Below are 144,179 nucleotides of genomic sequence, written 5' to 3'. Positions count from 1 at the left end.
GTGAGATGGGAATTGTATATAGCTAGTATCTATGCCACCTAGATTAGGTAGGCAAGTTAGCCATGGGATGCTTACTGGGGAGCTGTATACAAAATTGCATTAGAAGTAGGTTTCCTGAATCAAATAACTAATTAGGTAGGGTTGTGGTTAGAGGAAAAAGAAGCTTCATGCCATGCCTTCGTGAAAGCCATGTCTGAAATATCAAAAGATCAGCTCAGCATAAAGAAGTAGCCTAAATGAGAAATCATTTGAACCAACAAGCAAAATAGGGACAGGCCAATCACTGTATGATAGTTCTGTGTTTTCTCTGCTGGGTAGGGGTTTTTTTTCCACAAGTTTGCATCTATTACTTTCATTGCCTAAAAACATGTCATTGGGTCTTGAGCACAGCAAAAACCCTGTGTTTGTAACTGTATATTACAAAAGTGATTAGAAAATATGATATTTAAATGTTACCTTTTTAAGTAGTAACAAAATCTCTTTTCTGTAGTGATAGTCCCTTTAATCCAGAAAGAACAGCCTAAAAAGATACAAAACCCTGTATATCCTGAAAACAAGGAAGTTCTGGCATTGGGTCACCTAAAAATAATTGTTAGCATGGCTTAATTTAACTTCACGCTGGAATTTGGAAGATGTAACCCAGATTTTTGCTCACAAAGAGCCTAAAGCACATAAGACTCGTCATTGAAAACTACAGGTCAGAAAGTCCTGATGTCTGTATTAGATAAGTAGTCATCTTAGAGGCATTTATAGAACTCATTCATTCCACAAGCATTAAACATGACTTTTCACATTAAGGTATTGTTTATTAGAATTTCTAAGATTACAAAAGAGCATTACAAAAGGCAGTTAGACTGCCTTCTTTGTTATTTAGAGGAAGAATCTGGGGCCCACAATAGGCAACTGATTTATCTAGAGTCACAATGATAACACTTGTTCTTTCTTTTTTTATAGATGAGTGTGGGCCAGAGAGCAAAAATGACCATCTCTCCAGACTATGCTTATGGTTCCACTGGTCACCCAGGCATCATTCCACCAAATGCTACTCTCATCTTTGATGTGGAACTTATAAAATTGGAATGACAGGAATTGTTTCTTGCCCTAGCTCCCTGTTTCTTGAGTAAGTGAAATGTTTTCCCTTTTGAAGTGACTTACCCGAAAGTCATACAACCAGTTTGTGGCAGAATTGGGGCTGAAGTGTCTAATCTGCTGTTCTTTGTATTGTATCACCCCTAAAGTTAAACTCACCATCTAGAATAGTAATAGCCTTTTATATATACACAAAAGTATACAGTTTTTACCTTCAAAACTGAGATGAAACATGTCCTTTTTTTCCCCGTATCTTAACAGACTTCAAGATTGTGGGGTTTTTATCCTAATTATTCAGTCAGCTTTGTACTAAAAACCATACTTCTAGTTCCTATAAAACTTAGTAATTTGCAACTGATTTTTGCCAATGATTTGAGCAAAACAGGATCTGCAAAATTAATCCAGCAAGACATCCCTGGATAAAATTAGGCCTTTTAGCTTTTTTTGGAATTGTAATCTTACTTTTTTATTGTAATTGTTTTTTTAATGTTTATTCCTTAACAAAAAGGGATTTCCCTTCCTGAGCCATATTAGATAACTTCTAGCATATTATATGTCCTCTCCATTCTCTAGAAGCTTGAATTACTATATGTCTACAGAATGATGTGATGGAAAGAGCTTTGTATTTGAATTTAGCTTTTTCTAGACAAAGTTCATTGAAAGGGAGGTAATGTTTTCATCTGGTAGACAGTTTAAATTAAATTCCACTTAACTACTACCTATGTGATCTTGGAAAAGTCAGTTCTTTTCTTTGATCCTCAGTTTCCTCATTCTTAAGATGGAGAGGTTGAAGTAGATGATCTCTTAAGAAACTTTCCAGCTTGCAGTGTTGTTACATTTCTTCCTGATCTGACCCTTCATATTTATGTGGTCTTACTTGGGATATGAGTGTTGGAAAGTCTTTACTTTTAGCAGGAGCTACTTGGGGGGGGGGAGGGGAGGCGGCGGCGGCCGGGGGCTCTTCTGATCTTGAAGTTGGAAGAAAGATGGCCATGACAAGGACTGAATCTTGGTTCCTAGAACCAACTGACCAACTATGGCAAATCACTGGCTACCTTCAAGCTTCACCTTCCTTAACTATCAAATGGGGAGAAGAAACTAAGAAACTTGTCCTGCTAAAAAATTTTTATGCAGGAATGTTTTGAAGAAAGTAGTTTGTATTTTTCTAAATAAACTATTTTTTAACGTAAAGTAATGCAGATTACATTATACTAGTGAGTTTGTGCTAGAAAGAACTATGGATTGAGAATCAAAAGATTTATGTTCTAATTCCTACTATACCATTAACTGACTGTGAGACCTCTTTCAGTAACTTTTTTATAAAAAGGAGTTAGACTTAGATGATTATCTTGAAGGTCCCTTCCAGCTTTGACATCCTGTGGTTCTCTGACTTCACTTGAGCCATTTTGGTTGCCTGACTTCTCAGTGAATAGCTGACCAGCGTCGGTGGTTGTTGATTGTTCTAACTTTACCAACTCATTGTCAGGAAAGGGACTTTAGAGTGTTACTTATTCCCTGTTATCTTCACACTGATGATTTTTATATTGATAGGACTCTGGCTTTTTTGTTTAATAGATTGGACACATGGAGGAGTCCACAGTCTCCGCTTCAAGAAGAAGAATGCACATGAATTTGTATGGAGCTTTTCCCTGATATTCCACTACATTCATTGTATAGACATATACCCCGATTGAATGTTATCACTTGGCTTTGCTTCCAACTCTTCCTTCTTGTACATGTGTTGTCTCTGAACTATACACCGTAAACCTCAACTTGTCAAGTCATTCATCTTTTTGTTTTTGTTTTTGGGGTCTAGATTTAAATTGAAATCTTTTGGGTATAGATTTAAGATTAAGTGTATGATCAAGCATTAACAGCACACAGATGGGTTAACCTTAGAATAGGAATTATTTGGACAGAGAAAATCTTTGTCCCTTTTATTTTTTTTGGATGAAATTTATCTATTATGTATTAAAAAAAAAAAATTTTTTTTGCTGCTGCTGTAAAGCCATAGCAGATCGAGGAGCTATTGAGGGCTGACATATTCTCCATGTTGAATGATTTCCTTGGAGCATATCAGTCACCCTGTCCAAAATGAAGGTGGGGAAGGAGAAGCTGCTTCAACCACCCAACCCTCCTTCCCCTCCCCCCTCTTAACCTCTGCCTTTTGAAAGCAGATATTTTCAATGCAGTGTTGGACACGCCACTTGGTGTCTTATCTACAGGACAACTCGGGTCAATGTAAACCTACTTTGTTGATGCCTGACTTTTTTTTTCATCTTGTGGTTTTCTAATGGATTTGGAGGACTTTTTTAATCTCCAGTAGCCATCAAAGCTCCACAACTACCTAAATTCCAAGAACTTGAATTGATTGTTAAATTGAAGGTGCTGTTTGTAGAAATTTTCAACACAATGAAAGCCCAGTCATTGTCACAGGAAATCGTTGCGTGTTCTCTACAAAAAAACAAAACTGATGCTGGTCATCACAGCTTCAACATCTCCTGTTTTTGATGCTCAGCTTCCCTACTGCTGATATCCCTCCCTCCACCCCCACCTTCTTTCTCCCCTTCCTACCCCCCCCCCCCTTTGCTGTCCTGTGTAGTGATTTGGTAAGAGAAACTGCCACCACCCACTCTCCCTCCACCACATATGAGTTTCAAGTTTTATTATTGCAATAAAATGCTTTATGCTGGCTTTTCTCAACTCCGTGTATTGGGTGTTTTTTTTACACTCCTCCTCCCTGCCATTTGGTGCATTGCTAACTTACCATGCTAGAGCAGAAGCTCCGGGGGAGGGAAGTTTTACAATTCTCTCCAGCCACAGTTAAGTTAAATAAGAGATGATAGCAGTGAAATGTCTTCACTGAGGTTTTTTGGAGAGGTTATAATAGGATTGCCTTTGGGGTCCTATCTACCACCAAAATTTCACGTGTTATTTTAGCCTGTGATAGGATGTTGATAGTGTGGGTTGTTTAGGCTGTTTGACTTCTGACAAATGCCAGTGACAGCTTGGCCTGTAGTTGGCTTTCTGAAAGCCTTTGGAATGGGGTCATGCTATGAGCCAATCCTTTTGGCATTGGTGGGAAGTTTCCTTGCCTGATGCCACCATTCTAATATAACCCATGTTTGGAGTACCTTCTTACCTATACTCTTTTAGCATTTAAGCCCAGCTTAGAGGCCACCTCTTTGAAGCAATCCCTTCCCAATTAGAAGTGAATCCTCTTCTTCAGGCAGTACCCTTTTGGGAATTTGCGTTATTAGCTTGTCTCATACTTACCTGTACTCCATGAAGTCATGGATTCCTTTATCACTAAGCATTATGTGCAGTACATTAAATGATGAAATAGTAATCACTGGTTCCATCCAATTTATCTATTCCTTCCCGAGATAAGAACATTTCATCTAGGTTCGTTATGAACTCTGACCTCCGAAGAGAGGGAAAGGGTAAAGAGAAGGATGTCCTGTTATCTGATTTAAGAGCAGTTATATTCCATAATTCCAGTAGCATAGATGGTGTTTGTGATAATCTGTTGATTGTTCTGAAGGTTTTTTTTCTCCATTCTACAGGAAAGTGGCTGTTCTGAAATCTAGTTGGCTAAAAGGCTTAAATTACTAGATCTTTTGTCCATTTTTAATAGTAAAAGGATTTAATGAGGTAGAAGAGTAAGAAAATATTAATGGAACGCTTCCCTCATAAATGTTTCCTCTACTTCTAATCAGTCCTAAGCATAGGGTTTTATGCATGTTGGATCCTTAATAAGTGCTGGGTTTGATTTGAGGTAGATGTTCAACATTAAAAATCTATGGGAACAGTGTTGTACGGTAGAAAATACTGGATGAGAAGTCAGAAGACCTGATTGAATACTGTTTACCACTTCTGTTTCTTAATCTGTAAAATACAGTAGCCTTTGCTATCTCACTGGGTTATTGAAAAATATCAAATTAATTTGTGAAGTCATAGTTCCTAGTTCTTTGGGGATTTATAGTTTATGCAATTCTAATTCACAAAAATCCTCTGAGGGAGATAATAAAATTTTTCATTACCACCGGTTGGTTTGTGTTAGGTTGTGAATGGTGGGCTAGTCATATAGTGTTAAGGGAAAAATCTCATTCAGTCTTCAGCACCCCACACAGTAATCACAATCATAACCTAAACCCAAGCTTTTTTTCACTGCAGACATTTTTATTTGACTCATACAAGGATCATTTCCCCCCTTCCCCCTCAAAAATTAATTGCTTTAAACTCCAGTGCAAGTATTTAGGCTTACAAAACACTGTAGAACGGGTGTTACTTCACCCAACAGAATAGGAGCAGGCATTTAGAAGTGAAAGGATCACAGAAGTCATCTAGTACATTTAATGGATGAGGAAACTGAGGCCCAAAATAAATTATTTGCCCACATTCATACAGGTATTAAGTGTCTGAGTTGACTCCATACATTTTACTACCTCATTCATAGAAGCCCAACACTCAAGCCCACAAGAAGTTCAGTGAATTCAATTCAAAAATTAAGCACATTAAATTCTGTGCACTTAAGTAGCGCTACAAAGGCTAAATGAAGTGGTCTCTGCCATAAAAGACCTTGACACTTCTGGTGAAGATAAAGTGTGTACAAATATATAAATGGTAGGTAATTTGGAGAGGTGAGGAGAATATTTCAGGCCATGGGGTGCAACCTGTACAAAAACAATTGAGTTGTAATGTCGAATTATAGGGGAAAGCTAGTAGAAATAATTGGACCTAAACAGTTCTTCTGACTTAATTTTGAGTATGACCCTGGATGCAGTTGTGACTGGGGAGTCTAGGAACAAATATTTTTAAAATATATATATTTTCAAAGATCTTTTTTTAAAATTTTGATTTCCAAATTCTTTCTTCCAGGTTCTCCTGCACATATTGAAAAAGCAAGCAATATATCAATTATATATGTGACAATGAAAAACGTTTAACTATTTGCCATGTTGCCCCCCTCCCAAAATAAAGCAAGTATAAAAAAATTATATTTCCATCTGCACTCAGACTTCATCAATTCTCTCTGGAGGTGCATAGCATTTTTCATCAGGAGTCCTTTAGAATTTTCTTGGATCATTGTGTTGATCAGTAGCTAAGTCTTTTTTAGTTGATCATCATTAAAATAAGCAACCAGTGTCTATGATGAGCCTTACCTTCCTGGTGTAGCTCTACAGTTATTCAAACCTTAATGGCACTACTCTATGATTGAGGCCCCTCCTCTAGGCAGGCAAAGATCTTGGAATCATTCTACAGAATCAATTTGCTTGTCTCAGTATCAGTGTGGAATTAGTTTCCCACACCAAATTAATGTTCCTAATGACAACATTCTCATCAATGTTTAGATTATGTTCAGTGGAGTTTTGATAATTAACATTATTATCGAATCATTGTGGTTTAGTAGAAAGCATGGGAATCAGACTTTAGTTCTACTAACTAGCTCAGCCTCTAACCAGCTATGTAGTTTTGGTAAACTATGTACCTTCTGGGCTTCACTTAAATCCAATTCACTTGCAAATCAACACATCACCCTCCTGATGTCATTGATCCTCTTCCTGAATGAAGGAGAAACAACACTTTTCTTTTCCATAATATCTAAAGCCCTTTCTATCTTTGATATTTTATTTTCTAAGTCACCTTCCAGTTCTAACATTCAATGTCTTAAGGACCTTTACAGCTGTAAAATTCCAAATCTTTGAAAATAGGTCATTCATGTGTTTGTTTTTTTTTATTTTCTATTTTATTGTGAACTTGGCCAACAACAAATATAAAATTGCAAGATACAAAGAACAGGAAAGAAGATTCCGTAAGAAACAACTTCTGTTACAGGTGTTTTTTAATTTTTGAAGAAATATGTAAAGCTTAATGAGCTAATAACAAAATTATTCATGTCCCCTTTTGCATATGTTATTCAAACAGAAGTTAGAAGACTTTGGAATGCTATAGAAAGGAACTCAATGAGTTGGACTTGACAACATGTAAATAAGCATTTATTAAGTGCTTACTATATACCCAACATCCATGCTAAGCATTCTGGATACAAGGAAGGACAAAACCGGTCCCTACCCTTAAGGAACTCATATCTCAATAGGAGAGAAAACATGTAAACTAATAGGTATATGCAAGTTATATACAAAGTGATGGAAAATAATCTCAGAGGGGAAGGCACCAGCAATTGAAGGGGACAGAAAGGGTCCCTGATAGAAGGTGAAAAGCCAGGAAAACTAAGAGGCAGAGGTGAGGTAGCGAAGCATTGCAGGCATGGGGCACAAGTAGCACAAAAAGACTAAGGCAGGATTGTGTCATAGGAAATGAAGAGCTAGTAGGCTGGTGTGGTCATAGTATGTGGAAAGATTGTAAAAGAAGAAGGGACCAGGTTATGGAGAGTTGATCTTGGAATTAATAAAGTGAGGCAGGAGTAATCGAGGGGGATGGGTGGTAGGTGGGTGATGAACAGGCCTAAGCTTCAGAAAAGTCACTTTTTGAGCAGAATCAGGAGAATATTGTACACAGTAAAAGCAATATTTTATCAATAATCAACTATAAAAGAATTACTCTGATCAATACAATGATCCATGACAATTTCAAATGATTCACCATGAAAAATGCTGTCCACCTTCAGAGAAAAAATTAATGGCTTCAGTGCAGACTAAAGTATATTTTCTTTCATTTTATTTCTCTTGCCTTTTGTTTTTTTTTTTGGCAACATAGCTAACATGGAAATTAGTTTTGCATGACTTCATATGTATACTAGGAATCATATTTCTTGCCTTCTCAATGGGTGGAGGGGTGAGAGAGGGAGATAATTCAAAATTTTAAAGGGAAAAAAGAAAAATTACTTTGGCAGTTAAGTAGAGAAAGTGATTAGATGGGATGGGGAGACTTAGAACACCATTTAGAGGGCTGTTAAGTTATAACCCCTGTCTCAAAACTCATTGGTAGGGGACTCTCTCTTCATTGGTGGAGATGAATGCCTGCCCTGTGAGAAGGGCAGTTGGCAAGAGGTGGAGAGCTCCAGCCCAAGACTCTTCAAGCTTCTTCAGGCTTCAAGTCATTTGACTTCTGACTTCGCCAACTTCAAGTCGCAAGATAGAAGAGGCCAACCCCACTTTAGGTTGCGGAAGAAAAAGACTCTGAGAAGAAGCCAACGTGAGAGGAACTGGCATTTTCTGTCATGTCCCTATCCCCAGATGGCTACGCTAGATTTTTCAGGAATTTCCCCTTGGGTAAGATTTGGAACTGTCCTGATTGAGGTGAGTTATCTCACTCCCAATGGAAGATCTTCACTTTATATTGTCTTGCATATATTCTCCTACATATATCTTCTATGATTTATGTTTTTCTGTGATTTGCATAAATGGATTTCTTTCTATTCTCTTTGTTCTATTGCTGAACCTGGTATTTGGTGGGAAAGGGGACAAGCCTTGGATATAGAGCTCAGGGTCCTCCCCTCCAAGAATTACACAATGGTCAAAAGTTAGATTTAGGGGTGGAGCCAAGATGGCGGAGTAGAAAGACGCACATACACTACCTCCGAACCCACTGCCCACAAAATATCTGTAAAAAAAAAAAAGTTAGATTTAATCTGATATATGCATACATATATATGCATTTATATTTATATAAATATATATACTATTATAGAGACTAATAATATTTAAGGGAGCAGATAGATATAATTCTAGCCCAGTACCTCCTCTCTCTGAGGAGAGCAAGGTGGTAGCCTCTGACCTCAACTTCCTACTTACCCTTCTGGCAGGAATTAAAAGTTCCTCTTGGAGAAAAGTGGAGGGAGACGAGACTAAGGATATGGATTCTGCCTCCCTTTGAGCCATACCAATGACACACCCATGCTACAGGTGGGAGAAGACCCTTGACACATGTGGAACTTGTGACACATGGTACCCTCTCTATACAATAGTCCAGGCAAAAAATGATGGGAGCCAAAACTTGGGTACAGGCAGTTTGAATTGAGAGAAGAGGAATAGACAAGAAATGTGAAGGTAGAAATTATTAGATTAGACAAAGGATTGGCTATATGAAGAGGGAGGAATCAAGGATTGCCCTGAGGCTGTGAAGCTGGGTGAATAGGATCATTTTGGTGCTCTTGTCAGTAATCAGCAAGTTTGAAAAAGGTGAGGGTTTTGGGGAAAAGATATTGAGTTCTGTCTCAGACATGTTGAGTTTGACATGCTTATGGAAGTCCAATTTTAGATGTCCAAAAGGTGGTTGGTGATGTGCGAGAGTAGTTCAGGAGAGACATCGGGGCTAGATATATAGATCTGGGAACCATCTCCATAGAGGTGATCATTGAACCAGTGGGAGCTGATGAGATCACCAAATAATATGGTATTGAGGGAGAAGATAGAAAAGCCCAGGGTAGAACCTTGAATGACACCTGTGGTTAGAAGGAGTGACAGATGAAGAACTAGCAAAAAGAGCCTGAGAAAGAACTTTCAGGTAAAAGGAGAAGCACAAGAGAACAGTGTCATAAAAAGTGGAATAGAGGAGTGACATGGTCAGACCTGTGCTTTAGGAATGTCACTTTGGCAAGAAGCTGAAGGATGGACTGAAGAGGGAAGAGGTTAGAAGTGAAGAAGCCAATTAGAGGTCTATTGCAGTAGTACAGTCAAGAAGTGATGACAACCTATATTCAGCTATTCACATCTCATTCTCTCTGTATTCCGGATAAAAGTGAATTTATTGTTGTTGTCACATACAAGGTGTGTGGGGTGCCTGGAATTATAGAGGTCTATCAATAAGCACCCCAACTTACACAGGGGGGCTTGCTCTCACAGGTTCTTTGATCTGCTTCTCTAAAATGAAAGGCAACTTTTGAGGGGTTAACAATCACTTTAATCAAGCACAGGTATCAGAGAAAATCAAAGTCAAAATTTCAGAGAAATCAAAAATCAACAGACATGCTTCCATATGTCTGACCATTAACATACATACATAGAAACCAGAGAGGGAAGCAGCAACATCTGGGTTTTCAAAGTCAGGGGGCTCCTTAGCAGTGGGTTCCCAGAGTCTGGTCTGGCCAAAGAAACACTTCTAGTCAGTAGGCCCTAAAGTAAAACCTCACCCTCAGAGTGTTTATATACTTTTCAGAGTCAGAGGGCATAACTCTCTGACCCAGTGCCTCATGTTATTGTATTTGTCCTTCATTCTCGAGGAGGACCATGACATCAAGATGATGACATGACTTGCAGTTGACTTTGATTTGAGTGAGGGAGGGCTATGTAAGGTCACCAACCTCACTTTCTTCTCCTGAGCCATCTGGGTCCAGTAGCCTGATATTCATCAGGATGTCTGGAGATGGCCCAGGATGCAATGGGAGACCCTGGCCCTTTCAGGCTAAGGTCTTATCACTTTCTCTCTTTGAGTGAGATATGCCTAACTGGAATAGAATCAGCACCAGGTGCTTTGCCACATGAAAGGAGCTTAGTGGCACTCAAAACCTCTTCTTCAGTTGAAAGTTCAACCTGAGGTGAATGGTCATTGGCCTCAGCATTGATTCATGATGGTCTGTTGAGAACACTACAGCAGTATTCAGCCCATCTCTCTAGGATCATGTCCTTATCACTAATCAGTGTGGCTCTATCAGCACTAAGTAGCTGTGATGCCCCATAGGTTTTTGGTCCATAAATAGCTTTCAGGGAATCATAAAAATGCTTTGAATTGTTACTATGAGCAGAAAACTGAATTTCATCTGCCTTCTTACTGAGCCAGGAATCCTGCATCTCTCTAAGCTTTGCTTGTACTTTACTTTTGATCGAATTAAATGCTGCCTTCTTAGAGGTGGATGAACTAGCCTGCTGGTAAATCCTGTGGAGTTCTCATTTTTCATTTAGCAGCTTCTGAATTTCCCCATCATTTTTATCAAACCAGTCTTGGTGTATGTAAGTATTCTGACCTAGATGAGCAAATGCAGTGCTGTACACCAAACCCCTGAAAGCTGCCCACTCTTTTTCTGCTTCATTGTTGCCAACTGTGTGTTGGCTCAACTTTCCCTCCAATTTAGCAACAAATTGTTTACGGCTACCCCCTTTGGGGGCAACACTTTTGACAAATGTGAATATTTAACTTGGAAAGGATACGTGTGTGATCAGTCCAGCACTCTGCACCACACATTGCCTTCATTACTCCTACATCTTGTCTGTCTCTTCTCCTTACAGTCACGTAGTCTACTAGATGCCAATGTTTGCTGCAAGAGTGCATCCATGAAGTTTTATTTGCATTTAGGTAAATGGAAAACAGTGTTGGTGATGATGGTCATGTGATACACAAGTCTTCAGTAGTAAATGACCATTGCGGTTGCTGTTTCCAACTCCATTCCTCCCTAGGATTCCCTGCCAAGTCTACCAAGTCTATTCTGGCATTAAAGTCACCCAGAATTATAAACTTGTCCTCTTTTGGCACATTGATGATAAGGGTCCCTAGGTCTTCATAAAATTTTTCTTTGATCTCATCAGGGTTTGTTATGGGGAGCATAGGCAGTGGTGATGGTGGTATGACCTTTTCCTGCGAGTGGCAATTGCATTGTCATGAGTCTGCCATTCTCTCCTTTTGGCAGGCATACCAGCTTGCTAGTTCAGTGTTTGGGAAGCTCCGAAGAAAAGTATGGGAGAGAAGATGTATTAGACTAACTACCAAAATTAAGGTCTACAGAGCCATTGTGCTAACCTCATTGTTGTATGCCTATGAAACATGGACAGTCTACCTGCGCCATGCCAGAAAACTGAATCATTTCCATTTGAACTGTCTTCAGAAGATTCTGAAGATCACCTGGCAAGAGAAGGTACCAGACAATGAAGTCCTTACTCGAACTAAACTGCCAAGCATTCACACTGTGCTTCAGAGAGCGCAACTCAGATGGGCTGACCATGTTGTTCAAATGCAAAATCTACACTTGCCAAAAAGACTATTTTATGGAGAACTCGCATGGGGCAGGCAATCACATGGTGGTCAGAAGAAACGATACAAGGACACTCTCAAGGTCTCTCTCAAGAACTTTGGATTTGATTGTGAGACAGGGGAGACAGTGGTACAGGACCGCTCAGCATAGTGTGCCCAGATCAGAAAGGGTGCTGTGCTCTATGAGCAAAGCAAAATTGAGACAAAGGAAAGGTAGGATGCACAAATTTGGAGTAGCCACCCTAAATGTTCACACAAACTATCTGTGCCCAACATATTGAAAATTGACTTTATCATGGTGATGTCATTTTGGACCTCTTTAAGAAGGAAGGACAACAACCAACCGAGATACACCCATTCAAATAGGCTTCAAGTAGTTACTCAAGGGATGCCCTCTTTAATAAAAAAAAAAATCAAACTGGGAGGGGGAGACCCTCAGGGTTCCTGGGTAAAACAGAAACAGTTACTATTTAGTAATTACCTCAATAGAAAAAACAAAAGGTACTTGGGACCCTCCTACAAAATAATTCCCCTTATCAAGCTTCCCTCAGTGGGTAAGTCCATCAATGGATAGGGAAGATCTTTAATCACATTATTCAGTCAGAGACACTTTTAGTAAAACAAAAACAGCAAAAGGTCCTAATTTGATTGCCATCACAAGAGATGTCAGATGAGGGAAGAATATGATTCAATCCTGAATTTCAAAGTAGTGCTTTTTGTTGGAGGTGGTCCTTTTGAAGCAGGAGGGGAGAAAGAAAAGAATGAAAAGCTATCAACAATCTGGCATAGTGGAGCGATGATTAAAAAAATCTGAGAGATATAGTTTCTGGATAATTTCATCATTTTATTAATAAAGCCAATATGTTATTAATAAAAGGATGGTCACTTGGCTGTCTTTCTTAGATCAAAGACCCCTCCCTAAAGGGGGTGGGCTCACAGTTTATATGCCCTTCTAAGAGTAGGTGTTCCTGAAGGGTGGCAATCAAGTCTGATTGGTTAACACATTGGGAAATTGGCCACATAAAAATGAGGATCTTGGGGTATATGACTTGTATCAACCAAATCTTGGTTAAAGAGACATTAATTTCCATGTCCCTTATTAAGACAAAAGACAGGATCCACATTTTCCCAGACCTATCTGAATAAACACAATAATTAGGAATATATCCATTGGCCCAAACTTAGAATTTTTTTTACTGCCTTTTTAGATCTTGGCCTAGGTAAATCTTTAAGGCAGATTTCCCACATTGGTTGGTTTCCAGATGAGGAAATAGAAAAGGGGGTAATCTTGGTCCTAATTCAATAATTAGTTATTAAATATGAGAGAAATAATTAATTTCTCACAGTAGATAGAACCCAGTACTTAGTAGTCAAGAATGTGAATTCTGATCTGAGATCTGCCATTATAAGACTGTTTAGGGGGTTTGAATAAATGACTCCTTCTAGCCCTAAGAATCTGGTTTTGGGTTTGGTTGTTTGTTTGTTTTTTCCCCATTTAACATAAGAAGTTTTCTAATTAAATAAAATCTAGAGACAGTGTTATGGTTACTGCCCTGGAAGTGACTAGGTGCACTAGAAGAACTAGTGTTCACTGTGCAAACAAAACAATCCATCTCAAAATGTCTCCCATTGGTAAATTTTATAACCTGTCCATTAGAGGGTTTGTTTTGAGCAGCTGCTCCAGATGGCAACTTTCTGTTCATTTGTGGTGTATAGCAGAGCAGCTGTTAGCTTCCATTGGGAAGGTGGATATGTAAACTCTGGAGTGTGCAGAACTGCAGCGGTGTGGTTTTGGTCTGCCTTCACTACAATGGTTTGTTTTTCTGGGAACCACGAAAGAATGACAATTCTCAAAAAACCATTCTGGGACAAGAAGAAAAGGGACTTGGCTGTAAAGCATTGTGTTCCAGTTTTTGTGGAAAGTTCATAACCTTACAAAAGAATATGGTGTGTAGGGGAAAGCATGGAAGGGCTGTTCTGCCACTAACTTGCTGATTGACTGTGGGTAAATCCCTTCTCTTCCAGAGGTTCTTAACCTTTTTGTGTGTCATGAACCCCTTTGGTAATCTGGAGGAGCCTATGGACCTTTCCCAGAATAATGTTTATTGCCTACATTCGTAATTAAAGAAAATGCTAAATTTCAGTTAGAGGTTACTGAAATGTAATTCAGAATATAATTTTTTTTTCATCTGAATTCATAAACTTCCTGAAATCTGTCTATGGGCTCATGTTAAGATCACTTGCTCTAGACTTTAAGTTCATAGAATCATAACTCTAGAGTTGGAAGGCACCTCAGGCTACCAAGTCAAGCCTCGTCCTTTTACAGGTGAGGAAAATGAGGCCCAGAACAGTTAAGTGACTTGATCATGATCACAAAGGCAGCAGAGTCAGGATCTGAACTGACATCCTTCGATTAAAATGAAAAAGCACGATGCTAATGTTAGGGATACAAAATCAAAAGGGAGTTAGTCTGTGTCCTCAAAGAGCTTCCCTACCATGTGGGAGTTATGGCTCAAGAAGGGAGCATCTAGGGAATCATAGGGATGATGAATTGATTCACAGGATAGTCAATTGACATGCTCTTTTCACCTTTCCAGGAATAGATATTAATTTACTTGCTGAGGTTAGAACGAGTAATTGTAGTGTTGGTACAGGGCTTCTTAAGCTCAGTGTCAGGACAATTGGCAAAATGTCTGGATAGTAAGTTCCTCATGAGCTAAAATGGCCTATTGAAGCCTTCCCAGGGAGTACACACCCAGAGCTTCTGGGGATTGCCTGAACATGGTGACTGAGCAGATGGCCTTTGTGGGCCCATATCCCCACATTATGGGGATAATGTATCCTCTAGCTGCTTCTGGTGCAGAACTGGAAAAATTAAAAACAAAAATTAATCATTTTGGTATGACACAGAGAACCTGAAAGGAGTCTTTTGGTGTGTAGGCTAGGCCTGACTCAGGCTGGTCTGGTAGTTCAATTTTTAAACTAGAATAAAATGAGACACTTATAAGCTACTGTTGTTGTTTGTCCTTTGTTTTCAAAGAGGACTATGACATCAGGGAGGTGATGCCTTGACATCTAAGTGAATTGGATTTAAGTGAGGAAGGAAGGGCTGTGCAAAAGTCACCAGCCTCACTTTCTCCTCAGGAGTCATCTGGGTCCAGTGGCAAGATATAAATTTAACCAAAAGAAGATTGCTTTTTAACTATAGCATGGAAACAATACTTAATAAAGATATAGTACTGGTTCAGTAGTCATGACAAGTCCTTCCTTCCCGCATTGTTTCCATGTAGAAATCTATCTAGTTATCAGGGCCTAGTGACTAATAGGACAGTAGGATACCTGCCATGTCTGAGGAGCATTGACTCTTCATTAGATGACCTTTTCATGTCCTTACGTGACCAGGCAGCTGTGTCAAACACTCAAGCTTTAGCCCACTGAACCAGTCAGGTCTTGGAGATAACTTCCTTGCCTTTTAAGAAAAAAATATCCTAGTCTACATGACAAGGCTACTCCTAAGCTTCCTGATCCTCCCTCACTCTGTCACAGTGGCAGATGGACAGGTTGCTGTGTCATTTTAAAAGAGAGACAGCTTCTGACTGACATGCTCTCTTCCTTTAATTCTACCATGTGACTGAGAGTACTCTTTGTCCCTAGGCTCCATGTGTGGGGAGGGAAGGAATAGGGCTGGGTTCTCCCTATCCTACCCCCATTTGTACAAGGAGCATGGCCTCAACTAGGTGAGCTTTGTTGAGCTCAGGTACACTCAAGTCCCTGACTGTTTTTTCCACTCAGAATCTCCTTTCCTGATCAGATGATCAAGCATAATTCTCATTTTTTTTATTTGCTTGTTTTTGTTTCTTAATTTATTATTTATTTATAATCTTTTTTTCTTTTAGTTTTGAGTCCCAAATTCTCCCCTACCCATGGAAAAGGCAAGCAATACAATAGCAATTATGCACGTGAAATCTTGCAAAATGTAGTTCCTAATCAGCCAATCAAACATCATTCTCTAGGTGGCTATATCCAGGTTTGGAGGTGAGTTCACCTTGGGAGTTCAAAAGATCCAGAAGTCCTGGGTCCAAGATGTTGGAGTGGACTGGTAGCAAAGAAAGCTTTTACAAAGAAGCTAGCCACCAGCCAGAAGAAGGCCTTGGCTTGGCTTGCTAGGAGATGTGGACTCTGACAAAGATGATGTAAAGCTGAGGTGAAATGTAGTATGCTAAACCATTTTACAGACAATTTTAGGTTTAGATGGTATTAAGTATCAAACTCCTTGGCCATTGTGACAGCAGTTATCAGTGACACTTATCTAGTTCTAGTCTTCCTCAATGTGCCTTGTTCTGTCTATCACCATTTATTTTGCACATAAGATGTATGTTCTGATTCCCTCTCCCAGCACCAGGCTGTTGTGTTTCTGAAGGTAACCATGAGAGGGTTGGGAAGAGATGTATGTCTCTTATTTTACTTGAGAAAATAGAGGGCTTGAGCCTCCATCGGTTGGTTTTCCCTCTCCCTCTCTCCCCCAAACCAATTTTAAAAGCCAGTGGCTAACATTTAGCTTCCATTAATTTTTTGCAAAGGTGTATTTACTTCAAAGATATAGCAAGAACAGAGAACATTTCCTCCCACATCTCATGGTCGTATTCTCCCTGACACCACTATAGTCTGGAGAGCTTGGGGGTTGAGGGGGTAAAGAAGTAGGCCAAAAATCTAGCTCAGTTCCTATGTAGCATTGATCTCACCAAGTTCACATCCAAAGGTAGCATTTCTGCCAGACACACACACAAAAAAGTACAGTGATCATAATCCCCATTGCACAGAGGCCCAGAGAGTGAATTGTTAAGTGAATTGCCCAATGACACAAGTAGTGTCAGAGCCAGCATCATCTCCAATTAAAACTAGCTCAGATTGACAGCCCTTTGGCTGTTAATTCTGCAGTTAGTAGGGATACCTTGGCAGTTGCTGATTTTGCAATTATGAGGGGCAGAGCTTATTCGAGGCCAGCTCCCAGCCTGAATACTTGGTTTGTTTCTCTTGTTCAGGGAGGAAGAGAGTTGAGTTGAAAACTGGAAGCGGAACCTTGACTGGCTGGGGTGGAGAGGAAACCATGCAGATCCTCTGGCTCAAAGCCTGTTGCCTGTTCTCCTGCCAATGGTCAGCTGCTGGGTGTCCAGGCACAGGGGATAAAACAATAAAAAATTTGCTGTGTACATCACTTCCTTCCTCTCCTCTACTATCAGTGCTGTCCATAAACTAATGTCTTTGTAGAGTCAAGGCCCTGAGAAGGGAAATTATTGTCTCTTTCCTGTGATCCTTTCTTCTTGTAGCATGTAATGGCTTCATCTCATTTTTCTTATCTACTGATCTTTGCGCAATCTAACACCAGGTAAGCTCCCACACCCTGCTAACCACAGGTCTACTGAGATCACAGGTTCTCAGAGTGGTAAAGGAGCTTAAGTGATGCCTAAAATGGAAATATATTTTATAACCCTTCCCAATGGTCACCCAGCCTCTAACTAAAGACTTCCAGTTTTGAGGAGCTCACTACTTCCTGAAAGTCAACTCTACTCTTAAACAGCTTGATTTTTTTAAGTTTTAATTTTATTCTTAATGAATTAAATTATATGTATAAATTAAATTAATTAAAATAAAATAAATTAAATTTTTTTTTAAATTCTTAATAAAAATTCTTATTGATATCTTTGAATTTTATATCACCTTTATTTTATTTTCTTTATTCAAAATATTTTTCTCTTCCTTTCTTTTTTCTTTCATTTATTTCTTTATTAAATATATTCCTCCCTTCTCTCCTATTTGATGATCCATCTCTTGAAACAGAAAATAGAAGAGGAGAGGAGAAACAGTTCAGTAAAAATAACCAACACATCAACAAAATCTGACACTATATAATGCTTCTTACCCATAGTTTTCTACTTCTTCAAGGTATGGAGGGAGGTACATTTTCTTAAATCTTTTGGGGGGCTAACCTTCATCATTATAATTATAAGCACATTCAGGATTTTCATTGTTGTGATTATTCTTTCCAATTAAAGTGTTATAGTCATTGTGTGTATTGTTTTCCTGGTTCTGATAACTTCATTTTACATCAGTTCATTTAAGTCTTCACATGCTTCTTTGAATTCTTCATATTCATCTTTTTCATGGCACAATAATGGGCAGTTGTATTTGTGTGCTACAATTTATTTAGCTATTCCCCAATCAATGCACATCTACTTTGTTTCTAACTCTTTGCTTCATGAAAAGTGCTATTAATATCTTAGTGTAGATGGGGACTGTTCTTTTGGAGAGATCTACTAATCAGGAATTTGTTCCTGATATTGGTCTCTAATTTACCCCCAGGGACTTTCATTCATTGCTTCTAGTTCTACCCACAGTGACCAAGCAAAACTAAGCCACTTGGTGTGGTATAGAAAGCCCTGAGTCTAAAATCAGACACCCTGTGCTTAAATTTTACTTCCTCCACATGTGACCTTGAAGAAGGTCACACTTCATTTCTTTGGGTTTCAAGTTTCCTAATCTGTAAAATGGAAGAGTTTCAAGTAAATATTCAAGGTCCCTTCCAGCTCTAAAACCTATAAACCAGAAGCAAATTGAGTATTCTTCTCTACAACAACCTTTCAAATATTTTACTTCTATAATATCCCCCCAGAATCTTCTTTAGGTTAAACATCTCTATAATCTTCAGTCCTCATACAGCATGATTTTTAATCCTCTTCCCATCCAAGTCACCCTCCTCTGAAGCATACCAGTTTGGTTAGTAATGATTACAATAGCCTTTTCCAGGTAAACTGGTCTTAGCTGGGGCATTCAATAATCCTCTAGTTAATCTGTGGTTTCATCAATATAGGCATTACCTCTCACAGTGCAAATTCCAACACACCTAACCTCCATCATGGGAAATTATTGTCCATGTCCTCCCTTAAGAGAGAGTGTTTTGGGGGAGGGAGGGGAAAAAATCTAAGATATATGGAAGTGACTGTAGAACACTGAAAACAAATAAAATAATTAATTAAAAATATTATTGCTATTATAAAAGAAAGAGAGAGCGTGTTCACCTAACATAGTTGGGGTCTTCCTTGAATTCTCTTGACATTATGAAGAGATCAATGGAGAGCTCAAATTGTCAATTGCTTATCCTTTGTTCTTGGCATGTGACCAATCCATATTCTTTTTTGATTACACATTTCTTTCTTTGATGACATCCTCAGAAATGTAAGATGGAGTCCTAGCATCTTATTTGAATATATCCTTTGCATCTATTTGATAAAGAACCAATATCATAGATTTCTTAACACAGAGGCAATGTTCCTTGCTTATCATTACAGAACTCTCACTCAGAAATTTTTTGGCTCTCTCATCTCTGATCTTAAGGTTTTGGAGGACTCTGAATTCATAAATTCTCATTATGGCACAAGAGTGACTGGTAGGAGTTCTGCTGAATGGTAACTGGTCCCAAGTGAGTAGGTTCTGGGCAAAACATTCAATTTAGGAACAGGAAGTTAGGAGACCCACTACAGTCTTGTACTTTCCTACCTTCTCAGCTGAGTTCATGAAGAGTCAATGTAATGAAGTGGAAAGAACACTGCTTTTAGATCTTCAAACTTGGGCTTAAAGTCAGATTTGGCAACTTACTTCCCCCTCTCTGGGCCTCAATTTTCTCATCTTCAAAATGAAACAAATGAAACAAAACAATATAAACAAGAGTCAAGACAAATCAACAAACATTTATGAAATACTTAAAATGTGTTAATACTCTGCTAGACAATGAGGAATACAGAGACAGAAATTAAACAGTCCTTTCTCTCAAGAAGCATAAGTACATTCTATATGATCTCAGAAGTGCTTTCCAGCTGCAAATCATGTGATTCCTATGAGAAGGTAGATCTGGGATCTTTCATAATTTTGATGTCACGTTTCTTAATAAACTGTAATGGTAATTTAAATGGGAAGAACTTTCCCATTCATCAATAGTCCTTGGGTCATATGGAAGTCTAAGTCACATGGAGCATGTGGTGAAAGGAGCCTGTTGAATAGGTGGAACAGGAAGGGGTAGAGCTAGAGCAGAGCTGAAAGCAAAGTTAGTCATGAGAACAATCAGAACTAGAAAGGATGCAGGCAAGCAGGCAATTGGCTAACATGAGTGAAAGAGCTTGTTTGTGATTTTGTTTAAGAGAGTCTGCTTGTGACTTGTTTAATGAAGCTGGTTTATGGGAAACCTATCAAGGGGAAGACTTGGGGATGGTGTTGTTCTCTGCATTGATATTGTGTATATATTTTTGTTAATGTGATGAATTTGGCTTTCTGGTGTCTGAATAAATGTTTTGGTTCTGTCTTCCATGTCGAGAGTCTGTTGTAATTCACAATTCAGAATTGCACTGGGATATTCATGGTTTGGCACTAGATAAACCCAGGTATTCTTACACTAACTGTAGAATCTTTTCACTCTACCACACAGTGCCTAGAAGGGGATATTAAGCCAAGTCTAAAATCATAAGAAAGATTCCTGTAATCCTACTCTGACTTGAATCAGAAATAGCTTCACTAACAAAGGGTCCTTCAATCTCTTCAAAACCTGCCAATCTTAGCTATTTCTGAGTAATAGATCATCAGATGGCTGATTGTTTTAGGAAGTTTTTCCTTCCTATAACTCGTTTTGGTTCAGTTTTTGCACTCTGGGGCCAAGCAGAATATCTGAATTGTATGTTTTAAAGATACAAAAAAACCAGAAAGATCATGCCACCTGGCCCCTTCATTTTACAGGTGAAGAAACTTAAAGCTCTTCATCTGAAGGATTAGACTTATTTACACTGAACAAAGTAAAGTAAAAAAATTATTAACTTAATCAACCTACAATTCATGGTGCCTGATATCAGGAAGGAAAGGGCTAAATGGAGCACCGACCAGTAGGATATTTGCCTAAATATTTACATAGAATCTAATATGAATGGGGATGTGCATTTGGAGAAAGATCCACTTAAAGCCATCTATTCATCTTTTGGGAGCTTATCTGGTCTATTCTAATTATCACTTGAATGTAGATGACTCCTAATCTGCATTTCTGAGCTTGACTTCTCATTCTTTTTTTCAAGAAACATGCACTTGGATGTCTGTTGGCATATCCAAGGTCATTATCGGAAAATAAAGGTCCTTACACACTCCCAAAATAGCCTACTTTCTAGATTCCTCATTTTGATTGATTCTACTATTGAATTTGACTTTTAAGATCGCTATTGGGTCATTTTAGATTCTTCTCTCCTCGTTCCCTCTTACCCACATGGAATCTGTTGTCAAGTTTTGTTCTTTCTTTATCTAAATATTTCTCAGTATGATCCCTTCCCTCTGACTGCACAGAAAAATAGAAAGAGCTCCGTATTTGATGTAAGAAGACTTCATTTTGAATCTCAGCTTTGTTGTGTTTCCTTATAGGAGGATAAGAATTTGTACTATATCTCAAGCAGAAGATGCTTAGCTGTTTTAGAAATGAGACAAAAAAATTAATCAATGTTAATTACTTTTAGAATAATATGTGAACAACGCCAATATGGGCCCTTCTCCGAATATATCAAAACATGTTTCACTATGAAGATTAGACTTTTCTCATAATACAAATGGGGTGTGTGTGTGTGTGTGTGTGTGTGTGTGTGTGTGTGTGTGTGTGTGTGTGTTGAGGGCAGATAATTATTTAGTGCTCAAGGAATTTGGTAGGTTATATTTCTACCTCCTCTTTCCAAACTAAATTCTAAATTCTTTTTCATAGATATTATAATATACCTTCTGGAGAAATAGTTTTAATCTCCCAACCCTGCCCCCCAGGACCTAAAAGAGAGGCAAAGGCAGCTTGAAATCATACTCAACACTATACTATTTTCTTAATCTCTATTTTCCTTGAGGAATAATGTAGCTATCAATTACAGCAAATGGAGAAGTTTTGAATATTGTGGATACGTTCACTTACCTTGGCAGTATACTTTCCAGGAATATCCACATAAATGATGAGATTGACGTATGCTTTGCCAGAGCTAGCTCAGTGTTTTGGAGACTCCTAAGGAAACTGTGGGAGAGAAGATGTATTAAATTGCCTTCCTACCAAACTGAAGATCTACAGAGCTGTGGTGCTGACTTCATTGCTATATATACACCTTTGAAACCTGGACAATATACCAGCTGCCTGGAAACTGAATCACTTCCATTTGAATTGTCTTAGGAAGATTGTGAAGATCACCTGATAAGCACTTTATTGCACAATAAGGTGCTAGGCACTGAGTTCCTTTCTCAAACTAAACTGCCAAGCAAACAGCACAACTACTATGAAGAGAAGAAAGTGAGGCTGGTGACCTTGCACAACCCTCCCTCACTCAAATCAAAGTCAACTGCAAGGCATGTCATCATCATAACCTCATGGTCCTCTTTGAGAATGAAGGACAAACACAACAACAGCAACTCCAATGAGCTGGCCACATATGCTTGCCTAAAAGACTCTTTTTCAGAAAATTCATGCAAGAAGGTGCTCTCATGTGGTCAGAAGAAGCCATACAAGGACACTCTCAAGGTTTCTCTGAAGATCTTTGGAATTGATTACATTACATGGGAGACACTGGCAAAGGCTCACCCAGCATGCCTTGTCGACCTCAAAGAAAATGCTGTATGAGCAAAGCAGAATTTTGATGAGGTTAAAGGTGAGGGGAACCCCAAAATACCGACGGTCCGGGTTGTGCTCGAATGAATTCGACTCAAGCCTTCTTAAAGGCAAAGAAAACAAAGTTTATTAAGGATTCGCCTAATTGGGTTGCCTCTTAAGGAGCCTAAGCTTTTGTAACACAAGCGGGCCAGACACAATCCCAGCTAGACAGAGTCTGAGCTGGATTGCATCTGAGCGCCTTCATGGAGGCAGGATGGAACTTAAATACAGAAAAGAGTATAGGAGGGATCTGGGGGTGGGGGGTCTGGTAGTCCAGGGTGATGGGAGGAGGGGTTTAGGAAGGGTCTTCAGGAGAGTCAACAAATATCAGACTTGGGGGCGCCTAAGTGGGAAGCAGGTAGGGCAATCAAGGGATAACAGACAATGATCACAGATCTGTGTGTGAAAGGTCAGATTCTGTGAGGAGATACAGGAGAGCTCAATTTGAGTATGAAAAGCCAGGTTCAGTGAGGAAATTCCAGGGGAGCTCAAGGAAGTTCCCAGAGTCTGAACCTCATCAATTTCAGTAGCTCAAAAGAAATGTGAGACGTACAGATTTAGAGAATTCACCCCAAATTTTCACATGGTCTATTTGTGCCTGACCTGTGGTAGAGCATTCCAAGCTCCTATTACTCTAATCAGCCACAGTCCAACATGCTGTGACTTGACTCCAGTATAATGATGTCTTTGGTCCTCTTCTTTGAGGAATAATGAGAAATTTCTCAGTCTGAATTCCAAAAGAGTCCACAGAGAATCATTCACCGTCCCCACCAGAAGGTCAGTAAGACTGGAAATCAAATAAAATGAGTGAGAAAATTAAAAGAAAAGAAAAGAAATTTACTAGTTGCTAAGGATAATTGCTTGCTAGTAGCAGCAGCAGCTTCCTAGGCTACAGATTTGGCTTATATAGATTTTTTCAAATGGGTTAAGAGTAAATAGCTAAGACAAAGGGCTGTGGAGCCAGTATGGTAAAGCGATAAGAAGCAATGTGATGGGCTCCCCCTTACAAATTCCTTCAAACAGATCTAGAAAATGTACTAGACTGAATCCTAATGGGGAAATCCAGAAAAAGATACAGTGAGTCATTTGTCCTGCCAGCTTGGCAGAGAGAAACTGACAGGAGCAATCTAGCACCCAAGGAGAGGGTGTACATCAGTGCAAGAGACCCTAGATCATACTTGGGTTCCTCCAAATCCATACCAGGGCACCACAACAGGGACAGGTGATGGCTGACAGTTTTGTTGCCTGCTCTCCAGTTCTGGGCCACAGATATAAAGTAGAACAACAAGGGGACTTGCATATGGGGGTTTCATTCTCAAGTAGGAAGGCCCTGATTGGTGAATACAGAGAAAGAAGGATGTTCAGAAGCCAACAGCAGCAGTGGTGTGACTCAAAACAGGATCTCAGTTTTGGCATCTAGCTCCTCCCTCAAAGGAATAATCAAGGCAAAAAATCCCAGAACAAAGGGGAACCTACCATTCTGCCACTCTAAAGCAACAGAATTTTCCATTTGACTGATAAGGGCCGAGCCTAGTAGCAGTCTACTCTTACACAAACACAAACCCAGGTCTAGAACTCAGACCAGGGAGACAACAAGTGGATTTTGCCATTGGATCCGACCAAAATAAAGAGAACACAGGTACTTTGGAAGCACTGAAAGCTTGGAGGTCCCCAGTCTATCAATAAAATCCTGAAATGACTCAATACTGCAAGAAAACAGCAACAAGATCAGCCTAGACCTTCCCTTCAGATGTGTGGCAGAGCCCTGCCTTAACATCAAGTCCAAAGTCAGAAAGTAGGCTAAAAGGATGGGGGGAAATGAACCCCAGCATAATGAGCTATTACGGTGGGAAAGATGCTTGCAAAAAAAAATAACTCTGAAACACCTATAACCAATGCCTCAAAGAAAAACACAGCTTGACCACAAACTCAACTAGAATTTCTAGAAAAGATAAAGTAAAAAAAAATTCTTAAGAGATCAAAATATTTTTTAATTTATGAAATAGAATGAGAGTACTTTAGAAAAAAGCTGGAAAAGAAGTGAGAGCTATGGAAGAAAGAATCAGAAAGGGAAGTAACAGCTTGGCCCAAGAAGTACAAAACCTTGCCTAAGCAACAAACTCTATGAAAATTCAAATGGACTAAACAGAAGCAAATGACTTCCTATGGGAACAAGAAATATTAAAACGAAGTAAAATGACTGAAAAAAATCGAAGAAAATATAAGGTATTTCATAGCAAAAACAACCAAATTGGAAAACAGATTGAGGAGAAAACATTTGAAAATCATTTGCACTATTTGAACACCATGACCCAAAAAGGAGCCTAGACGTTGTATTTCAAAATATGTTCAAAGGAAATTGTGCAGACCTCTTAGAACTAGAGGGCAATGTAAAAGTAGAAAAAGAACCCACAGGTCACCTCTTGAAAGAAAATCCAAAATGAAAGCTCCCAGGAAAATCAGAGCCAAAATTCAACACTTCCAGATCAAAATTAAAATACTGAAAACAGCCAGAATGAAAAAAATTCAAAGAGTAACAGTAAGCAGTAGTCTCACACAGCTCAGCAGCCACCATGTTAAAATAAGGGGGAGCTTGGAATATGATATTTTGGAAGGCAAAAGATAGAGGCTTACTTCTAAGAATAATCTACTCAGGAAACAATCTAATGCTAGAGGGAAATAAATCCTTAACAAAATAGATTTTCAAGCATTCCTGATGAAAGGATCAGAGCTTCAGAGAAACTTAGAAATTAAAACACAGGAGGGAAGAGAAACATATAAAGGTAAACATGAGTGAAAAATGATAAAAGACCAAACAATGATAAACAGTTTTCATTCAAAGATAAAACCAGTCAGTCATTATACATTAATGCCTACCATATGCCAGGTATGGTGCTAAGCACTGGGGATATAGTCTCTACTCTCAAGGAACTCATAATCTAATGGAGGAGACAATAAGCAAGCAAATATGTACAAACAAGTCATATATAGGATAAATAAGAAATAATTAAAAGAGGGAAAGCACTAAAATTAAGAGATGTTGGGAAAGGCTTCCTGAAGAAGATGTGGTTTTAGCTGGGATTTGAAGGAAGCCAGGGAAACCAGGATCTGAAGATGAGGAGGAAAAGCATTTCATGGATAAGGAATAGCCAGAGAAACTGCTGAGAGCTGAGAGATGGAATGTTTTGTTCATGGAACAGTTAGCAGACCAGTGTCTGCTAACCCTAACATAGACTGGGAGTTAGGGAGTAAAGTGTAAAAAGATTCAAAAGGTAGGAAGGGGCTAGGTTATGAAGAGCTTTGAATGTCACATGAAGTATTTCATATTTAATCCCAGAGATAAGAGAGAACTACTGGAGTTTATTGAGTAGGGCAAGTGATTTTGAAATGGACGGGGTGAGAGATAGAGAGGATTCCAGGAAGATATATAGGTTGTGAGCTTGGGGGACTGGAAGGATGGTGGGCAGTCACCACTAACAGGGAAGTTTGGAAGTAGAAAAGGAAAGATAATGAGTTCAGTTTTGGACATATAGTGTTTAAGATATCAACTGAATATCTAATTTGAGATGACTGAAAGCTGGAAATACGAGACTGGATGACAGCAGAAAAGTTAAGGCAGGATAGATTTGAAGATGATCACCACAGAGGTGATAACTGAATCTATAGGAGCTAATGAGATCACCAAATGACATAGTATGGAAGGAGAAGAGAATCAGGCCCAGAATAGACCCCTGGGACACCTACATTTACAGAGCATGACTAGATGAGAATCCAGCAAAGGCGACTGAGAAGGAAGTGTCTGATAAGTATGAGAGAAACCAAAAAGAGCAGTGTTCCAAAAACCTAGAGAGAAGAGAGTATCAAAGAAAAGGGATGTGATCAACAGCATCAAAGGCTGCAGAGAAGTGGAGAAAAATGAGGGTCAAGAGGAGAGCACTGGATTTGGCATCTAAGAGATCATTAGTAACTTGGGAAACAGCAGTTTTGGTGGAATGATAAGACCAGAAGATGGATTGTAAAAGGTTAAGAAGAGTAAGAGGAGAGAAAGTGGGAACACCTATTGTATATGGTCTTCTCAAGGAGTCTGGCCACAAAGGGCAGAAGAGATATTGGACAACAGTTAGCAGGGATAGAAGGATCAAGGAACGATTTTTTGAGAATGGGGGAGAACTGAATGTTTCTTGGCATAGGGAAGAAGCAAGTAGACAGGGAAGGATTAAAGATAAGTAATAGAGTGGGGATGAAAGAGACAGGATGAAATGATATCCTTTGAGCAAGTAGAGGGATTAACCTTGGTAAGGAGTAAAACCGCCATTTCACGTGAAACAGGGGTGAAGGAGGAGAGAGTTAATAAGAGAGGTATAGAAGGATTGCCTAGCAGCAGTGAGTGCCCAGTTGAGGTTGTGTTTCATATATTTGTAGTGGATCCTGTCAGAATAGTTGAACAATTTTGCTCATGTTCATTCAGCAGCATGTGCGCAGAAGTGAAGGCGGTAGATAATGGGAGTGATCCTAGGTTCAGGTTTGGTAGGGAGATAATACATCTATCCCATCTTACCTTTATCTTCATGAGGGATCACAGAGGTTATTCAGATAGATAAGTCCTGAGAGTGGTTCTCTTTTGTCTTGATGAGGTTGACGAGAAAGAAAAAAGAGAAGAAAAGAATACGTTGGCAAGGGTGAGGTGAAGTAAAAGGAAAGGGAAGTTAGGGAAAATTATCCCATAGTAAGTGCACATGGAGACACTTATGAAACAGGAAGAAAGGGCTAGGGGTGGAAGGCTGACAATTGAACCTCAATTTCACGGTCAAAAAAAGAAAGGATACAAATACACAGTGTTGGGTACAGAAATATACTTCACTCAGCAGAGGAAAAGGGAGAGAAAGGGGGAAAAGAATTAAAAGGAGAGTCGATTCATGGAGAGATTAGTCCTAAGCAAAACAAACTCTAAGGATGTACAAAAATATTTATAGCTCTTTTTGAGGTGGCAAAGAATGGGAATCTGAGGCTGTATCCATAAACTGAGTAATAGATAAGTTAGGGAATACTATTGTGCTATACTCTTATTAACATAATGATGAATCAGGATTCCAGAGGACTAAAGATGAAACATGCTAGCTACCTTCTAGGAGGTGGACTCAGCATATAGAATGAGAATAAAACTGGGGGAGGTACACAGCCAGTGGGGAAATTTGTTTTGATTGACTACATATGTGTGTGTATATTTGTAATAAGCTTTGTTCTTTTTTTTTATTCTCAGTGTGGGAGAGGAGAAAAGGTGGATCTTAACTGATTAAAACAAAAAACAGTCAGCAGCATTTTATAGACCAATGGGACATAACCTTTCCTGATAAGGAAGTTGCTCTAGAAATTTCCTAACCATGACTTGAGTTCAACTTTTGTGAGATTCTGTGTATCTAAAGAAGGCTGCATGCTTCTCCATTATGTGTATTCAACCAAAAACTGGATGGAAGTGGTAGAGTCAGACTCCATTATTCTATGCTTAGAAGAATAGGGAGTAATTTAGCCTGGTTCTCGGTTTAGCTTGTTGCAGAATGGAGGTAATTAGATAATGAAGTTGTTTTTCCTCCTCAAAAACAAGGATATAGATTTTAACTTCTCTGAATCTCAGTGTCTTCATCTATAAAATCAGTATAATGCTTATGTGACCTGCCCTCTAGATGACTGTGAGGATTAAATTAGATAATGAATGTATTATAATATTAACCACTTCAATTTTGTAAAGCCGTGGTTAGCTCTTAACTTCCATCCCGAGTTCAGTCTTCCTCATCTCTTTCAGCAATATGTCCTTCCTAACATTCCTTTATCCAAAGTGCTGATTTCACATAATGATTAAGATGCTCAATAAAAGTTTGAATTTAGTTGAATTGAATTTACAGGTATTATCTTTTCTCCAGATCAACCCCTCTTAGCTTGGACTAGGAGACTCAAAATGTAAGATAAACTAGAAAGGGTTCCCACCCAGCCCCGTAGAATTTACATTATATTTGGGGAGAAAGCCATGCCTAAAACAGTATTTACCACTCAGAGTAGCCCCGGGCCCCAGAAACCCGGAAAGGTCTATTAGTAAGGAATTTTGAAGAGGCAGAGCATTCCAGGCAAGGGTAAGTCAATGACAGGCAAAGAACTGAGAGTTGGAGTGTCACTGAGGAACCAAGAGCAGGCCAGTATGGACCTAGGCTGACTCCTGAGTTTAGGATTATCACCAGTTCGGTACAGAAACAAAATCTCACATTCATATAAGAGATGGGAAGAAACCCTATTGTTTGTTTGTCTGCGCCCTGCATTTGTGGGTCCTGTCCCCTAGCTAAATTATAAGGACTCTCCTTATTCTCCAGTTTAAACAGAGGCTGATAAACAAAGGCTCAGAGGAAAACTACTGGGAAAAACTGTCTGAGCTGGATACTGCCCTTCTCTGGAGGCTTCCAGGCCTGCTCCAAAAATTTTGAAAAGCTTCCCTTTAACCTGTGACCATACGCCATTTATCTGAAATAGCTGGAGGTTTGTTCCCTGTCCCCTCACCTTTTTCTGAGGAGCAGTTAGATTATAAGTTCTTTAAAGGTGGGGACCATCTTTTGCCCCTTTTTGTATCTCTAACAATTAGCACCTAGCCTGATCCAAACAAAATGTTCCTTGATGGAGTGAGTTAAAAGGAACCTGTCTCAGAAAGTAATTTGAAGACTGGCCTTTACCTGTAACCCCTCCCCAAAGCAAGTCATAGATCAGTGACGGTTTGAGCCAATCAAGTCGCTCCTAACTGCTGGCTTAAAGGCAGGAAGAATCTCAACTGGAAAAATCTTGTGGAGAAACCTTCCTGAGAAAAGGACAGACTTCTCCAGACAGGTGAGAAAAACAGTTCCCAGTACCAACACTTTAGGTAAGTTGCCTTCTGAAGAATTACCATTATTTAAGATTATCTACCACCAAAATTATTGACTTTGTGGGCTGACGGATAGCCAACCTTCCCTTCTTCTACTCTTGGCCAACCCTCCCCTTCACCTTGCCCTTTTCCTGGGACTCAGCTCCCTATTCTCTTTTCTCTCACGTCTCTTCTTTCCTTTTGGCTCCTGCTCGCCCCTCTCTTCTTATCTCCTCCAATTCTTCTTTCCCCCTACCTTCCCCTCTTTTTCTCCTGTGTTCCTTTACCATCCCTCCTCTTTATCTCCCTCTTTTCCTCTCTCTCCCCATCATTTCTCCTCCCCATCCTTCCTAATGGCTCTTTGGAAAGAGCCCTGTGCCAGCAGTCAGAAAGACTTGAATTTAAAATTGCCTCAGACTCTTGCTAACTGTGTGACCCTAGTCAAGTCCCTTAAACCTCTGTCTTCCTCAGTTTCCTCAACTGTAAAAGTAATAATAGCATCTGCCTCTGCAGGGTTGTTGTGAGGACCAAATGAGATATTTGTAATGGAATTTAATATTGGTAAAAGTGGCTCATCATCCTGCTTAGCACATGGTAGACCCCAGATAAATGCTTATTACCTTTTCTTACCTCCTTTTCTGCTTTTCCTCTTGCTCTCCCTCCCCTCCCCCTTTCCCTCTTTATTCTCTCCCTTCTCCCTCCTTTCCTCCTGCTCTGCCTCTCTCTCCCCCCTTTCCCTTCTCTCTTTTCCTCCCGTTCTCTGTTCCCCTCCCTCTTGCTTGCGGGGTATGATCCGGTTTTCCTAGCCAAGCTTCCCAAGGATGGAGCTGCGCTTTAATCCTTATCTCTGAGAATTCTCAGACCTGACCTATTGGTTCTTTATCTTTTCTTCCCCCCACCCTGCGCCCTCCAGTTCACCCCATTCTGCCCTCGAGGGAGGTTGGGGGTGGAGGTGGTTGAGGATGGCGGAGAGGCTTCCGGAGGTACTCTAGGTAAAAGGGCTAAGCTGTCTCTGAGCAGCCCCTAGCACGAGGATGAAATGTGATTCGTAGAGATTAAATATTAATAACACAGTCAAAGTGGGCACTTGATAATGACTTTTTTCTCAGGCTCTGTACTGCTCTCCAAATTCCAGAATGGGGTATTTTGATCTGCGAACCTCAAGGCCAAAATACTGTCCCGTCCCTGGCCTCATAAGCAAATGGTGGAGCTTAGCCTCTCTTTCCTTGAATCCCAAGTGCCCGGCACTGCCTAGCCCTGGTTCCAATTTTCTCTAATGGGGTCCCCTCTCCCACTAAGCAGCTTGTAATCTACAGTCTTCACCCCCTACCAAAGCCTCCCATGACTGCTTCCTGTTTCCCTACCCATGCCTAATGACATTTCTAGCTTCTGTTCCAGTAGGCACTGCTTCATTTGAAAAAACTTCCTTTATGTTAGACCTGAAAGGGCTTTTATGGTCCAATCCCCTCATGTTACAGATAAGGAATACTGAGGTGCAGAGAAAGGGTCACACGGAGTTAGGGACATTCAGGAGTCATCCAGTCAACAAGTATTTATGTGCTAGACATTACCCTGGTCGCTGCCAATACAAGGCAAAAAACAGCCTTGGCTGCTGTTGCTGTCTAATGGGAAACAATACACAAACAAGCAGCGCAAACCAGATACAGACAGGATCAATTGGAAATAATCGCCCAGGCTAACCCTAACCTCATGGGGATGTCAGGAAAGGCAATTTATGGAAGGTGCGATTTTAACAGGACTTGAGGGAAATCCGGGAAGCCGTGAGACCAGAGGAGGAGGGAGAGAATTCCAGGCAGTGAGACAGCCAGTGAAACTGCAGAGTGGGCAGGTGGAGTCTTAAGCCCAGAACATCTGGGAGGTCCATATCACTAGTTTGCTGAATACCTGGAGACAAACCGGAAGAAAATTGGAAGGGTAGGAAGGGGCCAGATTAGTAAAGACTTTAAAAGCCAAACAAAACAGTTTATATTTGCTTGTGAAGGCTGTGGGGAGCCACTGGAGTTTATTGAATAGTGATATGATAGATTAGAACAACATTTCAGGAAAATCAATTTGACACCTGAAGGGACTGGAGCGGGGAGAGACTTGTGGCAGGGAAACCAATCAGCAGTCTCTTTCAATAGTACAGATGTGAGGTACTAAGGACCTGCACCATGGTGATGGTAGTGTTTATAGGAGAGAAGGGAGAGTAAAGAAGAAATGTTATGTAGGATCAACAGGACATGGCAACTGAAGGGATGTGGAGGTTAGAGTCTCTAGCACACACTAGCAAATTTAATTTCAGTTCCAAATTCTTTTCTTCCCACCACCTCTTCTCCCACTCATTGAGAAGGCAAAAAATACAGTTCCTATTATATACATGAAGTCATGCAAAAACTATTTTTGTTATTACCCAGAAAGGGTTTCTTTCAGAACAATAGTATTCCATCACATTAATATACCATAGTTTGTTCAGCCATTTCCCAATTGACGGCTATCCCCTCAGTTTCCAGTTCTTTTCCATCTCAAAAAAAAACCACTATAAAATTTCTGTATTTACTAGTCCTTTTCTTTTTAACTCCTTGGGTTAAAACCTAAGACCTAGTTAAGACCTAGTAGCCCTATTCTATCTAAGGATCAAAAGGTGGCACAGTTTTGTAGCCCTCTGAGCATAGTTCCAAACTAGTCCCCAGAATGGTTGGATTAGTTCATAGCTCCACATTATATTAATGTACCTATTTTCCCACATCCCTTCCAGTATTTGTTATTTGGTGTTTTTGTCAACTTTGCTAGTCTGATAGGTATGAGGTGGTACCTCAGAGTTGTTTTAATTTGGATTTCTTTGATTATTCATGATTTGGATAATTTTTTCACTAGACTTATACACAGGAAACAATGAAAAGCCATTTAAGACAGTATGTGTTTCAATATTTGCATGGTACAGACTGTAAGTACCAAAGTAGTTCAAAAAAGGGAGTGATAACTGTGGACTTGAGAATCCTTGCTCTTGGACTCAAAAGATCACAGATTTTGAGCTGGAAGGAACCTTAGATGGCACCTAATCCAACCTCTTCATTTTACAGATAGAGAAACTGGGCCAAGAGAGGTTAAATATACATACATACATATATGTATATGCATAATATGTAAATATATAAATATTTATTATTTAAATATATAAATTTGATATAAAATATATATTATATATAAATTTAATATTTAAATATATATGCAGAGTCCCATAAGAGCAGCTGAGGGTGTAGCCCTAGTTCTGCTAACTCACTATGTGGCCTTGGGAAATCACGCCAAGTTCTCCTTTCTAGGCCTTAGTTTTCTCTCTTTTCAGATAAGGAAATTGAACTAGATGGTTTCTAAAAGTTCTTCCAATCTTTATATTCTAGGACTATATAATTATTTCAGAAAGATGTCCTCAGGAGATGGAACTAGCTTAGCCAGGGTTTGAAGGAGCAAAGTTTGAGTAGGTAAATATGACAGTACAACACGTTGCAGAGAACAGCATAAGGACATAGCCAAGTACAGAACGAGCCTGGCATGTGTGGGACCTGACTATAGTGAAAGGTCTTCAAGGGAAGTAATGAGAGATAAAGAAGGTAGAGTGAATGGAACAGGTCAAGAAGAATTTTAAACTCACAGAATCTGAGTCAAAAGGGACCTTAAAACATAGAATATCCCCACATGAAAGGTTCCTAGAAAAGGATGAAGAGTGTGTGAATGAGACAGAACACTGGAAAATAGAATATTAAAGCTGTAAAGGAGACCTATATATCAGTGCTCTAAGTTGACAGTTGGAGTAACTGAGGCTCAGAAAAGAGAAGGGACTTGCCCATGGTCACACAGGAGATGTGGTAGGGAAGTTATTGTTCAGTGGTTTCAGTCCTGTCCAACTCTTCGTGACCCCATTTGGGGTTTTCTTAGCAAAGATACTGGAGTGGTTTGCCATTTCCCTCTCCAGCTCATTTTACAGATGAGGAAACAGGGTTAAGTGACTTGGCCAGGGTCACACAGCTAGTAAGTGTCAGAGGCCACATTTCAATTTTGATCTTCCTAGTGCCAGTTGTAGCATTGTATCCTGTGTTAGAGAAGTAGGAAAACTTAAAGTCAGGTCTCCTGATTCCCAGGGCTACTTCAGCTACAACTAACCAGACAAATAAGGTTATTTGGAGGAAATGGGCCTTTGCAGGATAAGTAAGACTTAGATTTAGCAGGCCTGAGTGGGGAATGGGTAAGGTATTACAGGGGAGATGGAGACAAGCAATGAAGGGTCAGCCTGGCAAGCATGGAGAGTGGAAGAGATATTGACCAGACCTTTCCACTCTCAAATATTCTGCCTTAATCAAATCGCCTGACTCTTTCAAACTGGGTTGCAAATAAAATCAGGCACTAACATAAAGCCCACATTCCTTTTCTGAAAAGAAATTAGCTAGGGGAGCTGGGGGTGGAGGTGAGAAATGGATCTGAGGGACAGTCACCAAAAGATAGAGTGCTCATCCTGGAATCACGGGACCTGGGCCCAAACCCTGCTCTGTTACTAATCCCCTGGGTAATGTTAGGAGACATCTTCTCTCTCACTGGGCCTCAGTTTCTTCCTTGGCAAATGAGGGCTTATACTTAAAGAACTTTAAGGTTCTTTGAGCTCTAAATCCTATAAACCTAAATCCTTGGGTACCCTGAATCTGAGCACTTCCTCTAGGAATACTGCCAGTGGAAGCAGGGAAAGAACTAAGGAGTAGTCTGAGGAAAAGTCCCTTTCTTTCAGAAGTCCTCCTAACAGGCAGGACAGACACAGACAGTTCTAACATAAGAAGGGATCAGATGGTCTAACTAAAGCCATTTTCAACCTCATTCTAGGACTGTGTTCATTGTTGATGTGTGCCTGATTTATAACATCTAATGTGCAGGAGAGATCCCTTTGTTCCCATGCTGGGGGTGGAGGGGGAGGTCTGGGTATCTGCCTGCCTGTCATCTGTTCAGCCTTGATGTCCCAACGCTTTGGAGGACAGGAAGATCAATTTTTCAAACTCATAAGTGCATTGGATAGAGTGAGGAGTGACTTGGAACAGTGGGAGAGCAGATCAGAAGACTTGGATTCAAATTCTGGCTCTGTAACTTACTAGCTTGCTTCTCCAGTTCTCAGTTTCCTTAACTGTAAAATAAAGGCATTAGACCAAAAGATCGTTAAAGTCCCTTCTGTGTGATTTTATATCCTTTACTTGTAAACAGTATCATTAGAAGCAGTAAGGACCTCAGGTCTCCAAGAAATTTCTCTAAATGAGTTGTTTATCTATAATGGTGGAGTTTCCACATCCATGATGCAGTTCCTGACCAAAATTCAAAAATGAATTTAATTTCTGCTCTAGTCTATTCTAGTTTATGACTCAAACGAGGGCTGGGAAACTACTACTTATTATGGATGCGGTAGCTGCTTGGTCACCTGGCCCCCTCCAAGGCCAGGGCCCTCTCAACCTAGGCTCCCTCTTACAATTCTGGCTGGCCCTGGAAGGTGCCCATGGGTGGAGCTGGGTGTGAATGGTGCGGCGGGAATGATGGAGGCAGAAGTTCTGCCTGTGACTGGAAACCAAGCTACATATTATCAGCCTCCCTATTCACCAAATATTTTGCCCATTCCACCCTCCAATCCAACACCAAACTCTTAGCTTTCTTTTGCTCCCTTTCCTTTTTGCTCTCTCCCTGCATTGAGCTCTGTATCTCTCTTTTTTGTTTCTCAGCTCTTCTCTCCCTGCCTCATTCTTCCGTCTCTTTTTCTCACCCTATCTCTTACTCATTCGCTCTCCTCTTTCTCTCCCATCTACTGTCTCTGTTTCTTTTGCTTTCTCTCCCTCTCTGTCTAACTCTCAGGCCCTCTGGCTCTTTGTCTCTCACTGTCTTTCCTTTGTTACCTCTATATTTATATATCCTTTGGTTCTCCTTGGACATTTGGGAAGCTAGGTCCTTTCTGACCAGCTGCCCAAAAAAACCCTCCACTTTAGGCAAAATTGCACTGCTGGCAACCTCCCCTGTCCCTTCCCACCCCGACCTCCTCACTCACATACACCCAAATATGTTTCCCCACTATCACCTCTCAACAATTTTTAAACCTCCCTACTCCTGCTTCCTGTCCCAACATATCCTTTCTTGTCTCTACTTGTCCACACCCCATCCACTTCCCTTAGCCCCTCAGGGGTAGAGCTGATTTTTTGTAAATCATTGTTAAGCATCTGTCTCCTGACCAAGGGTCCAACCTCTTCCCTTCTCTAAGCCTCAGTTTCCTCCTTGGTGGAACATTCTTTGTTCTGTGTTCCAACTCTGACACATGATTCCATGCTGTTCACACCTCTTCATCTGCTCTCACTAAGCCTTGTGGGGGAGAGAGGGAGGAGAGTAGAATGGATTTATGCCAATGATGAGGGAACAATTTATCATAATATTCTTCCTTGAAACTGGCTGCTAAAATGTCAGGACAAGGTACAAAATCTTGTGGGTAAATGCAGCAAATTATATAATTTTCTTCTCTCTTCAATAGGAGACTCCTTAGACACTCCTAAAAATCACTGGAGACCTCAGAGAAAAGTGTCCCATGGCTCTGCTCACACATCTATTAGTCTGTATCTTTGGCTCTGGCTCCTGGATAGCCATCAATGGGCTATGGGTAGAGTTGCCACAGCTGGTAGCAAGACTACCTGAGGGTTGGAATCTACCCTCCTACCTCACAGTCATCATCCAGCTAGCCAATGTGGGGCCCCTCTTCATTACCCTGCTCCACCGATTCCAGCCTGGCTGCCTCTCTGAGGTCCCAGTCATCTATGCTGTGCTGACCCTGGGCACCATGGCCTGTGTCCTCTTTGCTTTCCTGTGGGAGAAGATATCAGTGGTGGCTGGTGTTCCCCATAGCATAGCTTTCATGGTCCTCACCTTCATCCTGGCCCTGGTGGATTGCACCTCCTCTGTCACTTTCCTGCCTTTCATGGCACGCCTGCCAGCCAAATACATGAACACCCTTTTTGTTGGGGAATCACTGAGTGGTCTCCTCCCTGCTCTGGTGGCTCTGATCCAGGGATCAGGGCCCAAAACTTGTGCCCATGTCACCAACGGCTCTATACCCACTGTGCCACCTAAAATCACTAAAGTATCCTTCATCCCTGGGGTAATGAACATGACCCTGAGCCCTGGACTCAGTACTAGAACACCTCAGCCAGAGAATTGTCACATCTCAGCCAATTTCTCCCCCTTGGTCTACTTTCTTGTTTTGTCAATCATGATGGCCAGCTGCCTGGCTGCCTTTTTTGGCGTGACACGGATCTCTAAGCGATGGAAACTCTCTACTGAAGATCATTTAACCAACCAAGTGATTCTGGGATCCTTCAATATCCAAGAAGCCTCAGCTGTCAGGAACAGTAGAGACAGCTGCTTATCACTGGCCCTGCCTGAGGAGAAGAGGTCCCCTGTCTGGTCATGGGCCCAGTTAACCTTCATCTACATCACGGTGGTTTTTGTGAACTCCCTCACCAATGGAATCCTCCCTTCTGTTCACACCTACTCCTGCCTGCCTTATGGTTCTAAGGCTTACTTCCTGTCTTCAGTGATTGGTTCTACAACCCACCCCCTGATTTGTCTCCTGACTATGTTCCTACCTGAAACGTGAGTCACTCTGGCCCCATGACGTTTCTCCCCATTGGAGGGAATGGGGGAGAAAAAGATAAGCAAGAGGTAGAGACAGGGAAAGGGGAAGGCAAGTCTGAGAGGCGGAATGATGGAGTGGATAGAAAATTTGACCAGGAAATAAGGACCTTAGGGCTCTAATCCCACTGACATGGAAAAGTCTGAGCTAGGGACAGTTCTTCACATCAGCCTTTTGCTTCTCTCCCCAGGTCTCTCTCATGGCTGGGAGTCATCACAGTGGTGGGCACCGGTTTTGGAGCCTACAACTTGGCCATGGCTGTTCTGAGTCCCTGCCCTCTGCTGCAGGGCTCCCACTGGGGAGAAGCCATCATTGTGAGTAACTTCTGCCCTTCTCTCTCCTCCCCCCTTCCATCCTCCCCTCTTCTCCCTTTCTCTGCTTCATTTCCTTCTAGACCAGACTATCAGACCATCGGTTTGGTTTTGGGGTGGGGAAGACATCTCAGGTAGCCTTCCATTGGTGCTGAAGGGACAGCTTGCTAATGGGGCTCCATTTATACTGGCAGGTCAACTCCATAGGGTTCTTTCTGTCATGGAGAATCCTGTCTGAAGGGAAGGGGTATGTCTCCCTTTGTGCTTTCAGGTTATCTCTTGGGTGCTTTGCGGTGGGATCCTGACTTATGTCAAGGTGATGACGGGGGTGCACCTGCGCAAGGTGAGCCAGAGTGCCCTCCTGTGGTGTGGTGCAGCAATACAGCTGGGCTCTGCATTTGGGGCCATACTTATGTTTCCTCTTGTCAACGTGTTGCACCTTTTTAAGTCCTCCAATGGAATCAGCCAGTGTCCCAGCTGAGCATGTTCCAGGACAGCTTATCTGGGCTGAAGAGCCAGAGATCCAAAGCCATGGAGAGCCAATCACATCCTCATCCAAGTTTCCCCCAGACACCCACACAGATATTTCCAACTCTGCTTTCCCTACCCTGTCCTCCTCCTAGCAATGTTAAAGCTTCCACAATTTGAGCCATCAGGGAATACTACACTCTCATCTCCAAGAGTCACAGCCACAAATTCCACCATTTGATAGTCAGGACCTTGTTCAGCATTTTTAGAAATCATTGTTGTTGGCATTTGGGTGCATGCTCTACCTCTGAGGGAAGGTAGGCTAGTCCACAGTCTTAAATTGCTTGTGGGCTAGCCTACTATTAATGGATTAAGTGACTTACCCCAGGGCATTCAGCCAGTGTGTGATATAGACAACACTTAAACCCAGGACTTCCCAAATCTAGACTTCTATTTATTACCTCATTCTTTTGTATTTCAAATCAGTGAATGTATCCATTGTCAAAATCAATAAAATAAAATTTTTTATCTTACTCATTGCAACAAATGTGTCTATCAAATGCCTACTATGTGCAAGATACTGTGCTACGCACTAGGGATACAAAGAAGAAATGTACAACAAAAACAACTCCTCAATGAGTTTGAATTCTAATGAGGCATCCAATTTGTAAATAGAAGTTGCTTCTGAACTGAATATAAAAGAATCTAGGAATTCTAAAAGGCAAAGAGGGCATCCCAGGCAAGGAGTCAGTTTGTGCAAGATAGATTTGGGAATGCTGAGTCTGGGGAGCATCTAGGAGATAATTCTGCACATGAAAGGAAGAAATCTGACAAATTTGAAATATGAAACTTATATAAAGTTTTAAATACCAGGTTGAAAAATTTGTATTTTATCCTAAAGGCAATAGCCTCAAGACTTCAACTTGGGGAAAGCACCATCAAACCTTACTTTAGGAAGATTATATTATCACTTGTAGAGAAAGGGTTGGAGAAAGGAGAAACCAGAAGCTAGGAGACAAACTAGGAGGTTATTATAATATTTTATTCAAAATATGATAAAAGCCTGAACTAGGTAAGTAGTTCCCCTGGAGAGAAAGGGATGAATGACAGATATAATGAAGATAGAATTGACAAAGATTTAAAGACCAATCAAGATAGCAGAGTAGCAGGAAGTAGAGTCAAGCTTTCCCCACAACTTTTCCACAAAGACCCTGTAAACATACTAGATCAAGTCCTGATCTGGAATTCCACTCTCCCCCCAAATCAGTAATTTTTCCAGCCCAGGTTGGCATAGGGAGTCTAGATGCTAGAGATAGGGTCTAGCTAGGAACTGCTATATGGAACATTCCAGAACAGACTGAAAGAGAGCCAACACTGTATATTAAGGCAAGATGTTCTGGACCCACACAGAGAGGTCTGACTTTGTGGAAGATGCAGGTTCAGATGCTAGCTAGCAGCTTTGTCACTACCTAACTGGTCACAGATGCAGGGCTGACTGAATAAAAGAACTGCTCAAGGGTAGAAGTCTGGGGGGAAGAAATAGGCATGGGCCCTAGACTATGTACTAAACAAGGAGCAAGTTCAGAAGTAAGCAGCAACTATGTGGCTCTGACTCCCAAGAATGGAGTAGAGCAGAGTCGAAGCTGTAGCCTCTAGATGAGATTGAACCCTGTAGTGGGATAACCAAGGTCAGAATTTAGATCAAAGGGGAACCTACTATTCTGTTTAACTGAATCAGTAAAACTTTTCAGTTGTCTTATCGTGGTTGAGTTCAGCAATCGTCTACTGAGATTCCAACCAGGAGCAAACCCATAAATTTGCTGCCCAGATCCAAACCTAGGTCAGGAACTTTCAGAGCTTAGACTGGGGTGGGTGTAGGGGCAGCCATCAGACTTTCTCCTGGTCACTATGGGAGCATTGAAAGCATGCAGGTTCCCAGCCTGAGTTCTAAGAATAATTCAATACTCAATTTCCTAAGACAGCAGTCACAAGACCCAAGAGGACACAAGCTCAGCCTAGACATTCCTTCTAGAAGTGTGCAGAATCTGGCCCTAACATGAAGTCTGAAGTTGGGAAGAAAGCTGAAAGGAAAAACAAACAAAAGGAGAATCCCGATATAAAGAGTCATTAAGATGACAGGGATACTTGACACAAATCCAGAAGAAATGTATGACTCCAAAACAAAGCCTCCAAGAAAAATAGCTTGGGTTGTGGGCAAATTCAAGAATTTCCAAAAAAGATGAAGTAAGAGGTTGTTTTTTGTTTTTTGTTTTTAATGTTTAAGTGATTCTTTAAAATGAAATGACAGTGCTAGAGGAAAAAAAAAAGTTAAAGAACCAAAAGTTATGGGGGGAAAATTGGAAAGGGAACCAATAGCTCAGTACAAGGGGTGCAAAACCTTGCCCAAACTCCCTAGAAATTAGAATGAACCAAACAGAAGCCAATAACTTCATGAAACAATAAAAGGTTTAAAGCAAAGTCAAAAGACTGAAAAATAAAACTATCTTATAGCAAAATAACTGACTTCAAAAACAGATTGATGATTGGAAAATTTATCACTGGGCTAAAAGCCATGTTATGAAAAGAGCTGAGACATCACATTTCAAGAAATCAAAAAAAAACTTCTCAGATCTCTTTGAACCAGGAGAAAGGCAAAATCAAAATAGAAAGAATTCATTGGTCATCTCCTCAAAGAAACTTGAAAATGCAAACACCCAGGAACATTACAGCCAAAATACAAGGCTTCAGGACCAAAGTAAAAATACTGTAAGTAGTATTAGAAAAGACTGAGTACCAAGGTGCTATGGTCAAGGTCACATGAATTAGGGAGTGATCAATATGAAGGAAAAGAAAGCTAGCAATTTGATGTTCCAAAAGTAAAAAAGATATAGGCTTAGGGATAAGAATAACAGCCAACAGAACTGAGTATAAACTTATAGGGAGAAAAATAGACCCTTAATGAATGCTTTCTAAGCATTTCTGATGAGAAGATCAGAGCTGCATAGAACCTTTGAAACACAAACACATGGTCAACAGGTAAACATGAATAAATAATCATAAGAAACCAAATAAAGATGAAGTGTTTATGTTCTTACACAAGGTGATGCATGTGTTCCCTCTGAACCTTATTATTATCATTGTGGGTCATAGAAGGAGTCTAAATAGACAGCCTCAAATTAATTATGTTGTTTTGATGATCTTAAAAGAAAGAATGATGCCCAAAGGGCTACAAAAATGTGCATACCTTTTGACCCAGCAATACCGCTTCTAGGACTGTATCCCAAAGAGATCATAAAAATGGGAAAGGGTCCCACATATGCACAAATATTTATAGCAGCATTCTTTGTGGTGGTCAAAAACTGGAAATCAAGGGGATGCCCATCAATTGGGGAATGATTGAATAAATTACGGTGTATGAATGTAATGGAATACTATTGTGCTATAAGTAATAATGAACAAGAAGACTTCAGAGAGGCCTGGAAAGACTTATATGAACTGATGCTGAGTGAAAGGAGCAGAACCAGGAGGACTTTGTACGCAGCAACAACCACAGTGTGTGAGGATTTTTTCTGGTAGACTTAGAACTTCATTGCAATGCAGGGACTTTAAAAAATTCCCAATGATCTTTTAAGGCAAAATGCCTTCCACATCCAGAGGAAGAACTATGGAATTCAAATGCAGATTGTAGCACATTGTTTTCTTTTGTATTACGTTTTGGTTTGTTATATAATTTCTTCCATTCATTTGAATTCCTCTATATAACATGACTATGGTGAAAATGCATTTAATAGAAATGTATGTGTAGAATCTATATAAAATTATATGCTGTCTTGGGGAGGGAAGGAGGAGGTGAGAGGGAGGGAGGGAAAGAAAAAAATCTAGGTTGTATGGTAGTGATTGTGGAACACTGAAAATAAATAAATAAATATTTATTTTAAAGAAAAGAATGGAAATAGAAAGGCAAAGAAATACACTGTGGGAAGGGAAATGAGAGGATGGTGGAAAAAAATCTCACATCATCGGGGTGTATCAGTAGACAACACAAACAAGAAGGAAGGTGTGGGAAGAACAGGTGGCATTTGAACCTCACAGTTCAGTTGGTCAAAGAAAGGAAGAATATGCACACACACAGTTGGGTACAGAAAAACATTTCACTCAACAGGGAAACAAAGGAAAGGAGAGAAGAGAAAGAGGGAGGAAGGATGAAGGGAGGGATTAGTCCTAAACAAAACAAACTCTAACCAAGGAGGGTTTAAAAGAAAAGAAAGAATGAGAACCTGGAATTGGGTTCAGGATGAAGGAAATAGAAGAGGGTTGAGAGCATAAGCAGATTGTACTGATCCTAGTGCCCTGGCATTGAGCATGCTGCTCTCTCATCACCCTCTTCTTCATAAAGAGGGCATAGGAAACAAAGTGAAAAAAAAGTATGAGGCAATAGGATAGAAGGAAACACTAATAATGGCCATAACTGTGAATATGAATGGTATGATCCCATCCACAAATGGAATGTAATAACAGAATGGATTAGAAAGCAGAATCCAATGATAATAATGATAAGAAACACTTGAAACAAAGATTCACATGAATTAAATTAAGAGGTTGTAGCAAAATCTATTATGCTTCAGCTGAAGTAAAAAAAACTCAAAGATAGCAATCACAGTCTTAGACAAGGCAACAGCAAATTAAATTAGTCAATAAATTTTTAAAAGAGCCTTAATTAAAAGATGATGAATTAATATCAATACTAAACCTATAATATAACATCTAAATTTGGAAAGGAAAACTTAGTTGAGTTACAGAGAGAAATAGTAAAACTGTACTAGTAGGGAAACTCAAACACACTCCACCCCAATGCCTAGGCAAATCTAACCCAAAAATAAACAAGAAATATATGGACCAATATAAAGTTTTAGAAAAATTAGATATGCTAGGACCTCTGGAGATTATTGAATGGGAACAGAAAGTAACAGACTGTTCTCAACTGTGCATGGCATTTCTTACAAAAATTGACCATGTTTTAAGGTATAAAAACCTCACAAATGGAGAAAGTAAGAAATACTAACCACATCTTTAGGAACCACAATACATTATATTATATTATATTATATTATATTATATTATATTATTATATATTATATTATATTTATATTCAACAAAAAGCTACAGAAGAAATAATTAATAAATTGGAGACTAACAATCCTAAAAAATGATTGGGTCAAAGGACAAATCAAGGAGACAATCAATAATTTAATTAAAAATGACAACAATGACGCAACATACCAAATTTTTGGAGATGCAGCTAAAGGAGTTCTTAGGGGAAATTTTCTATCTTTAAACACTTTCATCAATCAAGGAGAAAAAAGTAGATCAATGAATTGGGCAATTTTTATTTTTTAATTTTTAAAAATTATTTTATTTGTTTTCAGTGTTCTACAATCACTTCCATATATCTTAGATTTTTTCCCCTCCCTCCCCCTCAATCACTCCACCCTCTCCACTCCCTCCCTGAGATGGCATGCCATTTTATATAGGTTCTACGCATCTGTACTTATTAAATACATTTTCACCTTAGTCATGTTGCATAGAAGAATTAAAATGAATGGGAGATATCATAAAACGAAATACAATACAAAAGAAAATGGTCTGCTTCACTCTGAGATCAAACTCCATAGTTCTTTCTCTGGATGTGGAAGGCATTTTGCCTCAAATGTCCATTGGGAATTTATTAAGTCCTTGCTTTGCTATGAAGGACTAGAAAAATTCCTTGCACACTATGGTTGTCGCCATGTACAAAGTTCTCCTTGTTCTGCTCCTTTCGCTCAGCATCAGTTCATATAAGTTTTTCCAGGCCTCCCTGAAGTCTTCCTGTTTATCATTTCTTATAGCACAAAAGTATTCCATTACATTCACATGGCACAACTTGTTCAGTCATTCCCCAATTGATGGGCATCCCCTTGATTTCCAGCTTTTGGCCACCACACAGAGAGCTGCTATAATTATTTCTATACACATAAGACCCTTTCTCATTTCTATGATCTCTTTGGGATACAGTTCTAGAAGCAATATTGGTGGATCAAAGGGTGTGCACATTTTTGTAGCCCTTTGGCCATAGTTCCAAATTGCTTTCCAGAATGGTTGGATCAGCTCACAGCTCCACCAACAACAAATTAGTGTTCCAACTCTTCCACATCTTCTCCAGCATTTATCATCTTCCTGTTTTGTCATGTTAGTCAACCTGATAGGTGTGATGTGGTACCTCAGAGTTGTTTTGATTTGCATCTCTCTAATCAATAGTGATTTAGAGCATTTTTTCATATGATCATAGTTATCTTTAATTTCTTCCTCCAAAAACTGCCTGTTCATATCAATTGGGGAATGACTTGTATTCTTGTAAATTGGACTCAGTTCTCTATGTATTTTAGAAATGAGGCCTTTATCACAGACACTAACTAGTTGCAAAAATTCCCAGTTTTCTGCTTCCCTCCTAATCTTGGTTGCATTGGGTTTGTTTGTGCAAAACCCTTTTCAATTTAATGTAATCAAAATTATCCATTTTGTACTTCATAATGTTTTCTATCTCTTGTTTGGTCAAAAATTTCCCCATTCTCCATAAATCTGACAAATACACTATTCTTTGCTCCCCTAATTTGTTTATAGTATCAATCTTTACACCTAGATCATGTATCCATTTGGACTTTATTCTTGCGTATGGTGTCAGGTATTGATCTATTGAACTGGGCAACTTTTTAAAAGCACAAAACCAGCAAATTAATCCCACACTTAAATACCAAAATAGAAATCTTGACAATCAAAGAAGAAATAAACAAAATTGAAAGCAAGAAAGATGAATTGAATAAATAAAACTAGGAAATGACTTTTTAAAGAAAAAACAAAAATTATAAACCATTAACTAATCTGATTTTCTTAAAAACCACTTTGCCAGTATCAAAAATAAAAAAGATGAATTCATAATCAATAAAGAGAAGTAAAAGAGGTTATTAAAAAGTTTCACACAGTTAGATGTTTACAAAACTGATAATCTAAAGGAAATGAATGAATATTTAAAAATATAAATGCCTAAATTAACATAGTATTAAACTGAATACTTAAATAATCTTAATTTAGAAAAATAAATTAATCAAGCTATAAATAAACACCCAAAGGAAAAAAAAACCCAGTCCCAGATGGATTTACAAATTTACAAATGAATGCTATCAAACATTTAAAGAACAATAAGTGGTTTGAAAAAGCAGAAAAAGAGTCCCACCAAATTCCTTTTATAACACAAATATGGTCAATACAGAGAAAGAAAACTATATCCCAATATCCTTAATGAGCAATTAATATAGGAGACCACACCAATATATTATACAGTATGGCTAAGTTGGATTTATACCTGGAAGGTAGGGCTGGTTCAATACTAGAAAAACTATAGACAAAATTGACGCCATTCATAAAAACAGACAGCAAAATCATAATAACAGCAGATGCAGAAAAAGCTTTTGATAAAGTACAATGCCAATCATCCGTTAGAAAGTATAGTAATAGATATGACTTTAAAATGATACCTAAAACCAACAACTAGCATTGTGTGTGGTGGGGATAAACTTTCAAATAAGATCAGGGGCAAAGAAAGGAGCTCCATTATGAACATTGCTATTGGATATATTGCTAGAAATGCTAGCTATTGCAAGAAGACAAGAAAAAAATGGGGAGAATAATTGTGGTCAAAGAGGTACGTTGGCTTAGTCGGTTTAGAGGCAACAAACAAGTCGAAACAATCAACAAACTAAAGAAAATTTACAGGGCATAAATTAAACCCACATAAATCAATATTTCTCTATATTGTCAATAAAATTCAGCAGGAAGAGATAGAGAAATTAATTTTAAATAACTTGAAAATGTATAAGATACTTGGGAGTCTAATGGTCAAAACGCACATGACCTACAACCACAAATCACTTTTTACACAAATGAAAACAGACCTAAATAATTGGAGAAATATTAATTGTTCACGCACAGGCTGAGACGACATAATAAAAATGACAATGCCATCTAAATTAAATTATTCAGTGTCATGCCAATAAAACTATCAAATGGTTACTTTAGGTCAAGAATCTCAAGGGAAAGAATGAAAAAAGTGGGAAGGAAGGGGATCTAGCTATATCAAATCTCTAACTATACTATAAAACAGTGATCATGTAAATAATTTTGTACTAGTTAAGAAATAGAGAGGTTGATCAGTGGGACAGATTAGTTACATAATATACAGAAATAAATGATATTGATAAGCCCAAAGATAGTGGTTATTAAGGTAAGAACTTACTAGTCAAAAAAACTGTTGGGAAAATTAGAAAGCAATCTGCAAAAAAAAAACTAGGAATAGATAAACATTCATACCATTTACCAAGATAAGCTCCAAATGTGTGTGTATGGGTAAGACTTAGATGTAAGGGGTGACATCATAAACCAATCAGAGGAACAAGGAATAAATTACCTGTCAGAGATATGGATAAGATAAGAGATCATGAATGACCAAGAGATAGAGAAGATCACAGAAGGTAAAATGGACAATTTTGATCAGGAAAAAGTTAAAATATTTTTCCATAAACAAAACCAATGCAGCTGAAATTAGAAGAGAAAGAGGTAAATAGTGGGGGTAGGAGTAGGGTGGAAGGGACCGAAATTGCTGCAAGCTTCTCTGATAGAGGAAGGTCTCATTTCTACGACATATAGAGAACTGGAGAGGTTATTGGAAACTGTTAACTGGTTCCAGCATTCTAGAAAGCAATTTGGAACTATGCTCCAAAAGTTATTAAACTGTGTCAACTAATCATTTGATCCAGAAATACTAACCAGTTCTAACCTCTAAAAATACCAAAGGAAGAGAGAAAGGATATGTATATGTATGTATAGTATATGTACACATGTATATATTCAGGTACATATATACACATGCATATGGGTGTATGATATACATATATACATATAGGCTCTTTTTGTGGTGGCAAAAAACTAAAGATGAAGAGGTGCCCATGAATTGGGGCAGTTGAATAAGTTATGGCATATATAGGGGTGTGCTGATAAATGTAAAACAACTGATTCTTTGGGGGGAAATATAGAGGTGGCACACTCTTAAGTTTAATCTGCATATTAAAATTTTCTCCACCACTTCAGAAAATTAACAAAACAATTAATCAGGCCCTGATTGGTAGTATTTGCTGATGCTGAAGGTATAGATGTTCAAAATGAAAATGTAACTACCAGCTCTTACTGACCTATACCAGCTGACTTCAATGCATCCCTAGGTATATGAATGTGATGGGATACTATTATACCATAACAAATAATGAAGAGGATGGTTTCAGATGAACATGAGAAGACTTGTATGAAGTGAGCAGAATTATGAGAGAATTTATTGGTTAGTATAGAGATATGGGAAGACCTCAGTCTGGCAGCTGAGTGGAGGATAAATTGAAGAGGGGAAAGGCTTGAATAGTCAAGTACAAGATGATGAAAGCTTGAAATCAAGTTGTGGTGGTTGTGTGAGTAGAGAGAAGGGAATGTAGATGAGAGATGTTGTGGAAGTTGAATCCACAAGATTTAGCAATTGATAGGCTACGTGGGGTAAAAAAGATGGCATACCCATTGAAGATGTCCCCAAGGATGTGAAACTTGGAGATTTGAAAGATGGCAATGCCCTAGACAGAGAAGCAGAAGTTGGGAAGAGGGGTGAGTTAGGGCAAAAGCTAATGAATGTGATGAGACCTGAGACGCAGATGACAACTTTTCCATTTCGGCCCATCCTAGGAGAGATACTTTGTCCCACCCAAAACAAAAAAGACAGCAGCTCGTACTCATACTCACTGACCCTCACCCTTGAACAAAGAGGTCATTGTTTTTGGGTGCCTTCCACAGTCACTTAATCACTCATGATCCAGGTATGGAGAGCAGGGAGTAAGGCATGGTAGGGGCAGGGGAATTTTCCCAATGGCACATGAGTAGCTTCTACTGTTGAGAGTACTTGAGTAGTGGTTAGATTATAACTTCCCTGAAGTGCTAGACTCCCAACTCAGAAAGGAGAAATAGGAGCTTATGAATTGATGGGCAGCTAGGTGGTGCGGTGCATAGAGTGCTGGACCTGGAGTCAAGGTGGGCCCTACTCTTTTTGAGTTCAAATCTGACCTCAGATGTTTACTAGCTGTGTGACCCTGAGCAAGTCATTTAACCCTGGTTGCCTCAGTTTCCTCATCTATCAAATGAGCTGGAGAAAGAAATGGCAAAACACTCCAGTGTCTTTGCCAAGAAAACCCCAAAGAGTCAGATACTACTGAAAAGCTACTGAACACAATGGACAGAAAGTCATTGTTTCACTCTTTGTACTTGTGTCCCTACCTATGTAGGAAATATTTAATAAATGCTTACTTGGTTGGAGATTGAGAATAGAGGAGTTTTGGGGAGAAAGGGTAAGTATGACTGTGTTGGAGGCATACTCTACAATTAGCTACCACAGGAAAGTGGGGCTCTAATAGGTTTCTCTTCTATCCCTTGGGATGAAGCAGTGATCCTCCAATGGGCCCTGTCTCCTCCTGCACATGTTTCTTCCCTATTACAAACGTAATTTCTCCTATGAGACATCCCTTCCCTCTTGCCCCCTTCTCCCAGCATCTGTCCATCCCTCAGACATTACTCATGCCTTCTGTGCCATGCTGGGCCCTGAGGAGGAGACAAAGATACATATGAAATGGGGCCCTGTCCTCAGGACGTTCCAATCTGACTGGTGGCAACAAGACACACTCATGAAAAGTCTGCTGACAATCCCAGGCTCAGGTGACAGCTACGTCTGAGGTTTCCAGTCTGGGTCTAGTGGAATAAAGCAAGGGTTGCAAGGCTGTGGGATGGAGGCTGTCCTTAGGAACAGATAAGGTGGCAGGAGGCTGCCTAATGATCTGTGATTCCTCCTCAGCTGGGCTGTGTCAGGGGCAGACAACTAGCCCAAGAATATTTAATGATAAAGATAACCCTATTAGGAAGGGGAAGGGGCAGGGGAAGAGGACCAATGCAAATGATCATTGAGAGCCCACTTAAAAGAAGAAGCTGCCAAAATATGGGCTTCTTGTAGTTCAGTCACATCCTATTCCAAGTGAAACCATTTGGAGTTTTCTTGACAAAGATAAATGGAGTGGTTTGCTATTTCCTTCTTATTTTACAAATGAGGAAACTGAAGCAAACAGAGTTAAAAGACTTGCTCAGGGTAACAAAGCCGGTAATGGTCTGAAGCCAGATTTGAACTTGGTCTTCTTGACCCCAGGCCTGGTGCTCTATCCATTGTGCCATCTAGCTACCTCACAACACACCTAATATTCCCTTAACTCTTCTCAAGCTAGAAGTGACAAAGATCTTAGCCCTGGGTACCCAGATGGCAGAACAAGAAGGTTTCTGATACCTTCGTCTAAGCCTGGTTAGACTGAGGCAGCAGATTACCTGGTGCCATGGGCTTGAGTTTAAATCCTATCCCAGAAAGTTAGTAGGTGTCTAATCCTGGACAAAACACTGGAACTCTCAGCCTCAGTTTCCTCAAATGTAAAGTGTGTGTGTGGGGGGGTGCAGTGTGCTCAATGACCTCTCTAGTCCCTTACAGCTCTGTACCTGTGATCCTCTGAATGAGGCCACTATGCTACCTGTTAACGGTAGGTTCAGTCCTTCTGTGGGACAATTCATTGTTCTGTTTTCCATTATCACAACTGATGTCATTAATGTCAAAGTGGAAAAAGCACTGGATCAGGAGTCAGGGGGCTTTAGGTGAGGTGTCCAGGAGTAGGGTAAAACATGGCTAACTTTCGCTTGGATGCAGGGGGACATGTGTGACACTGAACAATAAGACCTCAGCACTCCAGGACAGGGAGTTTCAACAAGAAAGGCTTAGGCCCCAACCCCAGAGGTGTCCGTCCCAGACTGGGCTGGCTTGCAAGGGTAAGAAATCAAGGCAGAAGAGTAGGCACAGGTGGGACCCTGACCTTGCCTCCCCCTCCCCCCACCCCTGCCAGTACAGACTGCAGGGAGGGGGCATCTCAAGCCACAGGAGCCCCTGGACCAGCAAGGGGAGGGGAGGCCTGGAGACCCTTAGCAGCAGGCCATGTGTGGGCATGGGGGTCTCCACAGGAGACAGAGAAGGAACTCAGCCTGAGGTGTAGGCATCCATCTCTGGGGACTGGCACAGGGCAGAGAAGATGACATGACTTGTGCTGCTGCTCAGCATGCAGGGGAAGCTGCAGCTGCAGAAATGGTACCTGGCTGTGTCAGACAAGGAGAGGAAAAGGGTGGTTCAAGAGTTTATGCAGGTCATCCTGGCCAGAAAACCCAAGTGGAGAGATTTCAAAGTTGTCTATAAGGGACATGCCAGCCTCTATTCTGCTGTGCCATTGAGAGCCAAGATAATTAATTCATCACGCTGGAACTGATCCACCAATATGTGGAGCTCCTGGACAAATATTTTGGCAGTATATATGAACCTGACATCATCTTCAACTTTGAGAAGACCTACTTCATCTTGGATGAATTTCTGATGGGTGGTGATGTCCATGATATCTGTAAGAAAAGTTTGCTAAAGGCCATGGAACAAGCATATCTACCACAGGAGGAAGCTGTCACCTCGAAATGTCCAGGAGAAGATGGGTTTGGCATAGCTTCTCCCCACAATGGGAGAAACATTGCAAGGTCACCATGCCTTGGCAGGCATGGTTGGTTGCTTCAAAGTCCATGCACATTCAGATCCCTTTTCCCTGTGGAATGCCCTTCTCTTGTTATCTTGATTTCCTCTTGGAGAGAGCTGTGAGCTCAAATCATTCAAACATTCTTTCTTTCTCTGACTCCCATCACTTCCTGTTTCCTTCACTTTTTCTAGCTGATGTTTGAGAAATTAGATAGGTAGGGAAAGACAATGACCAAGAAGAGAGGTGTGTGATAATCTCTCTCTCCCTCTCTCTCCTCTTATCCTCTCCTCTCCCTCCCTCTCTATCTCTCTCTCCTCTATCCTGTTATCCTCTCCTTTCTCTCTCTCTCTTTCCCCATCCTGAGAACTGATTTCACCCAAACTTTATTCCATTCTCACATACACAGTAAATATGTCAGGTTAAAGAGAAATTGTTTTCAGCCCTCCACTTGTGCCCCCTCCAAAATAACATACTTCCATTTCCTCTTCCCTGCTCCAACTAGTCAGGCCTTCATCCTTTCCTGGGGAAAGGGATCTCTAGTATATTAAGGAGGGATGTCTCTTTCCTTACATCTCACACCCCTGCCCTGCTCTCAGGGTGGGTTCGAGCTGTAGAGCAGGACATAGCCTTGGAGTTGGAATTGTTCCTTGGGTTTCTGGCTTAAGGTGATAGTTGATTAACAGTCAGAAAGGTTACAATTACACCCATTACAATCTTGAAATCACCTTTTCCTAAAGACCTCATGGTACCGGCTCTTAAGAAAAGCTCATGCAATAAATGTGCCAATGAAAGCCACAGTGTCTGCCCAATTTCCAGTCTTCCCTCCCTCCTCTACGACTGCGCTTTTGCAGTCTTCCTCCCCCAACCTCCATCCTCTCTGTATATTTCTTTCTAGACGGTAAGCTCTAGGAGGACGCGGACCATGTCTCCAGTTTTGTCTCTCATCTCCCATTGCTGAGTCTTTGTATAAGCTGTTTCCCCTGCCTGTAACGCATTCTCTCTCTCCTCCAACCTGGAATATCCCTCATTTCCTTCAAAACTTTACTCAAGCTACCCTTCCGCAATGCAAAGTTTCCTGAGCCTCCCAGATGCTTGTGCTTACCTGGTGTTGAGTGTGTGTGTTGCTTTTTTTTCTTTCTCTATACACATTATCTTCCCTGGTGAGATATAAGCATCTTGAGAGCTAGGACTATTTCCTATTTGTATTTGACTCCCCAGTGCTTAGCACACTGCCTGGCACATGGTGATATTTAATAAATCTTTGTTGATTGACTATTCATCTTTGTATCTTTTCTACAGAAGGCACCTTGGTGGCACAAATGATTAGAGCATTGGATCTAGAGTCAGGGAGATCTGGGTTCAAATCTGTTACCAGTTGTATGACCCTAGACAAGTCACTTAACCTCTGTCAGTCTCAGTTTCTTCAACTGTAAAATGAGGATAATAACAAAACTTGTCTTGTAGAGTTATTGTGAGACCAAATAAAATACTAATTAAATAAGGTTTGATTTTTTAAAAATTGATAATTAATTTAAAGAAAACAAATAAAATTGAATAATTAATTTAAATAAACAATTTAATAAAATAATATTTAAATAAAATATAATTTATAAAGTGATTAGTGCAATGTATGGCACATCGTAGGAATGGGGGATAGCCACTACATAAATGTTCATTCCCTTCCTCCCCTTCCATACCCTGGACTCCTCGTTGCCCAGCCTTGGCCTACCATGGGCCCTGAACACAGCTGGTGCTTTGTAAATGTTTGTCAAGCTAGATAACAACAAAGAGAGTCTCATTCATCATTAGCTGACAAAATTAATCCTAGCACCCTGTGTGGTGTAAAGAGAAAGGTGCAAGGGAGTGAATATGGGCTATGGGTCAGATGAGTTCGAATCTTAACTCAGCTTCTAACTCAGTATGTGGCCTTAGGCAAAACACTTAGTGTCTCGAGGCCTCAATTTCTTCTCGTTCCTGAAAATGAGGTTAGACCGGATCCTTTCAAAGGTCCCTGTTAGCTGCCAGTGCTTTGTGCCTGTTACAAGCAGAGCCCTTTACAATTTATAGGGGATTTTCCTGGCAATGATTTTAGTGAGGTGTCAGTATGACTGATTTTTTATTAGACCTGTGACTTCATGGGTGTAAGTCATACCAGTGAGGAAGCTCCCTCTAACCCTGGGTTATACAGCCAGGAAATATCAGAAGTGAGAAGTGACCAGAAGTCTTCCTGCTTTTGAAGCCAATTCTCTACCAAGTACTTCATGCCCTCTCGCCATTAACTCTAGATTCATCATCTATTATTATCCCCATTTCACAGATGATGAAATTGTCCAGAGAGGTTCGCTAGGATCACACTGCTTGTAAATTCTAGAGCCAGTATTTGAACCTCAGTGTCCTGACTTTTGGTGTTCTGTCTGCTACGTCATGTTATGTTCTTGGGAGCCACAGAGTCATCTGGGTAGTTACCATCTCAGATACTCCTGAGGAGGAGCTGAGTCAGGTGAAGACAGGAGCATCCTACTGGGCTCAGTCAAAAGCTGTTGTTTTATTTTAGCGGACAGATTTCTCCCAAGGAGCCTGGGGAAAGGCAGGAGGAGAGCTTCTCCGGGTAAATAGAGGGTGAACGACACCCACAAAACAGAGAGGTTGGGGGGAGTAGTGCAAAGAGGGGTCTGTTTGAGTCCCCAAGTCTACCAGTTACTATTGGGTGATCTTTGGCAAGTCATCACTTTTCTTTGGGTTTGCCCTGGTTTCCTCCTCAGTAAAATGAGGGGATTGACAAGATGATGGTTAAGGTTCCTTTGTATCCTGAAGCCCCATATCCTATGGAAGAGGGGACAGGCATAGGTTTTTGAATCTACAACTGTCCCAACAGAGCAGGCCCTAGGCTTCCTCTCTCTAAGACTTCGGCCTCATTCCATTGACATCCTGCTGCTGTGGACCAGAGGAATGGGGGCAGGCTGGTAGTCAGTTCTGTCTGGCCTCTTTTCTTCCATTCCCTCCCCCTCTTTCTTCTAAGGACTGATAGCTCAGCTGCCAATGAAACCTTGCCAACGCATGGCCTGCTGGATGCCTGGTGTCTCTTCTTGGGGGCCGTGGTTCAACTACCAAATGACTTCCAGGGAGGGTAAAAAAAACAGCTGAGCCTGGTGGAAGAAGAGATTAAACATTCATGTGGCTAATAATAGTTTCTCCCGCAACATTAACTCTTAGAACCATGGACAACAGGCCTGTCTCCCTGCACGAGACAGACAACTTTATGGTGCAGGGGGAAACATCCCTGCCCAGAGAGAGAGAAAGCCCAGGATTTAGGGAGAGATGAGCCCATCCCTCACACAGTAAGGCTAAGGAAACTACTCAGCCCTTTCTCCTTTCACTGTGTGAGTCACCTCCTCTGCCCCAAACTGTTTCTCAAACTGGATTGGTACCCATATATAAAACTAGAGCTATAAAGGGACCTCAAAGACCATCTAATCTAATCTTCTTGTTTTACAGTAAGAACAAACAAATGAAAAACCCCAACCAACTCAGTTTAAGTGACTTCCTCAAGGGAACAGGGATAATAATAAATAAGTGAGAATTTGAACCCAAGACTTTCTCTAATTCTAGGGGGTGGTTTTTCCCTTGTCCTCCTTATCTAGGTAGTGTGTTCCCACTTAGATTCCTTGGCTGATTATGTCCCTTTTCTCCCTTCTCTCTCCTCTTCCTGCCCTTCCATTCTTTTTCCCTTCCATTATCCTCTCCCTTCTCTCTCCTCTCCTTTCCAGAAAAGTGGTTCTGTATTTCCAGACCAATGAAGGAAGCTAAGTTCTTCTTCCCAAGCAACCCTGGCTGGGCCACAAGGCATGCTGCGCTGTAACAGATTGTGCTGCTGTGCCCCAAGGAACTTGAGGTGGAGGGAAGCTCATCTCCTTCTCTTTGGAAGCTCTCCTGCTGAAGAGAGGAAGTGATTGGGTAAACCCTCCTTCAGAAGATGTAGGGAACATCTCTGACATCTCTGGCTCCATCTGGGACTGTGGATTGCTGAGCTCCATCACCCTGTGCCCAAAGAGCCCCATCAGCACCTCTGCCTCCCCATCCGCAGGCTTCTCTGCAGAAGAAAAACATTTAATCAAGCAGTCAAATAGCATTGTTTTATGCACCAAAAATGTGGCAGGCAGGTTAAGGGCACAAAAACAAAAATGGAAGTGCCTACCCTTAAGAAACTTTTATCCTACTTTAAATCATTTTGGGTGGGCTACACATATGTTTTTGTTTTTGTTTTGTTGTTATGTATGACTCTTTGTGACCTCATTTGGAATTTTCTTGGCAAAGATACTGAAGTGGTTTGCTCTTTTCTTCTTCAGCTCATTTTGAAGATGAGGAAACTGAGGCAAACAGGTTTAAGTGACTTACCCAGGGCCTCACAGCTAATAAGTGTCTAAGGCCAGATTTGAACTTAAGAAAATGAATCTTCCTAACTACAGGCCCATATTCTATCCACCTACACATATGTATTTAAGTAAAAATTGAATAAATACAATAATTACAAGGTAGTTTGGGGAGATAGGGCACTAGCAGATGAAGGAGCAGGAAAAAGACTTTGAATAGAAGTTAGGGCTGGAGTTCAGTTGAACCTTGAAAGAAGTAAAGGATTCTGTGAGGTGCAGGAGAGGAAGGAGTACATTCCAGTCATGGGGAACAGCTAGTGCAAAGGCAGGGAGATGGGAGATGATGTGCTATGTGTTCGAACAACAAGCAGCCTGGGATGGCTGGATTTTAAAGTGTGGGAAGGGGAAATAATATATCATTAGGCTAGAATGATACATTGGTGTCAAGTTAGCAAAGACCAGAAGAGTTTATTTAATACTAGAGGCAAAAGGGAAACCCTGGAATTTATTGAGGAGAGTGACGTGGTCAGACCTGTTCTCAAGGAAAAATCACTTTGGCAGCAGTGCAGAGGATGGATTGGATTGGGGAGAGACTTGAGATGGGAGACTAATTAGTGGGATATTGCAGTAGAGGTGATGAAGACCTCAGGAAATCCCAGCAGGTGAAGGATTATTGGGAAAGATAGCAACAGGAAATCCTGAGGCTTGAGTGGAATACAACCATCCCACAGTTGCTTCCCTTTGGCCCTGGTGACTGGCAAGTGATAAGGTCCTTCTGATGTCTTATTTTTCCTTAGATGCAAGGAGGAAAAAAACTGGGTAACTGCTGATGACCTTGGTGGCCAAACATTGGCTTTAGCCTGATTCTCTATCTATTTTTAGAATCATAGAATAAAGATCAGACTTAGAAGGATCCCTAGGTAGAGAATGGGCCTTAGACCGTAAAATGTTAGAGCTGGATGAGACTTTAGAAAAGAGACTGTTCACGCTGAGAGGTACCTTATGGATTATTTAGTTCAGAGGTTAACATTTTTTGGATTTTTTGGAATGGATTCCTTTGGCATATGGTGAAACATAGGGACTCCTCAAAATGATGTTTTTAAGTGCATAAAATAAAATACATAGAATGATGATATTGGAATACAGACATGGAAATATTAAAAAAAAACAGATAATATTGGAATACAGATATGAAAATATTAAAAAAAAAATTAACAGACCTCAGGCTAAGAACCTCTTGTTCTATTTCAACCTCCTCATTTTAGGGAGAAGAAAACTGTAGCCCATAGAGGGATTAGGATTTGCCCAAGGTTGAACACAAGTCAGAAATGGACTAGAACCTAGGTCTCTTTGCTCAGTTCTTGGATCTTTTCACCACAGCTCTAGTTAGTTTCCTTTTGGAGGGAGGAGGCAAGGCAGTTGGGGTTTAAGTGACTTGCCCAAGGTCACACAGTTAGTGTCAAGTGTCTGAGGTCAGATGTGAACTCAGGTCCTAACTCCAGGGCCAGTGCACTATTCACTGTGCCACCTAGTTGCCCCTACACCATATCTCTTGTTAACAGTGCAGTTGTCTTAGTCTCACACAGGGGCCTTAGGCATGTGCCTACTGGCCCTCCATAAAGGATTGACTTGCTCCTTGGGGGATTCTCCCCACAAAATTTCCCTGGGCTGGAAAGGGGCCATAAGGAAGTAGAGGCGACTGGGGATTGAGCTTCCTTTATTGTTGGCATGAGACAGCCAGTGTACCAGACTCAGAAGCATTGCCAGTTCTTCCTTCCCAAGCAGCCCCCACTGGGGCCCAGAGAGCTGTTCTACTGCTAAGCCCAAGGCAATGTGAGGTGACCAGCCTCCTTACATCCCTGTGACTCTTCTTAGAAGCAGCCAAAGGCCCCCCTGCTGAAGGGAGGAGGTGAATGGGCCAAATGTCTTCAGGAGACCTATGGGGCATCTGTGCGTTGGCTCAATCTGGGATCCATTATGTGAAGAATTGGATGTAAATTTATTTTGGACTTTGACCAAATTCATCAGTCAACAAGCATTTACTGAGTCCATAATATGAGCTAGGCACTGTTGCAAAAGCCAATGGAGCCAGCGTTGAAAAGCACCCTGGAGAAGGCAACAGGACACTTGAGGGCTAATAATAATGGGCAGAATTTATGTAGCACTTTAAGGTTTACAAAGCACTTTACAAATATCTCACTTATCCTTACAACAACCTTGGGAGGCAGGTGCTACTATCCTCATTTTACAGATGAGGAAAGTGAGGCAGAGAGTGGTTAAGGAATTTGCTCACGGTCACATAACTAGTAAGCTTTGGGTCTTTCCGGCTCCGGGTCCAAGCCTCTATCCATTGTGCAACTCAGCTGCTACTCCCAGCTCTGCCTGTCATTTAGCCTCTGAGCCTTCATTTGGTCCATCTGTAAAATAAAAGGATTAGGCGACATCAGATGTTGTTAACCTAGGGCCCAGGAACTGTCTTTTAAAATATATATATTTGGATAATTGTATTTTAATATCATTTATTTCCTTTGTAATCCTACATATTTAATTTTATGCATTTAAACACATGATCTGGAATTTAGCTATTCTCAGCACTGCAGTGATCCAAGGCAATTCTGAAGGATTTAGGATGAAAAGTGCCGTCCAGCTCCAAGAAACAACTGGTAGAGACCGAATGCAGATTGAAAATAGTTTTTCTTTACTTTCCTTATCTTTCTTGGGTTTTTTGTCTATTTTTTCTTTCACAGCACAACTTACATGGAAATATGTTTTGCATTCTATACATGTATAACATGTCAAACTGTTTGCCTTCTCAATGGGTTGGGGAGGGAGGGAGAGGATTTGGAATTCAAAATTTGAAAAAATGTTTTTACATGTAATTGGAGAAAATAAAATACTAAAGATCCATAAAATATTAAAAATATTAAACTGAAAAATGAAAACTTTATTCTGAATAGTCCAAGGATTTTAGCAGATTGCTAAAGGGAGTCATGACACAAAGAAGGTTAGGAACCCATGGACTAGATCAGGGGTGGGCCCACAGAGGCCCTCTAGGTCCTCAAGTACATCTCTTGAATCCAAATTTTACAGAACAAATCTCCACCCCTGGACTAGATGATTTCTAAGGTCTCTTCCAGCTCTGTTATTCCATTTTCTTTCTGATGCCTCAAGGAAACACCAGGGCAGGGAAGAACATTTCAGTGTTTTCTGTTTGACCCCTGAGGGCAGAAGAGGGTGCAAAGGGTAGATGGGAGTGGGAGAAGCTGCTGACGCTCCTCTGGTCCTGACACTAGGAGGGAACAGCCTTCTGAGCAACTGAGTGGTCCGAAATGTCCTAACATTTAGAGATGTCCAATAGGAGCATGAGCTCCCTAGGGAGCTGGGGGGTTTCATCTCTTTGGCGCTCTTCATGCAGAAAGTTGACTGACCATTTGTCCAGCATGCGGGCATTGGGATGGACCAGGTGGTCAGTAAGATCCTTCCATCCCTCACATTGTGACAGTCATTAAAGCAATAATTTTTTTTTATTTGCTCTAGGAGCACCTTTGCCCAGACACTCCACGAGACTCCTTCTTACTACAGTCTGCAAGCTAAGAATAGTAGAGTGTGCCCTGACCCTTCCTGTCCCAGCCCAGCTCCAGAACCAGAGCCAGTCTAGGCCCGGACTGGCTGCATTCCAAAGAAGCAGCTGAGGCAGCCACCTGTGCTTTTTGTCAGAAAATAAAACTCATTGGAGAGTACCTCGAGCTTGCAAATGGACCAAGCAGAGCTGGGCTTCCACGGACTTGGGGGAAGGGACCCAATTTATATCCCCAGGAACTGAATGATTCAGTGGCATCAGCCTGTCTGTGAAACCCTCCTAATTCAGGCTCTGCCTCTAACTTCCTGCTCCCTTCACAGGCACTTAAAATGGCAAAGGAGCACAGTGATAAGGGCACTGAGCCTGCCTTTATGAGTTCAAATCCAGCCTCAGATGCTTACTAACTGTGTGACCTTGAGCAAGTCACTTAACCCTGCTTGCCTCAGTTTCCTCATCTGTAAAATGAGCTGGAGAAGGAAATGGTGAACTACTCTAGTATCTTTGCTAAGAAAACCCCAAATTGGAGTCATGAAGAGTCAGACAGGACTGAAACAACAACAAAAATGGCAATATTATTAGTAGCTTATCTATCTCACAGCTGTTGTTAGCATCAAAGGACTTCATAGTGCTCCTTGCAGGTAAGGTGTGAAAAGAAGAGTGGATTTGGAGCCAGAAAATGGGACCACAGAATGGTGCAATAGAAAGACTGTTGCCCTTGGAATCATGGAGCCTGAATTCAAAACCAGCTCTACTACTTAACTATAACTTTCCTAACTTTGGTGGAGCAGGTCCACCCACTTCCCTTACCCCGGGGCCTTGGTTTTTCCCATCTATAAAATGAAAGGATTGACATTTAAGATCCTTTCCAACTCTAATTTATGATCCTATGAAACTGAATGAGAATCAACACTGATTGTTTAGGAATCGGAATGATACTAGGGTTGAAAGGGAAAGAGGGAATAAGCATTTATATATCATGCCTACCATATGCCAGGCATTGTGCTAAACTCTGTTAACCAATAATTAAAACTCCTTGAAATAGCCTTATACCTCTCCCTTTTAAAAAATAAATATTATTTCATTTTATCCTCACTGCAACCCTGGGATGTAGAAGCTATTATAATCCCCATTTTACAACTGAGGAAACTGAGGCAAACAGAGGTTAAGTGACTTGTCTAAGGTCCCAGAGCCAGTAAGTATCTGAGACTGAATCTGAGCTCAGGTCTTCCTGACAAGAGACCTTGGAGAGCTTTGAGGCCAGCTTTCTCATTTTAAGATAGGAAAACTGAGGCCCAGAAAGAGGAGGTGATTTGCTCAGGGTTATACAAGAGGGGAATTAGTGAGTAGCAGGCCCAGGATTTAACTTGGCTTCTTGGTTCCTGATCTAAGTGTTCTCATTCCGCCTGGCTGCCATTCCCTGCCTGTACTCCCAATCCCTTCTGCTAAACCCCCCAATCTCCTGCTCACAGCTGCCTCTTCAGGCCAGAAGGGACATCCTGACACTTTTTTTAAATTGATAAGAGCAGATGGCCATGCAACCCCTTTCCTGGAGCTCCTAATACATTCTTGTTTATCAAAGCCCCCTGGAATCTTGGAAATGGAGAATCAACTTAGAGTTGGAATGACTCCGTCTTCTGGGGAACATACAGCCATCCTTTATTCCAGATTGAAGGCAAATCAAGGAGAGAAGAAGAAATTCCTCTTTCTGCCTTCAAATAAAGAGTCATAGAACATAGAATGTTAGAACTGAAAGGCTCTTTAGAACATAGAATTCAGAGCTGGAAGAGACCTTAAACAAACCTGTCATGTGTGAGGCTCTGCCAGGCCCTGGAGAAGGAGAGATTACGAAAAATGACACTATCCTTGCTCTCAAGGACCTTATAGACTAATGGTGATAGGTCTTGACCTGATGTACATTAAAAATAAAACCCCCAAACTCAGGGCAAGCTATGTATCTTCTGTGCAAGTTAGTTTTTTTGTAAAATGCATTTCAATGAAATCTAAGGGTCTTCTTCCAACTCACAATCTATGCTCTTACAATTCTCTACGTATGATACAAGGTAGATTGTGATGGGATAAAGGACAGCTGGATGAAATGCTAGAAGATATTTGAGGAAGAAAGGAGGGGAGCTGGGGAGAGAGGATCAGGAAAAGCTTCATGGAGGAGGAGGTGTGTGATCTGGGACTTGGAGGAAGGACATATTGCTTCAATGGGCAGAGATGAGGGAGGAATATTTCAAGAATGGGATGTGGGAGAGAGAGGAAAGGGACTCTGTTCCAAACTGGAAGAGACCTCATTTCCACCATCTCGTTTAGATTGTTATTGGTATCTTCTGTTTTTACATCACCCAGATTTCCCTTGCATCCCACCTTCTCCCAGAGAGCCATCCCCTATGACAAACAACTTTTTAAAAGACAAAAAAGGAAGGAAAGAAAAACAAATTCAGTAAAACTGATCAATGCATTGAAAGAAGATAAACATTATGTTCAATTGTCCACACCCACGGACCTTTCTGAAGGAGTGGAGATAGGAGTCTTCTCATATTTTTTCTCTGGGCTTGTGCTTGTTTTTTACAATTTTGCCACATTTAGTTGCTTTGTCTTGACAGTTCTTGCCATTCACAACATTGTAGTTGTCTTGTATATTGCTTTTCTGGCTGTCTTTACTTTGCATTGGTTAATGTCAGTCTAGGCTTCTTCGTATTCATCACATGCATCATTTCTTTATATGTACAATAGCATTCCATTCCGTTCATGAGCCACCATTTGGCTCAGGAATGCATGTTCTAATGATGAGCTTCTACTTTGTTTCCAGTTATTTGCTTCCGCAAAAGGTGATGTTATAAATATTTTGGTGCACCTAAGTCTTTCATGTTGTTATTGACCTCCACGTATATGCCTAGCAGTAGAATCTCTTGGTCAAAGAGTTTGGGCATTTTAGCCACTTTATTTACCTAATTCCAAATTGCTTTGCAAGTTGGTTGCCCCATTTCACAGTTCAACCAACAATGCTTTAGTGTGTCTGTGTTTCCACAATCTCTGCAATATTGACTATTCCCCTTGTTCTGTCAATTCAGTTGTGATCTCATTTGGGATTTTCTTGGCAAAGATACTGGTGCGGTTTGTCATTTCCTTCTCCAGCTCATTTTACAGATGAGGAAACTGAGGCAAACAGGGTTAAGTAACTTACCCAGGGTCACACAACTAGTAAGTGTCTGAGGCTGGATTTGAACTCAGGAAGATGAGTCTTCTTAACTCCAGGTCCAGCACTCTGTGCACTATGGCGCCACCTAGCTGCCCTATTCTCTTTTGTCAACTTCTTGGGCATAAGGTAGAGCTGTCTGAATTTCTCTTACCATTAGTGATTTGGAACATTCTTTCATATGTTAACTATCCCATTTTGAGAAGCCAAATGACTTGCCCAAGATGACACAGTGAGTTAGCAGCGGCATTAGAATTAACTCCTAGGTTTCTTGACTCCTCCTTAGATGTTCTTTCCATTATACCACGCTGCCCTGGGGATGAATTTGGCTGAAACTGGGTCATTATCAGTAGGTACTATGTGATCAGATATAGCTCAATTGTTTCTTTTAGAGATGAGTTTAGACTCAGTCATTTGGGAGTTTGCTCTGGTTGGAGGTTGAGTGGGATGCAAGGGACCGTGGGACATCAGATCTCCCTGGTTCTACTTCTGGCTTTGACTCTGACTCACTCCAGATTTTTAGGTTAAGTCCCAATAAAATCCCTGTGACTAAGCACAGAGGGTGTGAACATACTACCTGCACACTGATCATGGAACAGTGTAGGTAAAGGCTTTCTTGAGGAAGTGGCATTTAAACTGGGCCTTGAATGATGCATAGGACATCAACAATCAATCAGTCAATTAACAACAGAGTTGAAAAGAAAAGGTACATTCCAGAAATAGGGCATATTTGGGGTATGGCAAGAAACAGAATTTGTTGAGAGTATAGAATGTCTGAGGGGGAACATTGGGGCATATGGACTCAAAATAAAAATTAGATATATAATATATGTAAAAAAATATAACCATGTATTATATAAAAACATATAAATAACGTAATATACTTACATAATTATAAATATAACATAAATATAAAATTAATAATATAAATATTATGTAACATATAAATATAATGTGCAAAGTATATATTAGACACGTAAATATACATATATACATGTACATACATAAAAATACATACACATATACATAAAAATATAAAATCAGATTGAATGGCAGGCTAAGGCATTTTACTTGGCAGGCAACGAGTAGCCAATGAAATGTTCATTGAAGGCTCATGCTTTATCTTGTCTACTCTCAGGTTCTCTCCTACCCCTCCAGTGTAAGTGACTATGCCGTGCCTCCCTCAGTTACTCCAGACCTTGGGGATTTCTCTCCTCTGAGTTCCTACAGCCCTGACTGCCTGTGTCCCTCATTATTTACTGGAGCAGAGACTGCCTTGAATTATTATAACCTGTTTCAATGGAAAAGTCCTGGTCTAGCAAGGGGACACTTGGTTTCTAGGTCTACCTCTGTCACTAACTCACTCTAGGTAAGTCACTTCCCCCTCTCTGTCCATTTTCTCCTCCAAAAAACGAGGCGGTTGGACTAAGGCTTTATGACTCCACAGAGTATGTCATATTTCCTTACTAAGACTATAAGTTCTCTTCAACTTGAGTTTAGATAGGAGCAGGAATATATTTCCTCTTTCTCTTGTGTTCCCTATAAGACCCAATATAGGACTTTACACACATTTGGTACCCAATAAAGATTTACCATTACTTGACTGGGCAGTATAAAGCCAGGTTCAAGCCAAAAATCAATAACTGGCATCAGTCATATTCACCTGCTCACGGTCACATCCCCACAGTCATCACAAAGCAGAGATCAAAAATTTGGATAACTAGTCCTAACATCTTGTGTCTGCCTTGATCTTCTCACTGACACAACCAGACTCACTCAACAAACATTTATTTAGCACTTCGACTCAGAATACTGTGCCAGGAAATCGGGAGGTACAAAATTTAGATGAGATGAGACAAAGTCCTTCCTCTCACGGATTTTATCTGGGACATGATACATAGGACAGTGGGGATTGCATTGACCTGAGATAACTGAGGATAGAGGGCTTATTTATTAGATTAATTGAATGTTAGAACCAGAAGGAAATAGAAGCCCAGAGGAGGGAAGTTGCTTTGGCCAAATACATACAGAAAGTTTATAGTACAGTCAGAACCAGAAACCTGGTCTCCTGGCTCCCATCTCAGTGTCTTCTACTGCATTGCACTCTGCGTGTTCAAATAATAAAGATAGTTGTCTTAATTTTCCACTTTTGCTTATCAGAGGAGACCTCAACTAAGGGATAAGGCCAGGATTCTATGATATACAATTTAGAAATGAATCATTAATTAAACAGTAAGCATTTTTTATAATACCCACTGCTGCCAGGCACTGTGGTAACCCTGGAGATGAAATAATAAAAATGAGACAGTCCCTACCTTCTAAGACCTTTTATTCCATCAGGGAGATTATCTATCTATCTCTACACACATACACATACATATATAATATACACATGCTAAAACACATATACAATATTATACATTCCCATATATGTCTATATAAACATGTATGTATATAAGCCTATATATGCATGCACACACATATATGTGTGTGTGTATATATATATATTATACACAAGAGATGTATGTGTGTCTTTACAGCTCATAAATACAACATAATTTGTGGAGGAAGCAAAGACACTAACAGTCAAGCAGATCATGAAAGGCCTCACATAAGCTTTGAAGGAAGCTCGGTATTCTCAGAAGCAGAGGTGAGGAAATGAAGAGCCTAGAACAGCAGAGTTAAAGGGGCCTTTAGAACCTAAGCTACAGAGCATCAAAGTTGGGAAGAACCTTAAAGACCTTCTTCTAGTCCAATTTCTTCATTATGAAGGGGGTTCAACCTAGCTTATGTATGGCTTATATTTTTCTGTAATTATTTTGTGTCTAAGTTGTCAACTCCTCAACAAGAAGACAGGATGCTCATTAAGACAAGCTTCTCCTTCCCATGTCTGTCCCACAGTGTTAGGCCCCCAAGGAGGACTTTATCAAATACTTGTTGAATTAAAATTACTGATGTCCACACTCAATAGGACCTTCATGGTTCCTGAGGTATAAATTTCATCACCACAATGGTCACTTAGTTTTTGAATTGGCCAATGTCCTATGTGACAGGTAGCTCAGCTATTCATATCTAACATGGGCTTGTCCCTTCCTTACGTCAGCCAGCTAGTGATCCATCAATGGGTGTGCCCAGGTCCTTGAACTTTGACATTTCCAATGAAGTCCTATACCATGCTCTGAGTGAGTAAGACAGAAGTCAACATCATGAAGAGGAAAAGAGGGACATTTTACTGACCAAATTCCAGTTTGATCCATTCTAAATTCTGAGCTCTTGGAAAAGATGAGATCTCAAAACAAAATACAGAATACATACTGAGAGCTGGAAAGAACCTTAAAGATCTTTTATTCTATTTTATGATTTTACAGAGAAGGAAACTGATAAACAGAAGCTATGTCTTGCCCTAGACTACACAACTCAAAGCAATCCCATCTCCCCTTTGCCTATCCTGTACTCCAAGATTAGATCTAATCTCATTACACCCCTGAGAGTTAAAATTGGAACATCATTCAGAAAGTGATTTGACAACTAGCCTTTACCTGTGGCATCCAAGGGCCCCTCCCCAGAGCAAGTCATAAATCAGCTGTGGGTAGAGCCAGGCCAGCCCCTCCCAACTGAGGGCAAGCATCCAGGAGGAACTTCAGCTGGAAAAATAAAGCGTAGAGACTTCCTGAGAGGAGGACAGACCTTCCTGGGAACAGGAGAGCAGAGGAGTAGACTAGTGCCAGCCTCGAGTCTTCAGGTAAGCACCCTTAGGAAAACTCTGGTCATTTAAAGACCCACCAACAGCAAGTTGCTTAACTTTGACTGAAAGGGTGATTTGATGGCTGAAGAACCTTCCCTTTTTTTTCCTCCTCTTGGTCTCCTTTTCTTTTCTCCCTCCTCCTCTTTTTTTCCTCTTATCTGACTTCTTTCCTTTTTCTCTTCCCCTCTTTTGTCTCTCCTTCCCTTTCTCCCTTCTCCCATTCTCGTTCTTTCCTTTCTTAGTTTTCCCCTGATCTCCCTCTCCTTTCTCCCTCCCCTCTTTTTCTCCAGTTCTCCCTCTCCATCCTCCTTTTTTCTCCTCTCCCTCCTCCTCCTTCCTCTTTTCACTCAGCTTCCCCTTCTTTTCTCCTTTTTATATCTCCTGCTCTCCTTCCTCTATCTCTCCTTTTACTCATGCCCTTCCCCATTCCTCTTGCTGTCTCCCCATTTCCTTCTGCTCTCCCTCCCCCTTTTCCTATCTCCCCATTCCTCTTGCTCTCTTTCCTCCGCCCATTTCCTCTCCCTCCCCTGCCCCTTTCTTTTTGCTCTCTTTGCTGCCTCTCTCTCCCCTCCCCCTCTCTGGCATTATTTGATCAGGTCTCCTTAGGGTGCCCACAGCGCACCCCCTTCTCCCCGCGAAGGACAGAGCTGCGCTGTGGTCCTCTCTGCGAATTCTCCTCTGACCCATTGGTTCTTTTTCTTTTTTGTCTCTCCGCCTCCCACCATCCAGTACACTCAATCCTGCCTCAGTGCTCCCCTCCTGGGGGTGAGGATTCCGGAGGTAATGTAGTAAAGGGGCTCTGAATGGCAGCTAGCCAGCCTCCAGCGCCAGGATGAAATGTGAATCCTGGGGATTAAACATTAATAACGTGGTGAGAGTGGGCACTGATACCGTCTGTTTCTTCGCTGTGTTCTGCTTCCCTGGCTCCAGAACAGGGTACTTTGCCTTGAAGGCGTCGGGGCCAGGGGCCCCAGTGGAAGCAAAGGGCTGGCTGGAGCCAAGACCTCTTTCCATTAGCCCCAAATGGCCCGCGCTTCTCTGCCGGCACTCCGATGTCCTCTAATGGGTTTTCCTCTCTGCTAGAGCTGCTTGGAATCCACTGCCTCCACCCCCTCACCTCTCCAAAGGCCCAGAGCAGCCTGTTTCCTGTGGCTCCCCCTTGCCTGTGACGTTTCTCCCCGCTGTGTGAGAAGGCTCTATTTCATTTGAAAAAAAGAAAAGGATTCCCCGAAAGTCAAAGCTGGAGGCTCATGTAGCCCAGTCCCCCCCATTTTGCAGATGACAGCACTGAGGTTCAGAAAAAGGAAGGTCATCCAGAATCAGTGACATAATGAGGACCAGAAGCCAGGGTTCCTGACTCTGGCCAGGGATCTTTCCCCACCCTCATACAATCTGGAGCTATGGGCTTTTTTTTGATAATGGAATTTTTTTTGTTAACATTTTAATCAAGATGACGATAAACAAACCCTGGTGAGCTTTTTTTCCCTTTTTTTTTTTTCAAATCTCATTTCATTTTGAGAAACCAGTTGTTTCCTACCTAGGAATACCTCTGCCTCCGTCTCATTCTGTGTCTCTATTGTGCTACCCTCTACCCATATCTCTCTGTCTCTGTCTTTTTCCCATTCATGTGGTTTCAGGGATGATGATGAATACACACATGACCTTGTCACAACTTCTCCTATAACTCTCCATTTAATTAGGCTTCTTCTGACATCCCCATCCCCCTTCCATAGCCAACACCTTAGCCAGTAAAAATGACCAGAGTAGGAGATGAAGGACAGCAAGGTGGCTCTGTGGATAGAGCACTGGACCTGGAGTCAAGAAGAGCTGAATTCAATTTTGGCCTTAGACATTTACTAGCTTTGTGACGGGGGGCAACTCACTTAACTCTATTTACCTCAGTTTTCTCATCTGTAAAATGAGCTAGAGATGGAAATGGAAAACCACTTTGCCAAAAAAAACCCAAATGGGGTCACAGAGAGTCAGACATGACTGAAACAAAAACAATCTAGACTGAGTCAACAGGGAGATGAAGTTTCCGGTTAGAAGAATAACAAGGAAGCCAGTGTTGCTGGATCTCAGAGTATGTGGGAAGGTAAGGTGTAAGGTATAAGTCTTCTGGAAAGGTTGGGGGAGAGGAGACTAGTTGTGAAAGGCTTTGAACACCAAACAGAATTTTACAGTTGATCTTGGAGATGATAGGGAGCCATTGAAGGATATCGCGTAACAGGGTGACCTGGTAATCTGGTTAGACCTGCAGTTTGGGAAGATCTCTTTGACAGCTGAGTAGGGAGAGACTTGTGGAAGGGAAATCAGCCATAAGCCTTCTTCAATAATCCGGGTGTGTGGTGAGGAGGGCCAGCACCAGGCTGGGGGCAGTGTCAGAGGAAAGAAGGGGGCATTGAGAGAGAACTGTTGCCATGGCAACAGATTGGATATGGAGTTGGGGGGATAGGAAATGAGAGAGAAAGAGAGTTCAAAGAGAAGTGAATTAGAGGGCCCAATCTGCAAGTAGCTTTTATATCTGAGGGATTTGGGAATTCTAGATTCCAAGGATATTAGAATCTCTGCTATGAATTTTACTATGAGCAAGGTCCTTCCTGTTTCAGACTTTTGAATAGATGATCTGAGGGCCTTCCAGCTTCGAATTCAGGAGTACATTGTGGAGACTCTTTAAAGGAATTTTTTTTCAGTCATACCAACATTTCCTCCAAGCTCCAACCTTCCTGAATGCTCCCACCTCTCCCAGCCCCTGAATGGTATTCAAAGCAGCTACTGTGTGCTAAATTCCTTGGTTTTACTTAACCTCAAAGGACCCAGTAGCTCGGTATCTCTGGGAAATGCCTTTCATTAGCAGGTGCTTATAGAGGGTGTGGTAGAAAGAGCTCTGGACTGGCAGTCAGGAGTCACTAATTTGCTGGCTGACTTTGGGCAAAACTCTAGGCCTCAGTTTCCTCCTTGGTAAAACGGCTAGGATGAACTAGCTGCACTCTAAGGCCCCTCCCATCTCTGACAAGCTGAATCTTTATGCTATGCCTTTACTTCTGCTGAATCTACACGTAGCAGGCACTCTGTGAATGTTCTCTGTTTCTAGGACCTGGAGCTCTGAAGAAGGAATTCCTGAATTCCATTGACTGGCTGCAAGCCAAAGCTGCAAAGGGCCCTTAGAACATTAGATCTCAGAACTGAATATCCGAGGTGGAAGAGGCCTAATCACTTGAATAGTCAGAGTCTGAAGGGACCAGCTAGTCTAACTCCCTCTTCCCTGGAAGAGGAAACTCAGGTCCAGAGATGGGGAATGCTGAGTCCAAGGTTGTATAGTGAGTGGTTAGTGTATTTCCTCCACATATACACATTCTATTCAGTGAGTGCAGGAACTGGGAGCCCAGTAAGGAGGGGAGATTCCTGAGCCCACTGTGACTTCTCCTTAGGTAGTGGGAATAGGACTTCTGAGTCTTGGTGGTCTTCCTAGCTGTGGCTTCCAAAGAGGTTAGGGTTAGGCATGAAGTTACCACACTTATGAGCGTGCCATGGGGACTGGTGGGATTGGAAATTTGATTTCAGTCTCTTTAAGACTGGCTGTGTCCCTGGGTCTTGCTGAAAGATGCTAACCTTTTCTTCTCTTACTGCTGCTTTTTTAACCGACTTCCTTCACTTTGAGGGCTTGGAAGTTCTAGAGGAGAGGCCAGAGTCTGCATTCAGGTTCCCATAATAGAGGGAATTCTGAAGAGGGGAAAGTGGTAGGCTCCCCTTTCATCTTATTCAGCCATCTCAGCCTGCCTGTACCTACCTACACTGGGCTGGGCTGGGAGGTACCTGGAATAGTCAGTCTCCCTCTGGATTCTGACCATCTGATCCTGGTCCTTGCTTTCCACAGAGAAGGGGAATGTGTTTGAATCTCCTTCCTAGGATAGACTAGCCTCACCCTTCCTGACCTCATGGCCCAGTGATCTCATCTTTTAAAGCCCTCCTACACTCAGCATAGACCTAAATTCTGCCCTGGATCTGCAAAACTCCACTTTATATGGTGACCTACCTTAGAAATGAGAACTCTCTCAGCCCCCATCACTGCTATAGTGCCCATACCCCTTGCTGGCAGGTTAGCTCTGAGGCCTTATCTCTCTCTAGAAAACTTCAAAGACAAGAGAGGCATGTCTAGGCCTGGGGCAAGTACCTTGCAAGACCCCTTAATAGGGGCTTAGGAGACAAAACCAGATCCTCTCCCTACTCTGAAGGAGCTTACTTTCTACATTGTTGGGTAATATGATTTACACAGACAAGGACTGGATTGGGATTCAATCTATACAGCTAAGGACTGTGGAGGGTAAAGAGGAGATTCAGACTGCTGTAGGAAAATAGGAGGAAGAGAACAGTAAAGCCTGGGTGTGTCAAGGAAGACTTTACTGGGAAAGTGCCAACCAATCTGTCAACATCATGACATCAGGCAGCCAAAAAAAATCGAACACAGTTTTAGTTGGCAACAAAAGAGGGCCACTGTCCAAGGCTAGGGGACAGACAGTCCCACTTTACTCTGCCTTAGCCATAGGAGCTTACACTGAGAGCTGGAAAAGGTATTAGGGACTGCCTAATCTGATGTCATTTTGCAAATGGGGAAACTGAGGCACAAAGAGGTTAAATGTCTTGCTTAAGATCACACAGGTAGTAAGGGGATTCCTTCCTTCCTTCCTTCCTTCCTTCCTTCCTTCCTTCCTTCCTTCCTTCCTTCCTTCCTTCCTTCCTTCCTTCCTTTCTTCCTTCCTTCCTTCCTTTCTTTCTTCCATACATTCTCTGCTCTAGTCAAAATGGCCTGCTAGCTGTTCCCTGTATATCACCCACCTAGATTCATTCAGAGCACCACTTGAGTACCACTTCCTATATTTTCTCCATCTTTAAGTCATTGTATATTACTTTGTTTATACTTTATTTATTTTTATGTATCCTCATACATGCTGTATTCTTTCCCCTTCCCCCACCTCAGTAGAATGTAAGCTTGTTGAGGGCAGGAAGTAACTTCATTTTCATGTCTTTGTATCCCCATCACCGGGCACATCATCTTGCACAAAATAAATTCTTCATACCAATTAGTCAGACTGAAGTAAATTGAAGGAGAACTCTGGCTTCTAGTATGTAAAAGGCATCATGAGGAAGAATAGATATACTTCTTATCCAGAGGGCAGAACCAGAAGCAATGGGCAGCGGGCATAAAGACACAAACTTAGACTTGATTGGGGAACTTCTTAACATTCAAGCTGTTTCAAGAGGCAAAGGGTCACCTAAGAGGGGAGGAGGGGGGCTTCTCCACACTGGAGATCTTTATGCAAAGGCTAGGAAGGAAGGATGGAAACCAGTGTTTATTAAGTACTAAGATGTGACCGGCTCTGCACTAAGCTCTTTACAAATGTAAATCATTTGATCTTGGCCAGTCATCCTGATAGGTATCTGGCCCCTGGCTCCAGATGGCTCCTGAGGAGAAAGTGAGGCTGGTGACTTTGCATAGCCCTCCCTCCCTCACTTAAATCCAGTTCACTGGCAAGTCAAGACATCACCTCCCTGATGTCATGGTCCTCTTCAAGAATAAAGGGCAAACGACAGCAACGACATTTGATCCTCACAACGGCCATTAGAGTTGGGAGCCATTATTTATTATCTTCATTTTACAGATGAGGAAAGCGAGGCAAACAAAGGTTGTCAGTCAATAAACATTTATTAAGTGCCTGCTGTATGCTAGGCACCCTGCTAAATTCTGGGGATTTAAAAAAAAGAGGCAAAAGACAGTCTCTACCCTCAAGGAACTCACAGTCTAATGGACAATGATGTACAAACAAGCTATAGGCAGGATATGTAGGAAACAAAAGATGGGAGGCATTATAATTAAGGACTGGGAAAGGATTCCTGTAAAAGATGGGATTTTAGGGAAACTTAAAGAAAGCCAGGGAAGGCAGTAGATAGAGATGAGGAGGGAGAATATTTCAGGAATGAGGATAAATGGCATTGTAGAGGGAATTCTTGTTCAGTCCCGGAGTGGGCTAGATGTCCTTGGCAGTCCTTTCCCACTCTGAGAGGCTGCACCTTATTCTCTGGATTTCCTCAATAGCACCAAGCCCTCTGGACCCTGTATGTGTAGTAGGACAGAGGAGAGGGAATAGACCTTTGTATGTAGGGAATTCTCAGATAAGTGAGCTTTCTACTAACGTAGGTCAGTACCTGCTCTGTAACATATATTCATAAAGAGTTGTTTATAGACAACGAGAGGTCAAGGGACTTGACCCGAAACATTGGCTCTTATCTAGTCATGTTCAACTCTTCGTGACCCTGTTGACCAAGTGTCCATGGATTTTTCTTAGCAAAGATACTAGAGTGATTTGCCATGGCCTTCTTCAGTTTTATGCAGGAAACCAAAGTGACTTGCCCAGGGTCACTAGTAAGTGTCTGAGATAAAATGTGAACTCTGGTCTTTCTGACTCCAGGTCCAGTACTCTGTCCATGAGCCACCTAACTGTCCCATATTCTTCTAATACTTGACAGTTTATAAGGCCCTTTGCTCTAGTAATTTGACAGTTTACAAGGCCCTTGGCTCACAACCTAGTACAAGAGAGGTAGTATGAGTACCTATACTTCCTTTTTAGAAAGGTGGAAACAGTTGATTGGAGAGAACAAGTAACTTGCCTAAGGTCACACAGTAAGCAAATTACATAGACTCTGGAAAGTTCAACCAATTCAATTCAATTCCGCAGTCATCTATTAAATGGCTTTGTTGTTGTTACTTTTCAGTCACATCCTACTCTTCAGGACCCCATTTGGGGTTTTCGTGGCAGAGAGACTGGAATGGTTTGCCATTTCCTTCTCTAGCTCATTTTACAGATTCAGAAACTGAGTCATGCAGGGTTAAGTGACTTACCAAGGGTCACATGGCTAGATGTGTCTGAGGCCAGATTTGAAATCAGGAAGATGAGTCTTCCTGACTCCAGGTCGGGAGCTCTGTCCGTTGTACCCCCTAACAGCCCATTAAATGCCTACAACATTCTAGATAGTCAGGGGTGGGGAACCTTTGGCCTCAAGGCCACATGTGGCTTTCTAGATCCTTGGGTGCAGCCTTATGACTGAGTCCAAGCTTTACAGAACAAGTCCTTTTATTAAGGGGATTTATTCTTTGAAGTTTGGATTCAGTCAAAGGGCTGCACTTAAGGAGGGCCACAGGTTTCCCACCACTGATAGATGCTGAGACCAGGGTTCTGTAGTGCAGAGAATATGGTAGATGTCTAATCTGTGTCATATTTATTGATTATAGGTGGGGGAAACCATGGTAAAGGAGAACTGACTTGGGTGTCATATCCTTAGCCAGACAGAACAGTGTTTTGGGCTAGATAATAGAGGAACTCAATGATCCCTTCACAATTTATTCTTCTAGGATTTTCAGAGAGTTTAAAATGAAACATAATTTCTGGGTCCTGCCCATGTCTTCTCACCTTTGACACTCAGACACCAGCTTAAAGTATAACCCTGACCTGTTTGTCCTTTGGAAAATCAAAGGCAGCCCCTGTCTAGCCTCTTATCTTTGGGTTTTGTTTTCCCCTTTGATTCTCTGGGTGAGCCAGGGGACGGCAAGGACAATGGTTTGCATGGTGGTCACACCTTCAAACCCTGACTAGTCTGGGGTATGTTCCATGTGTCTCATGTGATAGTGACACTTGTGGCTGCTTAGAGAAAGATCTGGCCAATGTCTGATAGTCAATAAAATCAGTAGAAGGACTGGAATTTAAGAATACCTCAAAAGATCAAGATGAATCAATTGGTGCAGTCTTTTTTTTTTATCCATAAGGCAAAGAAAGGAAGGAAATATGTATTTATTAAGTACTGTGCTAAGCACTTTACAGATATCAAATTAATAATGATAATTATAATACCTTACTTATAGTGCTTGCTTCATGCCAGTCCCTGTTCTAAGCACTTTACAATCATTATCTCCTTTAATAATAATAACAGATAACATTTACAGAGCTTTTACTCTGTGTTAAATGCTTTACAATTATCTCATTTGAACCTCACAACAACTACGTGAGGTAAGTGCTTTTGTGATCCCCATTTTACAGAAGGGGAAAATGAGGATAAGTGACTTAGTCATAGAGCTAGACAGCGTCTGAAGACACATTTAAACGGGTTTTCCTTCCTGTAGACCGCGTGCTTAATCCACTGTGTCCCTTGTTTCTAGGATGAACATTTTTATTTTAGAATAAAATTATAATAACATTTTTGTATTCATTGACCTGCTTGGCCCTTCTAGTATTAAGAGAAGACTTAGAAAGGCAGTGATGGAAGAGCCATTGGACAGGGGACCTGGGAAAGCCAGATTCTCACTGCCTGATGTTGCCTTATTTCCTCTTTGACAAATTGTTTCTAAGGCCAAGTGTGCTAAGGCCAAGATCTAAAGTGTCTTGGATCTGCTATGATCCTCTACTGTCATGAGAGGGTAGGTTTAGGGCTAGAAGGGACCTCAGAAGCCACAGTCCAACTTCTCCCCTCCTCCCAGTTTTACAGATGATGAAAGTGAGGTTTAGAAAGCTGAAAAAACTTGCCTAAAGCCATACAGTAAATGAGGAACAGGTAGAAGATTCAAATTCAGGTAGTCTGACTCCAAATGCAGACTTTTTTATGATTCTATCTATTCAGTGTCTGTTGAACAACTGAAAGGAACCAAACCAAAACAGGGCTTAAATTCCATAGGCAACCTGGAGAAGCAACTGGAGGAATATGTGCAGATTTTCGGTTTTTTCAGGGGGAGGAGATGCAGTTGAGGTTAAATGACTTGCCCAGGATCAGACAGCCAGTAAGAGATTTTCAGTTTTGTTTTAAACCTCAAAGTTCCTTTCCAGCATTTAGTTTTTGGATGCAAATAAACTTTGTCCCCATCGATCACTGAGTGAAACTATCTTGGTATTCTACCTTGTTTATTGTTGAGTCATTCAGTCATGTTCAACTTTACGTGAACCCGTGGACTTTGTCCATAGGGTTTTCTTGGCAAAGATACCAGAGTGGTTTACCATTTCCTTCTTCAGTGTGTTCCCATTTTACAGATGTAGAACTGAGGCAAATAGGGGTTAAGTGTCTTGCTCAAAGTCACACAGCCGTGGTATTTTGCCTAGTGGTATCTTTAGGATGCATTATGAAGTTCCATAAAAATGTAACCTTTTAAGATAATAGCTTGTCCCCTCACCCAAAACCCCAGTGGAATCATGTTTCATGACATTACTGTGCTTGGCAGGTCATTCTACCTCTGGTGTAGCCCAGGGCAGTGTGTTGGGTTTGTTGTTTAGATGGGAAATTAGAAATGAAGAATTCTTTTTCTGAAGTTGCAGCATAAATACCTAGGCCTCTAGATAACAGATAACAATGAATGCTGAATTCAAGAAAGTCTAGGTTCAGATTCAGTCTCTGATACTTATCGACTATGTGACCCTGGGCAAGTCACTTAACTTTCCTCATCTCCAAAATGGGAATTATAACACAATTTGGTCATTCCAGGGTTATTGTAAAGGTCAAATATGATATGAATATAAAGTGCTTTACAAATCCTAATGTACCATAGAAGTATGAAATATCATTGGGAGGTGTAACTATTCAAAATAGTATATCTCAATTTGGACTTCAAAATTATAAAAATAAATAAACAAACAAATGAATAAAGAAAAAAGAAAATAGTACATCTCAAGAGATGGATGGGTAGGTGCAGAAACTAGTGGTTCTGACCCAGATAGGAAGTCCTTCTACAAAGTTCAACAACTGTTCAAAAAATGTTTCAGCCTCTTAAGATGAATAAAGTCTTTCATGCCTGCCTGCTTCTCCTTGTTCTGCTCAGGAATCTGGCACAGGAGCTTGGAGCAGGGTAAAGATCTCCAGATTTGCAGTCAGACAACTTAGCATCAAATTCTGGAGTTGGTATTTATACCTGTGCATCTAATACACCTACTTGTGACCCTGGGCAAATCACTCAACCTCTCTGGGCCTCAGTTTCCTCATCTGTAATATCAGGAGGTAGGACTAGATTTTACTCTAAATTCACTTCCAGCTCCAAATCTATGACCCTGTGAAGTCCAATGTCTCTTCCTAATGACAGCCCTTAAGATCCTAAAGAAAGCAATCTCATCACACACCCTTTTCCCAGTATTCTTTACTCTAATAAGAGTTAACATTTATACATAATATACATAATTACATAGTATACATAATCACTCTAATAAGAGCTAACATTTATTTACACACCACTTTATGAATTGCAAAGTACTTAACAAATTTTAACTCATTTTATTCTCCCAACAACCCTGGGAAGAAGGGGTCATTATTATCCTCATTTTACAGATAAGGTAAGAGAGGCAAACAGAGGTTAAATGACTTGCCCAGGGTCATGCGGTTTTGTAAGTGTCTGAGGCTGGATTTGAACGCACGAGTCTTCCTTCCTCTAGATCCAGCCTCTATCCAGTGAGCCACCTATAGGTTCCCACAATAGCTACAGAGCCTCGGGCCACATTTACCAACAGTCCATGCTCTACAATTTTGTCTTTTCTCTCTGGCTCTATTTCATAGCATGTTGTATTGGCTGTTGTTTCCTAGGTAACTCATTGGACACCACCATGTCTGTCCTATACCCATCACTAGAAGACCTGAAGGTGGACAAAATCTATCCGGTAATGTTTCCTTAATCCTAGACATCCTGTGACAACCTGCTCTGGGAGGGGTCTGGCTCCTAGTGGGATCATTGGACACTGTCCTTTAGTAGCAACAAAACCTGTCAACTGCCTCGGGCGAAGCCCAGAAGGAATGAAGGGGGAGGTGTGGGGAGGAAGTTGAGGGCTGTGGAGCCAGTGCTGGGCAAGCGGCGGCAGAAAGATCAAACTCCAGTCAAAGGGGTTATGTTAGGAAATGAGAAAGAAGCAGGCCATGGGTACCTTTTAGTGAATTTGATCTTCTTAGTTATTTTTATTATTTTGAGACTGGGGCTCTCTCTTATCTTGCCCAGGCTGGAAGGGCAGGAGCCACTTATGGACCCAGTCTTGGTAATCATAGTTAGCATTTATATAGCACTTAAAGGTTTACAAAGTATCATACAATTATTGAATAGAAGCTTTGACCTGCTCTGTTTCCAATCAGTGCTTAGCATGATGTCTGGCACAGAGTAGGTACTTAATAAATGCTTATCAATTGATTGACCTGAACTGATTTGTCCTTCCTTATGCAGCTCTCACCCCTTAGAACTCCCAGCCCCCAAGCTCAAGTAATCCATGGAGCTCAGCCTCCCATTACCAGGGATTTCAGCCATGAATGGATCACCATGCCTGGCACACTTCTTAGTTATTAAACCTCTTCTTCCGCCCTCATATGTCATTAGGTGAAGAGTAGATCCCAAGACCCTATTATTAGAGGGCGTTTATAAACTCTTGGATTTGTTGGAGTTTGAGCTAGAAAGGACCATAGAGATTATTTCTGATCTTAATTTTACAGGCTGAGGAAACTGAAGTCTAAAGAAAGGAATTGATTTTTCTACATTCACATAGGAAATAAGTAGAGTGCTCTTTCTATTATATCGTTGCCTCTTTATGCCTTCTAAGTAGATCATGGAATCAGAGAATGTTAGAGCTGGAAGACACCTCAAATGGGTGTTTGACACAGGAATCCTCTTTACAACATCCTCAAGCAAGGAGTCATTCAGCTTCTGAGGCAGTGAGATGGCACTAGCGATGTTGTTGTGCTAGGAGTCAGAAAGACCTGAGCTCAAATTCTGCCTCAACCAACTTAAATTATTTGTATGACCCTGGGCAAGTCACTTTACCTTTCTCAGCCTCAGTTTTCTCATCTGCAAAATAGGATATTAACAGTACCTCCTTGGATGGATCGTTGTTAGGATCAAATGCGGTAACACACGTAAAATATTTTTCAAACCTTAAAGTGCTATGGTATATAAATGCTAACTCAAGTTCTTCTCGAAGAATTCTTTTAGAGACAGCTCATTCATTCCATTGTTGGATAGTTTGTATTGTTAGGAAGTTCTGTATATTGGGCTGAAAACTGCCTCACTCCAACTTCTGCCCTACTCTCACTCCTCCTAGTTTTGTCCTCCAAGGCCAAGGAGAAAACGTTTCATCTCTCTTCCTCATTAACAATCCTTCAAATCTTCCAAGACAGCTCACCAAGCCCCCTGTTAAATGTTCTAAAGTTATGTGTCCCGCTCTCAACTCTGGTAGCTGATCATCATATGACAGGGTTTTTAGTTCCTTCCCTGTTGTGATCACCTTTCTTGTTTGTGACCTTTTACTGATTTGGAATGAGACATGTGCCACCTAGTCCGAAGGGCCTTAGGTCAGTTGTAGGGCTGCCTCCTAGGGTCTTCCTTATTCAGTCATTCTCCATTGGTTTTAAGGTAGATAGGAACTTTTCAGGAATTCAAGGAAGCCCAACTGGGAACTTACTTTGACCCCTTCACATGAAGGAAGCCAGGAGGGTGAGAGCTGAGTTTCTTATGGATATTTCTGGTCTCTTGCAGGCTCAGGCTTCTGTGATTCCCAAGATGCTGACCCTCCCAGCTCAAGAGACCTCATCCTCACAACCCGGTAAATTACAGTCCAGGGCTCCTTAAACTTTTTTCACTCATGACCCCTTCAGCACTTCTTGAAACTGTGGGTTACGACCCTATAGTTTAAGAAGTGCTGAACCAGAAAGCTGGAGCATTCTTGGGAGGGAGGAGGAGGGTGCCTTAGATAGCTAACATGTCCGGCTGGCTTCTGGAAGGACAAGGCTAGGGTTGGGAGAGAGTAAATGCACAGCCAGCTGGGGACTACTGGAAGGTATAGGGTAGACTTGTGATTCCAAGTCATACCCACATATACCTCTGACAGCTCCGGCCTCTTTAGGATGGTGACAAATTGGTACCAGAGTCAGTTCACAAAAACATAATGCTTATGAAAGCACTTAGTAAATACTTTTCATTCATTTCTTTATTTATTCCTGGGGTCATAGCTCTTCTTGGCTTTGGGCCTTCTACTTCTCAGTTTGTTGGGACCACAGGGATATTGTCCAAAATAATGTCAGAACTGAGAGGGATCTTAGAATATGGAGTGTCAGAGCTGGGAGGGACCTTAGCATATGGAATGTCAGAGCTGGGAGGGACCTTGGAACATGGAATGTCAGAGCTAGGAAGGATCTTAGAGATACCAGGACTTTTTAACCATTTTTCTATCATGGATTCCTTTTGGCAGTCTGCAAGTTTACAGACATCTTCAAAAGAATAATGTTCTTTTGTATAAAATTTTAAAAAATTGGATTACAAAAGGAAGTCAATTGTAATGAAAGACAATTATCAAAACATTAGAAATGAAAAGTTCACAGACTTCAGGTTAAAACCCCTTGAGTCCAGCACAGTCTTTTCACAGATGAGGAAACTGAGTCCTAGAGAAAAATAGTTTACCCAAGTCACTTAAGAAGTCAACTGGCAGAGGCCAGCTTGGAATCTAGGATTCCTCACTTTCAGCTTTGGGTTCATTTTATGTCTATCTATAGATCTATCCAGGTACATCTATAGATAGATATAGACAGACAAATATCCATGTAATTTAAATTATAAAACATTATATATTGTAATATATAATAAATTAAAATTATTGAATTTTATATGATATATAGAAATATATCACTATTCCTTAACATAAATGTAATTATATGTATTTAGGTTTTTTAACTACATATATATACATATGTATAGATACACACATACATATATCATTATTCCTTAATATAAATTTAGTTGCATATGAGTATATGTGTATGTATCTATGTAGTATGTATATGTATATACTATATACATCCATCCACATGTACACATATACCTATGTGTGTTTAGAGATAGTAGATAATCTTCCTTAATGTATAAATATGCCTGTTGTCCTTAAAGGCCATTGGCACTAGGGACAGTTATGTGTGTGTGAATCATATTTTTCTGTTCTCTTCTATTCCCCTCTTAGTTTTGTACCCAAATTTGGCTGAATTAGAAAGTTACATGGGTCTCTCACTCTCAAGTCAAGAAGTCCTAGAGAACCTGTCCGTTACTCCAGGAGCCAACAATGTGAGTATCTATGTCTGTCTGGATCATTTCAGCTAAGCACAGAATATGGAAGTGCTGCCCCCCTCACTCCCTGCTGCTTCAGTTCCTGCTCCTGACCTAAAGGGGCTTCTGTATTTTTTGTCTGTCGGCCTCTTTCCTTTCCTCTTCCTTTTACCATTTCTTGTGCTGGTATTTCTTATTTAGCTCCTTCTGTCCCTTTGGTAATGCTTCATTTAGGGAAGAAAGATCCCCTCTGACCCCTGAAAACTGGGCTGGCTCTAGTTCAGCATTTGGGAAAAATCCAGATGACTATAGGCCAGAGGAAAATCCTGGCATAAAGCAATCTCTGAAGTCCCAGCCCAGCTTGGGCCACAGAATCCTAGAATCTCAGTTAGGAGAGACCTCAGAACATACTTAATTTAAATCTGAACCAGAGAACAGGGATTCTTTCTGTAATAACCCTGAGAAGGGGTGGTTGTTCAGCTTCTGTTGGAAAACCTCTAGTGATAGGGAAGGAGTTCACTGTCTCTTATAGCAGCCCATTCCACTTTAGGATAGCTCTGTCAATAGGCAATTTCTCGCATCATATTGAGCTGAAATCTGCTTCCCTGTAATATCTCCCAGTTGATGCTAGTTCTGGGGTCAGTCTGAACAAGTCTTCATCCTTCCTCCCCAAAATGTCCCTTCAGATAGTTAAAGAGGATGGTCACAGTCCCCCTATACCTTCTCTTCTTTGGAATTAAAATACTTCTGGTTTCTTTGACATTTCCTCACTTGATATGAATTTGAATCCCTTTGGTCCTTGGTCTCCATCTTCTGAATATACTTTGACTTGTTCCATCTAAGATCTGGGCCCCTAGGCTCAAAGAATAACATCCTTCCTGGTCTTGGATGCCAGCTAGACTCAAAGGTTCATTGGTTCTTGGGACCTTGAGGTTTGGGCCCAGCCTCGAGGAAGGCCTGGAATTGATGGTACCTCCAAGGGAGTTACCACTAGACTATGGAGACCTCAGGCCGGGCCTCAGTGAACTCCACAGACTAGCATCTGGTGCAGGGGGAGATGCTTCCTCTGCGAATTTCTCTATTAGGTTCATCAGCCCCTTGGGCTAAACTTGATCCATCTCAGACGCTAACCATGGGACCTTGGGCACAACACCTACCCTCTCTATGTCTTGATTTCCTCACCTGAGAAATGACAGCCTTTAAGGCCCTTTCCAGCTCCAAACCCATAATCCTGTCACATCCTTCCTTCCATCCTGCTGTGTAGTACACGCACGTGCGCACGTGTTCACCACTGCATGTGGCTTCTCGGGTGTGTGGGGCCACTTTGCCCTCTAGTGGCCATTCAGAGGAACTTATACTTTCTTCTGCGTATGTCTCCTCTGTTTTGCTTTTGAGTAGGGCCAACAAATATTGCATTCCTCAGAGGCTTCATTTCCCTATCTTCCCCAGAAAGGCAGTCTTCTCCCCTGCTTTCAACCCCAGTTTATTTTCCACTCTCCACCCCCACTGCATCACAATTAACAAGTAGGATAGAATAGTCTCTCCTAGGTACTCACACTGACCCTGGTGAATTGACCAACCCTTACAGCAGGTGGCCACTCCCACTGTACAAAGTCAGATGGTAGCCCCAGTGACTGGAAATAACTTGGGCATCCGAAGAGCTGAGATCAAGCCGGGTGTCCGAGAGATCCATCTGTGCAAGGACGAGAAGGGGAAGACTGGGCTGCGTCTGCAAGCCATTGACAAGGTATTGGGAAGGGGAGCTCCTGTGCCTCCCTGCCAGCTTGGGCCATCACTGTGGGAGGCTCTGGGAAAGGGGAAAGGATGACAGGGTCTTCTGCTAAGGAGGATAGAGAGGTTCCCAGAGATTTCTGCCCCTTATCCTTAGAGTATCACTGAACTTCCCTCATTTTCCTGGGATCAGGGAATTCTATTTGGAAGGGTCCTTAGAGGTCATCTAGTACACACATACACAAACACATACATACACGCACACACACACATATGCATACATACACACTTTAAAGATGTGGTGAAATTTTTTGCTCAAGATCACTCAGGCAATAAACAGCATTGGGAGTCAAAACCAGTTCCTTTTGACTCCAGATATGAAACTCTAGCATCCTCTGTGTCCCTCTCTTAATGAACAGGGCCAGAGCTGGAAATCTCTGGGTAAAACTTTGCTGCTCATCATAGGAATCTGGAAACTTTGATTCTCGTCCAAAATTACAATTGGCTCTTGTTTAAGATTATAATGCATACACACACATATGTGAGTTCTCATTTTTGGAGTTTAATTCGATACGTGTGGGAGTGACATGTACAGATATTTGGGGCAGGTAGGTGGTATAGTGGATAGAGGGCTGGCCCAGAGTCAGGAAGAGCTGGGTTAAAATTCAACCTCAGACTTACTAGTGTGACTCTGGGCAAGTTGCTTAAGCTTTGCCTGCCTCACTTTCCTCATCTATAAAATAGGGATGATAATAGCACCCAACTTTCAGGGTGGTTGTAAGGATCAAATGAGATAATATTTGTAAATCACTTAAAGACACCTGGCATATAGCAGGTGCTAGCTAAATGTTAGCCATTATGGACATAAATATATTATTTTGTGGCTAGAAAGTTCTTTATCCACATTATTTCATTTGAGGTTTGTAATACTCCTGTGTGGAAGGCAGGACAGAGATTTTTTTTCTTACTCCCATTTTACATATGGGAAAATTGAGGCCTCAAAGACAAGGAAGTGGTTTGCTGGTTGTCCTGGAATTACTTAAGTTCTGGAGTGTTGAACTGAAGTCTTCTATGTCTGAGACCACACTGACATTTCTCCCACTCCATAACTGCCCATCCTGGGATAGCATTTTATTCTCAGCTGTAAACATCCTGATCCTGTGATCAGAGAAGAGAAAGACCCAAAAGGGGCAATATGGGTGTATGGTGAGGGAGGGGCTAGGGCCTGTATGTGGAGGCAACAAGGCACTGCCAGCTCCCATGCCAGCCCTCTGCCCCATCTGCCCCAAAAGACACCCTAGGTATTTTGCCTTTTGCAAATATAGATAAATAAAGAATAAGAGCTTCAGAGGCAAACAATTGAGGTTCAAATCCCTATTCTGCACTCAGAAACTTTGTGAGCTTGGGACAAGCCTTTAAATGTGCTGGCCCTTATTTTTCTCATCCATAAAATGAGGAGGAGGTTGGACTAGGTGCTCAAAGGTCCCTTCCATTTCTCAATCTATGAGCCTACAAGCCCTGACCCCCAGGCCAGTTTCAAGAGATGTTTGGAGCTGGATGGAACCCCAGTCCTGACTGTCAAGTGTGTCTCCCTCTTGTAGGGCCTGTTTGTCCAATTGGTTCAGGCCAATACTCCAGCCTCCCTCGTAGGCCTGCGCTTCGGGGACCAGATCCTGCAAATTGACGGGAAAGACTGTGCAGGGTGGAGTGTGGACAAGGCCCACAAAGTAGTGAAGAAAGCCTCCCCTGAGAAGATCGTCATGATTGTGAGGGACAGGTGAGCCGGCCAGGGCCCCATACTACACAGCAGGTGCTCTCTCTAGGGTCGGACATCCCTGGTCTCACTGCTGTCTCCCCATTCTAGGCCCTTCCAGAGGACAGTCACCCTGCACAAAGACAGCAATGGCCTTGTGGGCTTTATGATGAAGAAGGGGAAAATTACCTCCATTGTCAAAGGCAGCTCTGCAGCCCAAAATGGGCTCCTCACCAACCACTATATCTGTGAGGTGAATGGGCAGAATGTCATTGGGCTGAAGGTAAGTCAGGGGTGTTGTCCCTGGAGGTATTAAAAAACAACCCATCTCTGGCTAGGTGTTCACAAGATCTGGGTTCGAGGTCTAAGTCTGCCATTGACAGATTGTGGGAAGTTGATCAAGTCACTTCCTTTTCTAGACCTCGGTTTCTTCATTTGTAAAATGGGAATATACATGAAGTTCCTCTCTTTGCTCTCTTCTGGGTATTTATAACAGCAGTTTTTCTAATAGCAAAAAAAAAAAAAGAAAAGAATGAAAACTAAGAGGATGTCCATTAATTCAGGAATGACTGAATGAAATTGTGGCCTATGAATGTGACAGGATGCTATTGGGCTACGAGAAATGAGAAATAGGTGTTTCCTGAAAGTCGGGTATGAATGGGATGGTTCAGAGTGAAGTGAACAGAACCAGGGATGATATGTAACATCAATATTATGGATATGAACAGTTTTGAGGACTTTTATAAACTAATAAAGAATGAACTGAGCAGGACCAGAAAAGATATTTTGATAGTGACAATGCACACTCAAAACAACTCTGAAAGCTGTAAGAACTATGAGCAATCGATAAAATGATCATTCATGATTCCAGAGGATGAAACATATTTATCCATCACAGAGAAATGATAAATTTAGGGTTCACAATTGTATGTGTGTGTGTGTGTGGTATGTGTGTGTGTACAGAGAGTGAGGAAATTTGTTTTGCTTGACTGCATATTTGTTAAAAGAAATTTGCTTTTTTTCTGCAATAAATTTGCTTTTTTTCTTTTCTTTTTTTTCTGATATGGTGAGGGATGGGAAGGAGAAAAAACAGATTTCTGTTTCATCAAAAACATATGGAGGTTTAGATGTGAAATATTGCACACCCTTTCAAATGAGCCTATTAGTTTACTTTGTTACAAGAGACACCTTATAACAAGAGGGAGTGGGAGTAGTCTCTCTCTCTCTCTGTATCTATATGTGTATATATATGTGTGTGTGCATATATATATATTTAAATGTCATGTAAAAACAAAACACATAAATAAAGTGAAGGGTGGAGATGGGAATGATAACTCCTATCCTGCTCCCTCCCCAGGGTTGTGGTGAGGTGCAGATGAGAGACTGGATATGAAAGCCCTCTCTAACCAGAAAGTGCTTTTGGACTGAGATTCTGTATCGCTGTCACTGTTGAAATTGGCGAGAACTCTGCCTCCTGGGGCTGCGCTGGATGTGTCCTGACACCTTACACATTTCCATCATGAATCACTTTGGAATAAATTTCTTCTTCTCTTTCTCCTTCTCTTCTCCTTTCTCCTCCTCTCTTCTTTCTTTTTTCTTCCTTCCTCTTCCTTCCTTCTTTCCTTCCTTCCTTCCTTCCTTTCCCTTCCTTCCTTCTTTCCTTCCTTTCTTCCTTTCTTTTTTCTTTCCTCCTCTTTCTTTCCTTCTTCCCTTCCTACTCTATTTTTCTTTTCTTCTACCCTCCTTACTCTATCATCCCTTCCTTCCCCTTTTCCTCTCTTCCTGTTAATATTTCTTCTTAAAAAAAAAAAAAAGAATCCCATAGACAATAATGGAAACCAAAATCAGATGCAAACCCCAGGAGTTCTGAAACAGGCTTTTTGTTCCTGATAGGCTTAGCACAATGGTTGACTAGGGCTGCTTGTAACCAGGAGTGTCATCATTTTGATCTTGGTCACCTTTTGGCTGAACATCCCTTCACCCCCTCCAGGATCTTCAGCAGGGTGACAGAACGTCCATTGGAGGTCCCTGGCCTAGAAAGCCAGGCTCAGACTGGACTGTAAATGACCCAGAGCTAGTGTGTGAGGCCAGTTTTGTGAACAGAGCTCAAGACATCTTAGAATCTCAGGACTTGAAGACAACTTGACATATTAGAACCAGGGAAAGTTCTTGGAGGTTGTTGGAGTCAAGTTGGTTCAAACCCTCTGTTTTTTGATCATTATCATTATTTTTACCTCACTTTTATCTAGCCCCTTAAGGTATTCAGGGTGCCCTGAGAGGTAAGCAGTATCAATATTACCATTTTACAGAGGAGAAAAATGTTGGCCTAGAGAGGGGAAGTAATTTACTTAAACTTACACAGTGGATTACTAGTGGAGATGGCTCTAGAACCTGGGTCTCCTGACTTCCAGAGGTCTCACCACTGTACCAATCCATCAGTCAGCCAGCATCTATTAAGCACCTACTATATACCAAACACTGTGCTGATTGCTGGGGACACAAAGACAAAACAAAACCATCTTTTCCCTTAGGGAGCTTACATTTTATCCAGAGAAATACCACATATCATACTCTCTGTCTTAAATATTCCTCTGCCTTCTTACACCACACTTAGTTATCATTCAAGACTGAGTGCAGAGTCTTACATATAGTAGGTGCCAAATGGATTTAATTGGAATGAGTTAAAAACATTTAACTTTTTTTTTTCCTTCGGAGTGGTTATTATAAGCAGAAGTTAGTATGCTGGCCTATGACCCAGGAGTTCTAGGGGATTACTGAGATATGGGGACTTCCTTGCCTCTGTACTCTCTTGCCTACAGCTACTAGACTTCTTGAGTCTGTGTTTTCATATTTTTCCATCTTCTCCATTGTCAAGCAATCACTTCTTGCAGACAGTATATGTTCGCCTGTAGCAAACAGCATTTTTTTCACCCTCTCTTCTTCTAAATTTTTTATTGGTCACCCCTTATGTGTTGTAGTCTGGGAAACCACATACCCAAGCTTGTTAGAATTGTATATAAAACAAAAATAAATAAGTTCTGAGTCAGGGCCTGGGAGGACTTTCCTATGTATAAAACCCATTAGATTTAGCCAACAAGGTTGGGATTTGTTTAGGCCAGTGGGGGCCTTTTCCTTATGGTCAACCCGGTTTTTATTTGTGGTTCTTGTCTCCTTTACCTCTCCCTCCAACAAATAAGTTCTAGCAGCTAGCACTGTGTGTATCCTAAACTTTGTATCTTCCCCAGCACTTTCCCTGTTGTTTCACACACAGTAATGTCATAATAATTGCTTATTGAATTGCAACAGCTAAGTTGCACTCATTCCTCTCTGTCCACACTTTTCCCACTCTCCACTTTGACTTGGTCCTAGTCAGTTGAATAGAGTTGAGATAAGCCCATGTGAGCTAGTCACTCTGGTTGGCTGTACATGAGACCCAGACAATGTGAAATCTTTATTTACTTCAGTTTTTTCTCTACATTTGGGGGTTAGAAAGGTGGAGAAAGGGACAGATAGGCAAGGAAACATTGTCCTTACAAAACTTCTCCGACCCTGTAGGAGGTCTGGGAGTTGGAGATTAAACTCTGAGGCTGACTTTCTGAAAGTAGTGGCCACTGATCTATAAGGTCCTATATGACCCAATGTCGGTTACAATCAGTGCCGCCATGTTCTTTATGCCTCTGCAGTATCTTGTGTATCTTCGCATTACTCTTTCAGTGGAATCAGCAGCATTGTTAGAGGCATCTGTTCTTATTCAGTCATTTCAGTTGTATCTGACTCTCTGTGACCCCATTTGGAGTTTTCTTGGCAGAGATACTAGTTTACCACTTCCTTCTCCAGCTCATTTTACAGATGAGGAAACTGAGCCAACCAGGGTTAAGCGTCTTGCCCAGGGTCACACAGGCAGCGTCTGAGGCCAGATTTGAACTCACAAAGATGAGTCTTCCTGATTTCAAACCCAGCACTAGTTGCCCCTACCAGAATCCTAACTAATATCGTTTCTTCATTTCTCATTTTCTTCTCCCCCTTCCCCTTGATTCCAGGACAAAGAGACGACAGAGATCCTGGCCACAGCTGGAAATGTGATCACCCTCACCATCATCCCCACAGTGATTTATGAGCACATGATTAAAAAGTAAGTAGACCTCTTCTCCACTCCATCCCTTTCTTCACGGGTGCCTAACAGCTATGGAGAATCCTCCAGCATCCAATCACATGCCAGTGTTGGGAGGGACCTTCAGAATATAGAACTTTAGGGAGTAACCTCTTGAAGACTAACTGTAAAGTTGGGGGCAAAGACAGGCAAAAACCCAAGTCGCCACCTTCCATGACAGGGCTTGTTTTTACTGAACAATCTTGCCTCTTAGGTTAAAGCAACCTAGGTAAGGTAACGGAGTGCAGGCTGTCTTTTAAGGAAGAAGAAGGGCTAGAAGAAAGGAAAAGCAGCCTAGTTGAGTAGGAAGTTTCCTGGTTTGGGAGTGAGGAAATGTGCTACTTAGTAGTAGTTTATTTTAGCCTCGGTTTTCCACATCTGTAAGATAAAGAGGTTTAAGTCAATGATCCCCAAAGTCCCTTTCAACTATGACATTCCAAGGCTGTTTGTTATCAGATGAGGAAAACACAGGACTTCTGTGATGTCATAGTTGGGAAAACCTATATCTAATCTGTAAATCCAAGGGGTGGGGGGAGGTTATCCTTTCACTGCCTATCCATTCCCCAGAGGGAATTCAGAGGAAATGCCAGGAGATACGAAAGCTTCAGAAGCACGGAAAACAAATGCAGGGCTGTATTCATATCATGAGGGGTTCTCTGAGGAAAGCTTTGTGCCAATCCCTGCTCTCTTTCATTGCTTCCAGGCTTTCTTCGACCCTGTTGCATACTTCCATGGATCATTCTATTCCTGATATCTGAAGCTCCAGATCCTCCTTCCCGTCCTTCTACAAGGGAACTCTCTTGTCATTGCAAAGGATGGGATGGGACCACAGTTCACATCCCTCTAAGGGCCCCCTTAACCCTTTCAAGGGGCCATTTCTGCTATTTCAGGGGAGAGGGTGGGAATGAGCAGCATTCCATGTTATGATTGCTTTTTCTTCCAGCTGGCTGAGAGGGAGCCCTTTGATCCTGCTGCAGGTTGGGAAGACAGGGTCCTGAAAGGATCTATGCATGCCAACGGGTTAGGGAAAGAAATGGAACCTTGAGCAAGCCCACAGCAAAATCTTCATGTCTATATACCCAGAAGAGTGAATTCTGGCAAATATTAACACTCCTATGGTCTCCTGTGGCCTGCAGGTATCAAGCACAGGAATGGGTGTGGACATAATCCATTTCACATTGTCTTTGCAAAAAACCTGATGAAGGAGCATTATAGAAGGCTTAGGATCAAAGCAGAGGGAGAGCTAAAAGGGATTTCAGAGACCATCTGCTCCAAGCCCTCATTACTCAGTACCAAATTTATAAGTATTGTGATACAACCAAGCAAATTAGAGCTTAAGGAAATTAATGCCACAGGACACTCAACTGTGCCACCTCGCCCCAACCTGTCACTTCAAGATTTTGTGGCAATTGATTTTAATATATTCAAAAAGGCTGATATAGGGGGTAGGCCTCAATGCTGGGCACAGGACCTAGGCAGAAATAGTTGGTTGCCATTATTGAAATAGCTCCTAGGTTAGTTTGAAGAGCTGATCCTCAAAAGGGAATGAATCAGACAGATCTCAGTTTTCTCTCTTAACTCTTTGCCATCTTTGCAACAGAACTTAAAAAATATATATTTTAAATAAAGTTAGTCCCATGGTGATGAACAATCAATCAATAAACATTTATTAAGCACCTACTACATGCCAAACACTGTATACTGTTCTGATTGATTGAAAATGATTTGAAAATAAAGGGGACCCCATGATGATGAGCAAAGAGACTGCTAAGCAGATTCCAACATGGTTGATAAAAACAACACTAAAACAGCCAAATTTAGCAGAACTTCAATGATGAATCTTGCTCCCAGAAAACAGATGATGAAACAGTTGTTCTGAGGGGCTCCTGGTAGGTAAGGGTTTTCCAGTATCAGCCTAGACCCATCATCCTGCCCTGCAGCCTTCTCATACCCCCATCCCAATAGCTTTCCATTTCCAGCTCTGGGAACAATCCCAGAAAGGATGGGTTAATCTTTCTCTGTGGCTCCATTCTTCATTCCCTGTGATTTCCCAGACCAACAGTCCTCCCTAGCCACAACTTCCCCAAATATGTCTTCTTTCCCCATTGGAATATAAGGGACTGGAATGCTTTTTGTATCTGAGTCCTCATTTCTTAGTACAGTATCTGGTGCACAATATCCGTTGAATAAATGATTATTCATGCACTCATTCACTAAAATAGTCACTTTTTTAAACTAATATTTTTTCTCCTTTGCATCCTTTCCACGTCTGTTAATTTTGCCAGAGGGTAGCCATGACTACTTGTTTCTGTTTGGATAGTGCTGGGGTTTGCACAAAACTGTGCTCTCCATGGGGAAGGCTTTCATTCTGCGTTCTCTAGATCAGATTTTAAAAAAAAACATATTTAATCTTCACGGGGCTTAGACATGGAAGAGATTTTATACCAAGGTACCAAGTCCCTTATATTTCAGATGATGAAACTGAGGCCTATATGAAAGCAACTAATTTGCCCAGTTACGTGGGTAACAAGTAGTATCATTCAGATTCTAGCCTCAGTCCTTCCAACTCCAAATTCAGTGCTCTTCTAGTCTATCCATCACCAATCACCTCTTCAGTATTCTAAAGTAGGTCTAGTGCCTCCCTTCCTCCCTCCCTCCCACTTGTAGAGGCGCAATATAGAGAGCAGGACACTGGGGGTGTGGCTTTCATGCTTTAATACAGAACTGCTCAGTTCAGCTGCAGTTCCAACCACGTGAATGAAAGACCAGAGATAAAGGAGATGAGACAAGACACCTCATACTGACCACCTTGTTTCCTATTGCCACCCATCTTCTCCCCATCCCTCCCCCCAAATTCCCATTTTTTTCTCCCTGAAACTGGCATAGCCCTTGTACTTAGATGTGTCCTTGGTTTACCTTCCAGGAATTCTTGTTTCCCACGGATCTGATTTCTTTCCCTGGGTAGATAGATGGAAAGGGAGCCAGGGAGTTGTTGTAGAGAAAGCCAATCCAAACCCTCTGACCAATGTGATGAGATGCCAGGGTATGCCGTAGGAGGCAAGAGCATTCTAGTGAAAAGCTAAGTTATCCCCTTAGGAGACATTGTCTTAAATTCCACTCTTGAGGCCCAAGATCTTTGCAAGGGAAGCAACCAATCACAGATGTATATCAAGATGGCAGAAGGCTCTAACTTACAGGGTTTCGGTAATGGCAAAGATGAGACCCAGGACAGTAGCCTAGAGCTGGATTATGATCATGGGGAGCTGTTGTTGCTCCTGCTAGAGCCAAGCCCAGCTCCTAGACAGACTGCCCACTGCAGACAAGTAACTGGGGAGCCAAGGGCCCCTAGAAGAGGTTTGGGGGGTAGGGGGGGAGAGAAAATCCTGAGTTATGGAGTAGGGTGGGAATGAGGGGTGTTCCTGCTCTCTAAGCTGGAGTGAGTCTTCTTTTAAGTTGCTCAGTAGGTGTGGAGCCTCTAGTCCTCCCAGGGCTCAACCCAGAGCAACACCTAAAAGTTTACAGCATGGGAAGTAAAAGGGTAGAAATACAAACCAACTATTCCTGGGGTGGGGACAGGGCACGAAGCCATTTGAGGCCCAATCTTCCCATCCTCCCGGAAAGTGGAGCACCACCTTCCAGGCCCCTCAGTGCCCTTTGCATAGTCAGAACAGAAGGCTCCAGATGTCTGAGGCCTGCACAATCACTGATCCATTTGCGTTGAGCCCTGAGCAGGTGACTGCATGAATGAGAAAGTTCTCTTTGCCCTATTCCCACCCCAGGGCAGACAGCACTGAACTCATTGCATAGTCTTAGGTTACATCTCACATACACATAGGCACATAGCAAACGAGCATGGGTGTGCGTTATGGGAGATAGCAAAAGGTCCTGCTGCCCCTGACAGATTTAGTCAATTATCACCCCTTAGGTCTGTGGGAAGTGCCTGGGTCGCCCAGCTACCTCTCTGGGGAGCTGAGATGGTCCCAGGCTGGGGGCAGGAAGATTGGGTCAGCAGCTTCTGGTATTATAGGAATAAAATTCAGCCCCATACTGATGCCCAGCGTAAATGCTGATAGTAAAGGGGCTACCCACCTTCTGTATCACCTTGCAGTCTGCCTGCAATGCACATGGTGACACCAGCCTTGGTCACCAGTACATGGCACACAGATCCCTCAAGATCAAGGAGATTCCCCACAAAAAAAGTTTTAGACCAAGACCATCAAAGATTCCTGTGGAATCTCCACTGGGTTGAAAGACAAACTTCAGGTGATGGGAATCTTCATGGGCTTTCACATAGTTCCCACAAACCTGAATTTGCCCAAGCTGGGCTGGGCTAAATCCACAGGGCTCTCTCTGGTGGCTAGGAGCAAGTACATTCCCAGGCCCAGGGCACATCCATGCAAGGGTAACACCAAAGGCTGGGGCCTTCCTGGGTCAGAGTCCTATAGTGAGGAAGGAATGGGGTTGATTTGGCAACAAGGGACCAGGTTGGATCCTTATCATTTACTACAGCTTGTAGACAGGATAAGGGAGCTGTAGGATAGCAAGAGACAGTAGCTGAGCCCTTATCACTCCATGAAGTTCTGGTTTTGAAAAATATATAGATTTTCTTTTCAAATATAATCATACATTTATTTTCTCAGCAAAGCTTTGGATAGTCTAATGAGATGCTTACACAGATCCACAAATACACTGCACATGAGACTTAGATCCTAGAACGAGTGGCCTTTTCACTTTTGATCAGGTTTCAACAGTTCCCTCATCACCAGATTGCAGACATATTCCATTCCAGTGTCCAAAGGGAGGTTTCCCTCCCCCCACTTCCCAGGTAATCTTGACCCAGATATTGACCCTGGATTTGGGCCTCTGAATAGGGGTTCACTGGAGAGGATCCATGGGTAGAAACAGCTGCCTGCCTCTATGGATTGGGGAAGCACATGGCTAAGCTGGGGGAGAGTGGGACCGATACCCCTGCACATGCAGAAGGAGGCTCCCCAGTCTGAGGAGACAGGGCATGGACAGGCACACCAGGAGCCAGTTCAAGCAAAGGTGATGAGCAGATTCAAGCTGCCAAACAGCCCAAGCTGTGTGCGGGGACCTAGTCCTCAAAGACTAGACTTCAATTTTAAAAAAAGAAAATTATAGGCCTATAGAATGGAGAATCAAGGGGACCCTTCCTAACACCCCAGACGTGTTCCAAGCACTCCAGGCTGGGAGATGAAATCAATTATGAGACCGAACACAAGTGGGTTGTTTTTAAAAGAAAAACAATGCCAACTACTTCACTAAAGGAGCTGGTGCTCAGAGTTAGGAAGGTGTTGGTGACTCTGGTCCCTACCTGGAGCATGTGTGCACGTATGTTTATGTAAGTGTATACGTGTGTACGAGTGTGAGTGAGGGTGATGCAGCAGGGTCTTCGATAGTGAACACGCTTGCACTTGTAAGGCCCTGCCCTTAGGCAAATTCTCTATCCACATGCTCCTAGTGCAGGGCTGGCTGGTAAAACATGGCTTCTTTATCCTAACCCCTGGCTTACTGCACTGAGGAGTTTTCAGCCAGAGGCATAAAGGCATGACTTGGGGTCCTTCTCTTCCACCTCCCCTATCCCTTAGAGCCCCCCAACCTCCAGAGGGAGGAGAACCAGCTAATGGGAAGTCCCTCTCTCCCTCCCTCCCTCCATGGGCCCACTGGCATTCTGGTAGAGCTTCATCCAACCACCTCCCCTACGAAAATATTGTTATCACAAAGGGGGCATAGTGCAAAGTGATTTCAAAATGGTTTGGGGGTGCCACTGGCTTCTCAAGTCCTGTGGGGACCCTTCAGCACCTTCCAATACAGTTTGTGAGATGGAGAGCATCCCCTAGGCCTCCCAAGAGCAGTGGCTTACCCAGAAGCATCAGGGAAAGGGAGAAAGGGGTTCAGGACATTAGTTAGATGGAGTGATAATTTGTTCTCACGGTGACCTGGGCCCTGGGGGAGCCATCTCCCTTCTTCAAGGCTGAGAACAGGCTCAGTGCAGGGGTGTGTGCATCAGGGAAAGCCAGCCACACCCTACAGCTCCTTCTGCTGACCCTCCCCCATTCATTTTTCTCCTTCCTTTTTCCCTGGCTCTGCCTCCACCCCAACTCATCCAACCCACCCACCCGGTGACAAGAAGCAAAGAAATGTCAGGGTAGTTTCAGCCATTACTTCCATTTCCCCCCATTATTCACTCCCAGAACCAGCCTGGGTTGCCCACGAAGGCAAAGAGACAAAAGCCATGTGTTCCCATTCCCCAGTAATTCCAATCCCTATGCCATGTGACCTTAGGCAAGTCATCTCACCCACTGGAAACAATAATACTGACCTAACAGTCAAGGAAGAAAGTACTAAGAAGGTAGTCCCATGAACTTTGAGGACCAGCCAGCTTATTCCAAAAACAAATACAGAACTGCCTAGGGAGAATGTCAGCTGGACAGGAGGAGCTGGGGTGGCAGAAAAAGGTGGGCATTGTGGAAAGAAAAATGGAAGCTCAAGTTCTTTGCCCTCTTCCTTCAGTGGGAATCTTCCTTGCTATGATAGAAGTTGGCAATATCCCAGCTTCAATCAGATCTATCCCATCCCCCTCTCACCCCAGGCCACAGAATGCTTCCTTCCTGCTCCGAGAGGCCACAGTGGCAGCCATCTGTAGAACTTCAGACCATCCCCAGGCTATCCTGGCCTACCCAGACTATGGCCTCCCTATGTTGGAAAAGCTAAATAAATTAAGATGATGACACTCCGTGCACATGTGAGTGTGAATGTGTGTGTGCGAGAAAGAGAGGGAAAGAGAAAGACCTACAATCAGTGGTCAGACCAAGATGAGCCTGGTTCCCGGGGATGGGTGGCCAGTCACAGCTGGGAACTGCCTCCGGTGCCCATAGGCCCTGAAGTGCTCACAGAGCGGCAACTAATCTTGCGGATGGAGTGCAAGGCCACAGTGCAGCATCCCCGAAGCAGGGAGCTGATATTGTATATGGGTTGGCCTTGGCGCCGCTGGGACCGGCACAACCAGGCCACTGTTGGCACCGCGGGCACCACCACTGCCAGGAGATCCACAATGAAGTGACGGCTCCAGTAGCTTTTAGGCTCAGGCGCTACCTCGCCAGCCTCTTCATCCACAGGGCAGGCAATGCTCACCGATGGGTTGAGGCTGGGCACGTGTGGAGAAGGGCCTTGGGTCACTGGAGCCACCATGGGCTCCTCTCCTACTGTCACCACCACTGCTGAATTAGGGTCAGCTGGTATCAGGTCCATAGGCCCTGGGAAGCCTGAGGGCATTTCCTCTGTGTCTGGGGCTGGAGCCCAGGCTGGGCTAGGGCCAGGGCTGGCCAGCCCACAGGCCTGTGACTTCATCACTTTCTCCAGGATAGTGTCTAGGTCAGGCTGGTAATGCACAAAGTCTGTCTGGATGGCCCGCTCTTGCATGCAGCTGGCCTGTACGCCAGCCTCCACGCCTCCACCACTGCCTCCCAACAGCTTCTCATAGGTGGAGCTGGTTGGAAGTCGGGACCCCAAGGTAAAGGAACTCTGCAGGGAGCCTTCATCTGGGCCACAGTCCAGCCCAGAAGAGAGCAGGCTGCTTGCCTCCAACAGTTCTGTGCGGCTCAGGGTGTCGTCAGCTGCTGCAAAGCCGCTGTCCCCCACCTCTTCTGTGGATGCACTCTGAGGGTCAGCATTTCGGTCACCAGGGCCCTGATCACTCAGCTTGGTGTAGGTGGAGCTTCGGGTTAGGGAGCGGGCAGGAGAGCCCCCCGAAGACCCCCCAGTCCCATCCTCTTTGACGGTCCCGTTCTGGGCTACCTCCATGCTATGCAACAAAGTCTCCAACTTCTTGTTCTGGATGTTGATGTCGACAAAGTACTTCTGCAGCCCCTTGTCTTTGTCTATGAGGTTGCTCTTGACTGTGTCAATCACCTGCTTGAGCTGCCGGATCTCCTTCCGGGCCTCCTTGAGAGCCAGCTGGGCCTCAACCCGGTGGCATTCCTCCTCAATCCAGTCCTCTTGCATACGGGATAGCTGGCTCTTTAGGTCATCAATCTCTGAATCCCTGTAAGTAGATTGGGGGGTGGAGGAGGAGAAGAAGGGTGACACACTTATCCCACCTGAACTTGGCCATGGGTCCTCAGGACCTAGATCTAGCAAAGGTAAGAAAGGCCCAAGCGTGGCTCTTGATTGATCAAAGGTTGGGGGTGAGGGTGAAGTAGCTTTTTTGGTTGCTAATGACTTGGACAGAATTGAGGAAATCTTTCTAGTTCCCACTTTTATCATTTCCAGGCCAAGAATAGTGTTCAGGCTGCAGAAATCCCCCCTACTTAAAGATAGAGCTTTGATTTATTATCTTTCCTCTGAAATGTGTTCCATCTTCTGGACTCCATTCCTCCTGTCTATGGTCCCATCATTTACTTAGACTCTCATGTTCTTAACTTACCTTTTTATCTTCTGATTTTTCCCTCCTCCTTTTGTCTCTTATGTAATCCATCTCCATCCCCTCTTCATCCCTTCTCTTCCTGTCAATTCTACTTCCAGAAGACTTCTCCAAGTCATCCCCAAGTCTTGGAGCCAAGTCTCCATGACTATTCCCATAGTTACCACCCTGGAACAGTTCTTCATTAACACCCACATCATAAGGATGCAGATCTTCCTGCTTCTAGTCTCTCTGCCTCCTTCAGTCCATCCTTCACACCACTGTCAGAGTAATCTTATGTACTGATCTAGTCACATCGCTCCTCTGCTCAAAAACCATCAATGGCTCATTACTGCCAACTGAGTAACTTTGGATTCCTTTGCCTGACGTTCAATGACCCCCTACAATTTGACTTCAACCTACTTGTCTAGCCTAATTTCACATTATTCCCCTCTACACTCTCTATATTCCTTTCAAACTATATTTCCTACTCTTTGCTACTTGAACATGGCCTGCCTGCATCTTACTACCCCTATGCCTTTGTTCATGAATTTACTCAGAAATTGCCTATTCTAGTATTTCCTGAACTTATTGGGCCAAAAGATATTTTGGAGCCCAATATATTGAGAGATTGAGAAATGCTGGGTTGGGTAGCCTGAGGAACTGAATGCCCCTGGAGTAAAGAGAGATTGGGAAAATTAGGAAACATAAGAGAAAGAGTAGAGGACATTGTTTAGAAGAAGGTGGTGGTGCCCCATTGCCAGACATAAGATGTTAAAGTCCATGATGTGTGTCAGAAATGGAGGGTGAAGAGGGTACTGGAAGGTGGGTGTAATGGGCACAGGGATGGGGACCAGTGTCAAAAGGGAAAGGATGAGGCTGAGATACAAGGAGGGTGGAGATGTAGCTGAGGCACACTGAAGGCCACCTCTTGCTCATCGGGTCAAACAAGGGAAGCCTGAACCAGAAATTCTGCCCTGTGTTTGATGCTGCTAAATTTTCATGCTTGAATGGGTCCTCTTTCTAAGTCCCACCAACATTTGCTGTCATCAAAAGTATCTTAAAGAATCCTTATCCAAATGGCATCATACACTACCACTAGGGCTTCATGGAAAACCTTTTGGGAACATCCTCAGACTAGAGCATGGATATGATGTGATAGATGGATCTAGATATAGGCAACAGGAACACAGGACATGTTATATATGCCAAATTAAACCATAGGACTGAGGAGGGTTAATAATACATTTATTTTTGCTGTGTTCCTACCCTATATCTATAGTTTGTTTTTTTTCTGGGATCCTATGATGCAAACAACCACTGAGGTCATCAAAACCCTGACAATAACTAAGGCTATTTTAAAAAAAAGCACAACATTCTCATGGGATTGGGAACAGGTTTTTGTTATCAAACCCAGGAATCTATCTTAGAGACAGGAAACAAAAAGTCAGGGTAAATGGGCACTTGTCTAAATGACAAGGTGAAGATAATCTCCTAAGGGACCCAGTTTCTGCCATAGATGATCTAGGGAACTGAAGACATAAAGAGAATGTTCCCCCTCCAGTCCCTTTAGAAATGACATCATAAAATTGTTTTTCAACTGAACACTTAGTAAACTACTGTGTTCAAGAAACTTTTTCATGTCTGTTTTAAAACCTTAATATATTTCTGTTTAAACATGGTTTTTAAAAGCTATGTTTGGAGGAAAGGGATATAGGTCTTTTAACTGAGGCCGACTTTTAAAGAACTCTTTTTGTAGGAACATACTTCCAAAACTTTATAATTTCCACTTCCATAGTGCCTGTTCAGAAATCACAACCCTTCCCTCTCCCAGACGCCAGTGTCACAAACTGTTGTGGTCAAAGCAGTCAGCCCTTACTGGCTAATTGTGAGGGTTAAAGTCTCTGAACTTAGCAAGGCTGGGTCTTGTGTGACCAACATCTTGTCATTACCATGGCTGGACTAAAAACCTTTCCAGGCAGGAGGATCTGCCAGAGTGTGAGTTCCACAGGCACAACCTTCAAGCACTTATTGCCACCTCAATGTGTGTAGGCAGAGTTACAAAGAACAACTAAGGGAATGTCACGCTTAAATTCATGATTGGCAGAGGATGAAACCCTTACTTGTTGGCAGGTCTCTCTCTTCTCTCCCCTAACGGAGCATTCCACCTGCTATCACCGTGCTTTCTTCCCAGTCTATCCCTATTTTGTCATCACAGTTACTCCTTAGAATCCTGAGCATCTTTTAAGACTCAGCTCAGGTTCTGTCTCCCACACAAGGCCTTTGCTGAGTGCCCTCACTGCTGACGGCTCTCCCCATTCTGAAAGTATTTCTTAACTTACTTTGTAGCCATGCTCATGCTGGATTCCCCCAGTAGGTAAAAGCTCCCTGGGGGTAAAGACTTTTATTTTTGTCTCAGTATTCCCAGTAATTAGTTGGTGCCTTATATATGGTAAGCAATTAATAATGCCTACTGAATTCTTAAAGATAGAGTGGAAAGTTACTTGCTTCTAATTAGCATGGCATAGTGGATAGAGCGCTGGATTTGGAGTCAGGGAGAACAGGGTTCAAATTTTGCCTCTAACACTTCCTAGCTGTGTGACCCTGGGCAAGTCACTTAACTTCTGAACCTCAGTTTCCTCATCTGTAAAATGGGGATAATGACACCCACATCACAGGGTTGTTGTGAGGCTTAAATGAGATAAAATAAGCAAAACTTTATGTAAATATCAGGTATTACTTCCTAAAAGACTGGGCATCTTTTTTCATGATGAGAGAAAAGAATACAAGAATTAAAAAGCAGAGTAACAGGCAAAGTCTATGTTTTCCTCTATAGCTGGCAGGTTTTTTTTCTTTTTAAAAACAGTGTTTGAGAAGGGAAGAGACTAGAAGAATTCGAGAAGGAACATGGCATGAGCCTCTAACATCGTCCACAGAAAGAACGGAAGGAGCCTGAGCTCTGACACAAGCTGCTCCCCCACTATAAGCCTCAGTTACCTTATCTGCAAATGGGCATAACAACACGTGCACTGCCTGTCTCCTGGGTCTGTTCAAAATCCGGGATGCTTTCATTTTGGGGGACGGGGGGAAGGCACCAGGTGCCTAGGGATCGGTATTTATTGTTTTGGTGAGGGTTGTGGTGTGCTCCAATGGAAAGATCATTGGGCTTGGGAGTCAGAAAGCCTGAAGTCAATTGCTGGCCCTGCCCTTTATTAGCTGTGTGACCTTGGATGGGTAATTTCCTTTCTCTGGGCCTCAGTTTCCTCATTTGTAAAAAGAAGAGATTGAATTAGATGTTCTCTAAGGTCCTCCTCAGCTTTAACTTGTGTAACAAACTATTGAGGATCATTTCCAAATGAGCTGCTGCTGTTGCTGCTACTGGAAGAATCACAGAAATACAGATTTAGATTGAAGAAGACCTCCAAGGTCATCTAGTCAGATGGTAGATAGGTGGTGCCAAGAGTCAGGAAGACTTCAGTTCCAATCTGACCGCAGGCCCATATGGGCTGTGTGACCCCAAGCAAGTTATTTAACCTCTGTTTGCCTCAGTTTCTTCAACTGTAAAATGGGAATAATAACAGCAGCTATCTTCCCAGGATTGTTGTGAGGACAAATTGGGTAATATTGGTAAAGTTTCTGGCACACAGCAGGTGCTGCAGAAATATGAGTTGTTATTATTACTATTACTATCTAGTCCAGTTGTCTCATTTTTACGGATAAGGAAACAAAAGCTCCAAAGTTAAGGGCTTGCCCAATACGATATGGGTAGTATGGATTTGAACTCAAGTTTTCCAACTCAAAGTGCCCCATTAAGGGGACCTAGAAATAAGTCACCAAATCCCCAGATGGAGCCATGAAGCTTCAGAGAAGAAAACTTGAAATAATTAGAAAGTTCTCTTCAGTCAAAGAAGGCTCTGGGACCTGATCACATGACTGAGTTTTAAAGAAATAAGTGGTAAAGATAGGCAGGCTCTCATGAGGACTGAGGAGATAGTACAGACACAGAATGAGATCCAAGGGTAGTTAGTGGAAACCCCACAAGTTCCCCACCGAAGCAGAGGAGCCCAGGGAGGAAACCCCAGCACCCTATGTCATCGTCTTTATGTCTGCCCAATCCTACACCTGCCTCTGATTCCACTCACAGGCCCCTACACAGAGAGAAATTCTTGTCTGAAGAAATGATGGGGGTGTGTTTAGAGAGGGGGTTTGGGTAAAGATGGGGACAAAAGAAGCAGTCAGAGGCCTCACACAAGGGAAGGAGAATAACAGTATTCAACTTAAAAAGGGGAAAACAGGAAAACTGGGGCTTAGGTGTCCAGAGGAGCTGAGTAAAATGGACAAGGGGATTGCAGGGAAGGGAATGAGGCTTTGGTCACTGCCTAGCATGGGTGACTTGGCTCACCTGACCTGCTTCCTAGGATTGGAGAGATAAGGAAGAAAGCAAGCCTCATTCAAGCCAGACACATCCTCCCTGGAAAGCACCTGCATTTTCTTGGCTTCCTGATTTTGCTCACGATTCCCATGTTCAGAATCATTCCCCTTCTTTTCCCTAAAGAAAGCTATCCTGATCCCTGGAGTTAAAGTCTGAAATCTCCCCTCTCCTCCATTAAATTCCTCCCTCCCTTGATTTTAAAGAGCTTCAATGTCAGGGAATCCCTTTCTTCCCAAGATGATTGTTTTGAACGGCTCTAATAATTAGGATGGTTTTCTCATGTTGAGCAAAAAAAAAGCTCTCTCTTTATAAACCTACCCATTGCCCCATTCTGTCCTCTGAGGACAAGCAGATTCAGTCTTTATCTCTTGAGAGCCCTCCAGAGAGCTGAAGACAGCAGTTATAATGTTCCTGGACTAAACATCCCTTTCATTATCCTGCATATAATGTGCATTATAAAATCTAATCTGCATCATACTCACCTGTCTCCACATTTTCTTTCCCCTACTACAGTGTGATCCATCGCCATAAGGGCAGGGACCTTAACTTAACCATCTTTTTTAAATCTCTTTTCTACGCTGGCCCTCCACAGGGTAGGCAGGGTAGGTGTTTACTTGTAGTAATGAGTGAATGGAAGAAAGGGGTTGAAGGTCAAGAGGGTCCCCCGATACTTCTGTTGGCTCCAAGGGTCACTACTGCTTCTAGCACCCAGAGGAGAGTGGGTGAGGGCACGCCTGTGAGCCCCTGAGCCCCTGAGCCCCACCTCACAGCGCCTGCTTACCTGTCTTGAAGTCGATCCTGCGTGTCTTTGAGACGAGCCCTCAGGTGCCGGATGCAGACCTCCTTTTGCTGCAGGGGTGTCAGGTACTGCTCTGGGGTGGGGGGTCTGATGCCATGATTATCACTACACAGTGTGTACTTCATCGAACGCCTGGAAGATGGGGTGGTTGGTCAGTGGCTGTTTCTCCATTTTGTCATCCCTATCTCTAGGACTGATGGATGCCCTGGGGGGTCTGCCATTGTCTGGGGCAAAGCACAGTTCTCCATCGTCATTATCCCCTACTCCATCACCACTATAGAGGGCATAACTCACCACCGACAGACAAGCTGTGTGACCTTGGGAAAATCACTTTTCCTCCCTGAGCTTCAGTTCCCTCTTGTGTAAATGGGGACAATAAGGCTTGTGCTACCGTATGAGCACCTCAGATTAGGGGAGGTGGTACCCGAGGAGGGAAATGAGTGTGTGTGTGTGCTATCAGACTCCTTCCACCTTCATGGCCATCTTCACCATAATTCTTTCCCTACGTCCCTCTCATAACATATCCATGTGCACAAATTCACCTGAATATACCTCCACACACACATGCCTATTGATATACATACAGATACATGCATAAACACGCACAAACACAGAAAGAGATGCACATATAGCTCACGCATACCTACCCATTCACACGTGTATGCACATGCACACACAGGTTACATGTACATATGAATCAGCTCGTTTTGGACACCTGACCCCAATACCTCAATGCCAATCAGTGTAACGGGGAGCTCAGGCCACCAGTCTATGGATGGCATGTTCTCAAGCCTGGATCAGTGTTCCAACCTCATCAGGTGGAATGGGCAGAGGCACAAGAGAATAAACTTCTCCTGGTCCTGCAATACTCACCTCTAAATGATCCCCCCAACCCAGGACCTCATGCCACCTGATTCCAGGTTTTCTTGGCTGTTTTTCTTAAGAACCCATTTCTTTCCACTGTGCAAAAATTATTTAATTTGGGCTTCCACAGCCTTCTAGGGAGGGCATCACTATCCCCATTTTACAGAAAGAGAAATGAAGGCTCAGAGAGAGGAAAGTATTTGCCCAGAGTCACCCAGCTACATAGTGGTGGATGAGTGAAGGCTACCCACTCCCCTGGTGTCCAGGCTCAGGATGGGGAAAGGACAGCGAGGTGGGGACAGTTACCTGGGTGTGGGGCTGCTGTCACTGCCCTTATAGGAGCCAGAGTTGCTGCTGCTGCTGAGTGAGGAGGTACCATAGGTATCCCGCATGCTGACAGGGGGTGAGGTACGCCTGGAGGCAGGAAGAAGAGGTGGAGGCCCAAGCTGGGTGTCAGAGGATGGTGAACATTGAGAGAACACGGCCAGCCCATTTCGTCCATACAGCCCCCGGCTGTGGGGCGATCATGGGGGGATATACAGATAGGGGCGACAGAACAGACAGTGGAAATCGAAGTCAAGGTGGAAGACAAAGTGGAGGCCAGGCCTCCTAGTTCCCCCAAGGCCATTCCTACCTGCACAGAGCCAGCCCTACCTTGCTCCCATCACCTAAACATAGAGAGGCTGTGCCATGTCCGTGCTTACAAGAGCCTCAGGGATCATCTAGCACAATCCTCTCATTTTTCTGATGGGGAAACTGTGGCTTAGAGAGAAGTGACATGCCCAAGGTCACAGCGCCAATAAATGGCAGAGCAAGAAAACATGTCTCCAGGGTAAGTGAGTGGTATTCTGCTCAAAGTCACTCATAAGAATGGTCCCCAACATCCAGTGTCCCTTCCGAGCTGAGAAAAGAGCTCCCTGACAAGGCCAAGAGCCCAGTCTGAGATTCCTATGACATGTGAAGCAGAAAAAAGAAGAAAACATAAATAAGGGTGTATGTGTGTGTGTGTGTGTGTGTGTGTGTGTGTGTGTGTGTGATATGGGAAGGGAGACAATGAGATAATGCATCTATGAGGACCACATTATTATAAGCCCAAGACAGAAGGACTCCCTCCAGTAACAATACATCCCTCACAGCTATGTGCTGCTTTAGACATTTCAAGGCATTTTCTCATCCAATTTAGCCACATGATATTAGTCAAGGGTCTGCCCCTTTCAGGGCCCCTGGTTCCCCATCTGTAAGATGGGAATATTAACAGTACTCATACTATCAACGGAACAGAAATGTCAGGATCAATTTTAATAACGTATGTAAAGTACTTTGTCAGCTCTTCAGTGTCATATAAATAGCAGTTTTTACTATTATTATCATCAACATCTAATCCACTTCCTTCATTTCACAGATGGGGAAACCTAACAACCAGAGAGAGGAAACACCATTCACACAGTGAATCCAGTGCAGAGCTGGGACTCGAACTTAGACCTCCTGACTCTGCCAGGCCTGCTCTCTCTCAGCCCAGGACACTGGGGATCTCCAACGCCCCTTCTAGACGCTCCATGTTTTGTAAACCTCACTCTAGCCCTCTGATATAGGAAGGGCAGGAAATATTGCCATTTTTAATGGTGATAGATGGGGAACCTGAAACTCAGAGAAGGGACCCTCTAGCCCCTGACTGCACAGAAGGTTTTTTCAGAGGAACCAGATGGGCACTTACATGTGATCACCAAGCCAACATTCACTCTAGCTTTAGGAGGGAAGGATGGAAGAGAAAGAGAAAAAGAGAGGGGGAGAAACAGAAAAGGAGAAAGATAAAGAGGGAAGCAGCAGGGAAGAAAGAGGGGAAGGACAAGAGAAAAGAGAGAGAAAGGAAAAAAGGTGGAGAGAGAGAAAGAAAGAAACAGAAAAGGAGGGGAGCAGGGAAGAGAATGGGAGGGAGGGGAGACAGGGAGGGAGAGGTGGGGGAGACAGAGAGAGAAACAAACAGGGAGAGTCAGGGAGGGAGAGATGGAGAGGGAGAGACCAAGCGGTAGAAAACAAACAGGGGAGGCAGAGGAGGGAGAAGGGAAAGAGAGGGGAAGAGACTTAAGGGAGGAGACAGAAGGCAGAAACCGTAGAGACAGGGGGTAGATAGAGAGGGAGGGAGGGAGAGAATGAGACAGTGGGCAAAAGACAGAGACACAAAGACAAAAGAGAGACAGAGATAGGACTAGAGTTAGCTGAAATGAGACCTTAATATTTTAGAGCTGGATGGGACCATGAAGATCACCTAATGCAATCCTTTAATCTGACAGATGGGGACACTGAAGCAAAGTACCTCACCCAAAGTCATGTAACAAGTTCATGGTATAATGGGCCCATTCATCCTGTTGGTGGGGGTGGGGACCAATGACCAGTACTTGCACAGGTTCATACAAGGCCCTCCCTCTCGGCCTCCAAATCTGCAAGGCAAAGGGAGGAAGGGGTAACTTACCTGCGAGATCCAGTTGAGGGCCTTCTGCTCCCAGGCAGGGACATGGCCATGAGGCTGCGGGTCCTGGTGAGGGGCGGGATGGGTGCCGCGGCTGAGGAGAAAGGGCGGGTTGGGACGGCCGGGGGCAGGGCCGGCCCTGGCCAGGTCATCCTCTCGTTGGGGCCACCGCCTGGCATGGTTGCCTCACCTCCTCTCACCCCTTCAGGCCTTGGACAGGGCCCCTGGCTTACCCTAGGGCTGAGCGTGCCCTGGGTGGAGGAGGCCCCTGCTGCCTCAGCCTGGGAAACGTATTTAAAGACAATCCTCTTTTGGGACTGTTCCCTTTCCCCCAATCTAATAATTCTAAAATAACAGAGCTGGAAGGAACCTTAGAGGTTATCTAATCCAGCTCTCCCCATTTTATAGGTGGGGAAACTGAGGCTTAAGTTAAATGATAAGATATAGTGAGTCAATAGTAGAACAAGGACTAGAACCAAGGACTTTTGACTCCTAAGATAAATTTTTCAAATCAGAAGGGATCTTAGTAATCACCTTGTCCAACTCCTTCCCCCACACCAATGTACACATACACACACACACACGTATTTACAGATAAGAAAACTGAAGGCCAGAGAGAAGTGATTTGTCAGATATCTCATGCACACATTGAGTTAGTGCCAGATAGGTGAGTAGAACCAGGGACTCCTGACTCCCAGACCAGAACTCTTTCCAGCCCTCCCCTCAGGCTGCCTCCCTTGGTCTTGCTCAGACTAGGTGGTATCCTTTCCCAGAGCCCTGACAGCTCCAGCAGCCCCTTGGGCCACACCCTGGATGCTCCCCTAGCTGTCCCAGCTTCTGCTTCCTTGAGGAAGGATTCCCTGAAGCAGGAACTGGCACAAGATTTGGCTCCCTGCCCCCATTTACAAGGGGCTAATCTCACCAACCGTCACATCAGCCATATCCACTGAGAGCCCGGTGGCACAAGGAACTGTGCTTTTCGTCTAAAGGGGAAACAAGACAGACCGACAATACTAACACACAAATGTAGATATATGTACATATATATGTGGACATAAAACATAATGGAGGTGAACTCATGGCTTGGAGAGGCACACAACATGACAGTTTCTACAGGTGAACATGACATGAACATGCATGTAGGCATCAATGGGAGCATGTCATTTGGTATTGATAATCTGTATGGAAGAACACAAACACAGATATGCATGCAGATACATGTAACCACCTACAAGCCATGCCAACAGTGCCAGGGTCATGGGCAGGCCAGGTTGGGGCTTTGGTTAAAAGTCAGGACAGGAAAGAATGATTCATTTAGGTATAAAACCCCAGGAGGACAGTAGTCAGAGACTATCCTTCCCAAAGGAAGGGACACAAACATGGAATAGGACCACGTTAGGGACATCTCTACAAGCTTCTTTCCTAGACAGGGTTAACATTCCCCAACGATTCCCAGGCCACCTAGGCAGCGCAAAGGCAGGATCAGAACTCTGATCCACACCCTCATTCTTCAGGACCTCCTCTGGCTCAGCCCTACCTTACCTTGGGGGCAATAAGGGGGACAGGAGTCTCTTTCTACCCTATTGCCCCTAATCCTCCTGCCTTTTCTCACATGCCACTAGCCTCTTCTCTGCGCATAGTCTGTCACCGAAAAGCTGGGTCCACCCCAGCCTTAAGGGGGTGAAAAGTCCTTTGAAGGAAAGGGTACATATGAAAACAGAATGCCTATCTGCTTGGAGAATAAGGGGGACAGGGAAGAAAGCTTGGGGTAGGGGGTAGGGGATAGGGTAGAGAAGAGACTTGTTAGCTAAAATTGGTGGTGGGGAAATCTGTGACTTGGAAAGAAAGGGGAAGGAATCCATCTAGTCTAAGGGGAAAGGAGAAGGTATCTGGCTAAGGAGGGAGGTCATTTAGCTCAAACATGTCAAACTAGAGGCCGACAGGCCTGTCAGCAAAACTCCCAGGTGCAGCAGAACCAGAATAAAATGTAACTGGGAAATGTTTAACAAAATAAAATACAACACAATACAGATAATGCTAATTTGTGGTTTTCTTAGTCAACAGACGTACTGAAGGGGTCTGTTTCTACTTGAGTTTGACAGAACTGCTCCAGCCTGACCATTTATCCCATGCAGAAGATCACATTATAACCTCCCCAACAAACTGAACACTTTAAGTGATATAGTCAAAGACAGATTATTCTACTTTGGGATTTTGCTAAGAACTTAATGACCCTGTGATCTCACTTTATTAGGAAGTTTTCCTAAGGTTGAACTAAAACCTTTTTGTTGTTGTTTAGTCATGTCCAACTCTTTGCAACTTTAGATGGGGTTTTCTTGACAAAGATACTGGAGTGGCTTGCCCATTCCTTCTCTACATCACTTTACAGATGAGGAAACTGAGGCAAATAGGGCTAAATGACTTGTCCAAGGCCACACCACTAGTAAATATCTGAGGTCAGATTTGAACTCATGAAGATGAGTCCTCCTGATTCTAAGTCCAGTACTCTATCCACTGTGCCACCAAGCTGCCTTGAACTAAAATCTGCCTCTACAACTTTCATCCATGATTCCAATTCTGCTCTGAGTTGATGCAGAACAAATCCAATCCCTCTTTCATATAACAGTTCTTCAAATGCTTAGCTCTCATCCTCCCCTCATACTTCATGCTCTCTTTTCTAAACTTCCCAATTCCTTAAAGTGATTTTTGCATAAGAAGGGCTCTTTAATTTGGTTACTCTAGTATGGACACTCAATTGATCAATGTCCTGCCTAAAAAGTGGTACCCAAAATAGAACACAACAGAATGAGGTCTGACCAAGGCAGATTTGGCTCTTTCAGCTTTCCTAGGGCTTCACTCACTGTTGCCATGGCTTTGCAAACCAAACCTCCCCTTCCTGGCCACCATTCCTCAATATATAATATCTCCTTTTACTAGAATGGAAGCTTTTTAAAGTCAGGGAAGATCTCTCTGTATCTGTATCTCCAGTGCTCAGCACAGTGTTAGGCACATAGTAAGCACTTAATAATTTCCCATTCATTCATTCCTCAATTTTATGTGGTAGTTTGATGGAATAACCACTCTGGCCTGGAAAGTCTTCAGGACTCATCAAATCCTTAGGAAGGCAAGAGCTATGGAAGGTTGAGATGGGCTGTAGTCCAGCTTCCAGAACTCTAACTTAGACCCAAGGGAAACTGTCAATTAACATGCCCTAAGTACTGTGCAAAAATGAGACAGTTCTTCCCTTAGTTTATATCCCACCAGAAGTTATCACAATGGATTAGCTTTTATTTGCTGAGATAATGCCTTTTCTTAACTCTGCAGAAGACTCTGGTTTTCAATCCAGAAGTTACCATTCCTAGGACAAGGAGCAGAGAGAGAGATCAGGGTCAGGCCCAGGACCAAGGATGCTCAAGCCAAGGAGAGGACACACCAAGTATGTGTACCCCAGTGAAATGATCCAGGCCACTGCATCTGATTGCTGCCAGCAAAAGAGAAACTGGGAAATTAGGCAAGGATGACCTAGAAGGCTGGCAATCAGACCTAGGAATTCCCAGTTGGTGGGGAAGATACCCTGCTCAGTTTTAGCGGCCCCCACTGCCACTCCTTACACGCCAGGCAGTTCTGCCTGAAGGAACTAGTTTCTCAGAGTCAGACAAAGGAGGCCTGCTCAAGTGGCCCGTTTCTGGCTCAGCACACAGAGCACACCCTGTTTCCCCTTAGCAGGATGGGGCAGGACACAGCTCATATTGTCTTCTCTCCATAGCTCATAGGTGTCAGGTACCTGAGCCTTGGGGGAGCTGCCAGACACTTGGCTGGTCACCTGAGCTCAATGCCACTGCCTGCCCATCCCCTAGCAAGCTAGGTGAGGCTACCTGCATGGTAATGCTTTCCCATTAGGCTTTGAGCCTTGATTCCAGAGCTCTTAAGCCTGACTGCTGGCTCTGCTACTACCTTGGTAATCCTGAGCAAGCCAATCAAACTCCTTGTACCTCAGTTTCTTCATCTGTAAAATGAGAAGATGACACTAGAAAACTTCTAAGGTTTCTTCCACGGCAAAATGAATGATCCTGTGATCTTTCACATGACTCCTTTTTCTTTTTTTCAGGAGTTGCTTCAAGGATCAGTTCGGGTGCCTTTTCCTAACCAGTCTAGTTGTTAGGTCCCCCTTCTCCCCAGGAAATGACTTTGTATTTACTTAGGGTACTTAAGGCTTATGTTTCATCTGCCAGTAAGGTCTCTGAGACTACTTGTTATTTTTCTATGTCCAGAGCCTAGCTGAATGCCTTTCATATTTTGGTTGTTGCTACTGCTGTTTCAGTGGGATCTGACTCTTTGTGTCCCCATTTGGGACTTTCTTGGCAAAGATACTGGAATAATTTGCCCTTTCCTTCTCCAGCTCATTTTACAGATGAAGAAACTGAGGCAAACAGGATTAGGTGACTTGTTCAGAGTCACCATGCTAGCATCTTAGGCTGAATTTGAACTCAGGTCCTCCTGACTCCAGGTCCATAGAGCCACCTAGCTGCCCAACCTCTTTGCTGTCTTTCATAAAGATGCTTAATGAGTGCTTCTGGAAATGACTTCAGATATGGCTACCAAGAGAGAGCTAGGAGAACTAGGGTTGGTTCCTCTGTTCACTCAGCAGCCCACATTTTCTTCCTTTTTTTCCTCCTCCTCCTCTTCCTCCTTGTCTTCCTTCTCCCCCTAAGGCCAAGGGTTTGATTATCAACCCACAGTCTAACACCAATGAAGAGTCCCAGTACCCTAGGAGCTTTCTGTGGTTTCCTTCAATTTAGGGAAAGAGGCTCTGTGGACAGTGTCCAAGCCACAGAGTCAGTCAAGGAAAATCTGTGCTTTTGTAGCCCGACTAGGGACAAGGGGGATGAAATGGAAAGCCTGGAAGCCCAATTCTTCTCCTCTAACAGCCTTCACATGTCAGTCTTCTTGCAACACAGTCATCCATCCTCTTATGTTTCTGGTTGCCCTCCTTGGGAACTGTTCTAGCTTAGGAACGTCCTACCTAAACTATAGGCCTGAAACTGAACACAAATACTCTAAATAGGGTACAACCAAGGCAGAGGGCATCAAGATTATTATTGCTACCATCTGGGGCACCAGACTTCTGTGCATTCACTTAAGGTCAATTAACAACCCAAGTACAACTAAGCATTACTGTAGACATGGTAGCAACTTTCGAGAAGCTCAAAGTTTAATTGAGAATATAAGGTTCCCAAATATGAAGCAGAGAGGTGCTAAGCAATACAGTAGCCAGTGTGATGTAGAGGGGAGGAAGAGCTAAGAGTCTAGAGTTAAGGAAGGCTCCCCCGCAGAAGTGGGCCTTGAAGGATGGGTAGAATATGGAGGAGAGCATTGGGATATTCCTGGGGAAAGGAAGGACAGTTGTGCATAGGAAAGAACCTGACTAGAAGGCACTGTAAACTGTCCAAATATTCTTCCTAAAGTCTAGGTCTGAGCATACCCCTATACTAAAGATGAAAAATCATCAATGACTCTCAGAATTATATCTGGAGGAGGTGTCTAAGGCTACCTAATCCACCCCAGACCTGAAGAAGATTTCTTCTAAAACATCCCTAAGAAGTAGCATCCAGCTACAGCTAGATCTCCAGTGAAGGAGAATCTAACCTCTCTCTAGGTAGCACATTCTTTTCTTGGATAATTCTAATTGTTAGAAAGCTTCTCACAGCACACCTAAGGTCACTTCTCCACAATGTCCCCTCCTTTGTTACCAGCTCTGCCCATCAGAGCCAACTGGAAGTCAAATTTTCTTCTTGTGGAATAACCTTTTTAAATACTTCAAGATAGCTATCATATCTATTCCCTGTTCCCCTCCAACACATATCACATTCTAGACTAAATTTCTCTATCCCCTTTAATCCCCAGTCAATTCTTAGCTGGCATCATTTCAAGACCTTGCAACATCCTGATGCCCTCCTCTGGACACTCTGCAACTTATCAGTGTTTTTCTTAAAATCTGGTAAACAGATCTGAATATTTCCCACTCTTAATGTGGCCTGGGATTACATTAGCTTTTCTGGCTGCCATATTCATGTTGACTTTTATTGATCTTAAGAGCTCCCTAGAGTCCTCAATGAATTTTTCAGACAAATTCCTGTTTAGCTGTGCCTCCTCATCTTGTACTTAGACACTTATGAAGTTGATTTTTTTAAACCCAGATGTAAGATTAGATACATTTACCTCTATTAAATTATATCTTATTAGATATGGCCTGTCAAGATCTTGGATCATAACTCTGTCACCCTACACACTCCAGAAAGATCTTCTACTACCACACCATTTGCAAATTTGATACATGTCATCAATACATTTTAAAAATTTTATTGTTGTTTAAAAAAAAAACCCATCATTGTCAGTTTACAATACCATCCCCTATCATGGTACCCTGCCTTGGGATGAAGAGAAATAGGCACGTGAAACAGACAGACACATCAGCTATGTCTGACATCCCTCTGTCTAGATGTTTGAAAAAAGGTTAAGCAGTCCAGGGTCAAAGACACTCTGATCTAAACCTCATTATAAGCTGACACAGAAATATTAATGACTGTTCTTTGCCTTTAGCCATTTAACCAGTTCTGAAACTACCTAACTGTACCATACTCCAGTCCATGTATCTCCATCTCATTCACAAGGAATGCATGGGAAACTCAATCAAATGCTTTGCTAAAATCTAGGTAAATTATGTCTACAGCATAGTCCTGATCTATCTGTGCAGTAACACTGTCAGAAAAGACAACAAGCTTAAATGGAAAGAACAGGTTCTTCATGAAATCATGACCATACCTTCCTTTTCTGGGAGCACCAAACATCTCTTTAATAAATAATCCATCCTAGAATCCTACCAGGAATTTAAGTCCATTGGCCCAAGGTTTTCATACTCTACTATCTTCTTTTTAAAAAAAAATCAAGACAAGGTGGAGCCAATATGGCAGAGTAGAAGGACAAACCCCTCCAGCACCCATAAAATACCTGTAAAAAATGACTCTAAACAAATTCTAGAGCAGCACAAGACACAAAACAACAGAACAAAAGAGATTTTCTGCCCAAGACAGCCTGGAAGGCTAACAGGAAAGGCCTATCGCACCAGGCATGGAGCAGAGTGCAGCCCATGGAGCCCAGCCCAGCTTTGGCTGTCTGGTGTGGCAGGGACAGGACCAGAGTGGGCCTCAGGGAGTTGAATCCCTGGCAGCAGCTGCAGTTCTCAAATTACTCAACCAACAAATGCCAAAGGCAGCTTCAAAGGTCAGGGAAAAAGCTCTTTCACCTGGGTGAGAAGGGAATGCAGTCTGGCCATACCAGCAGCAGCCACTGCAGGGCAACATCCATTTTTGGAGCCCTTGGCTTTAAGACCCTGGGGGAACTGAGCAACTGATCTGGGTCTCAGCCCTGAGTTGTGGTCCTAGAGTGAGAAGAACACTGACTGGTAGAGCTGGTGGAGGCTCTGCAGAGGGAATCCTACTCATAGATCCTGGACAGAAAAGTGCTTGTGGTTGCTCCCAGACCAGAGTGCAGGCCAGGAGAGGAGTAAACCTCTCCCTTGATTTTGCCACCTTGGAGGAACTGAGAACTTACAGGTCCCCAGAGTATACCCTCCTCTTGACAAAGGACTCAAAAGTCAAGTAACTAGCTGGGAAAATGCCCAAAAAAGGAAAAAAAATAAGACTATAGAAGGCTACTTTCTTGGTGAACAGGTATTTTCTTCCATCCTTTCAGATGAGGAAGAACAATGCATATCATCAGAGGAAGACCTAAAAGTCAAGACTTCTGCATTCAAAACCTCTAAAATAAATGTGCAATGGTCTCAGACCATGAAAGAGCTCAAAAAGGAATTTGAAAATCAAGTAAGAGAGGAGGAGGAAAATTTGAAAAGAGAAATGAGAGCGATGGAAGAAAATCATGAAAAGGGAGTCAACAGCTTGCTAAAGGAGACTCAAAAATATGCTGAAGAAAATAACACCTTTAAAAAGAGGCTAACTCAATTGGCAAAAGAGGTCCAAAAAGCCAAAGAAGGGAAGAATGCTTTAAAAAGCAGAATTAGCCAAATGGAAAACAAGGTTCAAAAGCTTACTGAAGAAAATAGTTCTTCTAAAAATTAGAATGGAGCAGATGGAAGCTAATGACTTTATGAGATATCAAGAAATTACAAAACAAAACCCAAAAAATGAAAAAACAGAAGATGATGTGAAATATCTCATTGGAAAAACAAGATCCAAGAGACAGAATTTAAAAATTATGGGATTACCTGGAACCCATGATCAAAAAAAGAGCCTAGACATAATCTTTCATGAAATTATCAAGGAAAACTGCCCTGATATTCTAGAACCAGAGAGTAAAATAAATATTGAAAGAATCCACTAATCATCTCCAGAAAGAGAAACTCCTAGGAATATGGTAGCCAAATTCCAGAGTTGCCAGGTCAAGATAAAAATATTGCAAGCAGCCAGAAAGAAACAATTCGAGTATTTTAGTGGAAATATAATCAGGATAACACAAGATCTAGCAGCTTCTACATTAAGGGATTGAAGGGCTTGGAATATGATATTCCAGAAGTCAAAGGAAACAAGAATCACCTACCCAGCAAAACTGAATATAATACTTCAGGGGGAAAATGGTCATTCAATGAAATAGAGGACTTTCAAGCATTTTTGATGAAAAGAGCAGAGCTGAATAGAAAATTTGACTTTCAAACACAAGAATTAAGAGAAACATGAAAAGGTAAACAGGAAAGAGAAATCATAAGGGACTTACTAAAGTTGAACTGTTTATATTCCTACATGGAAAGATAATATTTCTAACTGTTGAAATTTTTCTCAGTATTTGTGTAGCTGGAGGGATTATACATGCATATATATACATATACAGAACACAGGGTGAATTGAATAGGAAGGGATGATATCTAAAAAAATAAAATTAAGGAGTAAGAGAGGAATATATTGGGAGGAGAAAGGGAGAAATGGAATGGGGCAGGTTATCTCTCATGAAAGAGGCAAGAAAAAGCTTTTTCAATGGAGGGGAAAAGGTGGGAGATGAGAGGAAAAAGTGAAGCTTAATCTCATCACATTTGGCTAAAGGATGGAATAACATGCACACTCAATTTCGTATGAAAATATATCTTACACTACAGGAAAGTAGGAGGAAAGGGGATAAGTGGGGTGGAGAGATGATAGAAGGGAGGACAAATGAGAGGACAAATTAGAGGAGGAGTAATTAGAAGTAAACACTTTTGGAGACGGACAAGGTCAAAAGAGAATAGAATAAATGGGGGGCAGGACAGGATGGAGGGAAATATAGTTAGTCTTACACAACATGACTATTATGGAAGTCATTTGCAAAACTATGCATATATAGCCTATACTGAATTGCTTCCCTTCTCAGTGGGGATAGGTGGGAAGGGAGGAAGGAAGAAAATTTGGAACCCAAAATTTTGTGGAAATGAATGTTGACAACTAAAAATAAATAAATAAACCTAAAAAAAATAAAATGAAATGAAAAAAAAAAAATCAAGACAACTCTTGGCTTTCTTCAGGCTTAAAGCCATTCTCTTGTTCTGAACAGTCTTCCAAAGATCACTCACCATGGCTCAGTAATCACACGTTAGCTCTCTTTGTCATGTGCTCCATGTCAGCGGGGTGACTTGCTTTTTTACTATCTACCTACTCAGGTTTTAATTCTATGTTAGGTTTATTTTTTCCATTCTTTTTTTGTCTTTTCCAGTTGAAAAGTTACTCTCTTTGGAAGAGAAAGCAGAAACAAAACAGGAGTTGAATAATTCTTCCTTCTTAGATGGCACAGTGATAGAGAGCTGGGCCTGGAGTCAGGAAGACTCATCTTCAAAAGTTCAAATCCAGTCTCAGATACTTGCTAGCTGTGTGACCCTGGGTAAGTCACTTAACCCTGGCTACCTCAGTTTCCTAATCTGTAAAATGATCTGGAGAAGGAAATGGCAAACCTTTCCATTATCTCTCCTAAGAAATCTTCAAATGGAGTCACAAAGAGTCAAACATGATTGAACAATAATTGATCATGTTCCCATCTACAGAGCACAAGGTCTATGACTTCTCTGAAACCTCTTCTTATAGCTAATAAAACTTTTTTTGTGGTTCTTAATGTTCCTTATCAGGCTTAGCTTTACTCAGAGCTTTAGTGCCTCTTATCTGATAAAACCACAGAGTTCAGTACAAAAGAAAAAAAAAGCACTATTAGGCTCTGGTAACAGAGGTCCTGGGTTCAAATCCTATCTGAGTGACCTTGGGCAAGTTATTGTATTTCCCTAGGCTTCACTTTCTTCATCAGTAAAGGGGGTGGGGTGGCCTAGCTGACCCCTGAGCTTCTTTCTAGCTCCACAGCTATGATCCAATGCCCTGCCTTTTTTTTTTTAATCTATTCTCCATCTGTCACAGATTCCCTCTCCTGCTTCTAGTCTCTCCCTTCTCTAAACCATCTTTCACAAATCTGCCCAAATAATCTTCCTAGCACACAGGTCTGACCCATTTTCCTCCTCAAAAATCCTTCAGTGGCTTCTCATTACTAATAGTAAATAGGACAAGCTCCCTAAATTGGCATTCAAGGCCCTTTATATGCTCACTTTTCAACTTTATTTCATACTACTCTTCCTTATATATGCTCTGCTCCAGACAAAGTGGAGTGCTCCAGTTCCCTGACCTGACCTTCCTCTTCCCCACCTTCATACATTCTTGCAGGCAATCCAACATACCTGGAATCAAACTCCCCTTAGTGAGACCATCCTCTCTCCCTCCTTGATTGAGCTGGGATTTTATCTCAGTCTTAGATAGATTTCTTCTACTTGTATATTCTTTGGTCCATTTTAATCTATCTTCCCCAATTTCTATTTGCTGTTTACTTTGATAAAGTGGTGTGCTAGCTATTCTTGATGGTCTTTTGTGTTTGGTGGGAGGAAGATCAGCTGATAAAAGCAAACTAAGTGTCACCTTTCCTTATGAGTGATCAGGAAGTATCTTTTATCCTGGGCTTAAAGTATTGTTCCCATAGATTACAACTATTTGGGGTGTGGTGAATAGATAAAATTCTAGCCCTATATCCTTCTAATATAGGGACAGCTAGGTGGCACCGTAGATAGAGTGCCAGACCTGGAGTCAAGAAAACCCAAGTTCAATCTGGCCTCAGAAACTTACTAGCTGTGTGACCCTGGGCAAGTCATTTAAGCCTGTTTACCTCAGTTTCCTCATCTGTAAAATGAGCTGGAAAAGGAAATGGCAAACCACTCTAATATCTTTGCCAAGAAAACCTCAAATGGGGTCATGAAGAGCTGGACATGACTACAAGAACAACAACATTCCTCTTATATAGCAAGGGAATATATGGCCCTCTTCCTATTTCCCAAAGGCAGAAACTATAATTGCCTTTGAAGAGGAGTGGGCCAGATACTGGATCAGGTATTTATCCATTTTGTTGTTGCTGAGTTGTTTCAGTTGCATCTGACTTTTCATGACCCCATTTAGAGTTTTCTTGCCAAAGATACTGAAGTGGTTTGCCATTTCCTTCTCCAGCTCATTTTACAGATGAGGAAACTGAGGCAGCCAGTTAAGTGACTTGCCCAGGGTCACAAAGCTATTAAGTGTATGAAGCTGGATTTGAACTTAGAAGATGAATCTTCCTGATTCCAGGCCTGGCACTCTTTCATACTACACTGCCTAGCTATATGCTATGTGCAAACTGAGCCATTAAAGTTGAGTAATGTGGGAGATGCAGAAGTTAGGAAAAGGCTACCAGTCTTCACCATGTTTCCATGTTTCAAAGTGCCCTGCTCTGGCTGCACAGGTATTAATTGTCACTGGGGGCTCTGGGACAAGACTGCCCTTCCCACTCATGCAAGAGACATGATAAGCCACACCAACCTCTCCCTGCCTCCAAGTCCTCTGGGATCTGAGGTCTACCCAGGAATATTGGCTCTCTGTGCCTAGGACTGCCTTCCCCTCCAGGTTGGGGTTCTCCTCTCCCTTCCTTCTGGATGGTTGCTAATTTTGGCCTTTCTGGACCTGCCAATTGGGTTATAGTCAGCAAACTGAAGTGGCCGATTCATTTCCCACCAGCATACAAAGTGGTCCTTTTATTACTGGGGCTTCCTGGCCCAGGTCTCCCCCTCCCCCCCACCTGCTGTCTAAACTGCTCTGCCAACTAATGCCACACAACTAAAGCTTTTCAGGTGCTCTGGAGGAAAGGAGGGATCTTATTGAGAATAAATCTTGCTGGGGCCCAGAGGGAGCTATGTGTGTGGAGGACAGGTCATAGGAGGGAAGAGAATTGTTTCCTATTTCCCTCATTTAGAACATATTCCCTGTCCTCTCCACCTCTCCACAGCATACTTATCTCCCCCAAAAGCCTGACTACCCTGCTCCAGGCTAGAATTTCAACCCCCACCCCCACTTCCACTTAGAACTTATATTATTACACTTTCAATCCCCACTACCACCCTTAGCACTTAATGTTCCTGTATGTTAGAGAGTCTTTTCTTCCCAATTCAACTGAGAGCACTTACTGCCCGTCCCATTCATTCATCTGGTCTGTAATTGCACACAGGCTTAGATTGCTATTTAACTATTTCAAGTACAGGAGTCTTATCTTCCTCAGCTAGACTGGGAGCTCTCAGAGGCAACAGATTGACTTTAATTCCCCTTGGATTGGAAGTTCCTTGAGGGCTGGGACTATCTTTTGTCTCTTTTTTGTGTCCCCGGTACTTAGCTAAATATGCTAATATTTATATGCTAATATATGTTAAATATGCTATTCATTAAATGTGTGAATGTTTGCTGATTGATTGATTCAACTTGCCCATTCCTTCTATAGCCCTGGGGAGGACTGGGGACACAATACTCTAAATAAAGACTTAGATTCACTGAACTTTACAGATGGAATGGTTCATAGAGCAAAGACAGAATGGGTAGAAAGGGATCTTAGAATACAGAAGGTTGGGGGCGGAGCCAAGATGGCGGAGTAGAAAGACGCACATACACATAGCTCCGAACCCACAACCCATAGAACATCTGTATAAAGTAACTCACGGTGAATTCTGGAGCAGTGAGGCCACAGAACAGTGGAGCAAAGGAGATTTCTGTTCCAGAGGGACCTGCAAACCTCTCGCAAAAGGTATGTCGCGCTGCGGACGCGGAGCCCAGCCCAGCCCTGCCGCGGCAGCGGCACCGACAGGAACAGATCCGAGCAGGCTTCAGGGACAGGATCTCCAGAGGCTGCGCAGGTCCCTCCACCCACAGGTGACGGGGGTCGGTGAGAGGGTCTCTTTGGTGGGTCGAGAGGGGAGTGGGGTGCCCCCATAACTCAGGCCCCCTCGGGAGGCAGAAGCTGAGGCAGCGGCAGACCAGGGCTCCCCAAGCAGGCAGGAGCCTGGATCCATTGTTGAAGGTCTGTGCATAAACCCCCTGAAGGAACTGAGCCTGAGAGGTGGCCCTGCCCAGACCTGAGCACCTGAACTTAATCTCACACTGAATAGCAGCCCTGCCCCTGCTGAAGCCCCGAGGCTGGGGAGCAGCATTTGAATCTCAGACCCCAAGCACTGGCTGGGAGGATCAGGAGGCGAGGTGGGTGTGAGGAGAATATTCAGAGGTCAAGTCACTGGCTGGGAAAATGCCCAGAAAAGGGAAAAGAAATAAAACTATAGAAGGTTACTTTCTTGGTGAACAGGCATTTCCTCCCTTCCTTTCTGATGAGGAAGAACAATGCTTACCACCAGGCAAAGACACAGAAGTCAAGGCTTCTGTGTCCCAGAATACAGAAGGTTGGAGCTCAAAGGTTCCTTGGGGATTATCTAGTCTAATTCCACTCATTTCACAAAGGAGGAAACAAAGACCCAGAGAGAGGAAAAGTGACTTGTCCAAGGTCACACAGCAAGTCAGGGTTAGAACCAGGACAAGAATGCAGGTTTCTTGATTAGTCCAAGTCACTTTCCACTATACTGTGCTCTCTCTCTGTAGTGCAGTGTTCCCCTTTTCCTGGAAGCTCTGTGGGGAAGCATTTCTGGCTGGCTGGGGCTAGCAGCTTCTCAGGGAGATCTTTCCTGGAATAATCTCCCTTGGTTACTTTTTCACAGCTGACAAGCTGCTCCAGTGGCAAGGACATGTCCCCTAAGTTCCTGCCAGGAAGGGGACAGTTGAGGCCATGCAGCCAACGGTTTTGATGTCTCTCCCTTTTCCTCTCAGATTCCCCAGTTGGAAACTCTTAGCCCTCCCCATTCAATATTCCTTTGGGGTCTTTGTCTGCCCCAAAGGTCTCCAGAGAAAAAAGACTGCCACCATGACATTCTGTCACCATGACGCTTGGCTCCAGGTATCTGCTCAACATGGAATACAGAAAGGAAACCCAGAGGCCATAGGGAGTGAAGTTGTGATAAGGCCAGCATACCTAGATACAAATAACCTCCTTGCTGAAATGGCTGCTCTCTGCTTTCCATCAGCCTGCACGAACCACTACAGTTTGAGTTTCTGGCAGAGGCATGGGGGATGGAAGACCCCAGTAGGCATTTAGTTCAACTCATAGTTGAATAGTAGTCTCCACTGTAACATATTTAACCAGTGGTCATTCGACCTATGTCTAAAGACTTCCGTTAAGGAAGGGGAACACAGTACCTCCTGAAGCTGCCCATTCTACTTACGGGCAGCCCTAAATGTTAGCAAGTTCTACCTGATACAGAGTCTAAATTTGCCTCTTTGCAATTTCCTCCCAGTGCTCCTGGTTCTGCACTCTGGAGCCAAACAGAACTCATCTAATCCCTCTTCTATACGACAATTGTTTAAATACTTGAAGGCAGCCATCATGTCCCTCATCCCTTCCCCTGATTTGTTTCCTCTTCTTCTGGATAAACATCCCTAGTTCCTCCACGTGATCTTCATCTTACATGGATTCAAGGGCCTTGAATTGATTGACCATCTTGGTCAATAAAGTGGCGAGCATTCGTAAGATGGTAATGTCCCTCCTAACCTTTATCATTCAGAACTCAATGCCATATTCCAGAAGTGATCTGACAAGAGCAGAATACTAACAGACTATTCCCTCCGAATTATTATTATTATTACTGCTGGCAAGGCAATTGGATTTAGGTGACTTGCCAGGGCCACACAGCTAGTAAGTGTCAAGTGTCTGAGGCCTATTTTGAACTCAGGACCTCCTGACTCCAGAGCTGGTGCTCTAACCACTGTGCTACCTAGCTGCCCCCATTCCCTCCTAACGCTTGAAGGTTATGCCTCTCTTAATGTAGCCCAACATCAAATTAGCAGGTTTGGGTTTTTTTTTTTTACTGATATATCAGATTGCTGACTCATTGAAGTTACAATCCATCAAAATTCTGGATTTTTTAAAAAAACAAATTGCTACCTAACTACACGTTCCTCATCTTGGAGTTAAAGCTGATTCTTGGAATCCAAATGTAAGATTTTATGTCATTTTGCAACAGTAAGCATCCCAACATACACAGGGAGCCTGCTATCACAGGTTCTTAGATCTGCATTCACAAAAAGAAAGCAACTTTCAAGGAGTTAACGACCACTTTAATCAAGCACATGTATCATTCCTTTAACCAAGCACATATATCATTCACCTAGTTCAGGACAGTCAGCACCCTGAACTTCAAAGAAAATCAAAATCAAAAAGTCAACAGACATGGCTTCCTCTGCCTGAAATCAACAGACAGGTCCAAGTGTCCCGACCATAGTTACCAGGCAGGGAAGTATCAACATTTGGGTTTTCAAAGCCAGGAGGCTCCTTTAGTGGCTTCCCAGAGTCCTCATCTGGCCAAACAAACACTTCCAGTCAGTAATCCCCAAAATAAAACCTCAACTCAGAGTATTTATACCTTTTTTAGAGCCAGAGGGCATCCCAACCCTTGAGAACCAGTACCTCATTAACAAATTTTCCCTAATCAAACTCTCCTTAATGGGCAGGCCCAATAATGGGTGGAGAAGATCTTTAATCACATTAACAATACAAATACATATACTGTTTCTAGTTAAAGAAACTTGTTTCTGTACTTTACTCCTAGCAGACTCTTGATTGATAAAGGCAAGATTCAATCAGAAGCCCTTGATTGTACTAAAACAAAAACAGCAAAAGATCCTATTTTGCTTGCCATCACACACTTTCATGGTGTCACTTCATACTCAAAAATCTCCCCTGGCTCTTCATTAACCATAGGATCAAGCCATAATGCTTTGTTTTGCACCTTAAGACTCTCCTCCATCTGGTGCTTCTCTAACCTTGTCTATTTTTTTCATAAAAAATAATTTTTATTGATTTTTACTTGTTTTTACATTTTGTAAATTTCTCAACGAACCTATCTTTTCTCCCCTTACTAGAGAATCATCCCTAGACTCAACCTTTTTTGTATCATGGGCCCCTATGGCAATCTGGTGAAGCCTATAGACTCAAATGCCCTTTCATGTCTCTTCTCTGTCATCTCTCATTCTGATTTCTTCACTTTGCATCAGTTCATACAAGTCTTCCCAAACTTCCTGGTCAATCTTATGTCCAACTGTCCCATGAAAATCATGTTTCAGCCAGTTCTTCATTACCCTAGGAACAGCATGAACTCATTATTAGCTCGGACATTACTCATACTTTCTTCCCAACCTGAGATGCTTTCCACCTATTTGAATTCTAGAGAATTAAAGAATCTTAAACTAGTCAGGGCTTTGGAGGATGAGAATCTGACCCATCCCTGAAGTAAGATTACCCTCTGTAGTCTTTCCAAAACGTGAGCATTGAATCTCTACTTGAATCTATCTGATGGTAATGAACTCACTCTCTCCATTCCATTTTTTTTTGACAGTTCTAATGGTTGTCATCTAATATTGAGCTGAAATCTGCCTCCATGTAGCTTTTACTTATATATTGATCCTACATCTGCCTCCTTCCCCCAACCCACAGGCCAAACAGAATTAGGACATCAGCCAGATCAAGCAACTCACATCTCTGTAGGCTTTATGGGTTACAAAGCACTTTTTGAACACAACAACCCCTCAAGTTAGGTAGCAAAAGTATTGTTGTCCTCTTTTTACTAGGGAGGAAACAGGTTCAGAGAGGGAAGGAGACATGCCCATGTTCTACGTCCTTCTTCCTCATAATAACTTTTAATCAACTTGAAGATAGTCATCACAGTCTTTCCTTGGTCTTTTCAAAGGCTATATGTCTCAGATCCTTGAACTGATCCTTACATGGTATGGTCTCCTGCCTTATCACTTTCCTGGTCACCTTCTTCTTGATGGGCTCTGGTTTGACAATACATTTCCTAAAATGTGTTGTCCAGAACTAAACATAATATTCCAAATGGGGTCTAGCCAGGACAGAACATAGTGGGACTATTTTTTACCCTGTTCTGGACACTCTGGTTCTCTTAAAGCCATCTAGTTTTGTCAGTTTGTTAGTTTATTTTTTGACTGCTGTGTTACCCTGTGGACTCAACTAGTCCTTTCATTGCTGTTCAGCTGTATCCTGTTCTGAGTTACCCCATGTGAGGTTTTCTTGGCTTTTTTTGGCAAAGATACTGGAGCAGTTTGTCATTTCCTTCTCCAGCTCATTTTACAGATGAGGAAACTGAGACAACCAGAGTTAAGTGACTTGCCCAGGCTCACAGCTAATTGTCTGAGGTCATATTTGAACTCATGATGAGTCTTCCTGACTCCAGGCCTGGAGCTTTATCCACTGCACCTCATAGCTGCCTTTAGACTAGTCCTACACATCCTTATCTCCCACAATTTGCTAATGCAAAGGAGATGCTCTAGCTGAACTGATTATGCTCAGAAAGGGAAAAGGATAGACGCTGCACCTATAATTTCACTGATATAAGAGAATTCTTTGATGAGAAAATCTCCTCTACCAACGTTGGTCTGCATCTGTCCTGTAACCTACAGTCTTCAAGCCTTATCTGGGAACACTGAGGGGTTAAGTTACTTGCTCAGAGTCACAAAGCCTAGGTCAGACGGTGGATCTGAACTCAAGTCCTTCTGACTCAGAAGCCAGCTCTCTCTCCATTATGTCATAGCTGCATCTTATCCTTTAAGAAAAGGTTTGCAATTTCCTACCTCTTCAGTTCTCCTGACCACAACCTTCTCTATCCTCCAGGAAGCTTTCCTTGGCTATCCCAATCCTTGGGGATTTCTCCTTCCCCACAGATGTGGCCTTTGTTATACTACCATTAACTCGACACTGATCATGCACTGCCTGGGACTGATCATGTCTTGTATCTCCCAGAACATAGGGCCTTGCACATAGTAGGTGTTCCATAAAGGTTTTTTATTCATCACACTTTAAATTCAACAAATGTTTATGAAGCAGCAACCCCGTGCAAGGCATCATACTAGCTTCTGGGGATGGGAAGATGAAAATGAAATTGTACTGTGCCTGCCTTCAAGGAGATTCCATTCCACTTTCTAGCCCAGAACCTGTGGAAATTATAGCCAGAGATGAACTACTTTCAGGAAGCAAGAGCTCACCATTTCCCAGCTAAATACCTCTCACAGACAGCCTCATCTCCCCCAGCTCATAGGTAGTAAAAATAGCAAAGCTGAGATTTAAATCGGGGCCATTTCATTCCAGATCTTTTCACTACATGATACTACCTCTCTCTCCCCATTCCTACTCCTAACCTTCCTGTCATTGAAGTTAATTACACTTGGCTTTTTCCCTAAGAGCTTTAGACCTACGTGGCCAGGGGATGGGAGAGTGTGTTCCAGAGAGAACACTGAGAACAAAAATTTGTTGTACTCATTATTTCACTGAAGTCTTTTTCTCATGCCTGCTCAAGGTGAGGCAATGACCTTGGGTTTTCAAAGGCTAAGCTAGCAGGGTTGTCAACTCTAGCAGGCTATAATCCAGAGAGGGTTCATGTGGGAGACAGTTAATGAACCACATAGCTGTGGTCTAAGGACCAGCCTCTCTTTTGGTTATAGCTGCTTATGAAACTAGGATGAGAAACTAGGGCTCCATCAGAGGAGGTGGAGTCCACACTGATGAAACCACAGGTCCTAGAAGCACTGAGGAATGCTGCATGTGTAAACACTTGCACTTAGTAAATATGTGACTTCACTGTCTCCAATAAGCCAATATCCTTTCCTGTGAGAAAAAACAAAGGAACCTTCCCTCTTTGACCTACTAGGGAGCTGAGACAGAATCAGTTTTCAGCTCCTGCCTCAATGAGAAACAGTTTTCTAATGTGTTGTCAGCCCCTGGGATTTCCTTAAGGAGGCCCTTGATTTCACAGCTTGCTTACTGCCTGGACTAGGAAGACATCAGGCCTCCTTTCCCAGGCCAGGCTCCCCCCCTGCACCATGTACAGAGGTGAGGCAGCCCTGGGAGTTTGGTGCTATGCATCCAAAGGGTTGTCATGGTATCAAGGCTAGCCCTCAAGGACTTCTAGTCCCCCTGATGCTTCTGCACAACACTTTTCCTGTGAGTCCAGGAGGCTAATATTGGGAGGGGGGGCAGGCACATCTGGTCCCAAGCTATGACTCAGTGTGGTGAAGATGAGAGCTAGGAGGAGGGGGAAGGAACAGGACGCATTCTATGTTTGATGCATAGTTAGCAAAGAAAACAGAAACGGAGGATCCAGGGTGCAGTGGAAGTGACACTGTGCCAGGAATTCCCAGGTTTTCTAGCCCTCAGTCTGCTGCTGGCCTCAGTTTCCTGATCTGCAAAATGAGAATAACAAGCCCTGCTCTGGTTCCTAATGAGGATCACAATGAATAATGAGCTAGAAGGCTTTGTAAAATAAACTGCAAAATGTCATGTAATGTTACTGTTATTAGAAGGTGAGTTTTTTACTACTTTCCTAGATGATCATGGCAATGTCTTCCCCCATCTCTGAGGGATGGAAGAGGAGAATTCTGAAAGAGACTCTGACATGACCTTCGAATTCATGAATTCTACCTTCTACCTGGCAGGACTGGTACTGTCTCAGCCCACCCTCACAGGAGGCAAGAAGATGAGGTATGTAGGGGGAGAATCTCAGAGCTGAGAGGGTCATATGGTCCAACCTCTTACCCTAAACAGAAACTGCCTCCATAACCTTCCAAACAAGTATCCATGCAGCCTCCAAAGACAGGATCCTCACTTCTACCCTCAGAGAGCCCCCTCCATTGCTGGGAAGTTCTTACCATAGTGAGCTGAAATTTGGCAAATTCCATTCACTGCTTCCTTTGGGGCCAAGAAGAGTTAGTCTAATCCCTATTCCCTGTGACAACCCTTCAGGTATTTGAAGAGGACTATCTTACCTCTAAATGTTCTTTTTGTCCCCAGGTGAATTATCCCAGTTCTCTGACTGATCCTAATATGAAATTGCTTCTAATCTTTTCCTCCTTAACCCTTCTCAATCGACATTTATTAAGCACTTATTATGTGCCAGGAACTATGCTCAGCATTACAGATACACATCCCAGTTTGTCAGAGTCCCTGTTAAAATATAAAAGAACAACACACAGGAGTGGGCTGGCCCTGGGATCACAGATTTATGCATCTAGTTTAACCACATCCCTCAGAGAAGTCCGTGACATGTTCAAGGTCCCTCTAGTAAATGACAAGATCTCTGGGTCCAACATTAGCGCTCTTTCCATTGTATCGCACTCCCCACCCAGACCCCTTAGTCCAAACCAGAGAGTACCTAGCCCTCACCCACCAGCCTAGCTATTTTGGAAAATGGCCCCAACCCTCTCCAGATACCCCCTGCTCTGTGATGACTCTCCAAATGTTAGAAGATAGATCACCAAGATGGAGCTCGTTGGGCTCAGAGACAGGCCAGAAGCTTGGAGAACTATCAGTGCCAAGCTCCTCTCTACAACTGGCATGTGTGTTATCCACCAGATGGAAATTCTTTGGTGACCTTGGCCACTGATGCTCCCATTCTGGAGCTGATCAAGTCATCAAGGCTCATGGTAGATCCCTGCACAGCAATCTAAGGTTTCAATTTTTATAAGACCCTTGGTTAGGGAAGAAAACCAATCCCCAAAGGCATCATTTTTGCCTTCTAAGAGACTCCTTATCCTAAGCATTTTTCAGATTACTTACATACAAAGAAACATGTGTGCATGACCAGAGGATCCCAAATTTAGAACTAAAAGGGATTTCAGAGGCCCTCTCATTTTCCTCCCTCATGTAATAGATGAGGAAGCTGAGACTCAGGGAAGCTAAGTGATTTGCCTGGTGTTATAACAGGGCAGAAGGGTCAGAGGTGAGACTGGAACCCAGGTCCTCTGACTCCTCTTACAGCCCATGCACATTTCATTATATCATGCTATCTCACTGATGGGTGACAGAACAGAAGCTGAGAAGCTATCTGCTCAACCATATCATTTTACAGAAGAGGAAGTTTGGGCCCAGAAAGAGGAAGTGACTTGTTCAAGGTCACACTTCACATTACTGGCAAAGTCAAGACCAGAACCTGGGTTTCTTGATTCTCAATTTAATACTCTTTGCACTATGGCACAGTTGGCTCCTTTATCGTTCAGATCATCCCTAGAGTGTATGGAGTATCTAGTAGCTAGCCAGTTTGTATATCTATCAAGCCTCCCAGGGAAGTCAGGTTATAAGGAACATGAATAGCAGCCTGGAGGAGAGAGAGCTTAAGGAATTTGGATAAGGAGTGAAAAAGAGAGGAAAAGACCCATTTGTTCCTTTGTTTTGATGACAGTGGGTTGCAAAATAGTTGAGTGACCATACTTAACTTACTTTTACCTCTCTGGGCCTCACTTTTCTTGTCTGTAAAATGGAAATGTGACTTCTTGGCACTACCTACCCTCTCAGAACTATGACAAGGAACACAGTGTTACACTGATGCAATGAGTATGAATCACCTCATAAACTGTGAAGTGCTACAGAAATGTGGTGTTATATTGACGTATTTGTGTTCATAATAATAATAGCTAATCCTTATATATCAGTTTAAGGTTTACAAAATATATCATGTATATAGATGAAGAAGCTGTTCTAAGAAAAGTAAAGTGACTCACTCAAGGTCACACAGCTAGTTAAGTGACTGAGGCAGAATTCAAACTCAAGCCTTTCTTACTTCAAGTCCAGCACTCTTCCCAACATGTTGCCAAAGGTACCCAATATATTATTAATAATAGCAAAAAATGAGATTTCCAACCTTCTTGGAATTGGAGGACAAAAGAGGTAAAACAAGGATTAGGAAGAACTTTGAATACTCATCTGACATTCAAACATATCTCTAAGATACTTCAAATTTCTCTGTTTAGAGCTTGAAGGAAGTGGCAATCTCACAGCTTCTATCAGGGACCCACTTTTGCATAAGACAATTCCTGAGCTAAGGAATTTACCTTCTCTTGTCTAACTGAAACCTTCCTGCTACAGTTTCAGGTCATATCCCCTTATTTAGTCCTTAATCATATTAAGACCAACACAACACCATCTTAGAGCCAAGGACATATCAGGGGAGGGAGGAGGAGAAGTGTTTTCCTCAACAAATTCCTATGTCTTGATTTGAACCCCATCATTCCCAGCATGGAACTTGTCTATTATTCTTAGCATTTGTTAGAAAATCACTCCTCATCCTCTTCTCTGGACTAGGTAATCCCAAATCTTTCCATTTCAGAATATGTCACTCTGGGATGGAATCTAGTTTTCCCTGACCTTTCAATCTTGAGCTCTAGCCAGTCACCATGTCATTTATTAACTCAACCAAATATTTACCAAATATCTATTACATAATGCCCAGATAATGGCAGTACAGGGGAAATACAAGAGAAATAAGATTTATTTCTTGCCCTCCAGCAGAGTGAACTGATGTACTTGGCTAAAGCCAATCACTCAACAAGAATCACACGTCCCCTTGGGCTATTAGAGGAACATCCTTTCTTCCTTCAGCCCTCTCTGGAGAGAAAGCTCCCAGCAGTCCATTCTTAGGGACAGACTGTAGATTAAACAATACCTAGTGTGTAACTTTGGGAAGTCAGTTCCCTTCTCTGGTCTTTAGTTTTTTAACTTATCAATCAGTAAGCATCTATTAAATACCTACTATGTGCCAGACAAGTGCAAAGTACTGCGGATATAAAGAAAGGTAAAACACAGTCCTGCTTTCAAGTAGCTCACAATCTAACAGGGGGGATAATAAGCAAACAAATACGTACAAATAAGCTTCATACAGGATAAAAAATATAATTAACAAAGGGATGGCACTAGAATTAAGAGGAACTGGGAAAGGTATCCTGAAGGAGGTGGGATTTTAGTTGGGACTTAAAGGAAGCCAGGAGGTGGAAATGAGGAGGAAGAAAATGCCAGACATGGAAGACAGCCAGAAAAAATGCCCAGAGCTGAGAAGTGGAGTGTCTTGTTCATGGAACTTATCTGCAAAGTTCATTCATTCAAAAACTCTTTTAATACGACCGACTGCGTACAATGTGCATTGTGCTTTGCTTTGAAGGAGATAAAAAGATGAAGAAGTCAAAGGCCATCTCAGGAAGTTCATAATCTAGTAGAACTAATGCGACATAAAGGTTATAATCAAACCAGAACATGGAAAGTACATAAAATGAATAGAAAATGTTTTATGTTCGGAAATTAGGTGGTCAGTCTGAATAATTGTGGAATTTCTTTCTTTAAGAAACAATCTCTGACACCATCCTACTTTCACCCTGAGATGAAGCTTAACACACACTACAGTGGAGAGAGTGCTGTTGGCACTGGAGTCAGATGACCTAGGTTCAGATCTCACTTCTGATACTATTTGTAGGACTTTGGGCAAGCACTTAACACCCCTGACTTTTCTCAACTGAAAAATGAGGGGAGGGAGATAGGACCTGATGACCTCTGAGGTCCCTTCCAGGCCTGGATTTGTGATTTTATACTCCCCAACCTTGTTCCCAGTACACCTAGAGCTGTGTCACCGTTCTTGTGCGACCTGCATTTTCTAAGAGGATCAATGACATTGCGGCATAATGGGTGATGTCTTGACTTGTGTGTGAATTGGATTTAAGTGAGGCCAAGCTAGAGCAGCGTTGAAACCAGGCCCATCTATTTCCTTTCAATGTCCTGGGGCTTCGGGAGTCTGGTGCTAGTCTAGGCTGATCAACATCTCCTATCTGAACTGAGGTGTGAAACTAATTCTCTCAGATGCTTGGCATGATGTCTTCCCTGAATCATCCTTTACAGCTTGCCAGTTTCTCTTGGTTCCCTCTACAAACCATATCTGATTCCTGTCACAGCAATTTTCTCAGTTTCTGTACATCTTGCTATCTTCTTTCATAGCCTCCAAGGCCACTGGATTTCAGCAGGACTCACAGTTCCATCTCTGCTGGCTTTAACTTGATGAGGGGAGGACAGGAGACCATGGGAGGGTCTTCCTGATTACAGCATTTCCTGAGATATCATTTAGTGGAGAGAAGACTGGACCTGGAGTCAGTAGCTGAGTTCTCAACCTTATGACTTGCTGGACCTTGGCCACTTGAGAAAGTTGTTCCTGATGGTCCCTTTCAATACAAACATTCTATGAGTTCATAATTCTAAGTCAGAGATTCATAACCTTTTTTGTGTCATAGGCCCTTATGAGTATGATGAAGCCTATGGACCCCTTCTCAGATGAATGTTTTGAAATTCATAAAATAAATTATATAGGACAACAATATCAGATGATAGGATAATTCACAGAAAGTTGATTATTTTGAAATAGTTATCAAAATATTTTTAAAAATAATTTCATAGATCCTAGGGTAAAAAGATTATTTAACATAATTTTCTCTGTCTCAGAATCACTTTTCCCACATTTAAAATGGGGACAATTTTACTTATGTGAAAATGCTTTAAATCCATAAAGTACTATAGACGTGTAGACCATATTATCATTCTTGAGTGTAACTGGCACTTTATTATCCAACTAGAGATGAATGCTAGATCATTTAAAATATTTTCTAATGAGAATCTGCATAAACTCCTAATGGATTTAAAGAGAGCCTAGTCCTAGAAGAGGCTTTCCCCTTCACATGGTAACATACCAGTTAAAAACTCAACCAAACCCTAGAGTTTAGCCACAATCTCAATATATTCACAATTTCTAACCTGGGATAGGTAGTAGCCATGAACTGACAAACTCCAGCATTAGCTGACTGCCCAGGACTTGTTTATTTAAATGCTTTATAAGAATCACTTAATATATCAAAGCATATACCCTCCAAGCCCCACTCTGGGAATAAGGGAATATACAGTAACACAAAATGATGGGAGACTCCACAGCTCTCGTTTAGGGTTGTTAGTAGCTTCTCCTGAGGAGAGCAACCATCACTTAAACTGTGGAAAGAAACTTTGACCCAGGTACAATCAACTAAACTGTCTGACCATTTCTGAGTTTCAAACAGTTCAGAGGTTTATGCACATATACACAATATATATGTCAGTATGAGAAAGGATCAGCATTTAAGAGTTGAAGGGGCTTAGAATTAACTGAGTAGAGGTTCTCAAATTTTGAACAAAACTTTGAGGCCTTGTAGTAAAATCCTCTAAAATTATTTTTAATGACTATTAACACACAGCATAAAGTTCTTTTTAAAAAACATAGGGTGTTTCAGGATTCCGGCAGCACAATTTAAGAAACTCTGCTCCAGCCCAATTCCTTTATTTTGCAAGGGAGAACTGAGGTTCAGAGAAGGAATTGATTTGTCCAAGGTCACACAGTAAGTGACGGGCAGAACCTAATCTGACTCACATTTCAATAGCATCAGGGATTGGCAAAATGTTTGACTCACAAGCCCCTTCACAGAGGCAGTACAAATATTTTTTGTTCCTGATTTACAATGGTTGAAATCAACACTGAGAATGGTTAAGCAACTTGCCCAGCCTCACAGAACTACTAAATGTTGAAATTGGAACTTCTCAAGACCAGTGGGTGCACTTTCACCAGTAATCTGTGTACATGGTTGGACAGATGCTCCCTGGCCCACACTCATGAAGTCTGGTGCTGTGTTGTGCCCCCCTGTAGTGGGTTTGAGTTGGTCTGAATCATCCAGCCACCTTCACAGCAGTCTCCCTTGTGACTAATGGCATGCATCTGCAAAGGATTGTGGGGGATGGAGGGAGGGGGCCTAGGACTAGAAAGAAGCTAATTGGCTCTTTTTTGGTCTCATTAACATCACGATCTAACCAGCTTCACTGATACTAGTTCTTCATTTCTTCCTGATCCTTCTGCAAGTCCATTTCTGAGCCCCAGACCACATTCTACACCTGGAAGTGGCTTCAGTGAGGACTGGAAATCTATCTGCTTATGAGCCAGTTACACAGGACGACGTTCTTTGTAGGAGGGTAGGACGGCTTTAGGAGCCAGACTACCAGGTTAGAAGGCAGGGCTGGGGAAAGTAGTTAAAATATCTCAGGGAAAACTTCTTGAGACCAATTCAATTCAGCTGGAAAGACACAGAGAAGAAAACCAGGTGCCAGGGTAATCTGGGAAAAGGTCAATCCCTTTCCCATGGGCAAATAGCAACTGCTCCACCCTTTAAAATACACATAACCAAGAACAGACTAGGCAAACCGAACTTGCATTTAATGGGTACTTCTAAGTGCCATGCCAGCATTTTCTTTTTCTTTTTTCCTACCTAGCTTTTTTCAGTCATCTTCCACATCATCCCATAAGGAATTATACCCATTTTAGAAAGGGGAAACTGAGATTCAGAGAAATTTAGTGATTGATGGTCAAGTGAGATGGCAGCAGAACCTGGTACACTCTATCATAATGGTGCTAAATGATACAGTGGAGATGGGAGGAGCCCTGGAAATGGAGTCAGAGGGCCTAGGTTCAAATCCCTGTTCAACTTTTTTCTACTTATATGACCTTGGGCAAGTTATTCCCTGTCTCTGGGCCTCAGTTTCCTCATCTGTAGATCTCATCTGTACATCTCTAAGGATTCCTGCTAGTTCAAAATCCTATCATTCTACCGGAGTTGTTTTTTTTTTTTTCTAGCCAAGCTATTGTCTATCTGTTGGCCAGAAACCCAATTGCCTTTAATTAGCTTTGTGCTCTATGCAGACCCAGGGTTTTGTCTCTGGGCCTTTGGGGCAGGCTGGTTTAATGATGGCTAGCACTGTCCTCTATGTTTGTATCCTCAAAATGTATAACAATACTTACTTTCTGTTTATACCATTTTGAGCATTTATACATTGCCAGGATGGCATATTGAACAAAGGCCAGCTTTGGAATCAGGAAAACCTGGGTTTGATTTCTCCCTCTGACACACACTATTTGTATGACCATGTACAAGTTATTTACCTTTTCTGTGTCCCTTGACTGATGTGTATCTGTGGAGGGAGTTTTCACACTGGGAGTTACCTACACAGGTTTGGAGATACATGTGTTTATACACATGTATGCTTTATAATCATTGAATATCACAGATGGAAGGGATTAATAAATCTCATCCAACCTCTTACCCAAGGCAAAAATTCCTTAGAACTATGTTTATGTGAAGCTTATATCTGCCTCTCAGTGACTTTTGCCCACAGGTCCTAGGCTCTGAAGACAAATAGAATAAATTCAATCCTTTTCTCCCTAACAGCCCTTCATGTTTCCCCCTAAGGGCTTCATGGCACTATTTCCTTGTCCACATTATATGAGTACCAGAACCAGAGCTAGACTATGAAGTCCTTAAGGGGAGAGACTGTGTATTACACTACCCTGTCTCCTCCACAGCGCAGAGCTTTCTTCCTGCAGTAGAGACTCATTGAGCATATAACAGAATGCAAAATTGAAATCCCAGAACTCCAATAAATATTTTAGGAGGCGCTTTCTGAATCTACTGTACAATAACAATCAGTAACTCCTGCAGGGAGGGAATTCATCCTTTCTAAAACCTCCCGTAGATCACCTTTTGGCCTCCGCAGGGGTTCTGGGAGGCCAGATGCAGCTGTCAGGCCCTGGAAACAGGAGTAGATTTGGAAGCTGAGGACTTGGATTCAAATGCTGGCTCTGGTGCCTGAACGATCTTGGGAAAATCATCTTCCCCTCTCTGGGCCTCAGTTTCCTCATCTGGAAAATGAGGCCACTGGACTGGTTCTTTAGAGCTCAAACACAAAGTTCTATAACAGATAATAGTTCCTGAGTCAGGCTAGTTCCTCCAAAGCTTTTGCTATCCCTTACCGACACATACCTCTTCCTCCCACCCCCAACAACATATCTACCTCTGACCCTTAGATGATCCAGTTCTAGCACCTCCAGGCTCCAGCCTCAGGGCAGCTGCTTTCTGATAGAACTGCTGCTCCAAGCCAGGAGCTGCCAGACAACCTCTCCTTACATCTCTCTGGAGGAAGTCATCTGTGCCAGCTTTCACAGGCTGCCCTGCCAAGTCCCCACCTCTGCTGGATTTCTACAAAGCCTTGTTCAGAGAAGCCGCCCTGCCCTACCACTGTCCCCAGCCAAGGCCTTGATGGCACAGCCTTCTACAACATTAGCCCAGACTAAAACTACCCCTACACCAAGTGGCACAGGCTGACAGGGCACAGAGGGCATATCCCAAACTGGGGGCACAGGAGCCTGAGTACTTATGCCACAGTTACCAGGCCAAGGAGAGAAATGATACAAGTCTGGCCCTTTCTATCCACCATGACTGCAAGAAAACCAGAGAAGTAGGGAAGGGATCTTGTGAATAACAATCATGCTTTAACTATGCTCATTGGCATTCCCGTAGGGGCATGTGCAGATAGAAGTAACCAGAGAGAGAGTTCTGCTCAAACGAAATCATGGAATTGCAAACTCTTAGCACCAGAAATATTAGAACCTTTAAACATAAAAAATCCAGAGCTGAGAAACCTTTGGGTTATCTTCCACCACAAGCCAATTGAAGCTCAGATTGAGGGGGGCAGGAACAATTCTCTTCCCTTTGATTTGGAAAGGACCTCAAGGGTCAGTGCTGATAACCTGCATCTGAAACGCAAATCCCCTCTACAATTATCCAGACATCACCTAGCCAGTTACTACCTGCTGAACCAACGTTTGAGAGTTCTCATCCACAATGTTTCATGGACAATTACTTGGTTCCTCAATTCAGAGGACTGCTACAGGAACATGCCTGGGACCTGGGTTCTAGTCTCAGGTTTGCCACTAATCAGCTGTATGACCTTATACAAGTCCCTTTTTCTGTTGGGACTTCAGTTTCCTCCTTTATAAAATGAAAAAGTTGAATTTGATCTTTAAAGTTCCTTGTATGATGATGCTGAACACGACAGGCACTTGTTAAACACCTGTTGATGGTATAAGAAATGTGGAATGGTCTGATAAACTCAGGCTCCCACATAAAGATGCAATATATCAAATGTGACTGTGTTTTCCCAAGATCAGCAGAGGATTCCTGCCCAGGATATCAGCATTAGCTTTGTGCTAGCCATTGAACTTTTGTTTAGTACTGGATGCTCAGGAAATGCAGAAATGATCTCTAACTGTACTGACAACCTAGGTTTCAGAAGACTTCATGTGGTGTATAGGACTGAAAAACAGACTAAAAATCCAGACCCTCCCTTTCTCACAAATGCTGATCTCAGATCAGCCAATGTCTGTGTGACATTAGACAAGTCACTTTATTCTCTGAGCACTAGAGAGACCTCTATTAACCTCCTGAGGACTGATGTTAGGAATCAGAGTAGTAAGTCATGGAAGAAGCTCTCCAAGGGCCCCCATGGAATCCTGTCACTGGGGAGCAGTGAGAACTGGAAAAGATGCCTCTCTGCCTGGGGACTCAGTCATGGACTTGAACTTGGTTGGTTTCTAAAGCTTTATAGTGACTTCCATGCTGCTGATATAGGAACCCAGTGAGACTATGAAGCATTCTTGAAATATCAGGAATTGGTCTGCGTGGGGAGGGAGAGTTAAATATGATTCCATCTGGGTTCAGAGCCAAGAGTAAGGTCAGGTTATCTTAATGTAACTGTTTTCCCTTATACTAGGACAAGGCTGTATTTTCAATTCATAAGACCAGCAGAGAATACAAAATAGAAAATGTTAAAAACAGGAAGGGATCTTAGAGATGATCAAAAACCGGGTCATCTGACTCCTCTACAAATGAGGAAACTGACACCAACAGAGAAGAAATGATTTGCCCAAGGTCACAAAGTGAGTTAATGGCAGTTCAGAGAAGGTTATTCACCACAGGCCTTTTGAATAGGGCATGAAGACAAGCGAATGTCTCAGTCCTAGCCCATTTGCTTCTTTTATTGTCTGGTATCTGTCGCATGTCACAGAGTCACAGAATATCAGAGGTAATCTTCATAGGCCTCATCTGGAAATGCAATGGTATGCTACCTACCTTACAGAGCAGTTAGAGGATCAAAGAAAATAATGGATATAAGGTATTTCAGGGGTAGGGAACAGACCTGTGATTTCACTGGTATAGGGAACTACTAAATGAGATAACTCTCTTAATGCATGTTGGCACCTTCTCTGCAACTATGAGGATTTGCCTAAACACTGAGAGATTAAGAGACTTGTCCCTTATCACATAGCCAGTGTGTTTTAAAGGCAGGATTTGAATATAGGTCCTCCTAGTTCTGAGGCCAGCATCCCACACTGCATCTCATATAAAGTGCTTCAAAACCCTTACAAAATAGATCACTGCAAATTATCGTTGGAAATTTTTAGTCCTGCTCATTTTACAGACAAGGAAAATGAGGCACAAATAGGTTAAGTGTGTGGCCATGGACAAGTATATAGCAGGGATAGAATTCTAACCTGGGTCCTTTGATATAAGGATAATATTCTATACTCTTTCCATTACACTATGCTGCCTCTAAGGGGAACATATAAAACATCTGTCAGCCACCAGCACATCCAGGCTTGTACATTCTTTTGGACTGGCAGCTCAATTTCCTTGAATTTGGCCCTATTTCTCTCTGGCATGGAGCTGGGGCAGTCATGGATGGATAATTCAAAGCATTATAAACTATCTACTCAAACATGGTAATTACTGGGAAAAAATACATTTTGGGAGAAAATATCCAGGGCAAGAAAGTATCTTACTTTGAAGAGACATGGGGGGGGATAGAGTGGGAGACAGATACAAAATGTCGATGAGGAAATGCTTTCACCAAATGTTCTTTGGGAGATCTAATTGAAGAAATGTTCAACACTTAAATTGGAGTCTTACTTAACGACTCATCTCTCTCCACCCCTCCCCCCAACTTCTTTGCTTTTCCATCCTCTGTGGAAGCTAGGGTCCCTAAGGTTTCTTGGGGCATGCTCCAAGAAACCTCCCTAGTACAAGAAGGCATTTCTACATTTGAGGCTGTCAAAACCCTTGCAATGGAAACATTCTATTATGGTTGATCCCTCAGCTTTCCTCCCTCCTGGGCAGACTTGGGCCTTCATTATCTCCCAGCAGAAACACCATCAGGTGTGTGTGTGTGTGTAGTCTATGTCACCTGCCCCCTTTTTTCCGCACCCCCCCCCCCAGTTCAGTCACATGACTGGTGAGGTTCTAGGTGTGATGGGAAAGAAGGGAGAGAAGAAGAAAGGAGAGACAGAAAAGGAGGTTGCATACATGTCGGGGCATCTCCTTTTTCTTTTTAGGCCTACAAGGTCAGTGCTTCACCAGGAAATTGTCTAATCTTAGGGTCAGAAGAGGTCACCTGCTCCAACCAGGCCTTAGATAGGTTTGATAGACAAGACATCCAAGCAACTTGGCCTAAGCTTAAATTCTGGACTGTGGGACTAGGACATGCTTCTTCTCCATTGGAGATTCAGGACCTGCTTGGGCAGTATTCACAAAGATCATCTGATCCAATCTTCTTATGGAGAATATGCAGTCCAGAGGAAGGAAGTGACGTGCCATAGTCACATGACTACTAAAGCAACAGTCAGGATTAGAACCCAGGTATCCTGATTCCTAATCTAGTGCTTTTCCTACTATATCCCACTGCACCCAGGGGCTGTCAACTTCTTCAGGATTGCCTGGCTCTCTCACCCTGTAGGATGAGTCCCAACCCCATAGCAGTGTCCTTTGAAGGTTTCAGGGGGGCCTCCTCCCTCTATGCAAACAAGGAAAGAAAATCTGGGAAAGACGATTAGAGCAGCATCTGTCAAAAGGTCTGAAAATAGGAACACAGGAAGATCACCACCAGGACCTGATAAAGGTCTAGGGGAGGGATTCCTGACACAGGTCCCTCCAGGAGACACCAAACCTTTGAGTCTCTCACCCTGAAGGGGGCCGGATGTTCCCAGATTTGCCTGGCCACCCTGGGGCCTCGGTGTTTCTTCCTGAGAGATGGTTATAAGCACTGACCTTGGGGAAGGGGGAGGGTAAGGTGTTACCTCACCAGCCTTCCCCATGTATACACACACTACCACACATATACCCTAACTCATCAGCCTTCCTCACATATACACACACCACTCCCCTCTCCCTACCACCTCTCATTCCTCACCCCTCTCTCCACTCCCTGTCCCAAGACTCAAGACCTCCAATCCCTTATCTCTTCTGGGTCTGACCCCACATAACTCCCTCCTCACCTACCCGGATCTGCCCTTTCCTGTTCCAATCAGCATTTGCTTTTTCCCTAAGTTTTTCTTATGCTGGGAGAATGAAGGGAAAACAGAAGAGGAATAATGCAGGAAAAAGGGATAGAGGGTAGAAACAATCTCTGTTAGGGGGTCATTGCACCTTCACACACACACACACACACACAGACACACAGACACACACACAGACACACACACAGACACACACAGACACACAGACACACACAGACACACGGACACACACACACACACACGGACACACGGACACACGGACACACGGACACACACACACAGACACACAGACACACAGACACACACACACACACACACACACACACACACACACACACACACACACTAATCTGCGCATCCCGATCAACACTGGCTTCCTCCACTAAGTTTGGCTTATGCTGTAGGGGGTCTGGAGAAGGGAGGATGCAGGGGAATGAAGGGGAAGGGGAGGGGGGAGGATGAGTCACGACCAAACCCCTCCCGGGCCTAGCGTTCTCAGAGGGATTCTACCGCAGCTCCCCCACCTCCCCCTCCCCGCCGGGGCCGCAGGCTTCCCTCCCACGGTGATGCAGTGCAATCTTCCCTCACCCCACCCCAGCCCCAGCCCTCTGCTCTCACCTGAGTCCGCTTAGCGGCCCGCACCGGCTCGCACGGTTCAGCTCCGCTTGGCGCAGCGCCTCTGCAGTGGCAGCTGCAGACGGCCGAGTCCGCTTCAGCAACCTGCGGCCCAGGAGACAGGAGGATGAGCCCCCATCCACAGGGGACAGAGCCGGTGGTCCCTCCCACGGCCAAGCCCCTTCCCTGCGGACACCAGGACAACATGCCAGGGGTCTCTCCCCTCCCCCACCACACCCTTTGCCCTGTGCAGACTCCGGGTGGTGCCCCTAGCTTGGGGCCAGCTGGAGCCCTAAGGGGAGAGGAGAGGACAGAAGGGGAGAGGGGCGGTCGGGGGTCAGCGGTCTCTGGGGCTAGTGCCATCACCTGCTTCGGCTTCCATAGCAGCGGCTGCCAGGGCTGCTCCGCTGCGGCTGCTAGAGCCGCTCTCGGGAGCGCCTACTGGAGGTGGCTGGCTCGGCGGCAGCAAGGGAAAGGAGGAAGGGAGAGCCGGCTGGAAGGAGGCTGAGCCAGCCTGTTCACACGCAGCTGCGTAATTTGTCCGTCTTCACTTTTCCTCTTAAAGAGATAGTGGACACCTGGCAGAGGCAGAGGCGCAACCAGAGGACGAAAGTATTCAATTGTATCATCTCCTGGGATGAGCATGAAACGACCCCTCCCCACCTGTAGCACAGTGGAAAGAGACCTGGATTATAATTAGGCGGCGGTGTGGGGTGACAGGAAGGGTGCTGGGTTTGAATCCCAGCTCTCCTACTTATTACCTTGTGTGACTCTCGGCAAGCCACTTAACCTCGGAACCTCAGTTTCCCCTCTTTAAAATGAAAGTGTGGACTATGAACCACTTTTCCATTCTAGATCTATAGTTTAACATCCAATCCTGCTCTGTGACTTTAGGAGAAACACACACACACTTCTCAATTCTGGGCCTCAGTTTCCTCATTCTCCCCTTCACAGTCAAATTCCTAGGAAAAGTTTTCTGTGCTGGTGGCTTCTAACTCCATATATCTCAATTCATTTCTCAGTCTCTCGTGATCTGGCTTCTGACCTTAGAACTCAATTTCCAAGGTTATCAGTGAATTGATAAAGCCAAAGGCCTGTTCTCAGTCATTACCTTTCTTGATTTCTCTATAACATTTGTCACTGTTGCCTCAATTTCCTGGGCTTCCTTCAAGATTCAGCTCAAATTCTACTTTCTGCAGTAGATCTTTTCCAATTATCACAGGTACTAGTGCCTTTCCTCTAAGGTTACATTCCATCTATTCTATATATCTAATATCTACCTGGGCAGTTAGGTGGCACAGTGGATAAAGTGCTAGGCCTGGAGCCAGGAAGACCTGAGTTCAAATCAGACCTCAGACATTTACTAGCTGTGTGACCCTGGGCAAGCCACTTAATCCTATTTGCCTCAGTTTCCTCATCTGCAAAATGAGCTAGAGAAGGAAATGGCAAACCACTCCAATATCTCCACCAAGAAAGCCCCAAATGGGATCACATAGAGTCACATGTGACTGAACAACAACAAAAGATCTACCTGTTGATTCCTCTATTACAATGTGAACTCCTTAAGGACAGTGGCTGTTTTTAACCTTTCTTTTTATCCCCAGTTCTGAATACAGTGCTTGGCACATAGTAAATGCTTAATAACTGCTTGTTGATTGATTAATCTTGTACTCATCCCTCTCCCTCTCTCTCCTCCTTCCCACCCTGTATCCAATTATTTGCAGGTTGATTTTACTTCTACAGTATCACTTCTCTTTCCCCTATTCACTTCACCAACACCCTAGGTCAGTCCTTCACCTATTATTATAGGACCAGAGATGAAGAACTGGAAGAGAATTTATATATATCATTAAGACCAACTCCACCAATTTACAGGAGAAAAAAGAAAATCCAAAGGGAAGGAGAAGGGAAAAGTGAGGATACTAAATGACTTGTCCAAGGTTATACTGGTAATAAGTAGCAGTCAGTATTCAAACCAAGTCTTCTGACATGAGATCCAACATTCTTTCTATTGTGCTATGCCTTCCAACTGGTATCCTGACTCAAATATTTCCTTTCTCTGATCCACCCTCCACATAACCATCAAATTGATATTCCTAAAGCTCAGGTCAAACTATGTGATGCCCTTACTCAAGAAGCTATGGTTGCCTGTTGCCTCTAAGATGAAATAAACACTCCTCTCTGGCATTTCATTATCTAATTCCAACCTATCTTTCTAGACTAATTCAACATTCCACAATTATGTGCTTTACATTCTAGCCAAACTAGGTTTCTTGATGTTCCGTGGATATAATGTTCCATCTCCTACTTCTCTTTCTTTGTACAATCTATTCAGGGCCATTGCCAGGCGTCTTGACTTTTGTCTTGCCCCTAGACTCTGATGACTCTGAAGGAGAGAGGGAGGCTGGTGACTTGCTCAGCTCTGCCTCACTCATATCCATTTCACACACAAATCAAGACATCACCCTTGTGATGGCTTTGGTCCTCTTTGAGAACCAAGGATGAACAATCTATTGGCTATGCTGCCAATGATATCACTTCTTTCTTTCACCTCTTGGTATCCCTGGCTTTCTTCAAGGTCCGGTTCCAGTGCTGCCTCCTACAGGACACCCTTCCAGATTGCTAGTGTTGCTCCCTCTTCCTCCTGAACCCCTCAAATTAATTCGTATCTACTCTGATAGCAAGGCAACATAGTATAGTAGAAAGAGAGCTAGTCTTACAGTCAAGACAAGCTTTTTCTGCCACATAACTGGCTTTATGAACCTACAGCAATTCTCTTAATCTTTCCATGCCCTAGGCCACTGGCCTCAAAATGGTGGTCCTGACCTATCCCCAAAGCATGTACAATCTGAGGACGGAAGATATATTTCATTCCAATTTCCCTGCAACAACAAATTGTAGGGCTTGTCTCCAACACAGCCACAACCTTTCTTATCACTCTTAACATTCTCCCACTCTTCAAGCTCCCTTTGTTGTACAAGCTCCTAACCTGTGGGCTTCTAACTTAGAGCTTGTCCTCTTTCAGCAGTTTAAACCTAAGTACAGCAACAGCAGTGTGGGCACCATTAGGGCAAACCCATCCCTTCTCCTGCCCCCTCCCATCTAGCAGGATCGATCTATGACCCAGGGAAGTAACTGGTGAGCTTTGTTTTGGTGGGACAGTGAATCTCACCAGGTGAGCAGTCATGTATGGGTTGTGATCTTCACTGATCACATATCTTTTCCACCAAACCCTCTAATTTGTTCCAGACTTCACTATAACATTGAGTTCCTCACTATCTTCTTAGTCATGCAGGTTCACAACCTCAGTGACATCTTCAATTCCTCAGTATCTCCCTTATCTCACATAAAGCATTTCTACCCCCACAACATCTTTCCCATCATTCTCTTCTCTACTCAAATGACTACTGCCTAAAGTCTCTTCCCTTTGCTATCTATCCTCCACATAGCTGCCAAGGGATTTTCTTAAAATGAAGGCTTTTCCATGTCATTCTTCTACTCAATAAATTCCAGTAGTTTTCTATTGACTTTAGAATCAAATGTTATTTCATCTTTATTTCATCATTTTAAAATGCCTTTTTGTATAAGTTTTATAATACACATTATTAGTATAGTAATACATGTTTATAATTTGTAAATCAGCATATTTGCTCATATTGGGAGTATGTAGTAAATTTTGTTTTTCCTTATGGGGTGCATGGTCAAAAAAATTTAGAGACTACAGGCCTGGGTAATTCTTTTAAGACACAGAGATCCTTACCAGGTGTTCCTTATACTAATAAAATCACAAATCAGGATGGGCACAGGGAATCTACTTTGTATATATTTAGCATTTATTTTTCCAAGTATGTGTTGATTTCCCATAGTAGATGAAACAGGATGTAGGGACAAAAACAAGGATCTTTCATTGTCTTCATGTCCCCAAGACCTAGCCCAGTATGGTATACACCACCTACTTATTGAATCAAATCTGTAAAATAGAGGGTTGGATTCTGTGATAACTAGGATCATAGGATCATAGGTTGAGATATTGGAGGAGCCTTCAAAGTCATCTAGTCCAACCCTCTCATTTTACAGATGAGGAAACTGAGGTCCAAAGAGGTGAAAAGACTTATCAAAGGTCATGGAGGTATCACACAGCAGAGCTGGGATTTGAATTTAAATCCTCTGACTCTAAATTGAGGCTTTTTTTCCCCCACTGTACCACACTGTCTTCTCTGCTGATCTATCCTCTATAACTATCTTCCATCTCTCACATTTTATGTTCTAAGGTCCTCTCCAGATTAATAGCCTTTGTTTTAATGTCCATCTCTTACATTCTATTTCCTAAGGTTCTTTTCAGTTCTGACACTATATGTTCCAAGGGCCTTTTCAGCTCTGATTTTTTATGTTTTTTTGTTCAAAGACATCTTTCCCTTTGACATTCTATTACTCTTTATCACTCTCTCCCAAACACTTATAACCTATTTATTAACTGAAGTATCTGTAGTTATGGTTCCACATGGTCACTGTTGTGCCTTCTATAATTAGGAACAACTTGCCTTACACCTTTCGCTCCCAAGTTCTTGTCACAAGCAGAAGTGACTTCCAGGACTTATGTCATTTAACTAGCCCAACACCTTGGCCTTTAAAGAAAAAAAAGACAATACTCAATTGTAGGAATAATTGAAGTTTAAGTCAGAGAAACAGTAAATATTCCTTGATGTATGAAGGCTGTGATCCAATGGAAATATAAGATCTCATATTCCAAAAAATAAATACTACTTGTTACTGTACCTTTTATCCAAGTAATTCCCTCAGACTTTTATCAGGTTTGATGGAGAAGTATAATGGGCAGCATTCTGGAAAACGAGTCAGAGCCTGGTTCTGGCACTAACTCAAAGACCTTGACCGAGTCATTTTAACTTCACTGGTCATTTGTTTCTGCCTTTATAAAATTAGGGGGTTAGAATAATGTCAGTGAAAGGGAAGTCCCTCCTTCCCAAGTCAACCACAGTATTTTGTTATAGCTCTAATTGTTAGGAGGGGAGGCTGGGTGGCTGAGTAGCTACAGCACTGGCCCTGTAGTCAGGAGGACTTGAGTTCAAATTCAACCTTAGATATTAACTGTATGACCGTGGACAAGTCACTTATCCTTGTTTGCCTCAGATCTTCATCTGTAAAATGAGCTGGAGAAGGATACATAAAATTACTTCAGTGTCTTTGCCAAGGAAACCCAAAATGGGGTTACAGAGAATTAGACATGGTTTAACTCAACAAGTAATTGTTAGGACATTTTTCCTTACGTCATATAACCTGTATGGCCTCAGTTTCCTCATTTGTAAAATTAGAGGTATATGTGAACTAAAGTGACTCTAAAGTTCCCTCTATATCTAAATCTAGGATTGTGCTGAAACTTATTAACCCTCACGTTAGTCCTCAGTTTCTACATCTATAAAAGGAGAGTACTGGGGTAGATGCTTCTAAAGTCCCTTCCAACTCAAAAGTTCTACTAGTCTACTATATAAAGAGAGAATTAAATTTTAATCCACAATAATTCTTTTTTTTTTGCTGTTAACTCTTTTGTACTATTTGTTCTAGCATCACTAAATGTTTATTATTTTCTACAAGTTCATCAGTGTCCTTTAACACAAACCCAGAAAACATTTTTTTCATTGATTATCATTTTCCATCATACCCCCTCATCAAACATTTCTCCTCATCTGTATGCTTTAAATTAAAACATAATAGTAACTGTAATTGGGAACAAAGCTTTAGTTGAGGAATAAATGAGTCAATAAAAGTGATAAAACCTGCTAGCTTGAAAATTTAGTACTACCATATGTAATATGCCCTAGAACCCCAGCTCTAGGTTAACACAAACTAAGTTCAATCTTGAGGGCATGTCTCAAAACACTCACTGGTCTGGTCTTCCCTGGCAATGTGAGAATTTAATATGGGTCTAGGTCTCTAGGGAAAAAGTGCAATACTCTTTGCTTCCATATAAGCATTTAAACTAGCAATTTACTGAAACTAGGACAGGCTTTATTTTACCTAACAGAAAACAAAGACAAATGTCTTAGATCTCAAACCAGTTAAAACAACTCCTGTATTTTCCAGGTACCAAAATAGCCCTCCTGACTTAGAGTATTACTGTATGATTGAGGCTCCCTTGAAAGGGGAAAGCAACTGGGACTTGATGGATTCAACCCTCCCTTCCTCCATATTTATTTAGTTCATACAACAGTGTGCTAATGTCTTCATGTGGTGACTGTCACCTTTAATCTTTTTTTTAAGGTGACCCCATTTCCACTGGCTCTCTTCTCCTCACCTCTGATCCCATCTTCTTGCCTGACACCCCTCCTTCTTTTCCCCTTCTGCTAGGCTTGTTCATTAGTTTTTAAAAATCATTTTTTTGCACTTCTTTCCAAAGAGGATCTCTCTCACTCTCTTCATTATCCATTTTCTCTTTCTGTTTACTATAGACCTTCATTCTCTGATTCATGACCCCTATAATTATTTGGTATCTCTCTTTTCTCTATATTCTTCATGCAATCAAAGTTTTTAAAGTATCCATTCTAGGCTCTCCCCTCTATATGCTTTCTGCCACTGCCTTATAGGGTTTGCCCCATGGATTTCCCTTTCCATGGTGCCTCACTTCCAGAACAA

General features: G+C 42.4%; 4 protein-coding genes and 1 pseudogene across 8 annotated transcripts in view; 4 read left to right on the top strand and 1 right to left on the bottom strand.

Moving 5' to 3' along the window:
- FKBP1A (FKBP prolyl isomerase 1A) overlaps positions 1 to 3,792 on the top strand; it is a 20,181-nt gene extending 16,389 nt beyond the window's left edge. For both annotated transcript variants that reach the window (XM_072631709.1, XM_072631710.1), the window contains 2 exons: positions 955 to 1,120; positions 2,665 to 3,792. In XM_072631709.1, coding sequence (XP_072487810.1) covers positions 955 to 1,083 — 129 coding nt within the window. In that variant the 3' untranslated portion in view covers positions 1,084 to 1,120; positions 2,665 to 3,792. The remainder of the gene's footprint in view (positions 1 to 954; positions 1,121 to 2,664) is intronic.
- Positions 3,793 to 29,552: 25,760 nt separating this feature from the next.
- Positions 29,553 to 38,616, top strand: LOC140526517 (solute carrier family 52, riboflavin transporter, member 3-like). The gene is made up of 4 exons (XM_072642799.1): positions 29,553 to 29,612; positions 36,136 to 37,250; positions 37,481 to 37,604; positions 37,873 to 38,616. The coding sequence occupies exons 2-4, from the start codon at positions 36,190 to 36,192 to the stop codon at positions 38,080 to 38,082; spliced, it is 1,395 nt and encodes a 464-aa protein (XP_072498900.1). The 5' UTR covers positions 29,553 to 29,612; positions 36,136 to 36,189; the 3' UTR covers positions 38,083 to 38,616.
- Positions 38,617 to 50,299: 11,683 nt separating this feature from the next.
- LOC140526511 (AP-1 complex subunit sigma-1A pseudogene) lies at positions 50,300 to 50,755 on the top strand (annotated as a pseudogene).
- Positions 50,756 to 65,589: 14,834 nt separating this feature from the next.
- SDCBP2 (syndecan binding protein 2) lies at positions 65,590 to 89,611 on the top strand. Of its 2 annotated transcripts, none has more exons than XM_072631707.1 (9): positions 65,590 to 65,676; positions 76,285 to 76,358; positions 78,212 to 78,278; positions 79,686 to 79,786; positions 81,357 to 81,515; positions 83,101 to 83,276; positions 83,364 to 83,535; positions 87,293 to 87,384; positions 88,106 to 89,611. In XM_072631707.1, the coding sequence occupies exons 2-9, from the start codon at positions 76,305 to 76,307 to the stop codon at positions 88,158 to 88,160; spliced, it is 876 nt and encodes a 291-aa protein (XP_072487808.1). In that variant the 5' UTR covers positions 65,590 to 65,676; positions 76,285 to 76,304; the 3' UTR covers positions 88,161 to 89,611. The 2 variants fall into 2 exon arrangements, with proteins under 2 accessions (XP_072487808.1, XP_072487809.1); XM_072631708.1 differs by having other exon boundaries at positions 81,360 to 81,515; positions 88,106 to 88,291.
- A 4,243-nt stretch (positions 89,612 to 93,854) lies between these two features.
- SNPH (syntaphilin) lies at positions 93,855 to 138,004 on the bottom strand. 3 transcript variants are annotated; one of them, XM_072631705.1, is made up of 6 exons: positions 137,898 to 138,004; positions 137,535 to 137,636; positions 104,390 to 104,480; positions 102,226 to 102,333; positions 101,038 to 101,187; positions 93,855 to 95,467 (listed from the first exon to the last, which is right to left on the bottom strand). In XM_072631705.1, the coding sequence occupies exons 3-6, from the start codon at positions 104,437 to 104,439 to the stop codon at positions 94,270 to 94,272; spliced, it is 1,506 nt and encodes a 501-aa protein (XP_072487806.1). In that variant the 5' UTR covers positions 104,440 to 104,480; positions 137,535 to 137,636; positions 137,898 to 138,004; the 3' UTR covers positions 93,855 to 94,269. The 3 variants fall into 3 exon arrangements, with proteins under 3 accessions (XP_072487806.1, XP_072487807.1, XP_072487805.1); XM_072631706.1 differs by lacking the exon at positions 137,898 to 138,004 and having other exon boundaries at positions 104,390 to 104,667; XM_072631704.1 differs by lacking the exons at positions 102,226 to 102,333; positions 137,535 to 137,636; positions 137,898 to 138,004 and having other exon boundaries at positions 104,390 to 104,664.
- Positions 138,005 to 144,179: the final 6,175 nt, after the last annotated feature.

This window comes from Notamacropus eugenii, chromosome 1 (genome assembly GCF_028372415.1).
Source record: "Notamacropus eugenii isolate mMacEug1 chromosome 1, mMacEug1.pri_v2, whole genome shotgun sequence".
Taxonomy (NCBI): Eukaryota; Metazoa; Chordata; class Mammalia; order Diprotodontia; family Macropodidae; genus Notamacropus; species Notamacropus eugenii.
The sequence above is the reverse complement of the archived record's forward strand: the minus strand, read 5'-3'. Positions and strand labels throughout refer to the sequence as shown.

Coding starts and splice junctions, on each gene's coding strand:
- SNPH (XM_072631706.1), bottom strand. CDS start 104,565: ATGCCAGGCGGTGGCCCCAACGAGAGGATGACCTGGCCAGGGCCGGCC. Junction 102,334..104,389: donor CCCTCAACTGGATCTCGCAG/GTAAGTTACCCC, acceptor TCCTGCCTCCAG/GCGTACCTCACCCCCTGTCA. Junction 95,468..101,037: donor CAGGATCGACTTCAAGACAG/GTAAGCAGGCGC, acceptor ATCTACTTACAG/GGATTCAGAGATTGATGACC.
- LOC140526517 (XM_072642799.1), top strand. CDS start 36,190: ATGGCTCTGCTCACACATCTATTAGTCTGTATCTTTGGCTCTGGCTCC. Junction 37,251..37,480: donor ACTATGTTCCTACCTGAAAC/GTGAGTCACTCT, acceptor TTCTCTCCCCAG/GTCTCTCTCATGGCTGGGAG. Junction 37,605..37,872: donor ACTGGGGAGAAGCCATCATT/GTGAGTAACTTC, acceptor TTGTGCTTTCAG/GTTATCTCTTGGGTGCTTTG.
- SDCBP2 (XM_072631707.1), top strand. CDS start 76,305: ATGTCTGTCCTATACCCATCACTAGAAGACCTGAAGGTGGACAAAATC. Junction 76,359..78,211: donor AGGTGGACAAAATCTATCCG/GTAATGTTTCCT, acceptor GGTCTCTTGCAG/GCTCAGGCTTCTGTGATTCC. Junction 83,277..83,363: donor GTCATGATTGTGAGGGACAG/GTGAGCCGGCCA, acceptor TCCCCATTCTAG/GCCCTTCCAGAGGACAGTCA.